General features: G+C 48.3%; 5 protein-coding genes across 7 annotated transcripts; 4 read left to right on the top strand and 1 right to left on the bottom strand.

Annotated features, from left to right (window-relative positions):
- Positions 1-28,936: 28,936 nt before the first annotated feature.
- On the top strand, positions 28,937-31,589 carry SLC32A1 (solute carrier family 32 member 1). Its single transcript, XM_062009332.1, has 2 exons — positions 28,937-29,314; positions 30,402-31,589. Exons 1-2 carry the CDS (start codon positions 28,937-28,939, stop codon positions 31,587-31,589), a joined length of 1,566 nt encoding a protein of 521 aa, XP_061865316.1.
- Positions 31,590-41,215: 9,626 nt separating this feature from the next.
- SGK2 (serum/glucocorticoid regulated kinase 2) lies at positions 41,216-53,672 on the top strand. Its single transcript, XM_010207741.2, has 14 exons — positions 41,216-41,408; positions 45,045-45,114; positions 46,351-46,408; positions 47,155-47,204; positions 47,761-47,818; positions 48,378-48,461; positions 48,753-48,884; positions 49,661-49,773; positions 50,316-50,352; positions 50,934-51,020; positions 52,331-52,426; positions 52,675-52,830; positions 53,206-53,295; positions 53,517-53,672. Exons 1-14 carry the CDS (start codon positions 41,216-41,218, stop codon positions 53,670-53,672), a joined length of 1,380 nt encoding a protein of 459 aa, XP_010206043.2.
- A 1,601-nt stretch (positions 53,673-55,273) lies between these two features.
- Positions 55,274-65,794, top strand: IFT52 (intraflagellar transport 52). 3 transcript variants are annotated; one of them, XM_010195913.2, is made up of 13 exons: positions 55,274-55,516; positions 56,276-56,363; positions 57,055-57,184; positions 58,061-58,136; positions 58,223-58,294; positions 59,116-59,242; positions 60,890-60,976; positions 61,913-61,981; positions 62,716-62,870; positions 63,751-63,838; positions 64,233-64,341; positions 64,808-64,953; positions 65,492-65,794. In XM_010195913.2, exons 1-13 carry the CDS (start codon positions 55,410-55,412, stop codon positions 65,537-65,539), a joined length of 1,302 nt encoding a protein of 433 aa, XP_010194215.2. In that variant the 5' UTR covers positions 55,274-55,409; the 3' UTR covers positions 65,540-65,794. The 3 variants fall into 3 exon arrangements, with proteins under 3 accessions (XP_010194215.2, XP_061864910.1, XP_061864911.1); XM_062008926.1 differs by lacking the exon at positions 56,276-56,363 and having other exon boundaries at positions 55,433-55,516; XM_062008927.1 differs by lacking the exons at positions 55,274-55,516; positions 56,276-56,363; positions 57,055-57,184; ... (1 more) ...; positions 58,223-58,294; positions 59,116-59,242 and adding an exon at positions 59,371-59,431.
- A 3,036-nt stretch (positions 65,795-68,830) lies between these two features.
- Positions 68,831-69,577, bottom strand: LOC133626986 (uncharacterized). The gene has a single exon (XM_062009428.1). The coding sequence runs from the start codon at positions 69,575-69,577 to the stop codon at positions 68,831-68,833; it is 747 nt and encodes a 248-aa protein (XP_061865412.1).
- Positions 69,578-71,553: 1,976 nt separating this feature from the next.
- On the top strand, positions 71,554-85,532 carry MYBL2 (MYB proto-oncogene like 2). The gene is made up of 14 exons (XM_062009062.1): positions 71,554-71,640; positions 72,365-72,458; positions 73,545-73,616; positions 73,985-74,077; positions 75,795-76,015; positions 76,172-76,328; positions 76,990-77,259; positions 78,450-78,836; positions 80,394-80,533; positions 81,505-81,604; positions 82,209-82,322; positions 83,125-83,241; positions 83,469-83,615; positions 84,769-85,532. Exons 1-14 carry the CDS (start codon positions 71,621-71,623, stop codon positions 84,895-84,897), a joined length of 2,061 nt encoding a protein of 686 aa, XP_061865046.1. The 5' UTR covers positions 71,554-71,620; the 3' UTR covers positions 84,898-85,532.
- The last annotated feature ends 19,906 nt before the right edge of the window (positions 85,533-105,438 follow it).

The following is a 105,438-nucleotide window of genomic DNA, read 5'->3' as shown; positions in this document are numbered from 1 at the left end:
GAAATGACTGATTCTCAAGTGTGGGAATCAAGCAGCTTCCATCACTTTCTCCTGTTTTGTGAGTGTATGTATGAGAAGTGACCTTTGAAATGAAAATATTAACAGAAAAGGAAAACATGATTGTAATTTATGAAATATTAGCCCAGATGCCTCTAGGGGAGAACAGACCTTTCAGTCTTGCAAGCTGATACAGCACTGGGGTGCCTGCATTGACACAGGTGCATTTAAAGAGTCAATTAAGGGAAAACTGTGTATTTACACAGCCTGGATTAATTTAATGTTTGGCGACTTTCTTTCTAAACAGTTGAGATTTACTGATATTGCTTAGGGAGACTGTCTATTCAGAAAGCATACTGGAGAAGGCACCAGAGGAAAGAGGTGAAGCACAGACCTCAGGTAACAAAAGACTTAGGTGGACACTCCACCCTTGGCAGAGCTTCAGACTAAACATGCACTGCAAGTGCTGGAGCAACCCTTGGTGATGGGTTTTGGGCTGTTGGATAGAAACAGTGTTGGCAAATGGCTGCAAATAATTGTCAAATGTCCAGGGATTTTCTCTGAAGGAGAACAAAGAAGTGGTGCCCTCCTGGCAGTTGCTTTGTGCAATTCCATTTTCTGGGTAAAAGCCCCGAGTTTCTGTCTTTGTTACTGGCCAGGAGATTCCATGTAGGGCTATAAAAACCTTAAAAGGCTCTTTGAACTTTGAGGCAGATCACTGAAAAATGGAATGGGGGAAAATTGGTTATTGTTGAGGAAAGTACAGCACTGTGAATAATAAGGATGAAAATGCAGCTGAGGGCTCAAATTGAGTCTCCATTATGCCTATGATTAAAGATAATATGCTAGGAAAAGGGGATTACAGAAGGGTCTCTGTGCTAGGCTGGACAGCTAAAACCACAGTGATTGTGGCTGCTGAGCCCTCATTGGCCTGGGCTTGATATCTAAATTATAGGGCTATTACACAGAAATGAGTTTGATGGTCTGTCTGAAATGCAGAGCCCTTCTGCATCCCAGCTGCTGGGGACACTGCTCCTGCTTGAGGTTTCAAAACTCTCTATTTCCCTTGACTACTAAGGGTTTGTAGTTCTTTGCCTGACTGTGGAGCTGGGAGAGCTCCTTTGTCCTTTTGGAGGTGGTGAGCAGGAGATGAGCTTATTTGATGCAGGAGGGCAGTTACATCCCTAGTGTTGGTTAAACCCTTTCCTGAGTTACCTGTCTCTCACTAGTCTGTGGCACTGAGATGGAGCCTTTGCTCCAAAGTACACTTTGGGGCTAGGACTTGAATTATCTGATTTGTTACTTTCCTTGGAAAGTTCAGAAATACCAAAGGAAGTGGTAGAACAATAATCTGATGTAGCTCAGACCCACATGATCCTCCCCCAACAGGACCCATGAGCAGAGCAAAGGGACGAAAGCAATGAGGCTGATGACTTGCGGGGGCTGGACTTTGTTATAGTCCAGAAATTTTACCTGAATCTGATGCCATTTATTGTACTTATTGCATATTCTTGCAAAAGATATTATAATCTGCACAGACCAAAATACACCAGAGGAATGTTATTATCCTATTCTATACATGGCATCAGAGACACTGAGAGGGCCAGTGATGTGTTCAAGGTTGTAATGACGTTTATTATCAACTAAAACAAAGTACAATGTGTACAGCTCCTGGAAAGAAACAGAAAAAATGATAGAGACATTTCTGCAGTCTATCAGCATTTACTCTGCACCCCTGTACTTTAAGACATCATATGAAAGCTTTTTTTTAAAGAGGCTAAAAAAAAATAAAGTATGTGCATATTCTTACATTCACCTATACACCCATGTAAACCTCCAAACAACTCCTGAGTGAACTGCTTTAATCCTGCTCTGACAGGGGGGTTGGACTAGATGATCTTTCAAGGTCCCTTCTAACCCTTAAGATGCTGTGAATTTAAAACAAAAACCAAAAGGTTTCTTTGTTTGCTTTTAGGAAGTCTGTGTCCATTTATTGATGAGAGTAATGTATGGGGAGGTGGTGCAAGATTTATGATGTTTTCAAGCATAAACTTGTGTGTTTTAAAGTAGGTAGGGTTTTAAGTGATGTCTGAAGAGTTGTTGTTTGGCAAAATTAATGATCTGGGCCTGAATTTGGGGGATATTACTTTCTGTTTAAAGCAAAACTGTTTTCTGAAATGAGAAGATGATCTCAGTGACATGTTTTTATTTAGCAAGCTCAAGGCACTTTTGACAAACTTCAGAACTATTCAGCATCAGAAGTGATTTTCTCTGGGAAATCTTTCCTGCTCCATATCCTCAGCCTCCCCAAACCTTGATCTGGGACTTGCTGCTATCAGCTACCTGCAGTGTTCTGCTCCAGGCTTATCTTTTCCTGAGACAGAAAGGACACTGTCAACAGCTAGTCAGCCTCAAGCTCACAGATATCTCAGAAACATCAACAGTATCTGCACTGTCCCCCTTTTTTTTCTTTCCTTTCATCTTATTGGGGAGAGGGGGAGCATCCTTTATTGTCTTCAGTTTCCCTTGGCTTTGAAGGACAATTTGTTATGCTTATTGTGTTGCTACATTGGCATTTATCTGAATCTTTTTTTTAAGCACAGAGCTACTTAAATTTGGAATTATGAGACACAATTATGCACTTAGTCTTCAAACATCAAGGTCAGATCTCCCTCTGGCACCAGTAACACCAGCACTTGTACTGTGATGTGAGGTGCTGCAGCACTACTTCCACCCTGGCTTTCTCATTGCTTTAGGGTACACACTGCAAATCCTGTTCCCTTGCAACCCCAAGCTCATTGTTGGCTGCTTGGTGTCACTTCTGGATCTCTGTGTTTGTGGTGACCACTTATTTGGCGACATGGTTCTGGGATACCCCAGAGAGCTCAAGTCAGCGCCAACACAAATGCCAAGGGTCACAGAATGCCAGAATGGTGGGGGCAGGTTCCTCCCAGTCAGGGCTCACAGGAATGTGTCCAGGCAGGTTTGGAAACCTCCTGAGAGGAGACACCACAACCTCCCTGGGTAGTCTGTGCCAGGGCTCTCTCACCTGAATAGCAAAGAAGTTTTTTCTCATGTTCAAGTGAGACTTCTTATGTTCCAGCTTGTGCCTATTACCTCTTGTCCTGGCACAGGGCTCTACAGAGAAAAGACTCACTCCATCCTCAACACCCGCCCTTTACGTGTTTATAAGCGTTGACAAGATCCCCTCTCAACTCTTCTATTGCTTCTGTTGCTCTAGGTGCCTTTGCCAGGGACACTAATGTCACAATTGTTATCACTGTGACAAAATGTGGCAGGAATACCAAGTGTTTCTGTAGGAGTGTGAGAGTAGAAGAGGACTTGGGATTCTGAGTACTGGAGGTGTCTAGGGAGAGTTGGGCTGATGAACTTCAGCATATATTTGATGTTTCTGTGATTGTACTGAAAAATTAGATGGTATGAGCAGGGTAAACCTACAGATCTAAGCTCTGGGCAATTTCTACTGTCTTTAAAGGAGGAAAAAATATTGTAAGCCAGAAGGTGCAGCCTGTGCTGTTGGGCTGTAAAAGCCCCAGTCACCAGTGAGCAATGCAGGGCTGGTCCAATGTGGTTGGAGACCTGTGTCTGGGTGATGCTCAGCAACATAGTGATGACATAGCAATGGCATCTGCTTTTGTTTTATGGATCTCCTATGACAGTTCCTGTTAGTTTTCTAACACATCTTTGTGGCTAATGAAAACCAGTGTGTGCCCATGGTGAGGTTTAGCCTGGCTGTGCTAGATGCCAGCCTCTACCCTTCTGTGTCTTCCTATTTCATGTGACCAAACCAAGGACAAAGGTACAATAACTCCCTCCTCCTCCTTTCACAATTCTGCTGTGAATTTTTAAGAGCCAGTCATGTGAGATCAGGCAAAGGTTAAATTGTAAGACTGTCTTAGCCAAGGAAAGATTTGACTCCTAGCCTGAGGCAAGGGTATTGAACCTGAGCTGCTATATTGCTTGTTAGATTCTGGTTTTTCATAGGCAAAACATATTTGACACCATGACCTCACTATCCTTGTGATGGATCTTAGTAAACCTGTGTAAACCTGATCTAACATATCCTGGTAATATGTTATCCATAATGTATCTGTCATGGTTTAACTCCAGACAGAGACCAAGCCCCAAGCAGCCACTCACTGCTCCTGGTGGGATGGTAGAGAGAATTAGAAGGATAAAAGTGGGGATACTCTTAGGTTAAGATAAAGACAGTTTAATAGGTAAAGCAAAAGCTGAGTGTGCAAGTGAAGAAAAGCAAGGAATTCATCCTCTACTTCCCCTGGGCAGACAGATGTGCAGCCATCCCCAGGACAGCAGGGCACTGTAACATGTAACAGTGACTTGGGAAGACAAACATCATCACTCCAAACATCCCCTTGATTCTTTCTTTCTTCTCCCAGCTTTATGGGCTGAGCATGACATCCCATGGTCTGGGATATCCCTTGGGTCATTTGGGGTCAGCTGTGACCCCCCAGCTTGTTGTGCAACCCCAGCCTCCTGGGGTGAGGTGGTGCAAGGAGCAGAAAAGGCCTTGATGCTGTGTAAGCCCTGCTCAGCAACAACAAACACACCTCTGTGTAACCAACACTGTTTCCAGCACAAATCCAAAGCATGGCCTCATACCAATGACTGTGAAGAAAATGAATCTGTAACTGATTTGGGCTATCCCAACCCAAACCAGCACATGGTCCAGTTTCAGGCTGCCAAAAAGAAAAATGAGTGGCATTGTGCTTTTACTGACTTATACAGAAAGAAACTATTTCTCTGCATTTAGTATCTGGTGAGTAGGAACTGGGAACTAGTTGTCTTTTCAGGCTTATGCCAGTGCAGATGAACAAGACTTGTGTTTCTTGTGTGTGTATACAGAGCACAGAGTTGATTTGTGACATGGCTGTGAGTGCTGTGAGAAGCTGATTGCTTCTGCTTCATAAGGGAATTGAAAAAAATTAACTTCCATTACAGAAGTTCACCCACACTGAAATTTATACAAATACAACCTGAAGGGATATTGCTGCAAGCACCTGAGGGGACAGGTCTGCTGGGTGTGCTGACGGGCTGCGGGGGAACCTGTAACTCAATAACATCACAGACTTTGCTGGCCCTGACAAGCCTTCATATGGATATTCATGTAAAAAGAAAATGAAGTTGCAGCACAGTAAACTGCACTAAAACTGCAATGTAGGGCCATCCATATGGGCCATCTGGCAGAGCCAACCGAGTGCCTGAGCCTGCAGGGCTGTGTCCAGTGACACGCGAAGGAAGATCACGTGTTAACAAAAGCATTGCTTGTCTCATCACTGCTTAAATATAACAAAGGATTTTCTAGTGACAGTCATCTTGTATGAAATCTTTTGTAGTGAATTTTTTCTTCATGGTGATATTGGCAGACCATGCCATGTTTGTCTTCACCTTGCATGGATGCTGCTGTACTCCATTTTCTGGTTTCTCATCTTGTGATCAAGGTTAGAGTTCCTTTACCTGATCCCTCCAGATTTCCTGAATGTAGAGCAGATTTGTAACCAAGGAGGAAAATTGCAAGAGGTCCAACAATATTGCTTAAGTCTCAAATACTGTTTGAGACTTAAGGCTTAACAGACATTGGCTGTCTTCCTTCTACCTATTCCTTCTAGGTATCTCTGTCTAATTAATGCATTTATACAAGAAATATTTTGGTAATCAGTCCCCCATATTCTTACAGAGCAGCTCTGAGCTTCTCTAAAAAGCCATAAGACCCATTTTTGTGATGGTGTGCCTCAGTGGAAGTGTGGATCATGGTGCAGCCACAGAGGGTGGGGATTAAAGCCCATCCCTGTTTCAGCTGAGACCTAGATATTGATGGCCACCTTTCAGGAGACCTTTTTGCCTTCTGGTTGGCAAATTAAAATATTTGAGACCACAAAGGAGACAGAACTTAAGGCATGTTAAAGCTGTCAGCATCTCAGGTGAGTTTTGGAACCAAGTGTGGCTGACCTTTCTTTCCCTTACGTGGACTGCTGATTTCTCTGGTGTCTGTACAACATATGCCCCTGCAGACAAAAACAATCTTTGCTTTCACTTTGTGACTCAGATAAACAAAAGGATCATCAGCTTCCCCCAGAGAGGCTGGGCTGTAAATGAGGTTATTAGCTTTGCTATTTTTCAGAGCATGGAGCTGGCTGGCAAGAATCCAACTCCTCCCTGTGCCGACAGCTTCTCGGCTGCCCCTGCAACTGCTGCATTAAACACTTCCCCGCATCTTGATCGTCCCTCTGCTCTCTTTCCCCCAGACTGCCAATCCCCTTCTCACTGGGGAGCTTTTGAAATGGCACTGTGTCTGGTTAAAAATGAAATGAAATTTTAATGACTGCAAAACATCCCCTTTTCCACCCAATTGCCCTCTGGAGAAAAGGGAATGTTGGGGAATGTCTGAATACTCTGAGGAGGTATGAATGCCTCTCACCTGCTTTATCAGGACTGGGTGGTGTTAAGGAGGAGAAAAGAAATAAAACAGATACTTTAATTAACCAAATTAATTTTTGATTGATTTTTAGCATCAGGGATAGAGAAAAGTGGCCAGAGAATCGTTTGCTTTAGTTAGTAGTGGCAGATGCAGGCAACTATCTCTGTTCATATGGTCCTGGTGCAACTGATGCCTGAACACTGAACCTGTTTTGTGTCTCTGACCAGCCAAATCTGCCCAAGCCTGGGCACCATGGGAGAGCCAGACTGACAGAAACCATCAGAGCTTCACAGTTGACTCATGCTGGGGCACTGAGCAAAGCTGCTCCACTGACATCCCTGGTCCTTGCAACTGGTTTTCGGAGGGAGCTCAGTGCTGCAGTAGACAGCAGAGTCTGGTCAACCAGTGTGCTCTTTGTACTCAGTCTAGATTGAATTTGTCCCCTTCCACTGATTTTTGCCCTTGGAACAGTGTTATAATACATGGTGTTGAGTTAACCATGGGTGCTGAACCACTGTGTTGCTTCCTTCCCTGCTCTGGAGATCACTGTGCTCTAACACGTCTCAGCTTTTCTCCCAATGACCTATTTAATCATGGCCAAAATAAATGATTTGGAGATGTTAGATTAAACTGTAAATTGATATTAAGACAACACATTCTACCAAGATAGGGAGCATGAGGCAAAATAACCAGAGGTGTTACTGTCCTTGTAGGGTTTACTGTTGGAAGAAGTTCTCTCTGCAATGACCTTCCACTTGTGAAATACTGCTGGAGATTTATAAACTCCAGCACTTTATGCTCAGGGTTGTTAAAAAGCCTTTTCCTGCCTGTATATCCTTGCTCTGAAGGCTGCAGATTGTCTCAAATCTGGAGTATCTGCCCCAGAGAAGGCTGGCTCAGCCAGAGCTGGTTCTGGCTCCTGCCCTGTTGGCTCAGGCAGCAGAGCTACTGTGGTCCCACAGTCAGGATGGAGGAGCCAGAGATGAAATGTGATGAGTTTCCCTAAGAACTGAATCTGTCACACAATATCTTATCATGGTGGCTGCTGGGGAAGTTATAGGGAATCCCAGAGGTTATCCAGCCTCCATGGCTGCTCCTCTCTTGGCAAACTTCAAAGGGTGCTGGCATATTTCAAAGGGTACAACACAAGCTTCAGCAATCATATCACCCTGGTGGAATCTTCCTCCTTTCTCTACAAAAACCCTATCAGCAACAATCATTTTTCCATCCTATGTTTGCTTACAAACAGAAGAGACAGAGCCCATGTTGTTATTTTTATGTGCCCTGTGACTTTATAGATCAATGTGACATTTCTGACTGCTGTAGTTTGGTGAGGAAAACAAGGTATTGGCATCTAGAAATTAGTGATGAGTACTTTACAAATGTCTGGTTACCTAAAAATAGCTGTAGAAGACAGTGCTGCCACTACATTTGAGCATAAGAGCAAGCAATGAAAGCTTTCCCAGAGCAGCTCGTGGCAATTGCAGACTCTTCATTTAAGGCTGTATTATTTACTTGGATAATCTGATTAAATACATGGGTTATGTGAGGACCTGATGCAATCCCCTTTAAAACTTCTGCATATACATGAAAATGGCATAACATTTAGTTGTCTGTGAGGGAGAGTTACAATAAGTGCTATTCTTGATGCAATTGCTCTGGAGAAATTAGTAGCAGATGTATTATCCCTGCTATTGGAATAAAAGGGCTGCTTTCTCCCAGATGAAGTGGTTTATTAACTGAATTGTCCTTTGGCAACATAATTGACTAAATCTGAGTCACTGATATCAGCTTTTTGGTTTTAATTCCCTTGTTTTATTTAGCTTATGCTTGATTTACATATCTATGTCCTAAATGTACATATTCTTGCAATGGCCCTGCTGTGTGAATAGATTGAAGTGAAAGCCACCGAAGCTATTAGATTCCCGTGGTTTTGGTAACAGTCACACTGGTCCTGTGATTTGGGCAAGATGCTCCTGTGATTTGGGCAAGCTGAATGTGCATAACTCAGTGCTTTTTCTGTGCCTAAGCTAGGGATTTGCCATACCCTGCAGTTGGCTTTTTATTAGCATAACTTAATGACTGGCTATAAATAGCAATAAAGGGAGGTGCAGCCAGGGACCTGCCTTCCTAAGCAGTCTCTTGGCTTGGTGCCTGTGATCTACCTTCTTTCTTTCCTTCTTTCTTTTTTTCCTTTTCCACGGTGATAAATGGTTAAAAGGCAATTACAATGTTAATTTGTTGTGTTAATGTGCTACAGCAGGAAGCCAAAGGGAACTGCACTGGTGAGGGTGGAGAGACATTCAGTTCCCATTAAGCGTCCAGGCTGCCAGGGGACTCCTCTGCCACAGACAACGAAATCAGCAGCTTATCAAGTCTGACACTGAAAATGATGCAATCACATTCAAGTGTCCCAGGAGGACCAGGGCACTGAATAAAGATAAAGCCACTCAGCCTTTCCTTTCTTCACTGGGGTCATTGGGAAGGGAAGGAAGCAATAATCTCACTCCTGAGGCTTCTAATTTTGGTTTTCTCTCCTGCAGCTCCTCAGTTATGCAAGGAAGAGGATGGCACTCAGCAGACCCCCTTATCCCTGGATGGAGGGTCCTCACCAGGGAGCACCATAGCTGTGAGGTGCTGAGCACTGCAGCCATGAGCACCAGTGGGAGATGTGCATCACATCATCCCTCCATGGTCAGTCTCTTCCAGCCTTGCCATTGCCTCTGCCTGCACCCAGCTCTTGCTGGAGCATTGCCCCTTGGCAGCACAGAGACCAGAAAGCAAAACTCCTTGTCTTATCCCAGTCTTGCTGGCAGTGATGTGTGTGAGGGAGCTCTGATGCTTTGTGTGGACCACATTAGGACCACATTTGTCCAGGAGGGAGTTCTAGCAGGGAACAGTCCTGGGGTTTGTGGACTCCAGCACAGGTTACCATCCTTCCTTTGGGTCTTTCCCTTTTTTCTGCTTCTGCTGTTATATTATCAAGGGTTTCAGTCTTCCCTCACAGTGTTCTTAGTGGCTTTCCTGTGCTTCATCAAGCAGGTGAAATCTGTCCAGACCACTAAGCCATATTCCAGTGTATGCTGTTCCTTAAGGGAGGTATCAAGTTGTGCCTCCTTTCTCCTTGCCATTTATTTGATGTTCAAGGTTTCCTCCCAAGGAAGGTGGCAAGAGACAGAAGTGTCATCTTTTGTGTTCTTGAAACTAGAAAAATTTCTCATGCCTTGGGGATACTTTTCCACAAAGGGTGGGGCTGAGGTTAGGGGAGAATGATCCTGCCCAGACCTGAAGGACTAAAACAGGGAAATAACTTCTCCCTGGCTGGAGCAGGGCTGGACAGAGCTGCACAGCTCCTTCAAGCAATAGTACCACCTTTTTATTCTGGGGCAGAACAGCAAGTAATTTGCAATGGCTGCAAGATCTCCATAGACAAAGCAGCAGTTAATGGTTTCTCCTCTTGTGTGCACTAGGAATTCCTTTGCCTAATTTACAACCATTCCTTGGACTAATTTGCAGAAGAACCTTGACTGAGGTGAGCATTAATGTGAGATTTGCAAACCAGGACCAGGGACAGATGTGGTAACAGTCACATAAAGAGCCTAAATTGTGTATTGAAATCTGAAATTTTCTTCATGGCTTTAGTGTAGAAGCAAGACCCAACTGCTGCTCTGGTAGTGCCTAAGCCACTCTCTGAGGCTTTCCCATCTACTGCTCTGTGTATGTGAGAATTGCTTATATACCAGTGTGCTGGTAAAAATGACCAAATTTTGGCCTTCAGCTAATATATCCCATTCCACCTATCCTTCTTCTTGAATGTTTATGAAGTAAAACCTGCTCAGGCAGTACTTTGTATTATTTCTTGAATGATAAAACACAGCCTTAATGAAATGCTTTTTGGCCAGAGTATACATAAATGAGGAAAACAGTCTCCAAACCAGATGATTTCTTAGTAATAGAAACATCTCTTTTTACTGAAGTAGTTGGCCTTCCAAGGAATTAAAACTCATTAGTCTCTCCCATTTAGAAAAATAAAAAGGCTTTTTAACATCAATTTAGAATCCATTTGCAAGCTCTCTCCAGGCCCTGTGTTGCCACTTGGATCCAGGGAGAAGTCTCTCTAATAAACAGCTGGAAAGTGCAGAACAGCAGAACAGAAGCTGCAATTTCTGAAATAGTTTTGATTTTTTTAACTAAAATAAATAATTCAATTATAACTCAGTTTGACAAAAAACCCCAAAACAACCCAAATTCCCACAAAATCAAACTGAAAACCTCCACAAACTTCCATGGCTCTTGGAAAGAGGAGAGACTTGGAAATTCGATGGCAAAGTATTGAAATACTGTAAAGGTTGAGGAGGACAAATGGTACATTCCTGCTGATCACAGCCCTGGCCTGGCATGGGTGCTGAGTGCCTGCACTCTCTGTTCCCTAGACAGGATGAACAAAACATATTTGCATTTAAAAAAAACCCCAGGATTATCAAGCTAAAGATTATTTCTTTTTCAAAACCTACTCATTAAAGAACACTTGTAGACCTGTGTGAATACTTCACAATTTGATACTCTGAGACCTGTTTTTTCAGTACTCCAGGTCCTCAGGTCTGCAGTTAAAGCCAGTAAGGTTTGGGTTTGGAACATTTCAGTATTCAAAGTATAAAGAGTATTCAGTTCTGTAGAAAATGAGATCCTGAGGTTTGTGTTGACTGCAGAATTTAACACTGTGCTTCATAGATAAGACAGGAATGATGTTGCCGTGTTTGACCAAATTGCTGTGCACATGTATCTGTTAGTGCTTGAAAAATCTGGCTACTCTATTGGCCATGAAAAATATCATGTGGGGAAACAAATACTCAGACATTCAGAATAGTGCCTACCTCTATATGATGAATGAAGCTTGTGACCACACAGCAGTGAGAATGAAGGAAAGTATTGCTGTTGATTCTGTCATGCAGTGTTACCTTTTCCAGGTGTGAAGCGAAACAGGACTCATAAAGAAGTTGGTTGGAAGGCTGGATTTCGGATCTGCTTAAGGATGCTAAATTAAGGTTGTATGGAACAGCTCAACTCTACTGCTTTTGGTCTCCTGTGTGCTCTGTTTCGCAACAGTCACCAGGTTCTGTGGATGTGGTCTGAGTGTACTTGCCTGCCTTTAGGGAAAAAGTTGTACTGGACATTGTTTGCCATGCCAGGTAAAAGTCAAGGAGCAACGTGTTGGGCGAGGTTCAGATTTCAATTCAGGAGGCAGCACAGCTACTATTTAATAATCCCAGTGCCGTTTGAGGTCTTGGCTCTGTGTGACTTAGACATGGTGCAGGTTTTTTAAAAGCATTTCTATTTTTAAAAGTAACATGGATGCTGTAGGTCTGGTAAACACATCCCTGCCCCTTAGTTTAACCAAGGAAGATGCTGCAGAGAAGTTTTCAGCTTCCTCACCTTGATCCTGCTATTGTACTTGAGCCAAGAGGAGCAGAGGTTAGATGCTATTGCATCTGTGTAACTGGCTATTTCCAGCTGTGTAACCTCTAAATGTGATGTGCTGTGCTAAGGTGTGGTGAATGAGAACAGCGGAGCACTGGAACTGCCCTGCTGAGGAAACCCTCACTATGGGAGAGGGGCAGGGCATGTGGCAGCTTTCTAAGGCAGGGAGATAAAGTTAAGCAAAAACCTAGATTGAATGTTTAAATGTGGCAGCTAGAGTTTAAAAAAGGTTAGTAAGGTCTGTGTCCTACTGACCTGCAGAAGTAGCATTTGCTCCTTATAAAAATAAAGTAGCCTTGAAAGAGAAGGGTGGCATCAATATGGTATATTCCAGTATATTCCTGGTTTACAAAGGTGACTTCTTGAGATTACTCTGTATGTCTATTCATTACTCTTGTTACATACCCAGGTACCTTGGGTCCTGTGCACTCTGTTATCATCACAAGGAGCTTCTGCTGCTGTACTGGTTTGTTCACAGCATCTGAGGGCACACTGTAAGCAAGAGCAATTTCCAGCTAAAGGCCAGGCAGCTAAAAAGACCCATCCTGTTCTAGAATGTAATCAAATTAGCAACAGTTAATGCAGTGTTAGTATTTTCCTACTAACTGGAGTGTTTCCAGTCTGAATGGTAGCTGAAGTGGTGGTGAGGAGAGGTCACTATTGCCTACATCTCCTGTTCTATCTGATTGAGGGTTGGCACTGTGTATGTGTAACTCAGCAGAATGAACACAGCCTCACATTTGCTGTTTTTTTTAGGCTATATAATGCTAAACAGTTGTCTGATTCCAACATGGCACAACAAACACAGTGTTAAGGGTGAAAGTAGCTGTACTACTAGGTATGGTTTGGTTTGGACAGGCAAAACCAAGTGTTAAACCATGATGCCTTTCATGTACATCTTTGCCATGAAATCCTGTTCAATGGTAGTATATCAGTATAGAAGAGGAGCGAGGTGCAGCACTGGGCTATTCTTTTAAAGGAGTATTTTTTTCTTTATTTAAATGCTTTGCCATATTTGCCAAGAGAGACAAATTTTTCAAGGCCAGAGAAATCCTCTCCTGGCTCTCAGCAGTGCCACACAGCTGGTGGGAATTTTAATAGAATCATCTTCAATTAAAAAAGTGAAGCCAAAATTAGGGGAAAAAAATTCTACTAAGCCTATTCCCCCCCCCCCCAAATGTTATAAATAGAAAAACATCATCAACAAACTCCTTCACTGTGCAAGAGCCTAATTTCTTCCTCTCCACTGGGATCTGGTGTGTTTCTCAGCCTCTGTCATTAATTGTGCTGTATTGTGTGCATTTTCTGCTTCACTAGTTAGTCAGATAGGCAGCAAATGGAGTCAGCTCTAGGTCAGAGAACATAAAAAGCCAACTTCTGCTGCCTCCCAATCAGGTAGAGATATTGAATTGGTCTTCACATAATTGAAAACATTAGCAGGTTAGACAATAAGCCAATTCTTAAATACACAAGCCTGAAATGCAGAAAAGAGACAAGGCCTGACATTCCCAATGAGCCTGATCCATCTTCCTCTGAAAGCAACAGAGATTCTCTCACCTCTCACAACGGGGTCAGAGTAGGGTGCATAGAAAGAAATACTGAGAGTACATTGATTTAAAGGTAGAGATCAAAATATTTAACAAAGCTTCCCCAAACCCTCTGAACCAAATAAGGTTTAGCATTGCCATTGTCTTGAATAGGCACTAAAAATATGTAGGATATTGTGCCATGTTTTTTTAAATGAGTGAATATGGACTTTTCCTTATCTATGAATAAACAGGCCCACCTTATTTGTCTAGAGCATTTCCTGACTGAATTTGATGTCTAGAAGTTGCTTTTGGTTTGTTTCCAACAAAGAGAAGAGTTTTGAAAGGCAGAAAACAGCCCACTGTTACAATGAGTGCATTTCCCCAGCCATCACCGTATATTTAAATGAGACCTGGATCTCTTACTGTTCATAATGTTGTTGTGTTTTTACCCTGAGATCCTCTCACACAAGAAGCACAAAAGCTGAGAGCTATCACCTGGTGCTGCAGACGTTGACTTCGATACATACAATGTTTGCAAACTGGATGCTTCAGCCCAAGAAGATCCATGCTTGTGAATGAGATATTTGCCATTAAATGAGTTTGAGGTAAACTTCTCTGCTAGTCTCTCTCTTTCCCAGTTGTGGAAATGCACAGAGCAGGCTGACTGTCTTTTTTTTTCCTGGATATTCTGTACCTAAGTGCAAAACAGGGACTCAGAGAAATACAAATCCCAACCGATACAAGGTGGACATCTCCACTGGGTACAGCCACAGCTTGCAGTAGCTGAGAGTGTTCCCTCATGGGGAACATCAGATCCCCTGTAGCAGGGGTATTTTGATAACCTTAGACAAGCCAATATCCCTGGGTAAGTAGGTTAAAGTTCCCATGCACATATGTGCATAGGATAAGCTTTCTATGTGTCCATAACTGTAAATATTTGACCTTCCATTTCATAGCTTGCTTTTTGGGTTTTGATGTCTGACTTAGGGGTGATGGGGATCGCTTTGTCCATAGAAATGTGCAGAAGAATAGGTTACAGTGCCTTAAAATGCTCTGGTTTTTATTAACAGCACAGTAAGACTGCAGGAGGATGCCAGAGGCTCTGGCTCAGACTGGGAGTGTGTTGCAGGTAGGGCAGCGAATGGGGTGCCCTTGGGAGTGGGCTGCTGGGTATGGAGCGTCTCAGAATGCCTACACAAAATCTCACCTCTGCTGTTAAAATACAGGGAAGGGGGAGATGGAGGGAATTGTGTGCCACATCTTTTTGTGCTGACGTTATTTTCTAGGGTAACTATCATATTGCTTCCCATCAAATATCATGGTACTCAGCATAAGCTTACGTGTTCCACTGTGCCATGCAAACATCAGGCCTCCAGGCCTGGGCTCTGCTGTGAAGGCTCTGACACTGGCAGCCAATAGATGTATTTTGATTATAATTAGTTGCACATGCTTCCTTCCAAATCTCCTTAGATATAAGAAATGCAGAATAACAGCTGTGACTATGCAAAGCGTGTAAGGAAAGAAACTGTACAACTGTGTGTGATGGAGCTTCCCTTATCAGGAGAGCAGCACTGGCAGATGCGTCCTTCTGGGACCTGCCAGATCAGGGAATGACAGAAATGATGGTATATGCTGAACAAAGGAGATAAGGCAAAGAATAATTCCCTGTTGCCTCCTGCTGCTTTGGGCCCCCTATCTACATCATCACAGCCCCTTGGTCTGTGTACATGGAGCATTTGGTGGTCCGTCACAATACAGCTGCAGTGTATCAGCAGCACAACCGAGTGTCCCACGTCCATCGCTCTGAGGCGGCTCGGCTCAGCTGCAGTGAAAGGGGTGAGTTGGAGGGGCTGCTCCTCTGTTATTGGCCCCCAAAGAGAAGCACAATTGCCTGAGCAAAGGTGCAACTGGAGGAAGTATGAATGGATGCTGATGAGTGGCTGCACCTCGGGTATCTGCCCAGTAACCTACAGAAAAGTGCCCTAGAGAAAATCTAAGGGCAGCAGACAAATGAACCACACTCTGCTGTAAAACAAAAGAGCTGACTATAGCCCCTGTATTCATACAGGGAGCAGTTACAGCTCCATGCTGGGCATAGCCAGACATTTTGCCACCTCCTCACTTAATTAATTCCATGATAGGTCAGGGAATAAACTTTCTTCTCCCATAGCTCTGCTGAAGGGGGTGTGCCACACAGAAACACCTCTCTACAACCTCAGGCATTTCATTTTGTTGATGCAAATCACATATTAGAGGCACAGTAGAGCAGCTGCCCAGTCTCATTGTGGGCATAGGGAAGTGCCACAGCTGTGCAGCTGGATGCAAAGCACAGCTCACTGCGTGCCTGTTCAAGCACAGGAACTGTACAGGGGGCTGGAAATTCAAAGCTGATGAAATCTGTGTGAGGTGTTAAGTGTTCAAACAGGAAAATACATTTAGCTTCCTCATTATGACTCTAGGGAGTACCTCAAAGCTGCATGTCAGTTTTCAGGTAGCAGACTGCTGGGGAGGAGAAGGGGAAGCACAATTATCATGCAGGTAAGTATGTTAATGCTGCTGATGACGCAAGCAGAAATCCCTTGGACTCAGTAATAGAAAGAAGGGTTGGGAACATTGGAAAGTAGCTTCCTGGGATGCTGTTACTGTCTGCATGCTTTCTTGCTTCTGTATCACTGATCACACAGCCATGAGGTTTGTGAGGATCACAGAAAAACAGCAGTTTGCAAGTAATATGGACACACAGGACACCTTCCTTAAGCTTCAGTGTAAACACCACACAGTGATGAAGGCAGCAGTTCCAATGCTCAAAGAACAGTGAAAGATATTACCTTTCAGCTTTGCAATGAGTTCAGAAAAGTGAAAATTAATCTCTACCTCAAGCCAGCTGTGTGTTGTAAACTGACACCTTTAACAATGTGCTTTTACTCCTGGTGTTGTTGCAGCTGAGACCCCTCCACAGCTCCCTGGGTGTGATGTCTGCACTCAGGTCCATGTGGGAGAGCCACCTCAGCAAAATGACACAACCCTCTTGGACATACTGGCAGAGGAGTGAGCCTTGTGCTTTTACAGGTGTTGTAAATTTGGTGATCACCCTGATCAGAGGCAAGAAGAGAATCTCTGTTTTGTTTCCAGTGACAGATTACACCTCGTGCCTGGTAAACCCTGTCTCCTTCCTCATCCCTTTTCACAGTGACCCACCGCATGCTCCTCATGCAGTACTGTGGTGGCTGACTAGAAATAAGCCCTCATCTGCAGGTGAGTCTGTCTCAGGACAGTGAGCAGAAGAGGCTGAGCAGAGTGTTGAGGACAAGCCATGCAAATCAAAAAAGCCCTTCTGATGGTTATTGATGACCACCCTACAGAGAGCAGTATGGAGTGGCTTGGAGGCACCTGCAGGTGCTTTTGAACCATCAGGTCTCCATCAGTGATGTCTGAAGCCAACATGTTTTGTTGCATAGCAGGGAGAGGCTCAGGATATCTACCCAGATGACTGCTGAGGTCTGGGTGATGTGTGGGAGCTCACTCTGCTGCAGTAACCTGCTCACTGCAATTGTCTGTAATGTGACTTGCTCTTTGGTCTGAGCTGACCTCCTTGCTTGTGACATTGCCTTGGCTTGTGCTCATGCACTATGGGCCATGTACATAGGAGCTACTGCTTGAGTGAGTTTGTTTCTATTTCAGGCTGTAAAAGCTGTATATAGGGCTCAAATCTTAGACTGATGCTGATATCCAGAAATATTAGGTTCAAATAGTGCTATTCTGTGCTGTTGCTGAGACATAAATTTAGAGCCTGGCAAGGTTTTGTGTGTGTGCTGGCAAAATGGCATTGGTACTAAGTGAAAGGCAAAGGAAATGACCCCAGAGTAAAAAGGAACCAGAGAGAGGATACAGATTTTGATCATAAAATAAAACTTTAGTTCTTATAAAACCCTGAACAAGACACAGGGAGGGCAAATATTTGTTCTGCTGCTGACCTTCTCAGGCAAATATCGTGCCAGGCCCTGGGGAAGTGAGAAATCACTGAAAGAAAGAGAAAGCTGTGGAGAAGCAACTGATTACTCAGGGGGAGACACAGTGAATTCCCCAAATTCCAGGGCAGTGAGAAGCCTTCCTCTGGGTAAATGTGCCCAAATAGCCCCTTTGGATAATTTGGAGTCAGATGTGCCCAAGGATGCCTGGAGCTGGCTGCAGGAGAGGAGATACCCATGCAGGGCTGAGGCACTATCAGGAGCATTTCTGAGTCCTCTGCCCCCAGGTGCTGCTCTTCCTTATCAAATTGTTTTAAATCTGGAACACAATTACTGAGGAAGCACATAAACAACAACTTAGCAGATAGGAAAGAGCAGCTTAGTTGAAAGTAATTAGGCAAATACATAAGTCTTGAAGAATAAGAAGCTCTTTTGCACAACTAACAGACCAATTGCTCTTACTCAGATTTACTATAAACTTTATCAATCTTAGACTGGAAGCATCCTCCTGAGTTAATAGTTTTTCTTCCAGTAGCAAAATGAGATTGTCTTTGCAGCTGCTCATGGTTGCTGAAGGCAGAGGTGTTCATTTCCAATGTGAGTCTGGAGCTGAAATTCAAACAGTATTTTCAGCGTTTGGGTGGTTTTGTGCATGTGACTGGTCCTACTTGTCTCAGCTAGAGAATAGTTTCTTGTATTTTCAGCTGAAAAAATGAGCTTCTAACTGTTGGTACAATTCACCGTTGCAAGAAGCTGACAGTGGTGATGTCTGTGCCTCCAAGGGCACAGCACTGCTGTGATGATGGGGAAAAAACACTCACCTGAGCTGGCCATGGTGCAGAATCAGCCACTTACTTTACCTGCAGTTCTGAATAGTGGTTTTTTTGCTTCCTGCTTATAGTACACAGCTGGGGGGTGACAGCAGCCACCAAAGCAGCAGTGGCTCTGATCTCTGCATAACCTGGGCAAAGGCAGCCCAGGAGAGGAGCTGCTAACAGGATGTACACTGCTCAGCTCCTGGGCTCCTCAGCACAGCCCTTCTTATCCTGAGAGCACCCCTTCATCGAGCCAGTGTGGGCAGCTGATCATCTCCACAATGATGCCATTTAATCTTCCAGGATTAAAAATGAACTGTAGCTGCCGTGGCTTCCACCTTTGCCGCATAGCAACGAGAGTAGAAAGTCAATTAATTACCTTTCGCTGGAATCCAGGGGCCCTTTCATCCTCAGCTCAGCCGAGTGTGTAATGGAAAAGAGAGCAAGGCAAGCTGCAGCTGACCAGCTGGGAATTGCATGACAAAGTGAAAGATGAGCTCTGGGAAAAAGAGGAGAGGGAGGGCACTGGGGGGAAATCCTCATCCTACAGGTTCATTAAAAAAAAGTAAGATGCCACTGATTACACAACTATTGGTTTCTTTTCCTGTCTTTCAGCCCTAGGGATGGTTCTGCAGACACTCTTGTCTCCTTGCAGACACCTGAGCAGCTGGGGACACAGGGTTATCTGCTCTGAACTCCTCCCTGGTTTTGAGCAGTGCTTTTGAGGAGTGTTTTTCAGTGGTGGTGACTTTTTTGCTGTCATAGCACGTTGCCCCAGGGAGATGTCACATAGAAGCTGGTACCAGACCTCTGGTTGCTCTGAGAGCTAATTTCAAGGTGACTGTTTTCCTGTCCTTTCATGTGGCTTTCTGTGATGAAGGTTAATGGAAAAATAAATTTGAAGCTTGAATTCCCTCAAAAATAATGTAATGATGGGTATAAACACACCTCAGGAACCACAGGTGATGATCTGAACAGGTACTAGCTTTGATTCAGAGCAGGAGGGCGTGCTACTTCCAGCAGCTCGCTTGTGGTGTGGGGATTTACAAGGTCACCCTCAGCTCTCTCACATTCAGACTCAGTGAGCAGAGCCCAGTTCTGAATGAAAATGGAAAAATGAAAGAAGGTAGGGAATATTTTCATGTCCATTTATCAGATCTGGCAGTTTCATACCCCTCAGTAATTGCCTGTTAATGAGAGTAAGTTGATGTTGTCTTGGGCCCTTCTAGTGAAGCAGTATCACTCAGGTCACCTCATACAGGTTAGGAGAGAGGACATCTTGAATGACATCTCCTGGGGCAGTGACAGTGGAACGAAAAGGATGAACTGGGCTATAGCCAAGCCTTTAGCACAGCAAGTGGTTGAGCCAGGCAGAGCCATCAGGTGAGGAGGGGATCCCTGGGGAGGGCTCCATTTGGATGGCAGACAGAGAGGTGTTGGAGGGAATATCAGCAGGAACTTTGGCATCAGATGACCAGAAAAGTATCCTGGTTTATAGAAAGAGTTAAACCTAGACAGACCATGGAAAGTGAGATTCTCTGGTTTAACGTTACCTGCAGGCACTGCAGCCCCATTACCAGCTGGGATATGGTCTATTCAGAGGGACAAAGCTCCAGTGACTGAAATGGGAACAAGAGAGTTTAACCTCTGCTTTTCTATATTAGCCAGTATAGTCTGGGATCCTAGGCACCCCATCAGGAGTTTATACCACATAAAGGAGTTTTTGTCAAAATGAAGCCCCAGCTTTATCAGCCACACACCTCTGATATGCAAGAAGGATATCAGCTCCTCCTGAAGAGGCTGAGCAGGTGCTGTGCTCAGCTCTAAGTCTGATGACACCTGCAAGTGTTGAGGAACAAGTCCTGAGCATCTTCTACTTTATGAAATCCCTAAAACACATTTAATTAATAAGTTCATCCTAAGATTAGGTGGTTTAGTATTGCAAAAGAGTTCCTGAATCACAGTTCTGCACTCAGACTGCACAGCTCTCTTTTTTTCTCAGGTTTTCAGTCCACTCTCTGTTTTCTGACGTGTTCTGTGCAGAAGTAGTAACTTTAAGTCTCCTCATTAATTTATCTCAGCCACAGTTTACATGTGTGCAGGGGGAGCTAATCAGAGAGCTCTCTTCCCTGCTGTTCTTTTCCTGAGGTTTTACACTCTCCACGTTTCTTTTTTTATAAATCAAATTAACCAAATTGCTTAAGAAGTACTTTTCTATTAAAAGAAGATAGTGTTATGATGCCAAAGGGTTTACTATAAGGAGTGTCTGTTTAATAGTAATACATTGAGTTTACAGGCTGCTCTCTTCAATTTGACCATGCATAAGACTCCCCTGCACAATGAATATTCTGGAGGTGTAAAGTGAGGTACAAATGGATGAAAAGTTATAAAGGTGGATAAAAAAATGGTTAATGTATTTGCTGAAGCCCCTGGGATCTCCATGCACAGCAAGAGTGGTACCTGGAGTCTTGGTGGACCTTCATTGCCAGGATAAAAACAGTTTGGATCAAACCAAATGCAGCTTTAAGGTAAGTGTTTACACAGGGTTTCAGTGTTAGCCCACACCACCTAACCAGCCCTGGCTCTTGTGGATTGGCAGGGTTAGACCTCAGTAACACACACTGATAAGTCAAAGCTCTGGCTTTTGAACGTACTGCTTTAGGTCTTTAGTCCTTGCCCTTCGTTCTGTGTCATGATGGAGACATCATTTAAGACAATGGAGAGATGGAACAGACAATAAATTCCTACCCCTCCATCCCTGCTGGGTTTACAGCAGAATTGGAGACTAAAAGGGCCTGGGAAGCTGTCCCCTCCTCCAGGGACCATGCCAAGGAAGACCTGCAAGAAATCTGGTCACATGAGCATTAGCAGCATTCAAATAAATTCAGGGTGATGGACACTATGGTCCTCTAAAGTATGCTCTGAGAGTGAATTTGAGCACTTTAGCCTTCAGGCTTCATGGTCATTGAGAAGCTGAGAGCTTACTGCTCAGAATAGCTACCAGTGTTAAGAATCCAGGTGGCCATTGCCCAGTTGGTTTACCAGCCATGGGGCGTGTGCAAGGTCATGGTCCTGACTGGTTTTGGCAAGCTCCTGAGCCACAGAGTGAGCCCAGCTGGTGTGTTCATGGGCTTTTTCATGGAACTTGGCAACAGTTCATGAGGCAGCATGTCCACTTTTGCTATTAGGAGCTACCACAGGAACAAAGTAATATGGGGAAACAGCAAGTCAGTGCAGCAAGATTCCCCCACATTTGTTGCTCGTGTTAGACATGAGTATCTGTATCTCCTTGCATTTACCCTCGGTCACACCGTGAGACCCAGAAGGTCTGGCTCTGCCAATGCTGAGACCCTTTTGGCTGCAGAGAGCCCTGTGCTCACACTCCTCAGGCTGTGCTGTGTTTTCCCAGCAATGCTTGCACTGGTACATGTGGGATGAAAGAGGATGACGTGTGGAGCCCTTCTGCAAAAGAGGGTTTGGGGTTTTTTTTTGCTTTGTTTTTTAAGAGCAGAGCAGAGGAGGCTGAGTTGAGGGCAGTGTCCAGTCCTCACCCACAAGCACCACTGTCTTAGTAGGTAGCAGTGGGCATGTGGAAGACTCACAAACACCAACACAAGGTGTCTGCTGTGTCCTCTCCAGCAGCAGACACAGCAACACTGGTAGCATTTTGATCCCTTTGGATCCAGCAATGATGTACCCCACTATGCCCTTTGGTTCTCTTTATGACACAGTATTTTTGTCAGACAGTGTTTTTCTCAGCTCTGATTTTGACTGTATCCTTTATATGGCTTTTATTTTTGGCCTCTGGAAAATACAAAACCAAACCAATAAACAAATGGATTGAATAAGCATGCAGTGTCTGCACATCCAAATCCTGCCTCTAGAAATAGCAGCCTCTATTCATGAGGCTCTACCAAACGATGCAGAGGCTGGGTTCAGAGACCTGACTGCGATTTTGCCAGCAGCACCAATCCCTGTCTTAGATGTAACCTGGTTGTGTCACTCCAAAGCACTGAGCAACGTTCTGTTAAAGGAAAATACACAAGCCTGTGCCTGCTGCCTTCCCTTGCTGGCTCTGGATGAATTGCCAGGAATATAACAAAGTATGTGGACCAGATATTCCCAGTGTGCTGATCTGGGCTTTTGGATGGAGCTGGGAGATGTTTGCAAGAGACAGAAGTAACTGTCTGTGTCGTGGTCCTGCCTTTATCAGAAACAGATGCAAAATAGAGAAGGAAAATGGACAGATGGAGGATGAAGCTGACTGAGATTGAGCCCTGCTGACAAGAAACACCCCAAAGGCAAGCTGGCTGCATCACTGTCCCTCTGCTTGGAGAAGCTCTTCCTCACAGCCCACACAGACTAAATGAAATTAAGGAAAAATATGGTTTTTTGTAAAGAAAAGAGAAAAAAATACAGATGATATAAAAACTCTTCAGTACTGGTGACCACAAGCTGCTTAGGGAAACATTGCCTGTGTAGATCAGATGTTCATTCCAGTAGCTTTTATTCCTTGCTTTGAAGCATCCTTTACCAGCCAGGATATTACCAGGTATGGGAGCAGGAGGAGGTGGGTCGGATCCAGGCAGTGGTTGCTGGGTTTGGAGGAACTGAGCTCAGCACAGGGCCAGGGGCAGCAGAGCAAGCATGGGCCATGGCAAGCATTTGCCTCTTGACTGAATGGAGTGGATAAACACACACCCTCCAAGGCAGAGTCCTCTTTCCTGCTCTGCTCAGGAACACGCTGGGATGAACTGGGTGCCACAGGCAGGGATGTGGCCACTGCCAGCTGCCCTATAGCTGTAGGTCATGCTCAGTTGCCTGCAACTTGCACTTTCATTGCAAGTTGGCTGCAAGTTTGTTTAAAACCACACAGAAAAAGAAAAAGCAAATACAAAAAGATACCACTGTGCTGGAGGAAAACAGCCAGCTGAGGACTGGGGAGCACAACATTCTGATTCTGAAAGCCAGCACTTACACCCTACAACTTCAGCAGAAGAGCTTTTTATTTAAAAGTTGACATTAAAAAGACTGACATTGTTGAAGTGTGAGCTTTCCTTTCCTAGTCCAGAATAATTTCCTATGAAATACAAGGGCATGTACATATATGAATATTTAATTTGACAGTGATGAAGTTTCACATATTAAGCCAATGAAAATGCTCATGGGAACAATAGCACTTGGGTAGTGTGCAGGGGATTTGGCTTCACAAGTACCTAAGGGTTATCACTTCATTTTTATATGAACAATAAAGACAAACTATGAGTTAAATTGAATTCCAACTTATTGGAAGTATCTTTGAGAACATGTCACAGTTAAATTGCACATGAATTTGTCATTTATAAAGGATAATGGTTTATCAGGGCTCTTCCCTTCTGAGAAACGAAAACCACAGAAATTCATGTACAAACTGTCTCCCAAATTACAGATCAGGAGTTGTCTGCTTTGCAAGTAGTGAGATTAAATCAAGAAGCCTTTATTTGGTTTTTACACATTCTCCAGGTAAATTTTCTTACCGTAAGACACGTCAGTCTAACCTGATGATATTCCCAGCCCTTCTCATGCTCTGTTTTATGTCTCTGAAATTTAGGCAGCCATTTTGTGCTCAGGAAAAAATAATAAATAAAGAGGGGCCGTTGTTGCAGGCTTTCTCCTGGAAGAGAAATTGCATTTGGATTTCACTCTGATGCTGAGATTTTACTGCAAAGAATCTGCCATTCTGGCTGTAACTGGCTTTGTCATGAACTGTGCGTGAATTCAACCTCAAGATCCAGAGCACAAACTGAACAGCAGCTTGTGTGATTCTATATCCAGTGTTTTCACTTTACACCCAAAATGCTGCTAGCAAGCTCTAATGGTGGGCAAGGAGGAGCTGGTGTCACCCCAGGTTGCTGTGGCTGCTTTCTCAGGGTGTTTCCAGAGCACTGTGCTGCAGCCTGTAGCCCATCCTCGCCTCCAGACCCCACTCACCCGGCACTATGTCCTGACACAGATGCTTTTTCCTTCCTTACCCTGCCGAAATTCCCAGAGCTATTAACTAGGTCACGGGAGCTGGTCTCAATCCAGCAGTTTATCTAATTGCCTTTTTATAGTATATTGTGCAACTCTTTATTATCCTGTCAGAGTTTCCCTGCACAGCGCCGGAGGGGGAACAGGGAGCAGAGCTGGGATGAAGCTCGCTGCTGCCCAGCCATTTGTGGTTAAGAGCAGAGGATGAACCTGCACATCTCTGATGCTGTGGGGATGGGACTGCCTGGGCAATAGATCCATGAGGTACTTTTAGCAGTGGCTAGGGGCAAGGTGGATCCCTTCTGAGTCCTGCAATTGCATCCCTAGGTGCACACGTACATGTCGGGGAGGGATGGCTGCTTTTCCAAGAGCAAGTGTCTGGGCTGACCTGCATTAGGTCTGCTCTGAGCAGGCTGATCCTTGGGCGGTCAGCACCAGGGAAGTGTCTCGACTGGTTAGGCAGAATGTGCTTCCTCAACCAGCCTCTTGGTCTCTGCAGCTGGCAGATCTGCTGACAATGGCTGGCAGTGGGTTTTAGGAATGTGGGGAAATACTGTGGCATAAGCAAGGAGGCTGTGCAGGAACCAGAGGGTTACGTGCCTGCATTCAGACACCCACATTTTTCCTGTTACAGAGGACAATGAAGCTGGGCACACAGGAATTACAAATCTCCTTTTCCATGTGGCCACAAAATGCAGCACAGTGGGTTTGAGGCAGTTCACAACCCACCAAAGCCCGTGAAAATCAAACCCTTTGTGTTTTGAGAGCCGGGCAGAGAAGTGTGTGATGCTTGTCCCACTCCCAAATAACCACACCTTTGTGCATCTGCCACTACACCACTACACTCTGCTGTCCAGCAGCATGGGGATGTACTGTAGGTGAGGACTGTAGAAATGCAGCCCGCAGGGGCTGCCTTTTCCTGCTTTCCTTAAATGATTTCTTGTTTTAGCAGGAATAGCTCTTTTCCTTCTGTTTATTAATCAGAAGACGCAGCCACGACCCCCTCGAGCCCGGATGTGCCGATGCCTGTGGAGGATGGGGAGAGTTTGAGCAAACTATTCCCCCAGGCAGGACTGCCAGGGGAGGATGAGCAGGCAGTGCCAAAACCCCCAGCGTCAGCGCCGGGTAGAGGGGAGGGCTACGGCTCGTTTGCAGGCTCGCTCTCTCCTTTTAGCTTGCTCTGAAATGATTTGCAGCTCAAATGCCCTCCTGAGAACCGCTAACCTTTGGATAGGGTTTGGCTCCGTTACCCTGAGTGGGTTAATTAGGAGTTAGGGAGAGCCCAGGAGTGACGCGGCTGCCTCCATCCCTCCTCTCCATCCCCTTCTCCATTCCTCTACCGCTCTCTCCATCCTTCTGTTCCTCCCTTCATCCCTCTGTCCCTCTGTCCGTTCCTCCATCCCTCCACCCCGCACCAGCCGCCCGTCCAGCCTCTCCCCTCCTCGCTGTGCTTGGGCTCCCGGCGGCGCGGCGCGCTGCGGGCGGCGATGGGGAGAGAAGCCGAGGTAAATGCCCCGACCCTACTCTCCATCTCTCTTTTCCTCTTGTCCTTCGCCTCCTTCCTCTATTTTCCCCGCCGTTTCCGTGTGCTTTCTCCCCGCTTTTAGCTGTCGGTAGAAGTTTATGGAGGTCTTTTCCTTCTGGCTGCTGCTGCAGAAAGTCTTTTTTTCTCCGTCCTCTGGAATCGGGGCAGGAGCCCGGGCAGAGGGACGCCCGGGGGGTGCTTCCAGGCAGAGGGAGGCGGAGGTGGCTTAGAGAGGGGCTCAACCTCTCAGCCTTAGAATCTGCATTACCGAATGCTCATAGAGGAACCCCCTGCACCCTCCACTCCGCAGCTCCAGTATCCTCCGGACCGCCGGCACTCCTCAGCGTGCCCTGCGATCGCCCGACATCTCCTGCATCCCTTGCACTCACTCGCTTCGGTGTCCGCCAAGGCTCAGAAGCAGACAGTGCTTTGCCGGGGGTGTTCGAGGATGCCCCTCGGCCTCATCCAGCAGCGGAAAAAAACATTGCCCCCTGCCAGGACCCCCCCGGCCGGAGGAGCCTCCCAGACCCGCAGCCCACGCACGGAGCTCTCGCCGCGGGGCTGCCCCTGCGCAGCGCTCCCGGGAAGCTGGACTTATTTTCAGTCTCCTTGTAGTTTTAGCGGGGAATGGGTTGTGGTTTTGTTTTGGGTTTTGATTGTTTTTAAAATTTAATTTGCTGGGCATTTGAATTTAGTTTGGTTTGATTTTTTTTAATTTGTTTCCGTTTTTTCCTTAAAACGTGTCTGCCGAGCCCGGCACATCCTCAACACGCGGGATTATCACCCCAAAGCCTGTCTTTCCCCCTTCTGGCACGATGCCTTCCCCTCCCCGGCATCGAGGGGTTCTGGGGCTCAGGGGAGAGCTGCGGTGAGGCTGTACCCGCCGGCTCCCAGCCACGGTGGGGCCGAGGTTGAGGGGAGTCGGGGCAGGAGAGGGGATGTGCCAGCATGATTTTAGGAAATCTTTACACATCAGACAGCATTTTGGATGAATTTTCGTTCCATCCCTGATGCCCCCTGTAGCTTTCAGAAACAGGCCTCCTTCCCGTCTGCTTTCACAACGAACTTGTCTTAAGCTAAATGTAAAAAAATAACAAAAAAACCCCAAACAAAACAGTGAAAAATAAATCTCTGACTTACACCCCACCCACCTCCCGCGGGATGGTCATTGTAGGAGTCGTTTTCCAGGACTGCAAAAAGGTGAAGCAGAAGCTGCGGCAGCCGAGGGCAGCAGCGACGGCTCGAGCCCCCCCAGCCCCAGCCCCGTGGGATTTTCGTTTTCCCTGGCCCTGTCCCTCCAGCCCCCCCCGCACTGCCCGGGGTTCCTGCCCCGCTTGGCTTTATCGACCTATTTGTGCGCTGACATGTGATAATTCCCCCGCAAAGCCAAGGATGCGCCTTGCTCAGCCTCCTTCCCTCCTCGCACAGGAGCGGCTGCCTCAGAAAAGCCTCATTTTTTGGGGGGAGAAGGGAAGGGGGTGGCTGTCGCGGCGGCTGAGAGAGCACTCAGGGGTAAAACCCTCATCATGGACATCTATAGATACACAGATACACACACTGTTTATTTTTTTTAACTATTTCAGTCGCTTTGCGCGCAATTTCGTTTCGGATTCTGACAAGAAAAAAAGACAAAAGATGTTTAAGGGTTTTTTTTCCAAGGGGCTGGGAAGGTTTCGTTCTGTTCGATGCCGCAGACCGAGTGCTCCCTCCCAGCACCCTCAACGATATTAAGATAATTTAGCTCTGACTTTTCCGCCCATCTACAGCAAAAAAAAGAGTAAATCTCCTCTTTTTTACCTTCCAATGCAGTAAACGAAACACAGATTTGCTCCCTTCCCCCTTCATGGAATATCTAAACATCTATTTTCGTATAAAACGATTCAAACGATCTCCCTGCAGCAGAGGGGGACGGTCTCTGGCCCATACTGCTCCAAAATGCCAACGCGTCCCCTTGTCACCCTGTGTTTGTCTCTCCAGACCAAGACAAGGCTTTCTCGTTGCCGTTGTTTGCTGTGTTGGCTTCTCACCTCGACAAGATTTTCAATACAGAACAAAAATATATGTTAGGCTTTTAAAATACAAATAAGTTCGATGTGAAACGAAAAAAATCGTTATTTTTATAAAAGAAAGGAGAATCTTTACGTTAGATGGTGGCGACCGAGAGGAGAGATCTGGAGCCGAGCATCCCCATGGGGTGCCGGTGTCCCACAGCTGCATCCCGGCCCCTGGCCCCGGGAGGGAGCGAGAAGCCCTGTCCCTCCGTTTTGGGAGCACATGGATGATTCGAGTCGTTACAGACCCCAGCACCCGTGTTCCCGGTGCGCGGGTTTCTAGGCACGGCTGCGCTCCGCGGCAATGGCGGGACGCGCTGTCCAAGCTGCCTCCAGCCTGCAAGGGGGCCGCACGTTTTGGGGGGCAGAGAAAAGAAAAAGGAAGGAGTGTGAGGAGGAAAATTCCGTTAAGAACCGGCGGAGAGCCGTTTGTCCGCCGCTTCAGTGGGGCTCTTTGTTTCGTTGTGGGGAAGGGGCTGGCGGCAGGAGACCCACGGCGTGGGTGCGGGGCAAGGTGTGGGGCAGGGCGGGCAGCATGAGGGCTGCGGAGCTTTTGGGGATGGGAGGTGGATGGGGGTCTGCGCTGCGGCGCTGCTGGCGGGACCTGGCGGGCGGGGGGGGGGGCGGGGGGGGGATGGGCTTGGCCGGGGAGGCTGGTACCTCCCCCAGCACTGCAGCAGTTCTCTCCCCTCTCCCTCTTCTCTCCTCTGCGAGGTGGGCGCACTGCGATGGAGATGCTGTCAGGGGCTCGCGCAGCCCGTCTGGTGACAGCCGCCAGCTGCTGACAGCACCCCCCCATCCCAGCCCGACTCCCCCCCGACCCCGCCGCAGGGGCAGAGGAGCAGCGCGGAGCGGGCGGCGGGGCCCGCACCTCCCCGCAGCGGTGACATGCCCCTGAGCATCCCCGCGGGGACCCGCTCGCACTGCGCCGGGACGCGGAGGTAGCGGCTCGGAGAAGTTCCCCCCGCCCCCCTCCGCCCCCGCAGCGTCCGCCGCCCCTCGCCGGGCGCCGAGGTCCCGTCCGTCGCCCCGCCGTTCCCCCGCCCCGTCGGATCTCTCCATCCCCGAGGGTCGCCGAGCAGCGCAGCCGGCCAGCCAGTCACCATGGCCACCCTCCTCCGCAGCAAGCTTTCCAACGTGGCCACCTCGGTGTCCAACAAGTCCCAGGCGAAGATGAGCGGTGTGTTTGCGAGGATGGGCTTCCAGGCGGCCACCGATGAGGAGGCGGTGGGGTTCGCCCACTGCGACGACCTGGACATGGAGCATCGGCAGGGGCTGCAGATGGACATCCTCAAATCCGACAGCGGGGAGGAGGGGGGCGAGCCACCCCTGGAAGGGGACATCCACTACCAGCGGGACGGCACCGGGCCCCTGCCGCCCTCCGCCTCCAAGGAGGCAGGCGTCTGCTCGGAGTTGTCCGGGCAGGGCAAGCCCAAGATCACGGCCTGGGAGGCGGGATGGAACGTTACCAACGCCATCCAGGTACGGCCGCCACCGGGCAGCGCGGAGAGATCCCGGCCCCGCGCTCCGCTCCGCTCGCCCGCAGCCGCGGGGTGATGGCAACCCACTGCGGAGAGAAGGGAGGGAAAGGGAAAAAAGGGGGAAAGAAGTGTGTGTGTGGGCTGGAATAAGGGAAAGACGGACAGAAATAGGGAAAAAAGATTAAATAGGGAAAAAATGGGGGGGGGGGGGAGAAAAAGAGGAAAGACAGAGAAAAATAGGGGAAAATAAAGGTTAAAGGGGAACGATGAAGGAAGATAGAGAGGGAGGAAAAAAAGAAAGAAAAAAGAGGAAGGCTAGACAAAAAACAGTGGGAAAATGAGGGAAAAAAAAAGAAAGAAAAATAGTAGAAAGAGAAAAAATTGGGGAAAAAGAGAAAAGAAAAAGGGGAAAGCTAGAAAAAAACAAAGAGGAAAAAATGGAGGGAAACAGAAAGAAAAATAGAGGGAAGATAAAAAACAAATAAGGGGTGGGGAAGAAAAAACACGAGAAAAACCCAGGTCTCTGCTCCCTCCCTCCTCCTCCGGTAGCGCAGGGCCGGCCCCAAGCCCCGACCCCCTGCCCCACCCGCTGGGCAGGGCCTGGGGGATGTGCCCCCGGGCTGCCTCAGCACATGGGCCAGGGGGCAAGCAGGGTCCCGGCACGGGGCCCGGGCCGGTGGTGGGTCCGCACCGGGGGAGGGGGGACCCTGGCCAGAGTCTTCGGGGGTCCCCGGCTCTGGGGGGCTGGGTGCACTGAGAGGCTGCAGACAGCGAGGGCACAGACAGGGGCAAAGCCCAGGTACCCAAACTGCACTGGCTTGTGCGGGGTGCTGCGGGGTGAGGTGATGCGAGTGTGTGTGAGCATGTGGGTGGGATTGCGCAGGCAGGATTGCGGAGGGGTGCTACATCAGAGGGAAAACGGGGGTGTAATGGCGTGTGTGGCCAGGATTGCGTGGCGTGGCTGCGTGACCGATTGCGTGGGTGTGATGGTGTGCAAGCAAGACAGCGAGTGGGCATGTGACTGTGAGTGTGCGGCTGCGTGTGCCCAGGCACACCAGCAACACGGTTTCCATTTTGTCTCTTTCTAGGGGATGTTTGTTCTGGGCCTGCCCTATGCCATCCTTCATGGTGGATACCTAGGACTCTTTTTAATAATTTTCGCTGCAGTGGTTTGCTGCTACACTGGGAAAATCCTTATTGCCTGTCTTTACGAAGAGAATGAGGATGGGGAGATAGTCAGGGTGAGAGACTCCTACGTGGACATAGCGAACGCGTGCTGTGCACCTCGTTTCCCCACCCTTGGAGGCAGAATCGTGAACGTGGCTCAGATCATTGAACTGGTCATGACCTGCATTCTCTATGTGGTAGTCAGTGGGAACCTGATGTATAACAGCTTCCCCAACTTGCCCGTCTCCCAGAAGTCGTGGTCCATCATTGCCACGGCAGTGCTCTTGCCTTGTGCGTTCTTGAAGAACCTCAAGGCGGTCTCCAAGTTCAGCTTGCTCTGCACATTAGCCCACTTTGTGATCAACATCTTGGTGATCGCCTACTGCCTCTCCAGGGCACGTGACTGGGCCTGGGACAAAGTCAAGTTTTACATTGATGTGAAGAAGTTTCCCATCTCCATTGGCATCATTGTCTTCAGCTACACCTCTCAGATCTTTCTGCCTTCCTTGGAGGGGAACATGCAGAACCCCAAGGAGTTTCATTGCATGATGAACTGGACTCACATAGCAGCTTGCATCCTTAAGGGACTCTTTGCCTTGGTCGCCTATCTGACCTGGGCTGATGAGACCAAGGAAGTCATTACAGACAACTTGCCATCCACCATTAGAGCAGTAGTCAACATTTTCTTGGTGGCCAAAGCCTTGCTGTCATACCCTTTGCCATTCTTTGCAGCTGTGGAAGTTCTGGAGCGGTCCCTTTTCCAAGATGGAAATAGGGCATTCTTCCCCAACTGCTATGGGGGTGACGGGCGGCTCAAATCCTGGGGACTCACCCTCAGATGTGCCCTGGTAGTTTTCACCCTGCTCATGGCTATCTATGTCCCGCATTTTGCCCTCTTAATGGGTCTTACTGGGAGCCTCACAGGTGCAGGGCTCTGTTTCCTGCTCCCTAGTCTTTTCCACCTCAAACTCTTGTGGAGGAAGCTCTTGTGGCACCACGTCTTCTTTGATGTTGCCATTTTCGTTATAGGTGGTATCTGCAGCGTCTCGGGGTTCATCCACTCTTTAGAAGGCCTCATAGAGGCCTTCAGAACCAATGCTGAAGACTAAGGAGGGGCCAGAACCAGTTGCAGTAAGAGAATTGCATCAAACATCTGCATAGCCAAATAATTCCGCATCCCTTTAATGGAAAGAGTCATTATTTTCGTGCATCCAACAAATTCTACGTCATAGAATCTGCAAATTAAAGGAAATAAGAAGAGATGAAAGTGTTCACCCTGCTGTCTTTTGAAATAAGCTAAGATTTAAATCTATTTTTTTGTTCTTTAGAGTTTTTAGAAGGGAATTATCCAGTGCCCCATCCCTGTCTCCTCACTTGTTGCCTGAAGCTTGGTCCCCCCCACGAATGACCTCTTGGGGAACAGTCGCAGTTCTCAATACTCCTCACAGATATGCAATTCCATGCTTTGGGAGCTGAAACACAGGCACAGATCCAATGGGATTGGCTTAACTGTGCTGGAAGCCAACCAGCCACGGGTGCTGGGAGCAGGGACCTTCGTTTTACACTGTGTGAGCTGGATGTAGATGAGACCTCGATTGTAGGAGCAGCCCAACAAGTCGGAGCAGTGGCTGATGAGCAGCAATGCCAGTTACCTGCAATGTTTACACCATAGTCCCATAGATGTCAGGACTGCTTCATTCTTCCACGCCCAATTCGCACCGAGGAATGGCGCTTCCCATCGATTACAATGGTTGAAATCACAGCCCTGGAGTCCTCTACTCGGTGACTTTGGTTTCCTTTCAACAATTATTGTTTCAAAATTAGGAAAACTAAAAGAAGAAGAATAGAAGAGATATTGTTGGCTTTGACGTTGTTCAGGATACAGGAACAAAACCTACAGTACAATTCATTCTGTGCAATCTACCAGATGTGTGGAGCTGTTTCCAATGTACATGTGGTGTCATTGTGGTAAATCAGATGAAAAATGTATATCAGAAAAAACAACAAAAAAAAGAAAGTAATTCTATCTTTAACATATAATGTGGTATATAAATATATTGAACAATAAAGAGAGAAACTAGTCAATGAGGCTGGCCTGGTTCATGAGGGGCTCGGAGGAGCTGGGCAGGGCAGAGGGAGGTTCATCCTCCCTGCACACTCTTGGGGTTACCACACTGGTGGTCAAGGGTTGTCACTGGTGATAGAATTCAGCTGTTTGAAGAGCTGGGACCCTTCTATTTCAAGAAGGGGTTGTCCTACAGTTGAGAGGGAGAGTTGCTTTCACACAGCACACGCCCCATCCCCATCAAGCTTTTCAGACTCCAAGTGCTGGATGGAGTTTGGAGACAGGTCCTGAGATTTTTGTTCTTGTAAAGAAGCAGGAAAAAAAAAATAACAGAGTGGGGGGAAACAAACAAAATAAGAGGTTGTGGGTATCCCCTGGTTTGAACCAAACTCTCTGCCCTGCCTACAGGTGTGGAGCAGGGATCAGCCCCACGCTCTGCACACGTGTCTGAAACCATTTCCATTTACATGATGTAAAAGCCACAGCTGCTTTGTTGCCGGTCCACTGCTGCTGCACAGTGGGAATGAGGGTTTGGGGGACACACACCAACTGGCAGCACCTCCACAGCCCAGGCACAGCAGAGATCCCTGTAGGGCTCCTTTCAGTCCCCCTAAATTATGTGTTGCCCCCCCCACCCAGCAGTGGGCAGCTCCGCAATGCGGTACTGGGGGGGTAGTGCAGAAAGGAGGAGGGTTGATGTCCTTTCCTGTTGAAAACAGCAATTTGGGTAGTTTCCCTGACAGTCTCCAGCTGTGGGATTTATTTCATGTGGGAACAGGGACATGTGGTGCTGTGGATGGGTGTGAGGGACATTGTGGTGGAGCACAGGCCCCCCTGGATAAGCTGCATTTCCTTCCTTGCTGGCTCCCTTTCCTGGCTGTGCCCCATCCTCATCCCCATTCTCAACCTCATCCCTGTCCTTATCATCTTCATCTGTCTCAGGAGCCATTCCATCAACCTGCCTAGGATGTGAGTAGACAGCTCAGTTGGTGGAGCTGGGTGAGGAGCTCCTCCTTCATGGGTGCCTGCTGCTTTTTCTGCTGCTGTGAGCTCTCTGTTCCAGCTCTCTTTTCTCCGTAGGGCACTGAGGAGGGACCAGCATGGGAAGAGATCCAGCCCATCCTCTCTCTGCCCTGTGTAATGCTGAGATAACCCCTTGGATCCTGGGAATAGGTGGAGAGCTGAGGAGCCCTGTCAGGTTAACATACTCCTCTGCACACTTCTTTTGCATCTGCTTTTCACGTGGTTGTTTTAGGGTCCTTTTCTCTCTGTGTTCCCCATTTGGAAGCAGTGTTGCAGTGGCAGAGCAGCTTGCTGACCTGTCCTTGCAGATCTGATCACAGACTAACCTGTGCAGTGTCTTTGTGTTTTTCGAGGTCCACAGGTTCCCTGGTTCAGGGCATGTGATGATGGAAATAATTTTATGAAGCTTTAATTTTGCAGAGGTTTCAAACCTAATTCAAACCTCATTTTTCCCCCCTGTGAACAGAATTGTCTCCTGCTTTGAGTGTATTTGGGGGTCTAAGATGATTTCTGCCTTTTTTTGTCGCAGTGAGGGGAATGTCAGGGCAGCCAAGGGCTCCTTGCTCCCATCCCTCAGGGTGCAGAACAGAGGAGCATGAGCAGAGAGTGCCCTCAAAGGGCAAAGGGCACCTCAAATCCTTGAGCCCAGTCTTGGCATAGCCCCTCACCCCTGCTTTCCCTGCTGATACTGCCTGGATGGAGGGACTCTGCAATGCATTTCAGCCTCCCCTGGGGTGCCTGGCAGAAGGCTGTGCTGGTCCCAGGGCTGACAGGCCATCTCAACATCTGTCTTGCTGGAGTTTTCAGCTGTGGTAGAGCCTGCGATTATCCAGAGAGCCCCAACGGGCTTTGTCTCGCTGTCAGCTCTGCTCAGGCGCTTCCCTCCTCGTTTCTGCCGGGTGCCGACACACAGTGGCTGCCGTGCAGCGAGCCTGCGAAACCAGCCCGCCCAGCAAACCCCAGCAACGGGCTCAGGCTTTGTCCTCTAAACTTGCCGGTGGCTGCAATGGGCTGTTGGAGCAACCCTTGTGACTTGGGCTTAAAATCCAAGGGTCCCCCTCCAGCCTGCTGCAGCAGACATTTTGATGCTGTGCTGATGCCAGCGAGTGTGTGGATGAAGATGGTGTTGTGAGAGACATGCAGCCCTTAAAGCAGGGGATACAGCAGAACGAGCAGAATAAACCCCAATATAGCAGCAGGTTCAACTTGGACAAAGCAGAAGTCTCCTGAAAAACCAACACGATAGCAAAGTCTGGCCTCTGTTCCAAATGGCTTTTGTCTGCAGCTTTGTAGCTTCTGGTCATGTGCTGCAGCAATCCTCTAAACCTTCTCTTTCTGAAAATGAGACAAAGGCCCTCTCTGCACTATTAGGGAACAGATTTATTTATCTCTCCATGTCTTTACGATTCCCCAAGTACAATAGGGACCTTTATTTGAGTTTATTCCCCAGGACATGAGGGTAATGTCAAATCTCTGTTATCCTCACACACCCACATGGCCGTGTCACCCAAAGGGACCATCGGTGGGAGCTGGAGCAAGGCTGAACCCTCTCCTCTCCCTGTGCTGCTGCTGGTGCTGGAGCTCACAAAGGGGTAGGTATGGCTCTGCCTTCTCCCCATGCACAAGGAGCCAGAGACATTGGCTGCAGTGGCAGTTGGCTGCCTTGGCCTTATGATGCTCCAAATCACATATTCCAGACTGTATCAGAAAATGCTTGTTTTGCTGGTGGCACCAATGTTCTCCATCATTTGATTTCACACATCTTTGTACCCGTCTGTGTATTCAAATCTCGCCTCAGCTCACACTTTTGCTTTTGTAATGGCCTCCCTGCTCAGTGACCTTTTCTCATCTTCCTCTCTGCTTTGAGATTCACAGGACCAGCTGAGATGGGCATGTGCTGAGGATCAGTAGCTTGACAAACACTTGAGGAACTGTGCTGCTCTGCATGTTTTCTCAGAGCTGTGGGACCTACCAACCAACTATATCATTGTCCACTCCCACGAGAAGGGCAGGTATAAAAGGACTTTTGAGGGTGAAAGAAATCTTCCTGGGTAATCAGAAAATGCCTCCTGTATGTGAAGTTTGTATGGTGAGATCATCAGTGGCTCCACCAGCACACTCAAACACCAAACTGTTATTTGGGCACCCAGCCATGCAGGGATGTGGTGACCACTGCATTGGGCACCTGCAGAGGGAAAGGGAGAGGAACAAGGAGAAATTAAGTGGAGGGCAGTAGATTTTAGCTCCAAGAGGGCTCCTCTGGGCTCAGTTCTGACATGTCCATGGGACTTGTTCCTTGTTGGCTTGCTCTGGTATGTGTGTGGCCCAGGATGGGGAGCATGGAGCCAGAGGAGAGTCACACAGGAAGCAGAAGGCAGGTTGTACGACTGTTGTGCCTGCAAAGTTCAAGCATGTAAAAGTCCCTCCATCTCCTGTCCTGGACATTGCTGCCAGGAGATGAGGATCCACCTCACCCAGCTCCTTTCTTGCTGGCAAGCTCCATGGATTGCTGATGGATCAGCCATGAGTTGTGGCCATATGTCGGAGGTCTTGCTGGCATTTGGGAGGTGACCCATGCCTTATTACCTCTGCTAGCACCCAGCATGTGACCCAAGGCAGCCTCCAGTGAACAGAGCACTTTGTTCTGACCCTTTGCACTTCCCTGCCAGCGAGCTGCCCTCTAATCTCCCCCCTAAGGAGGGATTTTCCTCTGCCAGCCCAGCTCCCAGTGCTTCAGGCCCCTCAGAGAACGTGGCAGGGTAATCATTTACTTCCTGCTATAAGCCACTCCTTTGGAACTTTTCCTTCGACCTTCAGACTGAATTGCCAAAATAAAAACAAGGGGAGGGAGAGAGGTGCTCGCTGTGGGTACTGCTGGCCACGCTGACAGAGCCCAGAGAGGTGCTCGCTCTGGGAACTGCCGGCTGCGCTGACGGAGCAGCTCCCTGTGCCAAGCTCGCTGCAGGTAACACTGATTTACTGTCTCTGGGAGGACTGAGGCTTTCTCTTAATGAGGACTTAGACCAGTTTAGGAGAAGCAGAGGTTTTCATGAAGGGCTTGTCCCTTGCTGCCAGGGTCCTATCTGGCCTGTCGGAGAGCTGCTTGGCTGGTTCAGGGTCAGCGGCTGGAAGCGGAGGGGGTTTGAGTTCCAGCTGTGGGTTTGATTCCCAGCTGTGGAGAAATGCAAAGAGGAGAAAACCAGCCTCCTTGCTCCCCCTGGAAATATGGTACTAGGTGGAAAGGTTTCTTGCATGAACTGGGACTCGTCCTTGGAAACTTCTAAGCCAAGGAGCTTCCATCACCCTGCTTGTGTCTGCAGCCCCACATCAGCTCACCTTCCCCAGGTGGGCTCCTGTGGGGAGCAGCCACAAGTGTTTGTGACCCTGGGTAATTTCAGGAGCTGGCAGATCAGCAGAGGTAGCTGGTGACTGTGTGTGTCCCCGTGCCCCTGAGCCACCTGCAGAGGCTTGGGCTGCACTGGGCTTTTGCAGCCAGCACTATGAGGGTGAGGTTTGCACCAAAAACTTCAGATCATTTTGGCTCTGGTTTCCCAGGCTATGTTTTGGTGGCCAGGCTAGGCCTGGTGAAGCTCAGGGGTGCTGTGTCTGACGCCCCTCTAACAGGGCATCCCCAAGCCCCTCACTGGCAGGACTGGGAGAGCTATTCCTGGTGCTGGAGTAGGTGAACAGAGACGAGTTCAACAGATTTTGGTATAGATCTGCCTCTCTTGCACACGTGCTCACAGGCCCTGACAATACCTTGAGCAGTGCTTGGCCCAGTTTGGACTGGGCTGTGGATATAAAAGGGTGAAAACATGCATCCTACACAGTGGAGCACTCAGGGATAGGGATGGAGCAGGGCAGAGGGAATGCATTCCCAGGAACACTTCACCCACAAGCTTTGCTAACAAGCCCAGCCCTGTGCCAGCAGCGAGGGGCCTGGTTTTGGGCAGTGCAGCTCTCTGAGCCGTCTCCAAGCTGCTAATCCCTGCTCAATCCGGCTGGGAAACTGCCTCTCTGTCCTTGTCCCTGCCAGCCTGGTCACACTCAGGGCTTGGGCTGTGAGTGTACACCCTACATCAGGCTGATGGCACTGCAGGAGAAAAAGAGACACTCATCCCCCTACCCTAAACAGTTGGTTTTTAAAAAAGAAAAGCTCCAAAACATAGACTACAAGGTATCCTGAAGTCCTCTGAGGAAGCAAGAGAATTGCACCTTCCCCAAGGACAAGGCTGGCTAGCCAGGAGAGGAAGGCTCTCTTAGAGTCAGGCTGCTTCAAGCTTTGTGTTACTCAGTGAAACTGTGCCTATGCTTAAAAGCACTTTACAAAGTCCCAGCCAGGTAATTTAGTGATAATAATATCAGACATTTATTCCTCTGAAGATAGAAAGGCCACGTTTATATTTGTAGGAACGGAGGCATGGGAAGTTGCAAGAGCTGCTCAGACACATTTTAGCTGTCCTTCAGAATAAAAACTAGTCTTGAGTGGCCTCCTCTTGGCTCCTTTTACCAAAACATGGGAAACTTCCCACAGCACCCATGTGGGACTCCTTGGCCAAATCCAGGGCAATACTTGAAGTTTTTATGCTAAAATAAAAGTATAGAGAGGAGAAAAAAACCTAAACAAGCCCAGTGGTCACTAATAGTCTGTTCAGCCTTTCATGAACCCTCTTAAGATGAAGAAATAGGCTCAGACTTCTTTTAAAAGAATATCTTATCCCTATCCTATTCCTTACCTAGCAAAGATAACTGCATAGTCAAACATTTTAGGTCACCTTTCAGTGCAGGTTGATGGAAACTGGCTTCATGCTCTCTAGAGAATTGTTTGTTTTAGTCTTATCTGGACTCTTCCCTGCAATTCTGATTGCTCAGGACTGTGTGGTTCCACTTCAGGCATACTTTTATGATTATGGTTGTGGGTATTGCTAGATAAGAGGATTAAGGTGGCAGACCTTTCCCTTGCATAGTATATAAAATATTATAATAGAGTGGAGGGAGAGAAAGGGCTGGATCTGTTGTTCACTGGACATGTCCTGCCCTTGGAGAAACTGCAAAGGTGGCTTTGCTCACCAGCCAGGTCTGGCCTCACCAGGAGGGCCCAGGCTCAGCCATGGAGGACCCTGCAGCCCTCAACTCCTCACAGGGCTTGGAGAAGTGAAGGTTTCCCTGAGGAGGAAAGAAAAGTATTTCCAAGTACAGGCAATGTCCAGAGGCTCTGAGCTCTGCCAATGCAGCTGAAAAAAAAATCACCTTCTGTGACCAGAGCTTGCTCAAACCATGGTCTGACCAGGCAGGAGACTTGCACAGAAGGAGTTAAATTGCCTGGGAGCTTCTCATCACCTCTGAACCCAGGTCTCCATAGAGGTTTTCCTGGTATAAATGTGCTCTCTGGAGGGCAGAGAAACCTCACCCTGGTACAGAAGACCAGCAACCTCAACCCTGGCACAAGCTGGCCTCCAGCATTGCTGGAATTGTTTAACTTTGTTTAGAAGCGAGTGGGTGCTGGGCAGGGCATCAGGCCAAGCCCAGTCCCAGTGAAAAGGGTGCATGGTCACACTTGCAGCACCTCTCAGGATGTGTGCCTGCATGCCTATATAGTGCATGTACCCTGCAATCACTCCCACATCCAGCAGCCCCTTCAGTGTGTCTTGTTATGGGCAGGAGACAGCACGGGGGAAGGGGTGAGAGTTGCTGCCGGCTGCTTCTGGAGCAGGATGAGGGGGGAAGGCTCACCTTTAGCACATGGGCAGGGCTGCCTGGGTGGGCAGCACACTGGAGGCTAAATCTGCTCACTTCTCCCTGTCTCATTCATGTCCTCCACCACGAGGACAACCTCTTGCCCAGGACACCTTTCCAGGGAGAGTCACAGGCCTCTCCATGGCAAAGTGCTCTGCAGCTGCCCCAGGCATCTGATGTTGAATCCCCAGTTAAGGACCTGCCCTGTGTTGGGGATTTGCTGGTTGTCCATGTGTCCTTGTGCTTCCAGGAAATGTCTTCTCCTGTGCCAGGGATCCACTGGGAGGACAAATTGTGCCTCAGCCCCTCAAGAGCATCAAACAACCAAACCCTTTCCTGAGAGCAGGAGTTTGTGAATTAAACAGTGGGAGGGTAATTTTTTTCCAGTGGTACAGAAGGCACACAGCCAACCAGTACCACCCACCTTTCTTCCAGTGCCCTCCACCTGCCAGTCCCAAAGCACTTTCCACAGAAGTGCAGAGAGGGACGCTGCAGTGGTGGCAGAGCACCCTAGTGACCTCCACTGGTCTGAACACTGGGTGGGTGCTGGCCAGCCCCAGCTCAGGGAGCCAGCCCTGTGTCCCAGAGCCCTGCTCATCTGGCAGGCAGACAGCACTGCACCCCAGGGTGTATTTCTACTCTGTGCCCTTCACCTTTGCAGCTGGAGAAACGTCTGTGTGCTTTGCTTCCCGAGGACACCCGCTGCCAGCTGCTGAGCTCTTCCTCCAGCCCTAAGGAGAGGAGACTATTTTGCCTGCCTTTATGTCCGTGGTCTGGATGGAGCCCTCCTCTACTGCTCTGGGGAAGACAAAAGGTAATGCTTTTGGCTGGTATGGTGTCACTAACCCCCTGGGGATGGTCAGGGCATGAAGGAGGCTTCTCCGTGGAGGTCTGCCAGTGATGTTCACTTGCAGAGCAGCTGCCCAAGGGCACCTCATGCCACAGGCCAAGGACTGCACAGAGCTCTGGAGCTGGCTGTGTGAAAGGACGCAACCCTGAGTTACAGCCACTGCATATACAGCCCTTGGGCGTCATCAGCCCTTAAAGGGGACAGGGTGGACAAAACCAACCCAACCGTTGCTTTGTCCATCACACTGTTACTGCCTCCACTCCAGATCAGATATGCATTCCAGCTGGTAAACACTTTTCCTTCCAGGGTCCTTCTGCTTTCTCTTCTTTGAATAGAAATTTGGTTTTAATTAAAGCTGCCTTTCTGTGGAAAATGAAATAAAGTAGATTTTGTTGCTACTGCCATGGTTTTTACTGAAAAAAAGACAAAGGCAGGAGATACTGATTTGAAAATTTGAGTCAGCTGTTGAGAGTATTTTCAAACTTGACCATTTCAATGCAAGCAAAAAGTGACTGCTTTATTTTTAATGAAGAGTAAGAAAAGACATCAGCCTTTCTGTAGTGTCTCCTTCTGCTCAGAGCTTAGTCTCTGTTCTCTCAAAGCACTGTATGCCTCTGACAACAAGTTTTCCTCTCCATGCATGTTTATGTTTGCATTTAATACAGCTGCAAAGCACCAGCCTGGCTACCCTGGGTTGCAATCTTCTCAGGCTGGTAGAATTCACTGGGAAGAGCAGCTGCTCTTGGGTTTGACCTGAACCAAACAACAGTTTTACCTTCCTCCAAACCACAGGACAGTGGACAAACTGCCAGCTTACTACTGTGTAAAAGATTGTTCTGAACACCCATGATAACTGGCAGGATGCAATTTGTTCCTACCCATCACCTGCACCCTACTCATCCAACTTTCACCTACATTCTTACTTGGGTGGATCTAGCAGGTGTCTCTTCATTTTCTGCAGCTGATGATCTTTACCAGCTCTCTTTAAAGGGCTGTAGTATGGCAGCAGCAGTGACATGAATAGCCTGACAGAGAGTGAGTTGTTTGTATTCATGGGCTAAATGAACTGCTGTGGGAAGCAAAGCTATTCTCCCCTAAGTTTTAGGAAAAAGCCTTGGGTTGCTGCTCGGTCAGGGGCAGGGTGGGCTAGTGCAAGGATGGGAAGTGTGGAGAACGAGGGGTCTCTGTGCTCATCAGCTGTGGACTGCTTCCTGTGCTTCAGGACACAACCTGTGGCTGTAGAAGTGCTCCCAGGTGGGTTTTGATGCTTTGCTCTCAACTTTGAGGTTATTTTTTTCCCCAGTGCTGTGTCCTTTAGCCACCTGCTGTTTTCTCCTACCTTTGCAAGCAAGTACTTTTTCTCTAAAATCTAGAGGGCTGTTTGTCTGTGGGTTCCCACTTGTTCAGGGACAGGGCTGCTTGGCTGGGCTTCCTGCTTTGGTTTGTGGTGTCCTGAAGTATAGGGGGAAAGGATCTGCATGAGACAGTTAGAGCAAGCCAGGAGCTCTGCAAAGGGCAGCTAAGAAAGCTTTCCCAAGTGAAGAAGCCCTTTCCTAACCTCTTCCTGGATTTGCTGTATGCTGTAGTGCTTTAATGGGAATGAAAGTAGAGCTCAGTGCTGGCCTTGAGCTATCTCTTAGGTGCTTGGCAGGGGAAAGCTTGAGGTCTTTTGTTTTGTTGTTTACAATCTTTTTTCTTTGCCACTAAAAGCATATATTTGCAGGAGTCCCCTGTGCTCCTCCTGAGCTGAAACTGGGGCATCTCCCTCTACTGCACGCAGCCCTTGGTCTGGGTAAAAGCAGTGGGCTGTTTTATGTGCCTCTCTCTCAACTCTGCCCCTCCAAACCCCATGCTTCTTCCAAAACATTGCCTGCTGTCCCAGTGACAGCCTGCAGGCCTCTTTGCCTCTCCATGCTGGCAACTAGCCCTTCCTAGAGCAGGAGAGGAAGAGGCACTTGCACAGAGGGGTTTGCAATCTAGGTTAGGTAGGAAATGATGCTGAGAGCAGTGACATCAGGGAAGAGGGTGGGAGGCAGCTTGCAGATGACGAGTCTATGAGGTTGCCTCTCCGTGCAAGGTACGTGTTGCATTAGTAATGTGTTTGTAGCAAATAACGCTGGGCTAGCATGGGAATGTGGGTCACCACTAGCAGAACTGTTGAAGGAAGGAAGGAGGAAGCTGCTTGTGCTGTGCTGGGAAGAAAACGTGTGTTACTGAGGGATGTTTGGAGGGGAGAGATTTAACTGCAGTAACTGCTCCAACTTGTAAGTATCAGCTTTACATTGTGACTGCGGGTGCTTGCTGCCAGGGGGATGGATACGGTCCAGGTGGTGGGAGTGTCATGGTCCTTAATCTTTAAGGAAGGTGTGAATGCAGTGGTTTGTGTTGCTCATGTGTAATAGTCACGTTATATCAGGAAACTCCTTGACTTGCTTGGTGATGCTCTCTGTGGCCCCAGCTATGCCTGTAGCATCCCTGCTGCCCCAGCAGGCATAAGGAGGGATGCAGCCAGGCATGTATAACCAAGGATTCCAATGTATTTTCGTGACCTATTTCTGGCTCTGTTGTTCAATGCTCAGGAAATCCCTGTTCTTTAGGGGGAGTAGGGTTTGTTAGTGATAAGAAAAAACCTATTTGACTGCTCAGGAAATTTAAACCAGAAACTAACCTGGCTTGGAAGGTGGCCTCAGGCTGGGGGAAGGTGGCCCTGAGCCTGTATAGAAGGTGATTTGGGATGGGGATGTATATATCCTCAAATTGTGCATAGTACTTGAGTGCAGAAAGAGACTTTTGCCTCAGAGCAAGTACATTTAATGAAAGCACCTTGGAAAGCCCTGCCCTGAGTCTGCAGGGGCTTTTGAGTAGCTTCAGTTCTGCCAAGAAACAGTGGAGCAGAATAGGGCTGGTGGAGGGGGGCACGAAGGGGCTGCCAGGCTGTGGCCCTGGCAGAGCTCTGCAGCCCTTGCTTGGCAGTGATGGTCCTGCCTAGCTGCAGGCTGTGGAGCCCTTGGTAAAGCAGACTTGTCCAAACCCCTCAGAGCAAGTTGGGAACTTGTCCTGCATCCTGTGCTGTCAGCGGAGACCTCCAAGCCAGATGGATATGTTTCTGTGGCTTGGGCACATGCTACCCAAGCTGTGACTTGCCCACCTGTGCCTGAGACTTTTTTTTTCTTCCAAGTCTAGGATCAGAATGATACCCTTGGGGCCAAAACCAAGCTTGTGGGGATTTCAGATTTATAAAGAACAGGCTATCCCACCTGCTGCAGTCACATGTGTGGAGGTGTTAAACTGTGGGCTTGCTTGGGTTTTTCTGGTAAGAGGCTCCTGGGCAGTAGGTGAGAGCCCTCACTCTTTTATCTACTGCTGCCATTTGCAGCTTGGGGCTTGTTCCACACACCTGCCCTGGCCAGCCCCTGGCATGGAGCCTGGAGCGAGTGCTGCCAGCTCCAAGACAGCAGGGTCAATGGCCCTCTGCTGTGACCATGATATCTGGCCAGCCTGTTGGACGGATGTAGTCCCAAGGCAGCTGTTGGATGACCTTCAGTAAACCTTGGTGAGCCAGACTGTCAGGGCAATAAGGACTATGGTCAGTGGGAGGAGGAGAGGATTGATCTGTCTGGGTGCTGCCTGCATGCTGTCCCCACTGGCGGATGCCTGCTGGGAGAAGCCCTTGTACCAACTGCAGGGCAATGTATCAGACAAGGTCAGGGTCTCAGACCAGCCTGATGATGTAAGCTCACTCAGTCAATAGTTTGAGCGTTTTTCTTCAGATTCCTGCTTTCCCTTTCATATCCATTCAGAAACTCTAAAACCACAGCCTGTTGGGAATCTTTTGTGCTCCTCATCAGCTCTGCATCCAGATCCCAGAACTGGTGGTAGTGCTCAGTTCAGTGGCTCTCTGGAGTGTGAGATCCTAAGAGCCATGGAGGAAGGGCTCGGAATGGGCTTGTGTTTACCTCAAGACTTGTTGTGCTACAAACTCTTTACCCAGGGAGATGGGCTCTGGCAGTTGGTGCTGCCAGTTCCTTAGTCTGTAGAAGACCTATTCCAGGATGACAACTTGTGTCTACAAAGGCTTTCTCTCTCTTTATTTTTTAATGGAGATGAGGTGGTGGGATAGAAGTATATTTCTGTGACTCTTTTGATTCTTTCTTTCCCTCTAGTAGGAAAGCTAGGGCACAGCCAGGGAGTAAAACTAAGTCTTAAGATATCTCTGCAGTCTACTACTATGCAAAACAAGGAGCTCTCCTCCATACAGGTTACACTGCTCAGGCTTTTCTCTTGCTCAATCTGTGTAGCAGGATACAGGCTCAGATCTCTGCCTCATGGCAGAGGAAGAGTTGGTGATTATGATTGGTGGTGGCAACTGCCTGCATGGCTGGGTGTCAGGGATACTCCATGGTGGGAATAGCAGCTTCTAGTCCTGGCTGTGTGTCCTTGGGTAAGTTGCTTGCTGTGATGTATGTGAGGGCTGGTTTACCTCCTCCAGGGCCCTGAACAGTTGGAAGGGGAAAAGGATGTGGCAAGTGTGTGATGTATCCCAATACACGTTATCTTTCTGAGCACTCTCCTTGTCCCTCCTGGGGACCCAGGGGTGGCTCAGGGATGCTGGATGGTGATGCTTTAGTCCAAGCCCCCTCTGCCATGGAGAGAGGGTGTGTGTTTTGTGGCACTTATCCCAGTCCTGTGAGCTATTGAGGGCTCCTGGCAGGGCTGGGAGGGGAGCTGTCCTGGTTCCTATAATTTCCTGGTTATTTTGGTATGTGGGTGGAAGGGGGAGGAGGGTGGCTATGGAAAGAAGAGCAAGGTCAGGAAAGAACAAACATGCCTCTGTGCACTTGCGATCACGCTGCCAGCTAATCGGCTTTGGTGCCTCAACTCTCCTCACAGAACTCATCAAGCACGGCCGTGAGAGGATAGAGCAAACCATCAAGGCCTCTGGCTCCAGGCTCTGCTCATAGTGAGTATGAAAGCCTCCCAGTGGGATGAGAGCCCTTTAAAAGCTCAGCCTGTGCTGGCTGGGCGGTGAATGGAGCTGGCTGGCACTGGCCAGATGTGGGCAGGCCCTGGAGACAGCTGCAAGCGCCCGCTGCTGCCTGACAGCTCATCTCCTGCCATGGTCAGCCTGGCTCTGGAGGAGGGGGCCTCTGGGATGGCTGTGGGTCTTGTGGTGCAGGAGGGCAGAGAGGGGAAGCACCCACAGGTGAGATATGGGGGACGTTGGTGGGATCTTTGGGCCCCCTTTTTGGAAGCGGCAGGGTGGAGGGTGGCTGGAGGATGAGCCTTTAGAGCCTCCTTGTGGTGTGGGAGAGCTTGGTGGGGCTGAGGGGGAAGAGGCAAAGCTCTCTGGGGCAGGGGAGAAAGGAACAGACCTGTGTGGACAGGATTTCCTTTGGTTTTCCTTCTGTCATCCCTTTGATCCTGGGTTTTGCAAGGAGCATGGAGGAGTCTTTAAAATCCAAGGGAAGATCCCTGGGGGTGTCAGGACTCATCCCTCCCTGAGGATGTTTGAACAGAGTGGATCTGAACCAACAAGTGTTGTTCAAGTCCAACTTCTCCACTCCAGCAGCAGCTGCACTGAATAGATGAGAGATCTGCTTTAAGGCCTCTGCTCACCAAATCTGCCCTGGCTGTCATGGCCAGCCCCTCTTCCCTGAAAAGTCAACAGCCCCAAACTGCCCTGGTCTGGAGGAATGTAGTGGTCGGACTCTCCTGGCCAACCTGCGGGCACACTCACTGGGTTTCAGGGCTGGGTGCTGCAGCATCCCTGTACAGTGGGGTAGGGGCTGCCTCTCCCTCCAGAGGAGTCTGGCCATGACCAGGAGGGCTGCAACCTCGTCTGGCCCTTATGTGGTTTTTGCAGGGGCTGTTCTGGTCTTCACATGTTGGTGGCCTGACCAGTTCCTGCTATACTGAGATATTTAATGTGCCTGTGCTTGTTCATATCACGTGTGCACCCAGGAACCTTTTCCCCCCCATCTCCTGTCAGCATGTACCCACTGTCACTGCCTCCCCCAGAGTAGTTCCCACCCCTTAGGAGCAGCAGTGTTACCAAGGAGGTAGCTGGGGAACTCAGTTGAGCTCTCCTGTGATGGAGAATGCCTATGACTCTGTGCTGGTTCCTGGCAAGTTAATGGTGTAATGCTGTTTCTCTTGGATTTTGTTTTCAATACTGCCTTGCTCTTCTTTTCCCAAGTGCTGAACGAGTTGTTCTTTTAATGGATCGTTCCAGGAGCCCAGACAAAAGCACCCAGGTGAGATCATGGCTCTGAGCCAGCAAGTCCTCACCTTTGAGATAAGGAGAGGAGCTGATGCCTGTAGGAGAAGCAAGGAGGACAGCCTGCATTAGCTTGCTTAGTCTTACTGTGGCCTTGTCCCTGTGGATGATGCTGGGTGGAGAAAATGGAGAGCAAAGAGGCCCTATATAGTATTTTGGACAAGGCATAATGCTGTCAGAGTCTGGAGAAGGGAAGATTCCTTGCGAGTAGGAAGAGAAGGAAAAACATGTGCATGTATCCCCTTCTCACTGGGAAGAGAGGCAACACCTCTGTGGTGCTGGGCACATGTAAGGCCACTTCTAGGGCTCCAGACTGGCAGTTTTGAGGCGTAATAGGAGTGGTCAGAGGGCTACAGGGTTCAGGAGGATGCTGATGTCGTGCTGCAGGAGTGCTCCTCTGAGCTGTGCACAGGGCTTCTCACCTTGTCTCAGTACTGTGGTGAGCAGTACTAAGCACTCAATATTTTTTCTTTATATAATTATGGGATGAGGATTTCAGCACAGACTCCAGATTAGTCCAGCCCTCGGCTTGGGGCTGATACTGCTTTAGTGCATAGCTCTATTCTCCCTTTCCCCATCACTTTGAAGTTTTCTGAGCACCTACTGTGTCTCTTGCTGAGGGGAATTTATCAATGACTCTGTGCAAGTGATGCTGTATTGGGGAATGGAACGCACAAGCTGCAGCATGGTCCTTGTGACTAATATTGTTGTTATCTCCTCTAGCCTCCAACACCAACTGACAACATCAACCTTGGACCCTCCGCTAACCCAAAGTAAGCTCCCTGCAAAGGCTGGGGAATGCAGTTGGTCTCTGTGTCTTATATGGGTGGTGTCTGCCAGGGTCCTGACAATTACATTACTTGGCCTTTAATACTGTGCATCACCAATGACACCAGTTTTCAAGACATTTAGCTATAGCTGGTGTCTTACCATAATCATACTTTCCTGTCCATGTCTGAAGTCTCTTGTCCCATCTCTCTTGAGAGATAGTAAGGGAATATCCTCCTCATCACTGCTGTTTTCCTGACTGTCTCTCTAGAAAGGAGGATAAACTGTGTCCTTTGTAAAGATGCTGCTTGGTCCTGACAGACACTGTCACCTGCTGCTGTGTTCAGCAGGTGTGTTGTTGAGGGATTGCTCATCCTCTGCCAAGTTCAGTGACATACCCAGTGTGAATCCTCTGCTTGCTGGGAGCAAAGGTCACCTGTTCAGTGCCCTTTAATCCCTTTCACAAACACTTGTGTTTCCAAGAAGGAACTCTGATGGTAGTGTTGCTGTTACATGTTTCTCTTCCAGTAGCTTTAACTTGTTCAATTCTTGCCTCATCAGTGCCAAGCCAACAGACTTTGACTTCCTGAAGGTTATTGGCAAAGGAAGCTTTGGAAAAGTAAGTGGGTTTGGATGGGTGGGCTGTAGCTCTTTAGAGGCAGCTTGGAAAGAAAGGAACTTCTTGGGGAAGGAGTTTCTAGCTGTGTTCTTTGCTTGATCCTCTCCTGGGGAGTTTGGCCTGAGTAAGACTGAGATTAGATGAGACCTCAGATAGGAAAATCGTATCTGAGCTATTTTGAGCTGTCCTGCAGTCTCTAAGGATAGAGGTGTGAGGTGTTTTATGCTCAGGGTGGTGATGGTGAGGAGCAGTACTTGATTCAAACTGAGGTTGAGACTTGTTGAGCTGGCAGAAGATCTTCAGACAAATCTGTACCTTGTGAGATAGTAAGGATCCACTTTAAATGTTTTGGAGCATTTGGAAAGAGTCACCAGTTTTTATTGGGTGTGTAAGGGATGGTTTATGAGGATGTTGTCCTTAGTCTTTAAAGCTTTGTACCTGCTCCTCTGAAGCTGTGCTCTGTGTATAACCACTCACAAGATTGTTGAGCTAATGAGGAAACACTAACCCAGCAGCAGAAGGTGAGACTGAAACCTGTGTCTGGGACCTTCTGTTGCAGGTTCTCCTGGCCAAACGCAAGTGTGATGGGACTTTTTATGCAGTGAAAGTCTTGCATAAGAAAACCATCCTAAAGAAAAAGGAGGTATGTCCGTTCTCCTTGGCTAGTTCTGCAAATAGTGGTCATATATCTTGTGACTGGCATTCACACAGACAACTTGCATGTTAATCAGATTTCTCTGTGTCAGGGGAACATGGAGAGGAACTGAGATGACTCAGGTCATATAGGATGGAGTGGTTCAGATGGGGCTGAACTGTGGTTCTCCTGGGGTTGGAAATGACCCTCTTGGGTTCCAGCTTCCATCTGTTTTAAACAGCAGTGAGCCCCTACTGAAATCTTGCCTGAAACTCTAAAGCTTTGTCTGCTTTCTGATAGCAAAATCACATCATGGCAGAACGTAATGTGCTCCTGAAAAATGTCAAGCACCCCTTCCTTGTGGGACTCCATTACTCCTTCCAGACCTCAGAGAAGCTGTACTTTGTGCTTGACTATGTGAATGGAGGAGAGGTGAGTACCCTGACAGGCTGTATTTTAATCATCTGTTTGGTCCTTTCCATACAAGCAGCTTTATTGCCTAGAAGTGTTTCTTGTCAGAAGATAATGATGTTGAGGTATAATGGTGCTTAGGTGGCTGGCAAGGACCAGCCAAGAGTAGCTGGCATGCTGTCTCATCTGTAAATTGAGTGAGGGTCTTGCTGGCTATGACTTGAGTCAGATGATTCCCAAGGCAAGGATGTTAGGACATCTTAATCTTATGGAGAATATGGGGAATACTGATGTTGGTGAGCTTTAGGCAAAAACCCACTTGTGGGCCATCTCTAGGTCCTAGTGTAGTGCTTGGATGATGCTACATACTAGATCTCTTCTGTCTTGTAGAAGCTGTTCTTTTGAGCTGTCTTTCTATGCTATTTGAAACTGACTGGGAGATACTGTGGAAATAGATGTCTTGCCCAAACAGAATTCATGTTGGGAGTCTTAGTGGGTTCAGCTTTGTGCATGTAGCACTTCTCATGGCCATACTATCACTATAATGGACTTGTGAGTGGCAGTGAGCACAGAAGCAGTTAAGAAATGAAAAAATTGAGATTGTGACATAAGAGGACAAATGAAGCCATTTCTAGAAAAGTGCTTGGATTGCTTGAAGTCACTTGGTTTGGGCTTATTTAATACTGTTCATTGGCTACTTGCTGCAATGAGATTTTCACTTGAGTAGCTGTCTTTCAAGTTTGCTCCAGATGTCCTTCAACTTTCTAGAAACAATCAGCCTTATGATCTGCTTGTAGCTCTTCTTCCACTTGCAAAGGGAACGCTGTTTTCGTGAACCCCGGGCCCGATTCTATGCTGCAGAAGTTGCCAGTGCCATTGGGTACCTGCATTCCCTAAACATCATTTACAGGTAAGATGTGTCCTGCTGGGGAGAACAGGGGCACCAAGTCTGCCCAGCCAGGTAATGTGCAGTGCTGGAGAGGAAATGTGCTTCACTGGAGCCCTGCAAAATGTAGGACTGGAGTGGTTGAATCTCTTACCCCAGATAAGATAGTGGGCTGCTGGCACTTTATCCTGCAACAGGAGTGCTGTCTGCATGGGATATGATAGCCAATAAATACTCCCAGAGTGACAGTGGGAAGGAGAGAGAATAGTTAAATGTAAAGATCCCAAATAAACCTGGCTAAATAAGTAAGGAATTGTCTCAGCAGTAACTTATGCATGGATAAGAAGTGAAATGCAGGCTTATACCTGATCCTGTATGACAGCAGTCTTTGTTTGCATATGTGTATGTTGATACCCAACAGTGATGGGAGTCTGCACTTTGGGAAGATCTTGGTGAACTGGACTGGGAAGTTTTGTTAGCTCCTGTTCTGAGTTGATGCTGTTTCAGATCTGGCTTTTCTAAATATCAGTCCAAATCTGCTCAAACAAGCACTTTTTGTTTTGCAGGGACTTAAAACCTGAGAACATTCTCCTGGATTGCCAGGTATATTCAGAGCTCACACTGTTTTCCTTCTGGCTTTAAAAGCATCAGGCCCCTTAACAGAGGACTATGGGTCTGCAAGTGGGGCCATAGCTCACTTCATTGTATAGACTTTGCATGCATGCATCACTGCATTTCTTGTGCAGATCCTGCAAGAGGGAGTGAGGCAGCATTCTGCAGAGCTGCACACTTGGGGCCTTCTTGGCTCATTCCCAAAAGCCTTGCTTTGGGGGAAAGGGGTCATGGGGTGGTAAGTGCAAGTCACTGCAACTACTCTGGTATGACTATTGTATAAACTGTATCTGGGATAAAGCAGTGACGAAGTACAGCAGTGCTATGTCTCTTCATAGCCATGCATTGTAGACAAATTAAAAACAACAACAAAACCCTCAAAACCAGCAATCCACACTCTTTTTCTGTAGACTCCTGTACTTGTACTAGAAGATGTCCACAAGATGAGGGAGGGTAAGCAGAAGAGCAGTAGAGAACTAAAATGTACATGAGGTGCAATGTGAAGGCAAATGGTTGGAAATCCTGTCTTCTCTCTAGACAGTGGGTCAAGCTGAAATTTCTCTCTTCCTTAGGGGCACATAGTATTGACTGACTTTGGACTCTGCAAAGAAGGAATGGAGCAAGAAGAGACAACGTCTACTTTTTGTGGCACTCCTGAGGTACAGCACATGCTGAGATTTCACTGTGACCTGGAGACTGAAAGCTTCTGAGTGCTCTGGGTCTTAGGCTTGTATGGATGCTCAGCATCTCAAGATACAGGTTCTGTGAATTAGACCATTTTGGGCTCTTTGAGGTTGTTAGTGTGAAGCTGGAGTTCAGATAAGGCCGCCCCTACTCAGCAGAGACAGTTTTACCTGTAACAGCTGATTAGTACTTTAAATTTGCTGTGCTATCTGGGGCAGGGATCCCTGTGTTTGGAAATTGCTACTCCTGTGAAACTGGGGCTGTTCCAGGTGGCTGTGGAGACAACCTTGACCCTGGGAGCCCATGAGAAAGCCTGTAAGCAGGCTGTTTGCTTGCTCTTATACCCTGGAGCTGCAGAACAGGGAGGCTGTTGGTACTGACATACACAGGACCTTGCTATGCCCTTCTGCATGTCCTTGGTGTGCACAGCTGCAAAACACTCTGTGCAGAGAAGACTAGACTTTCTTCTGGAACATGAACCCTTAGAGGGGAGGAAGTGCCTGTTCCCAAATGCTAAAACCTATCTCAAATTTGATTTGGAGGCTTTTTCCCTGTTTGTTACTGAACTGGGGGTTTTGGTAGCCCTTTGGTCTAGGTAATACACCTGTCCTGCTGCCCTTCCTTGGGCAACTTGAAGAAGGGTCTTTAAACAAGATAACTTTCAGTATTTAAGCTTAGAAGAAGTGGGCAGTAATCTTCTAGGGGTGGCCCTCTGCTTTCAGTGGTGACTCGCTTGTGCAATAATACAGCACAAACAAAACAGGAATGTTTGAGCTTGTGGGTTTTGTATGTTGTGTTTTTCCTGCCCTACACAGGGAGCCTGATAGCACACAGATAATTCTGTGTGAGACCAGCCTTGATGTGCTGCTTATTCTGCCGGCCACTTCTTCCCTGTTGCACCTTGGTGGTGATTAGTCGTTTTGCTGATTTGGACAGACTTACTGGGACTGAAAAGTGCAGCTTTCTCAAAAGCACAGGAGCCTCTTAGAGGTGTAATCTGTCACTGCAGGACAAGTTTGCTGGTCAAGTTGTGGAGGATGGCAAGTCTTTGTACAAGATCTCCAGAGGAAGAGAACCTTCTGTAGCCCAGAAAAACCCTTTGGGGGTTTTAGTAGGCATCTTCCCACTTGCTTCAGAGCAATGTGAGTCTATCACAGCTTAGTAGGAAATGCATCTGTGTGCTTACTAAGGCATTTGCTCTGTTTGAACTTCAGACAGGTTTGTATGTTGAGGACAAAGATCTTCCTTTGTAACTGTGACTCTGTTTACTTCTGACTTTTCCCAGTACTTGGCTCCTGAGGTGCTAAAGAAGCAGCCATATGACAGGACAGTAGACTGGTGGTGCCTAGGAGCAGTCCTGTATGAGATGCTGTTTGGGCTGGTAAGTCTAGAAGCTGATTGTTTTGTGCTACATATGCAAGCTGTGATGTGAGGTTGGTCTGGTGCTCACATGGTACCTGACAGACAACAGAATCCTGAATTCAGTGACCTGTTTCAATCATACCATTACCTTTCAAACAGACAGATGTGTTTGTCTGAGATATCACTGGTCTCACTTTGACTGATGACATATGGTGCTTTATGGTAGCTCATGTTTTACCTGGCTGCTTCTCCTCTCTTTCAAATTAGCCTCCTTTTTACAGCCGGGATGTGTCTCAGATGTATGACAACATTCTGCACAAGCCACTCCAGATCCAAGGAACCAAGACAGTGGCAGCTTGTGACATCCTCCAAGGGCTTCTCCACAAGGACCAGAAGAGGAGGCTGGGTGCCAAGACAGACTTTGTAGGTTGCCTCCATTAGGATCAGGGGGGAGGATAGATAGGAAACCTTTCTATTCTGAGCCTTTCTTTTGTAACAGGACTGCCTTGGAAAAAGCTTTCTGTGCATGCTAATGTCATTCAGCCCCCTAAAAGAGACATATTGGGTTGACTTGGATTTTCAAAGGCAGACAATATGATTCAAGGTGTGGTGACAAGCTAGGACACCAGTGTGTGATGGTGTCACTTCCCTTCATGACCCTCTTGCACTAAAGGTTTGCTACATGAGTATGTGCTAGCTCCAAGTCTTGCTTTAACTATGTATTGCTATTAGAGCAGTTGTCAGGCTCTGGAAAAGGAGTTGGCAGAAGACTGACTTTCCTCCCTTCTTTCTCTGCAGCTTGAGATAAAGAGCCATGTATTCTTCAGCCCAATAAACTGGGATGACTTATATCACAAGAGGATTACTCCTCCGTTTAACCCCAATGTGGTAAGTGCGTATTTCTGTTGGTACCTGTTATGTAATAGTACAAAAGGAATCTGCTCCAGGGGTCTTATGCTGACTGAGGGATGCTGAAGGGCAGGTTAGGAACTGCAAATGCAGTGGTGATGATGCTTTTGGAAGAACAGCTGTTAGACCATCTAAACACAGGGGGTCGGTTGGGATCTGCTCACCTAAAAATCACTGTGTGCCTCTGCTCCTTGGTTTAGGCTGGTCCAGCTGATCTGCGGCACTTTGACCCAGAGTTCACACAAGAAGCAATCTCTGCCTCCATCACCCGCACACCTGACCTAGCAGCCAGCAGCTCCAGTGCCTCAGATGCATTTTTAGGATTCTCTTATGCACCAGCTGAAGAAGGCATCTAGGTTTTATAAAGGCTTTGAGAAGCCAGGGTTTTTTTAACTGAATGGGTTTTATGTTTGTGCTTTTTTTTTTGAAAGGATGGGTGTTGTCCTTTGCTCATGGTTCAAGGACATTGGGAATAATACACTAACTGGTTGGGCTGGAACAGAGCTCAACTCTCGTTGTTTGGATTTTCCTCTAAATGACTGTTCTGCGGGCAGGGAGAGACACTGTCCCTGAGTGTCTTGTGCCCCTTGGGAGGATTGCATTCACTCTATGGTTGTATTTATGGTTGAGGTATGTACCATCACTCACATCAACAGCTCTGTCCCTCTAACCAGACACTTTTTTTTTGGTGGAGCCAACTCTGCCCAGCTCTGTCCAACGGCTTTGCCACCCCCCACAATAGAGAGGGGAAACTCTTCACACTTCCTTCTAAGTGAACTGTGACATTTAAGCCACACATCCAGGACTGATCTGGGCTGATGAAACAGTTTCTCAATTGTTGCTTTGAAGGCAGCTGTGGGTCTAGATCCAGAACTGTGCTGTGGCCTTTCATGCCAGATGGTCCCCTCCCCAAGGTGAGTGGATCGTGTCTCTCTGATCCAGGGCTGAGATGCTGAAGCAACAAGGATGTTGTTATGGGGGAGCAAGCGTGTGTGCAAGAAATACCAGATCAAATGGATGGGGAAGACATTAGGTTGCTTGGTAAAATATAAATAAGGTTATGGTGCAATCCAGTGTGGGGGGGGAACCTTTCATGCCATGTGCTTGACTTGCCTGAGGCACACCAGCACTACTGCCACGAGCACCAGCAGGAGCATGGTGGGGCACAGGAGAGCAGCCAGCCCAGCTCTGCACTTTGTGCTGGGAGAGGCCAGCAATGCTGAGCCCTTGCATGTGGGAGAGGGGCAGCATGTAGTACAGTTATTTATTCTGCCTTAATTTAAAGGCTGGTGTACTCATTCAATGACACTTCCTGCTTTTTTAAAGTCATTTTGTTGTGTTCCTGAGGGGAGGAGGAAAGGGTTCAGCCCTAACTGCCCCCCAGAATAAACAAGCACCTGTCTAGACCTTGATGCTCATGCTGTGGGGAAGCATCTACTGGACCAATTTCCATCAAACTTTCTTGTACCTCCTAAAGTAACCAGAAATATGATGTGGTTTATATTAAAGTGCATACTCTGATCTGCGTTCACCTCTGTCCTTCCTAAGGCAAGGCGCTGGGGGCTGAAGCAGGGTTACGGGCTTTATAGCTGAGAGCTACTGTACTCCAGCACCTGCCGGCACACACAAAGTCACTTAGCTCAGTTCAACAGACACTCCCTGTTTTAAGCTAACCCAAGGCGGGGGAGGGGGGAGTGTCATTCTATCGGGGCCCAGGAGCTTGTTCCCCGGGTGGTAGCTGACTGAGGGGCCCGGGGCGTGCTCCGAGCCAGGCCAGGCGCGGGCTGAGCCTGAGCTCCAGGCGGGAGGGAGCCGGGGCCCGGCTGCGGCTGTACCCGGAGCCCCGCTCCGCTCCCCGGCCCCGCAATGGGGGGGGCTCCCTTCGCCTCCTCCCGGGCAATGAAGCGGGCGGCCCCGCGCATGCGCCCTGCGGCCCCCGCGTTGCTGGGCGGAGCGCGGCACGGGAGCGGAGGCCGTTGCCCGGGCTCGTCCTGCCCCAGGCCCGCGGCGGGCTTCGGCCGGGCAGCGGGAGCGCTGGAGGCTCCCTGCGCGCTCCCAGAGCTGGCTTCCCGCGGCAGTGCCCGGGTAGTCCCATGGACGGGGGCCAGCGGAACGCTGTAGTCTTCAATGCGTCCAAAGGGGAGGCCAGTAGCTACAAATCCCTGCGGAAAAGGCTTCGCGGTAACTGGAAGATACAGAGGTGAGGGACGGATTTTGTTCTGAGGGCTGGCATGGCAGGAAGCCGCGTTCTTGTGGTTTGGGGGTCCTCTACTGACAGGACCGAAGACGCGCCGAGGTGAGGCTTCTCTCAGCCTTCCCAGGCTGTGCTCATCCCTCCCATGTGCGAGGCAGAGCCCGGCCGTCAGGTGAGAGGGCCGGGTGCCCCCTCATCACCCCTGTGCAGCCCGCGGGGAGGGCTGGAGTCACCTGCAGGCCGTAGAGAGATACTGATATTTGCGTGTGGTTTGCATTAAATACCCACACTGTCTTTGGGAATGTGTATCATAAGCTAAGATCTCTTCTGCGTTGATTGTGCTCAGTGGCATTAGTAATTTCACTGTTGGATGCTGTGCATGGTTGTCTTTGGAGCTTCCAGCCATCTTATCCGTAGAAGAGAGAGCATAAGTTTTAAGGATGAAACTCCTGATACGAGTGTTTGAGCCTATCTGGAGTTGAAAACAAAAAAACAATAAGAGGAAGCTCATCGGATGGAAAGTTTAATACTTTCCTAATGCTTTATGCCCATTCTTGATCTCACAGTAACTTGTTAGGGGGACATTACTATTTAGTAGGTTGAAATCTGTAAGGATTATTTTTACTTGAGTTGTCACTGTTAAAAAACCCAGATAAAAGCATGTGAAGTAACAGATTTGCTTTGTGTTTATTTTGCAAGTCCTTAAAGAAAATTGTTCAGGAATATATCCAAGAATAACCTATAACTTTATTCATCTATTCATAGCTTAAAAGATGAGATCACGTCTGAGAAACTGTTTGGGGTAAAACTGTGGATTACTGCAGGGCCTAGGGAAAAGTTCAGTGCTGCTGAGGTAAGCAGTCAATAACTGTTTGCAAATTAGTCATAAGATCTGCTTAATGTAAAACAGAAACAACACAGAAGACTTCACAATAGTACTGCTTAAAAGGAATTTACACATATTGAAATTTGAATGCTTTTGTCATAGGATCAAGTTAATTGCAAATAGTCAGTCAGGTACCATAGAATCATGGAATAGTTGGAAAGGACCTCTAGAGAACATCCAGTCCAACCCCTCTGCTAAAGCAGGACCACCTAGATCAGGTCACACAGGAATGTGTCCAGGTGGGTTTAGGAGACCTCCAGAGAAGGAGCCTCCACACCCTCCCTGGGCAGCCTGGGCCAGGGCTCCCTTACTCTTATAGTAAAGAAGTTTTTCCTTACAGTTAAGTAGAGCTTTTTGTATTCCTGCATTTGTTCATTACCCCTAGTCATGTCACTAGAGACCACAGAAAAAAGTGTTTCTTGACAAACACCCTATAAGTACTTGTAGGTGTTAATGAGATTCCCCCTCAGTCTTCTCCAGGCTAAAGAGCCTCAGGTTCCCGTAGCCTTTCCACATAAGAAAGTTCCTCCAGTCCCCTGAGCATCACCTACTCACTTTCCTACTACACTGTCTTTTTCCTCATCTCAGTATAAATTGCTGCTGTGCGTGTGTAGCTTCTTTCACATGTATTTTTTTCTGGATCTTTGTTATTTTCTAGTTTTTGGTTCTGAAGAAATTCCTGGAGGATGGTGGAGCCATCCTGGTGATGTTAAGAGAAGGTGGAGAGTCCCGAAATGGCACAAATATTAACTTTTTCTTAGAGGAATATGGGATCGTTTTCAATAATGGTAATGGGACTTACTGATACTTTATGCTAAAATGTTTTCAGCAAAATCTAGAGAGCAGGTTCAGCTTTTGTTGATATAAGCCAAGCAGGTCCCTCTCACAAAGCACATTTTTTGACCTAAGAGGTGTTTGTCTTTCTTGAAATCAATGGATGTAGGCATTGTAATACTGGAGAACACCCAGGGCTTCCCTTGGGCAGAGTAATTTGATAACTCAGCCATCTCCATTCCTTTGCTGTAGTTGTTAATTTTAGTGGTATTTACTAACAACAGCAAAATAATTCTAGTGACATTTCTTGGTTAAAAGCTTTTCATTTAAAACATTTTTCCATGTTTTTTTTAGTGAGTTCTATCACTTCATAGTATCACTTTAGCAGACCAACAAAACAACACTCATTAAATTTTGTACTGCCAATGTGGAAAAAAAAAAACCAAATCCAAAATAACTGTGTCTCAGTGTACATAAAATATTTTTAGGGCCTTTGGTGGTATTTCTGTCTAGGCTGTGACCATTTTTGCATCAAAAGTATTTGATTCATTGTGCTCTTGGAAGATGTATTTAAAAAAAAAGATGTATGAAAACTTCACACATACTTCTCTATGCTGGGTCATCCTTCTGCCTCTTCTGCTTTGCAGAAGACATGGAGATGTGCTAATTTTTCATGGTTTTATTTGAACTTTAAAATATATTCCTGTTCTAAATCTGTATGTCCAAAAGTAAACTGTGGGGAACGCTGAAGTGAATTCTTTTGGGAGACACATACCAACTCTGTGGTGTTAGAAACAAACACTCGGGGAGTCTCGGAACTACATTTATTCTTCATTGCTGGATCTAGCACACTTGTCAGCTAAGATGTAATTTTTTGTCCTTGCTTCAAGATGCTGTAGTACGAAATGTGTATTACAAGTACCACCACCCAAAAGAAGCACTAATCTCTGATGGAGTTTTGAATAGGTAAATATTTGGGGTATATCAATCTTACAGTAAACTCTTAGAATCCGTGTTATTTTCAGTAAGTTTTGCTTTTCAACATCTTGTAGGGGAATCAGTGAAGCTGTAAGAAAATCCATGCTTGAGACAACAGATGAAGATGGAAGTGGACGTGACTCACAGTAAGTGTTTCCCTTTGAAGAAGCAGATGTGAAAATATTTAGAATAACTTGGAATTACCAGGTCTGTAATCTAGGAGGAGTGTGTTTTGCTTGTGTTGAGGTTTCCTAATGTATTTCTTATGTCAGCTTCTTGCTTGTCAAGGTTATATCTGTAAAGATAAATCTGGTTAGTAGTGCTTAGTAACCAATAAAAGAGCAGGAATAATGGGTTTTGAAGGAAATTATTCCTCTCCTGATGAGATCCTGTTTGCCCCTAGTCTGTGTGTATTCAAATTTAGTTAAACAATGTAAACATGAATAACCTCTGGACAGCAGCTGTTCTGACTGCATGGATGAGCAACCCTACATCTTTTTAAAGAGTCTTAATCCAGGGTAAGGTATTGCAATTTTTAGTTTACCATCTCTCTGTGCTGCAGAGGAGTGAAAAGACTTTGAGAGGAAAACAGCTTTTCTGTAAACAATTAGAAATGTTTACAGTCTTCCTTGCAGCTCGTTTTTAGACTAACAAATGATCATGTAGGTCATTACAAGGAAATATGTATGTGTAGTTCTGTTCCAGAATATGTATTCATCTGTGAGTTAAATACAGGCACATGAATGTGCAAACAGAAATCAAGAGTGTTCTTTGTTCTTTATTTAAGACAAATCATCAGCCTGGAAAAAAAACCCCAAACAGTAGAAAGAGTCTGAAATATTGTTATAATGATCTGACACCAAACTTGGTGTCCAGTTTGTATTTTAGGCAGACAGATTAGTATTATAAATATGTCCAGCCTACCTGATACATACAGATACTTGCAGTGTTTCCCTGTTTCCTGCAGATCTCTCACTTTCCTCTATCCATTTGGTGCCACGCTGAATGTGATGAAACCAGCAGTGGCTATTCTGTCAACAGGATCTGTCTGCTTCCCACTCAACAGGCCTATTCTTGCTTTCTATCAGCATGAGGTATGACTGGATTTAACAAACCACGTGTTCTCCCCCTACCCCACACAAAAATTGTGAGTGTATTTTCTGAGAACACTTACAAACCCACTTGTATTGATGTATCTGCAAACTCCAGATGAGCCTCGTGACTGCTGTCACCTTTTATGGAAAACTTCTGTGCATGGGGTTCAGAGAAGAATTCATTTGATGGTCAGCAAAGATTATATATATTTGTTTGGTTGGCAGATGGGTACTTCTAGGGATTTTTGGGGTATTCTTTCCGCTGTTTTGGTGATCATTTAGTAAGATTATCTTCAGCTTCATAAAGATGCCACACTAAGTTAAGGAACAGGACTGTCATCCTGGAACCAGAAGATTATTGAATGTTATCTCACCCATCCAGCTGGCTTAATTTATAAAAAAACATTCAGAAATCTATAGTTGATGGGTAAAGACAAAGGATTAATATTGTTTGTTAATGTAAACACAGTAATATATATATTTTTACTAAGTAGATGTGTTTCTAACACTGCTGTGAGGGTTTTTTTAGTATCTTTGTTAGGAAGGTTTTGTTTCCTGAGGATGCCCAGCTTCATCCACCATGTGTCTGAAATAAACTCTGTAAATCAAAGATAATAAAGTAACATGGAGTAAACTTAAAAGAGTACACTTACTGCTCACATTTTATCTGCAGTTGCCTGAGGCAGAATGAAATTGCTCCACCTGCACAGCATTTGCACATAGATCCAATGGACTCATGGACTTATACCTAATTTTGCAGCCACGATCATGCTGATGTTATTTGCATTAATAATAGAGTTCTGGTTTTGTGATTTAAGTCATCTAAGTTATATAAAGCCTTAACTCTGCTGGTTTATAGCCATGGTGATTGCTATTCTTGCTTCAAGACTGTGCCTGTTTATGTTGAGTCTCATGTGCTTCACCTGATGGGTGAGGAGTGTCTTCTAAGAGTTACAACTGTGATGTAAGTGAAATCCATATAACTTCCCTGCACCTCTGTGAAGTGATTTGCATTGGTTGATCACTGAAGTGTAGTAGGTTTGTGCAGTGGAAACCACTCCATATTGTACTGATAGTTCTTCCTTTGCTATAAGATGGTGACATGAATGTTAAATAGAGGGCATCGTTTTTCCTAGCTAACTCAAGCAAGTTACAGACAGAAGGGTAGACAATGAAGCCAGAGACAGAGGTTGTCTCTCAAGCATAGCAGAGAAACTTAGTAGAACAAAACCAAGATCTTTTTTAGTGAAAAGGAGGTTCAATAAAGAATAGCAACAGAAAGTTGGAGGAGGGGATGCTACCCAGTTATCTATTTTGGATAAAGCATGTAGAATTCAGGTGAAAACCTTGCAAAACATGGAGTGTGAGACATCAGAAATCTGTTAAACTGGAGCTTTATTGGATGTATCTTCAAATACATTACAGCAGTATTTGTGTTTATATTATGCTGTGAGTTTCACACTTGGTGCAGACCCTTAGCATGCTGCTGTGCTCTTGTGAGCTTGCCAAGCTTGAAAGTGCTTTTGCCACTACATATTCAAAATCTTCTGTTTCTTTAAATCACTGTGTAATTAGACAGCATTAACAGTTGCCTCTCAAACTGTGATTTGGAAGAATGTTTTGCTGTATTGTATTCTTTGTTGATAGAGTCAAGGTGGAAAATTGGCAGCGCTGGGATCTTCCCACATGTTCAGTGATCAATATTTAGATAAAGAAGAAAACAGTAAGATCATGGTAAGTTGGTTGAGGGATATTTTTGTTAGAGACAAACACCATAGTGGATCTTTACAGCACTTAGAAAGCAATCCAAGCTCACTAGCTTCATCTTAGAGCAAGACAGCTGTGAAATGGATTCAGTATGGAGATTCTAACCCAGTTCTCACATCCTGAGGAGTTTGTTAGAGCACAACTAACAAGAAGGAGGTTTTAAAGATTCATTTTATTATTTATATTATAGAACTCAGAAAAGTTTTTTCTGCTTCTGTTCACCACTTTATGATTATTAATATTTAAATATTAATCAGTGGGGCTTTTTTGTTTACTACTTTTTCTTCACTCTTTCAGTCTGTGATTATGGCTACTGATTAATAATAAACCTTTGCATATGTAGCTCCTGATACCTAGAGATTGTAATGCACTTTCTGAAGTGGAGTATGTAAAGTTGTTATGTGTAAGAAGGGAGATTTTCCTGCTGAGGTGTTTCTGAAAGTATGTACCTCATACAGAGTATGGTCATTGCCATGACTTGGTGCTTCCAGATGTAAATACAAATATAGTTAGTATTTTTCTCTACAGATATTTTTTGTATCTGGTAACAGGACAAGAGATAATGGATAGAAGCTGGAACACAAAAAGTTCCATTTAAATGAAAGGAAAAACTGTTTTACTGTGAGGTGAGGGAGCCCTGGCACAGGCTGCCCAGGGAGGATGTGAAGGCTCCTTCCCTAGAGGTCTTTAAAACCTGCCTGGACATGTTCCTGTGTGACCTAATCTAGGTGGGACCTGCTTCTGCAGGTGAGTTGGACTGGATGATGTCTAGAGGTCCCTTCCAAGCCCCACCCATTTTTTTATTCTTTTTCATGGTATGTTATTCCATAGATTTAGTACAAATGTTTAAGCATGATACAAGATTACTTGGATGTTCCTGAAATGGATTTTGCACTTTTCTAGGATGTGCTTTTCCAATGGCTCACAACATCAGATATCTATTTAAACCAGATAGATATGGAGGACCCTGAGGTAAGAGAGATCCATTACCAGTAGGTAAATAATATTGTGATCTAGCATTAGGAATTTTGGCAAATGGTGTATCTAGCACAAACTGGTTAACTGCTAGATGGATGCTGTTGTTGCAGACCCTTTATTCAAGGTCTAAGATTAAATAGACATAGACTAGGAATAAAAAATAATGGTGTATGTCTCAGATTGCTGTTTATTATCACATTTCATTTGTGAAAGTCTCTTTCAAATTTGGCTGTGGTTATGAGATCACTTGCTGTTCCAGCATAATAAGTTTGTACTTTGCTCTGAGCCCTCAGTCAAGAGGAGTGTGCACAAAGTGAAGACAGGAGATCTGCATATCATTAGGGATCAACCAGTATATCAACTTGAGTTGTTTTATTGATTTTTTTAAACTGATGTATACAAATGGTATTTTATTTGGAAGTATCATGTGATAAAATTGTATACTCTGTGTGCGTAAGAAGAACTGTCTTGCCTAGTTGACTAGTAAGCTATCTCTTTTAATTTTAAAGAATTAACAGAAATCCAGATACCCTGTCCATGTGATGAGTAGCTTTAGAGCCCAGAGAACAGAGTCTGTACAGTTTAGGAAGTTGTACTACAAAAGGTGATACTTGGTGAAGAGTGAAATAATTCTTTCTAGATGAGATTTTAGGTGAGAGAGAATCTAGAAAGAGACTATGTAAATGGATTGGTCTTTTGGAATCATAGGTGTGTGTCTTTGTGTTCAGATTTCAGACTATACCATGCTCCCAGATATAGCTGCGCTGTCTGAGCAACTGCGAGTCTGTCTGCAAGAAGGCGACGAGAACCCAAGAGACTTCACAAAGCTGTTTGATACATCCCTTTTCCAGCTGGATACAAGTGCTCTCCCTTCAGTTATCAAGTCAGCAGCTGTGATTTTTATCATTAGCGTTATTTATTTATTTTTTCAATTCTGTATTCTGTGTTTCCTGTTTGTGTAAGAAACAGCATTCTGAATATTGACATACCAGAAGATTGATTTTTTTTTTACAGTGTGAGAGTGGTGTTTTCTCTTGCTTCTTTTCTTGGCTGTAGTTTATGACATTGTTTTTTTCTTAGTTCTGACTACTGCTGATTCCATGAATTGCTATTTTTAGTAGAGTTATCTGTGGTGATGTCGGGCACTTTCTGGAGTGATGACTGAAGGGTAGCTGGTTTCCACTTTTGAATTACTTGGCATTTTATGAAGTTGCATTTCATTCCTCTTTGCATTTCCCAATAACCATGTCTTGAGATTTACCTGCTGTTCAGCTTTACTAGTTGAACATGTTGAATAGCAGGATTAATAAGGTTTCCATGAAACTCCACTCTGTTGTGGACATTTTTCTTCTTACTCTGAATTTCTTGTATTTTCACTAGATGTGAATTCCCAGTGGGATCTCCCTTCTGATCCCATAACAAATAATTTTAGAAATAGTTTTTGACTACAGACTTTCTGAAAAATCTTTTTGAATCCCAAGGCATCTCTTTGTGAACTGGGTCACTTTTTCCTCATATATGTTCATCCCTTTAAGAGTTGCTTCAAGAATTGAGGCATAACTCCTTTTTTATCATCTTACATATCACCATTATTAGTGATACCTGGAGTTCTTTGGGGGGGTTCTAAAATTAGATGTCGCTTGTTTTTATGCTATGACTCTACATAATGTTGATGCTGGTGTCTTCATAAAAATCTCTGTAGCTCGCAAGTGGAAATGGATGTTGTATCATTCTCTCATACTTTGTCTTTTTCTGTGCTGCAGAGCTTATGAGCAGCTGAATGTGAAACACGAACCCCTGCAACTCATTCAACCTCAATTTGAGACTCCAATACCTGTCCTTCAGCCAGCTGTGAGTGATCTTGCTCAGAAAGAGCATGGAGAACCCTTCTGCTTTGTGTAAAACTTCTATGTGTCATTTCCATATTTCTTTCAATATTCATGTGAAGATGTTTCCAAGGTGAGCTGTCATGGTGAGCTTAGTACCTCAGCTCTCACCTGGATCTCATGGGCAGAACTAAAAACAATCTGCAAATGGAGTTTGTGACCTAAACTCATTTGGAATATTCAGTTATTTTTACAAAACATAAATGGGAATTTTAAAAAGTTGGAGCTTTGTACTGTGGATTTGGGAGTTGCTTTTGCTTTATAAAAGGTCCAATCTAAATCCAAAATCGTTGTCTTAGAGATCTGTAAAGTGTAAGAAAAATATGTGGCAATAAACTGTGCTAATTCTTCTCTTCAAGGTTTTTCCACCTGCTTTCAGAGAATTGCCTCCCCCTCCTCTGGAGCTGTTTGACTTGGATGAAACTTTTTCCTCTGAGAAAGCTCGTCTTGCGGAGATCACAAACAAATGTAAGTGGAGCAGACTGATAGTTTACACATTTATATATAAAGTCCAGGTTTTTAGAGGAAAATGGTTGTTATATTTCATTTTATAACAGCCTCATTTATGAAAATCCACTGCTTTCATGCTGGGACGAGAAATTGGATGGCCTTGCAGATTAGATTGATTATGTGACTTTATGTACTATGGCATTTTATTACGTTTCTCTTTGCTGTTTCCTTTGTCGTGCACAAATTGTTTTGCACACTCTTACTGATTCATTTCACATCTTTTTATGCTTAAAGACATGTTAAGTCTAAACAAAACGAGAAAGTGCAGCTGCAGGAATCCATTATGGCTAGTCCATCAAACTTAATTATAGCATTTAACCTCCGAGAATGCCAACAAGAAATGGAGATTTGTAAGAACTTTTTGCCCAGCTGATACGGGTATGTGTGATATTCAACTCCTTGCTTCCCTGGGATGCTTCTGTAGGTACTGATGATGACCTGGAGTTTTATGTACGAAAATGTGGTGAAATCCTAGGAGTAACAAGTAAACTCCCAAAGGAGAAGCAAGATGCCAAACATATCCTGGAGTACATCTTCTTCCAAGTGGTTGAGTTTAAGAAGCTGAATCAGGTATTTTTAGTAACAGAAATACAAGTGAGTAGTTGGTAGTATCAGCACTGAGGCTGACGTATCTCTGTAGCAGCTGCATGTGTCACAGGCAAGAGGCACAGTGCTGTGTGAAGGCATTTGTTGTACAGTAAATTAGATCACTCCAGTGTGATTCAGGATACTTACGACTCTTAATCTGTATAGAATGTGTAGTGCTTCAATTTCTTAAGTCTCTCATTAATTGGAGGATCTATACAAGCAAGTGTAGCTTTGTGAATTTCAGCTAAATGCAGTTCATTGGTGGTGCATTTCATGACAGCAGTGTGCCCTCGTGAACAGTGCTGGCTAAGCTACAGTGCAGATGTGAAACCAGCATTGTTACAGGCAATTCTGTGTTGGAATAATTTCTTTGGTAGTGAATTTAATGCTTTGAAGTCTGTTTGGAGCATATTGGCAGATCAGCTGTTTTTACTAATTCACAACAGTTTAGTTCAGACAAAAATCTGATGTTTCTACCATATTGTTAATTTTATTTTCTCCTCCTTTCCCCTTTCCTAAGGAACGTGACACTGACACAAGTGAAGCTGGATTCCAGAATGGTAACTGAGGCCTGGCTTTCCCCAGTTTGAGACAGACCTTTTAGCAAAAACACACTTTTAACATTTTTTGCCAACCTCTATGATTGATTGGGACCACCTCAGTAGTTCACTGAATGTTTGGACTGTTTCTATGCAGTAGTTTGGATAATTAATGCCTTTCAAGGAAGTGCTTCTGTTTTGCAAACACTTCCCAAATAGTTTCCTCTTTTTCTACTTTATTGAAACTGTAATTTTGTAATATATATAAAAAAATCTATACTAATAAATTGTGGGTTTGGTCCTTCTTTGTGGCTCTAGTATTTATTTTCTTGTAGCATGCCTTACTGTGGGTTCTCTTGATGTGCTTAATTGCACGGTGGGAAAGATTGTTATTTTAGTTTGTGAACTGTCAAAAAGAAAATAAGGCCATAAATCCAAGAGCAGCTGAAAATATGCTCGTGTGTCACCCTGGGCCAGTCTCCTTTTGTCTCTCTGCCAAAGTGGAGCAAGAAGAGATGGAAAACATTCCTTCTGAGGGAGGGGAAGAATCGAAATTAAGCACTAATGACATTGTTGCAGATTACTGCCTCATATGAGTCTGGATATACATCATTTTGAAAAGGACCACATTTGGATCCTTATGAAAAAAAGTGATACTGTGCAGAAATGGAACACTTGAAGGGGCTGCCCAGATGGGGTGTGGAGTCTCCTTCTCTGGGGACGTTCCAAACCCACCTGGACGAGTTCCTGTGTGACCTGCTCTAGGTGACCCTACTCTGGTACGAGAGGTGGACTTGGATGATCTTTTCAGATCCCCTCCAGTTCTTAAGATTCTGTGATTTTGTGAATATTTTCACTTGCAGTTATTTCATACCTAGCCCATTTCCAGGGATTAACAAGCTAGGTAATGCACAAGAATGGAAATCCAGATGAAATTAATTGATGATTAAATGCTCAGTGAACTGCAAAAAAATAGAGCCAGGGATGAGAAGTTAGAAGTGAGAACCAGTGAGAAGAAAAGATTTGTCAGCATGGTTAACACCACGTATCTTTGTGACACTTTGACATACAGAAAGTGCTGTACTTAACACTTAAACTGTTTAATGCAAATTCTTACCCCCACTGAAGTCTTCTAAGCAGCCTTTCTTACACCTGGGCTTTGTCTTCCTCTGACACATCTTTTAACGTCAAAACTGCTTTTTGCAGAGCATCTGTTCGTCTTTTATCCTACAAAAAACCTTTTCATTTGACATGGCAGGCCAAGCAGGAGGCAAAATTGACACAAGGTTTCTTAAAGAAGTTGTCCCACAGCCCCTGCCACATCAGTGGCCAGGTAAGATGTGCTAATGTAGTGTTAGCAGTAGTGGTCTGACATTAGCAGTGTAGTCTTGTTACACTGCAGCCATGCCTTTTTCTTCTTCTTTCATTTATTTGTCTTAAAGGGCATGCTTGTGTTTGTCACACTGAGTATTTTGTACATTCCAGCTGCACATTTACACAATAAGCTTAATCTTTGCTCTGCAGTATCAATACCAGCCAGTCAACCGGCACAGACTGCAGTTGAACCAAACAACTGTGTGATCTTCCTAATTATAGATCCGGTTTGTACTGCTCCGTGGTGTTTATACATCAAACTGTAAATACGTTCTGGGCACTTTTTCTGAGTTGTTTTGTTGCCTGTTCCTGATGTTGTAACATGGTTTAGAAAAAAGTCATCTGAGCAGCCAGCGAATACAAGCAGGTCCCTGTTGCCTGTTTGTCTCTGACAGCTGAGGTCAGATATTTTGCTCAATAGATGTTTTTTTGTGGTTTTTTTTTTTTGTCAGAAGCATCAGTGTGCAATACATGTGAGGCAATAGCTTGCATCTCTTTCAAAACGATCTCTTTGGAAGTATTTAAACCATTACTTTAGAGGCAGAAGTGCTTACTTTGGTCAGGAGGGTATGATATGTAAAAAGTTTAGGGCTGATTGACAAAATTTTGAAGGACTGCAACTGGCTGAGGGCTCTCAGGAAATAAGACCAGGTCCCTGGATGCTGAGGCACGCAGCTAGGCAGAGAGTCAGTGAAATTGTTGCTTTAACTCTTAAAAGTTGGTTCCAAGCAGTTCTCACTATTCCCCCTTTTTTCTCTCTCTGTTCTGTCACACAACACCACTCCCTTTATCTGTACCTTAAAGAGGAGGAGGGAGTGTAGGTTTGGTTTCAGTAAACCGTTAAATGCCTTGGAAAGCGATTTTAACAAGTAATTCTCTTCCTTTTTCTGTCTGCTGTAAGAAGTGATGAGAGGGAAAGGGGAAAGCGATCAAGTGTCTGTGTAAGGTAGGAAGCTCTGCTACAAGTGTGAGAAAACCTGTGGCAGGGCTGGGCGATGGGGTGGGCTCTTTCCCTCGGACAAGTGTGCAAGTTAAACTGTCCCGTGTCGGCAAACGCTGGCGGGGCCGAGTTCCTCGGGCTGGGCCGAGGATTAAAATCCTGCGTTAACTAACCGCGGGTGCGAGGCACTGCGGCTCCCAGCCCCGCTGCCCCTGAGCCGCGCGGCGCCACGCTGCCGCGGCCCGTCCGCTCTCAACTTGTTCTTCTCCCCGTGTGCCAGAAGAGGGATCCCCAGCCCCGGCGGCTCCGGGCCCGCGCTCCCCGGCGGCAGCGGCGAGCCCCGGCAGCGCGGGCAGCACCGCCGCCATGGCCCGGCGGCGAGGCCCGGGGCCGCCTCCTCGCGCCTCTGCGGCACCGAGACCTCCCCGGGCCCCTCTGACAGGTAAGCGGGGGCGAGGGGGCGGCTCTCGGCCGGTGGCTCCCCGCCCGGGGCTCGGCGCGGCCCGGCCATCTTGCCGCGGCGTTCCGCCCGTCAGGCGCCCGCGACGGAAGGGCCGGCGCAGGCGGCCGCGGCGGCCCCGCTGACTCCGCGCTGGCCCCGGGGGCGGGCGGGCCGTGCGGGGCTCCCGGCGGCTCCCGGCGGAGCTGCCCGGCCTCAGCCCGGCTGGAGCCGGGCCCGCACGCACGCTGTCAGCAGCAGAGAGCGGGCTACAGGGAAGTTCGTATCTTTATTGCATTAATACAAAACAGCGATGGGGAAGGATGGGGGAAGCAACAGGGATGCTGGTGCTGGCTTTTGGGGCTGCCACCCAGAGCCTGGGCTTCCTCCACCCACAAGTGCCTCAAGCACGTTGCTGTTTCAGTCACCTCAGGCCGAAGGAGTTCAAGCAATGCCATCACCCCCCTGGCTCAGGGCAGGAAACAGGCTTGATCTGTGCAGCAGCATAGACGGCAGCTCTGCAGCACAAACTCAGGCTGGTACCCCCCAGCATGGAGCCAGCACCCATCACGGAGCCTGGTGCAGAAACACAGGGATGGGTTCAACATCACTCAGCTGGCTCTCAGGAGCAGCTGACCCTTGAGTCAGCGTAGGGTGCTTCTGAAAGGCTCCAGGCCAAGACAGAGGAATTACTACAGAGGTCTCCAGGGATGGCATGTCCAGTTTGGAGCATCCCAGTAACCTCAACTCCTCCACACTCACATCAAGGGACAAGCTGGTATCCAGGTTTTTTTTTATTGCAGAGATCTCCCATCTGGATGCTGGCAACTTCCCAAGGGTTGAAAGATCACCAGCAAGCTCAGTGCTCTTGGAGAGCAGGCTGTCTAGCAGTTTGGAGTGCTTTTCTTCCTTGCATGGTGTTGAGGTGTGCTGTGATGCTATATCCATCAAGCAGCCACCTCTGCTGAGATGATCACAAGGCAAACCAGACAGGTCAAGGGTGGCATGACCATGGTGGATCTTGCAGAAGCAGGCAAGACTGATGTCAGAGATACCTTGAGTCAGGCAGTGAAGGTCAGTCTTCACACAGCTGCTCAGAGACTCTGGCTGCTTGACAAGACACGGAGAATTGCCTTTTGTCATGTTGTCTGAGTCCATGAGAAGCTCCCAGGTGTCTGGTTTGGAGGCACTGCTATTGTTCATGGAATAGCTGTTGACAGGAGAAGAATGGCTGGAGGTCCTGGCCAGAAACCCCTTTTCTAGTATTTCCTTTATGTCCTGGATGCTGGTAGCACTCCTTTTGCTGGACAGCATGTTGCAGAATCTCACCACTGCCTGGTTTAGACTAGGATACTCCTGTTAGAACAAATACATTCTTGTTCTTTACTGCTTACTGAAGAGTAATTACATGGAGTAACATAACTATTCTCCACTTAATCTTGTCTCATTCTCACTTGGGAGAGTGAGGAGCTGAGTGGGGTTTAGGACAGGTAGGTGTGCATCTAGCCTGTCATTGTCTTCTGGAGCAACACAATTGCACCAAGACCTGTTTGCTGGTCAGAGGTCATTGTGGAACATCCCATGAGTAGTATTTGTCCAAACTGAGCTTGTATACCATTACTCTTAGCTTTGTACCCCTGGGTGTAAAGTCTCAGTGAACCTCTCAATCTCCTAATGGCTCTAAGATGAAGCTGTTTTTTCCCCAGAGATATAGGGCACTTTATCCTTGTTCCTTGTATCAGAAGGCCATTAACCCCAGTTAGAATCCTTTTAAAATAGAGACTGTGGTAAGGATGGGAAAGGTTTAAGAGCAGCTCTCATCCCTGCTGTACTTTCTAACCTGTGGGGTCCCACAGCCCACACAGGGCACTGAGGAGATGCATCCTCATTCTATATGCCCTACCTTCTGCTCTGGGGCAGGAGATTCCTTCTTCATAGTCCTTCTTCACATAGGAGGAGTTTCTCAGCACTAGCTCTGTCAGCAGCTAGTGCCTTCCAAGTATTCCCCAGCGAGAACTGGGCAGATTACATAAGGCAGCTACTGTGGTCTGACGCTATTCTTACACTAAACACATTAAATAAGTTAAAAGGCTCCTGAAAAGGGGAGTGTGTTTTGTTGGTCTAGAAGGAAAGACTTTTTTAAGAGAGTAAAATACTCTTTCCTTAAAGACAATTAAAAAAAATAGTATGTGAGAAATACTAGGAAAATAACACATATGTGCTAAGGCAGCAGACTTAAAAAGCACTACTCACCTTCTACAGAATCCCTCTTCAAGATCTTGATCCTTGTTTTTACCAGTCTTCCTTCTAGCTAATTTATAGTTCTGGTAGTTCACTAATAGGCTAATTTCCTAATTAAGCTAGTTTGGAGGAGGGAGGGGTTTATTCTTTGCTTCTTTTAAAGTGCAGGGGCAGTGAGTGGTTGCCGTGAACTGGGTCATGTAAGGGATCAGCTGTGTTTGTCCCTTGTCAGCTGGGAGTGTTCATAGAAGCCGTGGTCCTCTGCTTCAGGTCACAATATTCAGGGGTGGTTGCCAACAAGGTGCTATCTCTCTTTAGTTTTGTGTTGATCGGGAGCACCAAGGTGCACGTGGCCGCTATAGATACTGTACAGGCACAGGAGATCGTGTGCTGTGTGAGGTGGGCCGGAGTCCCCGCTGCAGCTGTAGGAAGGGCTGGCTTGCTGGGGACCGGCTGTCCGCGGGGCAGCCGCTCATGCTGCTTTTCCTCTCCCGCTTCTCGTGGGCGGTGTAGCAGTGCCACTGCCTGGCCGCGGCTCGCAGGGGGAGATGAGCTTTTCTGTGCCTTCTGCCTGCCTGTCTAGAGAGCAGCAGAGCCGTGCTGCAACGGGCACCCTGCAGTGCACCGCTGGCATGAGACATGCTGCAAAAGCAACCAGGGCAAGGCGGCTGACTTTAATTCGCGCTTCGCCCTTCCCCTGTTTTGACGGGAGGCAGCTACTGGGGGAGTCCTGTGTCTCATGGCTGAGTGGCTGTGGCTTGACCACGGCAGTGCTGTGGCAAACTCCTTCCTAGAGCTAAGTAAGCAGGAGGGGATCTCAGTGCACCCCAAACACGAGGGATCTGCAACGGCTGTTGTAGGAGTGGAGGTGACGCGCAGGGAATCCTCCGCGGGGCTGCGGGCGCTCCGGGGTGCGGGCCGGGTGCGGGGGGCTCGGAGCGGCCGCCCGTCCGGCCCTCAAAGGCGGGTCGGGCGGGCGCCCTCCCGCGCGCGCCTCTTTGTGCGGGCGGAGGCGGCCCCGCGCATGCGCGGCCCGGCCCCGCGCGGAGGGGCGCTGCCGTTGGCGCGAGATAGGAAAGTGCCGCCGCCGCCCGGTGCTGCCGTCCTGGCCTTGCCATGGCCCGCCGTCCCCGCGGGTGAGTGGAGGTCCCTCTTCCCCCCTCCCGCGCCGCGGGCTGGCTCCGCACCTTCCCGCCGCGGCGGTGCAGGGAGTGCCGAGTTACCCTCTGCAGGCTCCTCTCCGCCGCGCGGTCCGGACGGCTCGTTCCCGCTCTCCGGCGGGGCGGCGGGCAACGGGCAGGGCCGCGATCCCGCTCTCCTGGGCTTCCCGTTCCGCGGGCCCTGCTCTAAGGATCCCCTCGGCTCCCCCCGGCAGCTGGGTGCGGGCCTGGCTGTGGCTGCGCGGGAGCCGGGGGCTGGCAGGGCGGGCTGGGGAGTCGGGTGGGTGATGTGTAAAGCCCTTTGGGGCTGCCCTCAGCACTGGCTGCCTGGCTTCTGGCTGCTCCTCGTATCCTTCTTTACCTCAGCAATCTGGGCGACTGATGAGCAGTAAAGGGGGGGGGAAATGGCTCGAGTTCCTAAATGCAGAGTCCTCCAGGAGGGACAGAATGGAACAGAATCACCCCTTCCCCTGCTCTCACTAGCCTCAAAACTACTATAGTGCACCGGGACCCTTTTAAACCTGGGGTGTCTAGGTGAATGTCTGTGAGGTGTCAGGGTTCAGTGCCAGAAGAGAGTAGATCTGAACCTCTGCTCTGTACAGGGCAGGTTGCTCTCTGGATCTCTGCATAGTGGAGTTTGCTCCCTCTGCTGCATTTTTATGGGAGATGGAAATTATAGTCTTTGTTTATTCATCTCTAGGGAGGAACAGGATGAGCTGCATTACCAGGATACCGACTCAGATGTGCCAGAGCAGCGGGACGGCAGATGCAAAGTCAAGTGGACACAAGAAGAGGTGAGTGAGAGCCTGGCACTTGGTGAGTGCAGGTGCTTTGGGGTGGTCTTCTGGTGTTGCACTCAGGGCTTGGGTGTCTGCACTCCAGCCCTCAGCTAGAGTAGCAGTCTTGCTGCTGGAGAAGACCGTGTGTCTTTTTATGCTGATGTGAGCTGTGGTCTTCATGAGGCTGGGAGGTTCAGGGGAGTTTGAAGAATAGCCCAGACAGCAAGAGCTCCAGCCACTTTGGCATATGAGCCTGAGTGAGGCATCCACTACCTGCAGCACTCTTGTGAGCATAGTAAGGTTACAGAGGATGGCTGAGGCATCCAGCAAGCTGAATTGCACAGTGGAAATATCTTCACTTTTCTTTAGCAAAGGCAGGGAGGGCTGTGACTAGTAGTGTCCTGTCTGGCAGCCTTAAATTAGTTGGGATATTATCTTTCCTCCTCCCATCATCATTGTTCTGTATGAAATCTGCAAGATACCTTGTCTTCCTGGAGTCTGAGCACCAAGTAAGGTGGTCTTTTTGCAGTAATAAAAGCCTCAGGCTCATGTTGGGCAGAGAGTTATTTCATGGCTCTGTTTGCCCAGCCAGAGCCCAGAGGTGAGGACATCTACAGCAGGCTTTTGGTGAGCTGTAGCAGAGTTTATGAAAGATGTGTGGTAGAGCCCTGTAGCACTGAGAGATGGTAGGTGCCCAGGCTAGTGGTGATACACTTAAACTTGTCAGCTTTCTTGGCCAGACAAAGGCAGTGACTGAGCTGGGAGATGGACTATCAAGTCAGGGGTGTACTGGGGCTGAATAAGCAGGTAGCCTTGGCTGTGGGGTTTGAAGCAGACTACTGGAAAAGAACTGAGCTCTTGTTTTGCACTCACTGCGTGATCTCACCCTAGTACAGAAACAAATGGTCTGCTGCAGCTGGGCTTCATGTATGGTGTGCTGATGAAGGACAGTGTCAGCCACCTTCCTCCCCTGAGAGCCAAAACCCCTCTTCTTTACAGTTCATCAGAATATCCATCTTGTTCTCTTGATGCCATCAGCTCAGGGTGCCTATGATGTGTTGCCTCAGTATATGTGTAAGTAAATGTCTATGTTCTTTGCAGGATGAGCAGCTGAAGATGTTAGTAAGACATTATGGCCAGAATGACTGGAAGTTCCTGGCCAGTCACTTTCCTGTAAGTAACTCCTTGCCCAGTTGGGAATTGTAGTGTTTGCATGTCTCTTCTTGTGCTCATTGTGCTGGTTCTCTGTAGCACCTTGCACAGTGGGATGTTGTTGTGTGACTGCAGCTCCAGGCTGTGCAACAGTGCTCTTTCAGGGCAGGGGGACATCCTTCTTGAATAGAGGACTTTCAAGGGTGAGTCTGTTAGAGCTGGGGTGAGAAATTTAAGTTCCTGTCCCTGCACCTGGTAACCTAATGTTAGTGTGTATTCTTTATGTGCTTTTGCAGGTTCTCCATGGGCCAGCCTGTGTGTGGGGACTGCTGTTATAGGGGTGTTTGGAGTGTCCAGTCTAACACAAGGCTGTTATTTCCTTTTCCTAGAACCGCAGTGATCAGCAGTGTCAGTACCGGTGGCTGAGGGTGTTGAATCCAGACTTGGTTAAGGGCCCTTGGACCAAAGAGGAGGACCAAAAGGTGAGTCAGAGCCCAGAGGATCTGGCTGTTGGAATGTAACTGTCTGTGGAGAGAATGGAGGTGTCAGACCCTCGTGTCTGTGGGTAATTCTTTCCAGTGGTGGATACCTGTGAGAGCAGCACTCTGACCTCTTCTGAGCTGGTTGTGATGTGCAGGAGCAGGTCTAGGCCTTTTCAGCTGAACACCTTCTTCCTTTCACACAGTACTGCCACAGCAGGTGAGAGCGCAGAAAAGGGAATTAATTCATCTGCCTACTGGCAGATCTCCACCAGACCTGGCCATGTTTGATCTAAGAGAAAATAAACCTGGCATTTCCTGTGCCACAGTAGACAGACTGAAGTGGATCTTAGAGGTCAGCTAGGTGAATCATGACTTCTGTGAGCCTGTTTCTCTGCTAATTCCAAAGTGACCTGAGGGCCCAGCTCAGACAGACTTGTCATCTTGATATGCTTAAAATAAGTTGAAATTCATTCCATCTTTTACCAGAGTTTTCTGATGTAAGTTTTGCTAGGCTGTGAGATTCTGTATAACACTTCTGCTTCTCTATTTCTTTCCCTTTTGGTCCTGTTACAGGCTGATAATGGTGCCATTTGCCTCCCATCTGTGTGTTATACCAAGCACGTTCTAGGGAAGCTTCCCATGTTGTCCTTCCATCTTTCTATAGCAGAGTAATTGCTGCCTGCTTTACTCTACCCATTGCATGTCCTGACTGCCAGCCTACCTGCCCTGTCTAGGCTGGGCTGCAGATTTCTCCTTCTGATACTGCACATGGCTTTGCCCTGCAAACACTCCAGCTCCTTGGCCTGTGCATCAGTTTGGTGTCTTTGTGCAGTGATCACAAAGTCTGTGCTTGATAGTCAGGATTCTGCAGCAGAGATATCTGTCAGGGGCCAAGAACTTTGCCTCTCTACCCATATATTTCAGCTGAGTGCAACTGGCCAGGGTAGAAATGCTCTTTGAGAACCCTTCAGCCTGCTATCTAAGATCGTGGTGGGCTGAACGTTGCAGCAGATAGATTTGTCCTGTCTATGCCGTGGTCATATCGCAGGGACTGAGAACAGATTTTGTGCCCAGAAGCATTTGCACCGAGCCTTGAGCAGAAGTAACAAAGTCCTGGGTAAAGGGCAAATGGTAAAGTGGATGGCTCTTAAGTGAATATGGCTTGTTTATGCTTTGGAGCTCTCACTGTGTGTCCTGGTGCCAGCAAGGCACAGAGCTGCAGCCCCTGGCATGTTCTGGTGTAGCAGTGTTGAAGTGAGGATGTGCCCATCAGGCAGACCAGTGCAGAGCTGATGAGGACTGTTGTCATGTGGCCGGGTCGTGAGTAGGAAGGAGGGAAGAGGAGCCTTGGAGCAAGTGGCACTTGGCCCTTGTTCAGAAATGGGCACATGTTGCTAAATCTGCACCCTTCTGCCCCACTGCACCTGCCAGTCTCCAGCCCCATCTTCTGTGAGGGTTGTCTACATTCAGAGGTGTCATGTGGCAAAATAGCTGCATGAAAACAACATCTTCCAGAAATTCAACTAGATTGTTGTCCTTGCAACATGAGAGCAACATGATTGTCAGTGGTGCATCCTTCCAGCTTTTTTCTCCTCAGGGGCCTTTCTCTGTGTGCCCTTATCTTGTCCCAAGAGGTGAAGAGCACAGCTGAAGATAACTGTATTGACTTCTTGCCCCAGTATTCTATTTCTTAATTTTTCTCCTGCTCTTTTCAAAGGTAATTGAACTGGTTAAAAAATATGGCACCAAACAGTGGACCCTGATAGCCAAGCACCTGAAAGGGCGGTTGGGGAAGCAGTGCCGGGAACGCTGGCATAACCACCTGAACCCTGAGGTGAAGAAATCTTCATGGACCGAGGAAGAGGATCGCATCATTTTTGAGGCCCACAAGGTCCTGGGGAATCGTTGGGCTGAGATTGCCAAGCTGCTGCCTGGAAGGTAGGATGTCTTTGCCCATTGGTGCTTTCACAACTGGGTGGCCAATGGAGATCCACGTGTTGGACTCACAGGATCGAGCTGGAGAGTGTGTAGGAGCTGTTGGCTGTTCTTTAAAGCTACTGTACATGATGATTTCTCTTTCTGCTTTCTCTGCAGGACCGACAATGCTGTGAAGAATCACTGGAACTCTACCATCAAGCGCAAGGTGGACACAGGAGGCTTCCTCAATGAAACCAAGGAGTCCAAGTCACTGTACTTGCTTGTGGAGGTGGATGACAAGGAGAGCAAAAGTCAAACGGGAACTGAGATCCAGGTACTGCACCAGCATGTTTGCAGCAGGGTCAGCTTCATTCTGTGCTTTCCCCCAGCTTCTTTCAACAAACTGACTCTTAGGAGTTCTCTCCTTTCAGGAGCTAAAGTTGCAGTGTAAGCCTAAATGTGTTATCCAGGCAGAAGACAGCAATCTGCTAGTGTGTTGTCTTGCCAATCCCAGCATTAGGTCTGTCTTGGAGACTGCTGTTTCTGGTGGGAAAGGGAGGCTGCTGCAGACAGTGTAGGGGGGCATGATGAAGAGGTATTGTGTTCCTTTCCTCTGAAAAAGGAAGCAGGGGAAGTACACCCAGTTATGCTTTTCATGAAGAAGGCATGCAGCTTTCAAAGGCAGGCTCTTGGAAAGCAGGAAATTTAGAATTAGTGCTACCTGCTCAGCTTTTGTTCAACTTTCTCCTGGGATACTCTGAAGTCAAATCTTCAATTAAACAGTCCTGTGCTCATTGGGTTGCCTGGGATCCTGCTCAGATGACATATGGGACAAAGCATTGAGGGTGAATGGGAGTGTGAAGCAAACTGAATGGCCGGGGGGAGTCCAGGCAGAGCTGAGTGTGTCCAGGGACTCTTGCTTTTTGCCCCCAGGACTTGACAGTGTTGCCTTAGTTTCTACTAATGGCTGGGCTTTCTTTGTTGTATGTGCAAAGACTGTCCTACCAAACTGGCCAGTCAATGTCTCTGAAATAAAGGAAGAGGATGTCAGTGATGAGGAAGTGACGGGCGTGCAGGAGCTGCCTTCGGAGCTGCCAACTGCTGAACTGATGGAGCAGAACCCTGAGGGGACCCCAGATGATGTGGTGCCTGAGGATGCCTCTTCATTTACCACATCACCATACAAGTGGGTTGTTGAAGCTGCCAGCTGTTTGTACCCGACATCTGTGCCAGCCTTCAATGAAGCTCTGGACATGATCGAATCTGTAAGTAACAGACCTTCACTCCTCCAGCTAATGCAGAGGGACTGATCCCCCCCGACTTTTCCTTTGAGTGAACTTTCTGGGTCCCCTTGCTTACCACCATGGGCTTCCTGAGGAGGGCTGGGTCTGTCATTTGCTTGCAGTTTCTCACTGTTTCTTTTCCAGAGCTGGATGAGGCCTTTCCAGCACTGCCAGTACTGCTCTGGGCTTGTGAATTCCCTAGGTGGGGAGCTGTGCATGGGTGCTGCTGTAGATGCTGGCAAACCTGATCTCAGGCCCTCCTTTCTCAACCAGCATTTATTTCATAATGGTTCACACCCATGCTCATGGGCTTTCCTTTCCTTGCTGTTATGAGATGGGACAGGCCAGGACAGACTGGATGTAGGCTAGGCCTGCTTGTAGTATTCAGGACAGACACCTTCACACTGGAGTGATGCCACCATTAGCTTGTAGTAGAGGTGACTCCACTGCAACTAGTAATTTTTTGGCAAGTCACTCAGCGTTTAGTTCCCCGAGGTTGATGAAGGCATGCCAGGGCAGGCTAGAGTCAACCCAGCACTTCACAGCCATCAGAGGGAAATGTCACTTCAGCCCCCACCCTTATGAGCTGTGAAGGATCCACTTTGCATATATATAGGAAGACTGTGAGCCTCTGACCAAGGCTGAATGGCCCATCTGGGGGCCTGTTTGTGGGTGAGGTCCAGCTGTGTAGCAGCTCATCTGTGCACTGCTGTGGTTATTTTTAATCATCTTTCAGCCACTTGCTTACAGCAGAGCCCTCTGTCCTGTCCAGCTGTATCTGTGTGTCCAATACTGCACGTTGGTGTTGGGTGACGGTCACTTCATTCAGCCTCTGTCCCCAGACCTATCCCCAGCTGCAGTTTTTGTCCCCTCTGTGGGAGTGCAGCTGTTTGTGCAGCTGTGCTATGAACTGAACTGGGAAACCAACCTTGCCTAAACAGAAAAATCTGCCCTATGCACAGACAGCAGCTTTCAGCTGGGCCAGTTTCCTGGTCTGGCTCTGAGCTGTGCTGGCAGCAGAGGGGAGGAGGACTTGTGCCAGGCTTCTTGTAAAAGTTTGTGCAATCTCACACACCTGCTTATTTCACCTCTCAGTGCATCTCTGCATCTGCACTGGTTGGCTGCTCTGCTTTCCTTCCTGGGCTGCTTCTGATGGTTTCCCTTGCATGCAGGACCCAGATGGGTGGTGTGATCTGACCCAGTTCGACCTGCCTGAGGAACCCTCTGCTGGCAGCAGCAGTAGCAGCAACAGCCCGGTGAGGCAAAGCCCCAGCAAGCCAACGCCGTCCCTGCCCAGTGTGACCGAGTACCGCCTGGACGGCCACACCATCTCTGACCTGAGCAAGAGCAGCAAGGGGGAGCTCATCCCCATCTCTCCACACTCAGAAGTGAGCTTTGGCACGCCACCCTCTGTGCTGAAGCGGCAGAAGAAGAGGAAGTTCTCCCTCTCCCCTGTCACAGAGAATGCCACCAGCACCAGCCTTTCCTTTCTTGACTCCTGCAACAGCATGACGCCCAAGAGCACGCCTGTCAAGACACTGCCCTTCTCTCCATCTCAGGTATGAAGTAATAGCAGAGCTGAGTCTGCAGTCCTCTGCTTGGGCTTGATTGAGAGCTAATAAGCATGTTAGTGTTCTGTTCTCTTGCCTTAATGCCACGTGTTCCTATCAGCTCTGCCAGCCTTGTGTTTCTCCTCCCTTGGAAGAGGTGCACAGGGTGTGTGTCTGCTAAACCAAGATGCAGAGCTGGGTTCTGGCACTGCTTGTCTTCAGTGCTGCGCTTCCTGGGGAAGCAGCAGCCTGTGCCTGCCTCCAGGAATGCTTGCAGTGTAGGAGCCCAGCTGCCTTGTGTGATGGGCAGGGCAAGTGCCCACTATGAGGAAGGAGTGGCACTGTGCAGCTCTACATGTCTGCTGCAGAATCACTGGAGAGCACAGTGTCCCCAGGGTATTGCTGCCCCAGCTGCAGGTAGCAGAGTGGGCAACAGTGCAAAGTGGCTTCCTCTGTGTAGAACTCAAAGATCTCCGAGTTATTGTGCTTGGGAAAATGCTCCTAAGCTTGTCTGTTGCAAAAGGGACTCAGGATCTTTCAGCCTTTGTGTGACTCTTAAGTGTGCACACAGCTTTGTACATATGGTCCCCAACATGCATCGTCTTGGAGCACTGTAGTGTTCAAACCCACTAGCATCTTGTATTGATGTGTCGGAGCTCTGCCTATAACAGAATAAAGGCTGCTGTGTTACTGTGTTCTCCAGCACAGTTCCCACAACTGCTCTGTTGTTCAGACCCTGTCTACCTGTGCATTCCAGGCCTTCATTTCCATATATGAGAGAGACCTGCAGGACAGTCTTGACACCCAGGTTCAGGTGGACCTCAGATGCAAGACTAGCAAGAACTGGGAAAGCAGAGTAGAACCTGAAATAGGCAGCTTTGCAGAGTGTAAAAGACTGAAAGGCCTGGAGTGAATCTGAGGAGGCAAATGGCATGTCCTGCCTCTTGGGCTGAGCTTCAACCACCAGTAAATGTGACACACCTAGCTTTTCTTTCCCAATAAGTTCTTGGGTACAAACTTAGTTCCTTGTGGTAATAAAGATGCCATTTATTGGCTGTTGTGAAATAAAATCCTATCAGAAATGAGAAAGTTTGTTGTTTTCTCACACTTTAGCTTGAAGGCAGCTCAATGCAAAATCTTCCTGTGCACACTGTTGTGTTCCATGGATTTCCTTTGTGCTTGCCAACCTGAGGGCAGAAGAGGCTTTTGACTCTGTTTTGCTCAGCCTTATCTCTACCATTGCAAGGAGAGACTTCTCTCCCACTCTGTAGCTGCCTGTAGTCATATCAGCTCATCCCTTATGGGAAGGAAATGATCTTTGTAGGTTTGAGGTACCTTCTGACAACTTTCACACGTGTGTCCATGTACAGGACTGTTTGTGTCTGTAAGAGTCATCCCAGTTTGTACTGGGACAGATCTCTCTGTGCCACTGGGTGTGGGAAGATTGTCTGTACTCAGATTTTCTCCCATATTGAGGTAAAAGTAATGATTTGTGATACTGTACTGGGATGCTTGAGACTGAGTGTTTCTCTTTCTCCCCGCCTCCTTCTTTTCTGTACTGTGCAGTTCTTAAACTTTTGGACTAAACAGGATACACTAGAACTGGAGAACCCCTCTCTGACCTCCACACCTGTGTGCAGTCAGAAGGTGATTGTCACCACACCTCTGCACAGGGACAAGACTCCTCTGCACCAGAAGAACTCTGCGTAAGTCCTGTTCCTCCTCCTCCATCCCCACCTGAGCAGTGTCCTTTTCCACACAAGAGTCTGATCCAATTCAAACATGCCTCCCTCAGTACTGGGAGAGAGGCAGGGCAGGCTGGGGATTTCCTTAAATCAGTGTTTTTCCCCCAGAGACAGATGTTCTCTGAGCTGCAGGGAATAAGTGTCCTATCTGATTGGGCCTGTGGCCAAATGACCACTGTTGTGCTCAGCTGCTGGGTTGACTGTTGCCTTCCTTGTGTGTCTTTGGGAAACATTGCTGTGCTATGAGCACTGTGGCAGCAGGGAAGGGATTTCTGTTCAGATCCATCCCTTCAGCTCTACACCCACTGCTTTACCTGTTACTGAGGGCTGGGATGATGATTACCCAAGGCACTGTGCCAGGCAGATGAGAAGGGATGGTCTGCAGATGGCGTATTTTGCTGGTAGACTGAAGCAACGAGGTGTTGGAGGGTGCTGGCTTGGATAGCAAAACTGCTCTGTTGTTGGCATGGTCCAGAGCAGCTCAACTGTCCAGTTGGTGTGAGCAGGCTTAGCTAATGGAAGTGCATTTGCAGACAGGACTTCTGGTCCCGCTGTGACTGTCACAGGCCCAGACTGGGTCAGAGCAGATCCACCAGCAGAAGCTCTGCAGAGCAGGGCTGGCCTGCAGAGCTGCATGTTGCCTGTGTCAGGATGTTGTGCTGCTTTCTGACAACGATGCCTGGTAACTGGCAGGGAGGAGCAGCACAGCTAGCACGTGTGAAGGATGTTTTCCCTGCTAAAGGCTTCTCCATGCCTGTTTGCCCTGATCACACCCCAGGAATGGTCCAGCCAGGCAGGTGGCTCCTTGCTGCTGCCACATGAGTTTCTGCAGGTGACTTGTGTAATGAGAGTGCTTGGAAGGATGAGGGTTACTTTGTGAGGAAAACTTACAGCATGTCTGACCTTTTGCCTTTCCCTCTCTCTGCTGCTAGCTTTGTCACACCAGATCAGAAGTATGTGGTGGACAACACTCCTCACACCCCTACACCTTTCAAAAATGCCCTGGAGAAATATGGACCAATTAGACCTCTGGTAAGGACTGGGCAGGTTTGCCTCTTAGAAGTGGCAGAAGTGTAATAGATGCAAGTGAGACATGGGTTAGGTTGCAGCAGAGCTGTGAGCCAACTGCCACCTGCGTTATAACAACAGTTTGGTAGTGCCAGGCTGGGATGGGAGGGGTGGAGGGGAGCTTGTCACGCTGAATGTGTCCTGGTAAGTGGCAACAGGACTTTTAGCTCCTCTGTGAAAATGCCAAAGCCAGGGTGCAGGGTTTGGTTACTGATGACCTGGAGGAGAAGCAAGGAAACAGCTTACCTATGCATCCCTGAGGAGCCAAGTCTGTTGTTGTGGGAATGGCAGTTTCAAGTATCCCAGGCTTTCTGGGCATGGTGGTCTTGTGATGGCAAATTTAGGGTTAAGCTGGTATGTCTGTCATTCCTGGAGATCCTGTAAATCTGCAAAGATGACAGAAAGCTTGTCATACATTTTTCCATCAGGGAAGTAAATGAATCATCTCTGTGTTTGCCATCTCACTGTGAGCTCCCCTAATGCTGTTATCCCTTGAAGTAAATACTTGTAAGTCTGCCCAGTATAAAAATGGTGACTGTTTTGTGTGCTCTCTTCCATTTCTCACAAGCCACAGACTCCTCACCTGGAAGAAGACTTGAAAGAGGTGCTCCGAAGTGAAGCTGGCATCGAACTTATCATAGAGGATGATGTGAAGCCTGAAAAACAGAAGAGAAAGCAAGGGGTGGGTTGAATTTGCATCTAGTACCTTCTGCTGAGCTGCTCTGTGCTGTTGAGGGGTGAATTTGGTTTTGTTCATCCTGCTGTCAATGCCGAAAAGTTTTTGACCCATAGTTGCTGCCTTTTCATCAGCAAGAGGTTCCTGAAGTTAAGGCCTGCTTAAAATAAGTCCAACTGTGTCCTGGTTTATGCTGATCTTAGGGCTTTCTAGGAGATGCCACATCCCTACCCTCAAAGCAGAGTCTCATGAGAGACTCACAGCACCCTTGGAGTATGTGTGGCAAGGCTGTGAGCTGGTATGCAAAGTCTCTTGGCTTAGTTGCCCTAAGGGGCAATGGATATAAGCTGGAACATAAGAGGTTCTGAAGAAATACAAGGGAGAATTTCTTCCTTGTTGAGGTGAGGGAGCACTGACAGGGGCTGCCCAAATGGACTGATGTCCTTCTCGGGGGACATTCAAACCCAGCTGGATGAGTTCCTGTGTGCCCTACTCTAAGTGCTCCTGCCCTGGCAGGGGGGTTGCACTGGATGAGCTTTTGAGGTCCCTTCCAACCCTTAAGACTCTGTGATTGTGTGGCTTTTCATTCCTACTGAAAGGGGCTTCCTCTTCTCAACTGGTGACTTTTGGTGCCAGGAGGAGAGCACAATAAGCTGCTGTGCCTGTGGTGGGGAAGGTTGCAGCGTGCCTTCTTGTGGAGGTACTGGTGTAATGCAGCCCTGGAGTGATGTGGGCTTGTGCAGCCTGGGCCCTTAGCAGGGAGCTGAGGATGGGTTGGTGCTGACTCTCCTTGTTCTGTGTCTCCCAGTTACGCAGGAGTCCCATCAAGAAGGTCCGGAAATCTCTGGCCTTGGATATTGTGGACGAAGATATGACACAGAACATGCCAGCCCTTCCCAAGACTGTGTGTTTCAAAAGAGCCCAGGTGAGGGGTGCTGTGCTTAGAGCAGGGGGAGAGGTAGCTTCTGCTCCAAAGAAACCTGCTGCAAACCAACAGTGGGAGCTTTGTCACCTGCAGCTGCCTTTGAACAGTCCATGTGAATGTGGATGAAAGGCTGGACCTGTTAGCTGGCCTTTTGGCCATGCCAAGTATCAGCCCTGTTAGGGCAAATTAACTTGTTTTCTTATGTTTTCCTGTCATCTGCTTTGCAGCCTGTGAATTTCCTGTCAAGGTCCATGAGCCTTTCCTTCTCAAGCAGGAAGAATGACAGTGGTTTGCTCAACAGAGCCTTCGTGCAAGTACAGCCAGAGAAGATGTCCTGCAGAAAAATGCCAAGTCATTTCAGACCCCCAGCACCGGTAAGGTGCAGCCACTGCCTTCCCAGGGAGGGTGAGGTGGCAGGAGGGCTGAGGGAGTGAAGCTGCGTGTTCTCCTGTGTAGGCATCCCTATGCTGTTAGGGCTGTCTTTGTACCAGGCTTTGGAGATGCTGAGCCAGCAGTGTTGCTCTACGGCTTCCTCCTTTCTCCCTGCAAACCTGCCCTTTTACTGAGGCTCCACATCTCAGGGCTGGTCAGAGCTGTGGCCTGCTTTTAGCATGTTTGGCCCTGGAATCTGCATCCTGGCTCATTCCATCAGGAAACTGGATGATTGATTCAGTGGTGAAGTAAACCATCCTTTTTCCAGTGAGCACTCTTTGAATGGGCAACAGTAGGTTCGTGTTTTTGTTTATCTGAGCATAGCAAGTCTTGTGAGGTGCTCTATAAATGCTGTCTTTCCCACCTCTGTGATCTTTAGGATATTCCTAGGTTCTGGTGAAGGCTGTGTGCCATAGGCACAGACAGAGCTCCACTTGACAGTGTGCTGCCTTGTAACTTGTGCTGAGCTTGGTGCTATTAACAGCTGGTCACCTGTGGTGACAGAGTCCAGGTGTGCAGTGAAATCCCATTGCCTGAAGGCATCAGAGCTGCCTGCAGTGCTGCCAGGCACTCAGGACCTGTTGTTCTTGGACTGCTGTTGCCAGCAGTGACAGGTATTTATTCAGGAAGCTCACCTAGCTGTAGGCTGAACCTAAATCGGCCCCAAAGCCAGGCTGTGAGTGCATGGGATGTTGTTACTGGAAGCAAACGCTGGAGCTGGTGTCTGGTTCATTGCAGGGCATGTACAGGGGTATTTCCAGGTCGGGGCACTGGGCATTTCTTGGCTGTGTTATCAGAGGGTTTGCAGGGGTTTTCCTGGAGTGTGAAAATTCCCTTTTTTAGCATGCAGACACTGAAGCACACTTGGTTTTCAGCTCCTGCTGTGTGACATGGAGCACTGTTGAAACTGAAGCACCAAATTGCTATTAAAGGTGGTCTTTGACCAATCTAAACCCGAGCCTGGGCAGCTCCTGTAGGAATTGAACTGGTTGAGAGTAGTTTTACTTATTTTTAGCCTTTTAAAACAGGATGTTGACATTATATTTGTCCTCTCTCTTAACTCCATTGCACATGTGCTTTCTCTCGCCTCTCTAGATGACCAGGGCTTGGAAAGCAGTGGCCTGTGGTGGAACCCAAGATCAACTGTTCATGCAGGAGAGAGCTCGGCAGTTTTTGGGCATGTTGAAACAAAGTCACACATCAAGGACCTTAATCTTATCATGAAGGATTGTTCTGCTTTTATTTTATTTTTAAAATGTGGTTTTGATAAGTGGAGGGAAGGGGGAACCACAAGAAAAAAATATCCTCTGCCAGGCATTAGTGTGTGGGGGTGGCTTTTTCTCTTTTCGTTCCCAGTTAGATCTATATTGCAATAAATTGGGCTAACTGCTGGCTGATCTGTGGAATGCAAAGGTTAGGGATTATTCCAGAAAGGCAAATGAGGGAAGGTTGGAGAGCTAACAGCAAGACCTCTTGCTACAAGACCCAGGTTCTGCACAAGTGGAGGGATGGTGCTGTGATCCACCTTGGAGCCACGTGTGCAGTGGGTGCTGGAGCCCGGCCTGGCAGCCTGCCTGGACTTCGTACTGGCTGCCCTGGAACTTTGGAATGGCTTTTGGGAAGATTCCTTCATACCCTCTGTTTCCCCTTCTGGCTTTCTCAAGGGGATGCAGTTGTCCCCTGTTGCTCTAGGAAGAGGGAGGGTGTTGCTCGTTTGTGGGAGCTGGGGTTCCCTGTGTTCAGAGCTGGCCCCTCGCTCCCTGTGGGGCTGTTGGCAGTGCCCTCTGCAGGAGGGGAGCAGCAGGTGTTTCTCCTCAGGGCTGTAGTCCCTTTTCAAATAAACAATGGTGCTGATATTATACTCTCACTCTACTCTGACTCTACTTGAGGCTTTGCTGGGGTAGTGAGATGAAGCAAAGCACTGGTTTTCATGTGGGATCACTTCTTTATTGGCAGGTTGCCGAATTCCTGTTAGCTCCTCAGCATGGGGGAGAAGAGATGTTTTTTCCCCCCTGCGCCTCCTTTGGTAATTTTGTCAGCTGCTTAGAAATGATTTTAGTAACTTGATGGGAAAGTGCCATGGTGCATTTGAGTTTGGTGTGTCTGGGATCCCTGCAAAGCTGCAGGAGTTGATGGAGGCTGGCAGAGAGTGGTGGGCTGGAGAAGAGCACCAGTAGTGTGTGAGGTAACAGCCTCTTCTGTCCTTCCAGACCAAAGCTGCCTTCATGTAGCTGTTCCAGTGTGGTGACAGTACAGTGTCCTGTTTTGACATAGCCATGGATGGAAGGTGATGATTACAGCAATATATTCACTTTGCAATTGGAAAGGTGCTGGAAAAACGGAAGAGCAGCTCAGCAGTTACACCAGCAGATGAACAGCTCTTCTGCTGAGCTGTGCTGTCCTCTGCAAGCCACCAACTCCATCATGGAAGGTCTACTTCAGGCTTGGGGTGGCTGCACAGCAAAGAAGTAGGGAAGGGGGGATCTGTTCACTCCTGGGCCTCTTAACTGGGCTGCTGTCCCCAGTCTCTTTGCAGGGTGGAAAAACAGAGCAGGGCTGCATAAATCTCATTGGAAATAGTCCCAAAATCCTTATTGCAAACTCGTTAATAAAACCTTGGATCCTGAGAGATGAGAGAGTTTTAGAAACTGAGCTCATTCTTCATTTCTACAAGTTCAGGACCAAAGCAAATCCATTAGGTTGTTATGTTTCTGTTTCTTAGGGCATAGTCTTTGGAAAGATGACAGGGATTGCTTGTCTCAAAGGCTGGTGCTTGCTGCTGCCATCCTGTTTTAAGAGGAATCATCACAAAACCATCCCTCTCTGCTCAGGCTTTAGCCAGGCTCAGCCCTTTCTGTGAGGAGTGACTTTACAAAGCCAAGCCCAGCATTCCATTTCCTTCTGGAGCTGATGTGAGCTGAGAATCCTGAGCAGACAAAGGGGCTGCTGGAGAATGACTTGTGTGTGAGACTGGCACATGCTTGGGAAGTGTCCCTGAACTGCACTGATGCTGTAAATCCAGGTAGTGCTGGGTATCCTGCATTGCAGAGTGTTTCTTAAGGACGACTGAGAGACAGAGAATGAGCAAGGCCTTGCATAGTTAAGGAGTAGAAAGACAATTAGCTTTTGATTGGAAAATGCTGCTCATCCTGGTGTGGATGTTACCAGCCTGGCTTGGCTGTCCTGGGGCTTAGGAACAAGCAGTGCTCTGTGAGTGGGGAGGAAAGAAGACCCAACTTTCTGGGGTGTTTTTCTGTCAATTTGGAGTCTGCTTTATTTGCATTAAAAATCCTGTAGTGGCTGAACTTCGATATTGCCAGTCTCTGGACTGGAACTGGAGAGCCCAGGAGGGAGTTTTGTTGGAGACTCCTCTCAGTCCAGAGCTTTGTCTTCCTGGCTGTTGCCCCGTTGGAGCCTCTGCAGTAACACAGCTCCCTCAGGGCCACAACCCTCATTCCTCAAGATACACCTGAAAATGTGATGTTCCCCTAAGGGAAGATTAAGGGCAGGCACTTCTTTCCTCCCTGACACCTCTCATGTGGGAAAAATGTGAACTGTTACTGTTTTGGAGATGGACTCTGGCAAGACACTGGCGATTGAGAGTGTGTCAGGAGGTTAAGAATCAGAGACCTAAAATATGAGATTGGTGGAGATTCTGATGTGATGCTAAGGCAAGATCAATGACTTGCAGTTCTTTCCTTTCTCCTGCCTGTCATGTGGGAGCAGTCAGGAAACATCTTCCATTTTGGAGCTGAACTCTCATGAGACCATGAGAGTTGAGATGGGAGAGTGTTGGGTTGTTTAGTATGGAAGAAAGATCCAAGCCCCAAGTGTGATGGAGATTTGTAAGAGTCCCTAACATACAGGGCCACCCCACTGCCTCTCTTTCCCTGTCTATCCCTCCTGAAGAGCTTATAGTCATCGACTGGGGCACTCCAGTCGTGGGAGGTGTCCCACCATGGTTCTGTGATAGCCACTGTGTCACTCCTGTTGCATCATGGCTTCAAGCTCCCCCCGTTTGTTGCTCTTACTCTGTGCATTGCACTTGAGATCAGCTAATGATCCCAACACCTTTTGGTGAGTGTGAGCATACCAGATGCTTCTGAGGTGTTTCTCTGACTTCTCAATCATCAACACCCCTCGTCTCCATTTCTCGTTATCTGTCTATCCCTTGTACCCACTGAGAAGGCAGAGTGTTCACTAGCACACCAACCTGTGAGCCCTGGCAAGCTTCCCTTGGGCTTAGCCATACCAGGGTATCTACAGAGTATCTACATACATTTAAGGGTAGCTCTCACAGAAAAAGGGGTAGGAAGGTAGCCTTTGCTGGCTGAGAAGCTGCCCTGAGACCTCTCTATAGGGGTAGGATACCTGAGGCTGAGGTCTGCCTTCTGTCCTCAGTATCCACTCTAGGTGTTTCTAAGCTGCAGCCTGACTTTTTCGTTCTGGGCTGAGCAGACTAACTGTATATAATTGAGGAGAGCTGCCACAGCAAAAGGACTACAAAGGTAGAACTTTGCTGGCTGTCAAAATACCCTGGGACCTCTCTAAAGGAATATGAAACCTGGAGCTGGAAGTTTGCTTCTGCATGTCACCCTTTGCTGGTTCTAAACCTTTTTCTTGGCTGCAGCCTTGCTTCTGTAGCCTGGGATGAACCGATTGGCTGCACACGCTTGAGGGCAGCTCCCGCAGCAAAAGGGCCAGGAAGGTAAAACTTGGCTGGCTGACAGGATACCCAGGGACACCTTGAAATGTGCAGGATAACGGACTGCCAGCTTTCCCGTGTACTTCAGTGTACAACGATCACTAGACTACATCTTTGCTGCTCCCGAGTCTCCCAGAGGCAAAACTGCACACCATTGAAGATGACACACGCAGAAAAAGGGCCGGGAAGGTGGAACTTCTCTGGCTAAAAGTCGACCCTGGGACTGATCTAAAGGTGTAGGATACATGTGGCCTTTCTTCTGCCCCTCAGTGTCCACAGTATTTAAAGGTGCAGCTTACAAAGAATCCAGGGCACAGACTGGAGGAGGAGGCGGGTGGCCTTCGGGATGCAGCTGTGTTTGGTGTTATCATAATGGCCAAAGTTCACACAAAGGATGGCACTCTGTCAAGACAGGGCAGACTTTTGGCTCAGGGCACCAAATGTGCTGCTGATCAGCTCTAGAGGACCATCTCATCCCCACAGGGCATCATGGAGCCTGGCTGCCAAGTCTTTGCTCTGCTGCAGCCTCCATGAGTGTTGCAGGGAGTTACTGTGGGGTGGATTCCTCACACACCTGAGGCAGCTGTGCCCATGCTGAGAGCGCTTCCATGCTGTACCTTCCCTGAGATTGGGAGCAATGCTGTGTTGTAGTATAAGTGTTAATGTAAGTTGTAATTTGCAGGCCATTGAGGTAATTGTGCCACATGAATGACCACATGAGACCCTTTGGTATGAAGTGTCAGGGAAAGAGCTTTCCAAGGCAGAAGTGGAAGCAGGGAGGTCATTCAGAAATTACACTCTCAGATAACTCAGCCTGAACTTGGGGACAATTAGTTTATTGCTAATCAGAACAAAGAAAAGTAATAAGAAATAACAACGACATCTTAAAACACCTTCTCCCCACCTCTGCCTTCGTCCTGGGTCTCTGCCTTTTCTCCCCACAGCAAAGGGAGATGGTGAATGGGAGTTATGGTCAGATGGTCACGGATTGTGTCTGCAGCTGCTTCCTCTGTGGGAGACTGTTCTCCACCATCTTGTCCAACGTGAGTCCTTCCCACAGCTGCAGTTCTTCATGGACGACTCCACCATGGGTTCCTTCCAAAGTGTGCAGTTGTTCAGGAGCAGATTGCTCCAGTGTGAGTCCTTCTACCTAAACTACATCTTTCATTAAGGACAATCCATCTTTCATGCCTATAGTTCAGGCCTCAGCACTTCACCCTCCCATGGGAGACTCTCCTTCATGCACCTCTCTGAAGTGAGTCCTTCTCCTGGGGTGCCGATCTTCACAAACTGTTCCAACTACTGAACAACCAACTATGTACAGGGTCAAACTCGAAGAGAAGAGGAAGAAAAGAGGCTTTTTATTCCTTATGCCTCCCTTGATTCCCCATTGATTAGGTACTCCAAGGTTTACAACTTCCGGAGGAGCCTACAACCCCCTCAGGGGATTCACTATCTTATCACTCCTCCCCCCCAGTCTTACTTAAAATTTAAAACTCCTCAGGCACTACAGCATGAGCAATCAAACAGGGGGAGAAATTCTTTGTCTTAATGCCTTGGCTCCACCCTGCAAAAACATTAACTTTTTCTAGATTCGCCACCTGGGGCGTGGCGCTTCAAGAGCTCCCATCAGCCCTGCTTCTGCCTGGCTGGATTGTGCCGCTGCAGAACGGCTCTTCTTTACTGCTTTTGGCAGCCTGGAGCGTGCCACTGCAGGACATCTCCTTGGTGCCGCTGGCTGCCTGGAGCGTGGCACTGCAGCTCTCCTGTTGCAGCTGCTGCCTGGCTGGAGCGTGTCCCCAGAGGACCTGTCCTCTTCCCTGCTGAAGGGTGGCTGGAGCATGTCACTGCAGGACCTCTCCTGTTCCCTGCTGCTGGCTGGCTGGAGCGTGTCACTGCAGGAAGTCTCCACTTTGCTCCTGAAGAGTGGCTGGAAAATATCTCTGCAGAAAGTCTCTTCTTCCCTGCTGAAGGGTGGCTGGAGCGTGTCACTGCACAAAGTCTCCTCTTCCCTGCTGAAGGGTGGCTGGAGCATGTCACTGCAGGACCTGTCCTCTTCCCTGCTGAAGGGTGGCTGGAGCGTGTCACTGCACAAAGTCTCCTCTTTGCTCCTGAAGAGTGGCTGGAAAATACCTCTGCAGAAAGTCTCCTGTTCCCTGCTGCTGGCTGGCTGGAACGTGTCACTGCAGGAACTCTCCTCTCCCTTGCTTCCATCCACCTGGAGTGCATCCCTGCTGGAGCTCTCCTCTTCCCTGCTTCCATCTGCTTCAGGGCTCCTTCTCTTGGGCCGCCAATAGAGCCACAAGTACAGGAGCAGTTCCAGGACTGTAGTAGCAGCCCAGAATTGCCACTGGTGCCAGTCAGTAAAGAGCAGGACTCCACAGGCAAAGCCACAGGGGGTTTGGTGTGTCTCGTGCCTCCTGGCCAGCTGCTCTGTTAGCTGAATCATCTCCACCTTCAGCTGATCCTCACGCTCCCTCATGTGCTCGAGTGTGGCCTCGTCTAGGCCATCGGTGACCGGTTGTGCTCTGGTGAGAAGTAGCGCAACATAGGCAAAGAAGACTGTGAGCCTCATGGCCTGCAGGAAGAGGGAGAGAAGCGGTTGAGCGGGGTGGGAGGGAGGGAGCTGGCAGCGGGGCCAGGGGCTGGGTCCGCTTGGAGAGGGGCCGAGGCAGCCGGGAGGCTCAAGGCCCTGGGTGCCAGAGCAGAGCCCACCCCCAGGGCCCTCCTTCCGGTGCCTGTCCCCCTCCTCCCGCCGCCTGTGCACTCACCGCTGCCTCAGCGCGTCCTGGACCCTCGCTGCCCGCGGCCCCCTTTTATAGCTGCCCCACGCTGACATGGCCGCCGATGTCACAGAGGCCTCACGGTCACCGGGCAACCTCGGCCCCCACGGGCTCAGCAGCACACGGCTCCCCCGGGCAGCCAGAGCCACGACACCCGCAAAGGACTGACCCATCCTGACACCTGCACATTCGGAGAGTTACAACTCTGGCAGCAGCAGCCAGAGTCACTGTCTGGGTAACTGGGATGTTCCACTTGGAAACCACAGCGCCCAAGGACGGAAAGGCCTGAAGATCAGCTCCCCAAACCGCATCTTGTTAAAAACCGTCACCGTGCTCAACTCTTGTGTGAAACAAGATTTATATCAAGGTGTGAGGTTTAGCAAATCCCCTGCTGGAGCTGGTAGGATAAAGGAGGATGGCTAATGATGGGGGATGACCCCCCTGTAAACAGGAGACTACCATAGCAGAACGAGTTGTTGAGATGAGATGTTTAGGTGTGTGCAAGACAATGAGGGTCTTGTCCTCAACTGAATTTTTCCCTCTCGGCACATGCTGCTTTAGGCTTTTTTTCACAGTGTCACCAATAGCATGCAGTGTGAACCATTACCCTTCCCAGTATCTTCTTTAACGATGCTGTAGTACTGTGTCTTGTGGGCTTATCTGCCGTGCAGACATCTGGTCTCTGTGTTATCCAAGGACCCTTAAAACTTCATATAAGCTTAGGCAGACAGTTTCACTCCACACGCAAACACAGCTTGCTGAATACTTACATGGTTTCACCTACCAGCAGGTACAGTTTACAAGTTAGCAAAACCACTTTGGTTCATACTTTGCACCAGTAAGTCAGCAGAAGCAGTGTGGTTAATTCTTTAATTTCCCCCCTCCTTTTCTTTCTCGTTGTAAATTCTTTTGTAATTACTTCAATTACACCATTTTCTTTCAGTGATTTCACTAAATATTTTCCTATTTCTCCTTGATGTCTTATTTCCTTTCCACTGGTTGTAATTTATGGTGGTCTGCTGTCATGGTTTATGCCCATCAGGGAACAAAGACCACGATTAGCCCCGAGTACGGAAGAGGCTGAGAATTGCCCAAGGGCAGGGAGAGCTTAATTGCCGCTTAAGGATCAGGACAAAGCAGACCAGACCACTCGGTTTGGGGAAGAAAACAGAAAAATAATTTAATGCAACGTCAACTAAAACACACCCCCAAAAACCCAACACATAACCAAAATGAAACAACACAGAGCAATACATCAATGAAGAGTCCAACCAGCCTTTTTAAGAACACCTTCCCGCCACCCCTCCCCTCTCCCCGGGTCCCGGTGGTTTTACCTTGCCCCGCCCTGAACGGTTCGGGGGGCAGGCAGTGGGGGTGTCAGTTAGTCTGTTCCCCATAGCTTCTGCCGTTTGTCCCTCCTCAGGACGGGTGAACTCCACGCCAGTCCTCCCTGCGAGTCCGTGGGGTAACTCACACGCACGGCAGCCCTGCACGGGCTGCTCCGACGCGCACCCATTCCAAAGGCTGCAGCTCCTCTCTGCCTCTCGTGTGGGGCTGCTCTGCGGCGCGCAGGCTCCAGCACGGCCTGGGCCATGGCCCCTCCCCACACAGTCCCTCGCCCGTCCGGGCTCACCCACACGGAGCTGTTGGTGGCTCTCGGTCCTGCCATGGATCTCCATAGGCTGCAGGGGCACAGCTGCATTCTCGCCACGGCCTGCAGAGGGGTCTCTAGTCTATCGCTTCTCCTTCCTTCCTCCTTCTCTGGCTGAAGGGTCCGCGTGGTCGCCTCCATCTTGTATCACTCTTACACCTCCTCCCCCGCATTCCCGTCCCCTAAATAGTGCTGGCAGAGGCGCCAGATTGGCCGTGCAGGGCCGGAGGGGGGTCTGAACCCAGGAGCCGGGGGAGAGTCCACAAACCCTTTACTGGGTCTTCACTGCAACCCGCTCCCCCTGTTACTAAGCCAAAAGCTGCTCCTTGCTAAACCACAACATTTGCTTACAACACCATAGCAAACTTTGCATCATCGCACAAGTAAACAGACCTAGAATGATTATTATGATAATAAATGTAAAAAGTTGCTCAAGTCAGGCAAAGTTCAGGGGCCAGGATGTCAGCTTGTGCCAGATTGGTTTAGATCCCCAGGATGCAGCTTCCTTACCATTTTAATGTAAAACTCATGTCTTTGTCCATAACCTTTCTAGATCTTCCCATTTTTTTGGTCCTGGCTTACATATCTACAGAAACTTTGGCTTATTGTGGTACAAACTGCTCCTTCTTTCAGGACTGCCAGGTCTAAAGCCGTTCTATTCTGGTGCACAACTTCAGCCCTAAGGGCTCATGGTACGTCCGAGCTTTCATTAAAAGCCTCCTCCATCATAACAGAGATGTTCACTGGAGCCTCTTCCAAACCACTCACACCTAACCATGGGGGAAACCACTTAGCAAAGCTATGAGACTCATTTGGTCTTTCTGTGAGTGGGCTGGACCCTCATTTAACTCTTTTCCATGATGTCCAAAGCGTTCCAACAGGAACTTCAGATTATATATCAGGTTACATATCTGGCCTTGCGATGTCACACGCCTTGCCAGCCAGCAGGCGGTTATTTTCTATTTTTTCCACCTCCACATCACCACCACTACCCATTGGGTACACAGGGGCCACGAGTGGCTGTAGGATCAGTCACTGGTGGCAAGTATCAGGATACATTTCCTCGAGCAATAAACCAGCGCACGGCGTGACACCCACAGTTTGACAGCTGCTTGTTCCTTCTCTCGAGCCCAGTCTGCCACTTGTGCAGCTGCATTGCTTCATCTGCTGCACACTGCAAGAGGAAAGGCTCTTCCTTAGCTCTTCAAGTTCATTTCCATTCTCTCTGTTTATATAAAGAAAGAGAAGAATGACCCCTCAGTGAAGTCAGTAAAGCGAAACCTAACCAGCCAGCACTCTGGACACAATTTCAATGTGTGTTGGCATTAAGCTGATCGTGCCAGGCTCTGTATTGCAAAAGGACACTGGTTTGTGTTCAGACAAACCCACAGATGAGCAAGGCCTGTCTGTGTCTCAAACAAAATGCACTGTTGGAACTGCCAGCAGCCTGGTCCCCAAGCTCAGAAACAAGGCAGACCACTGCAAATGGTGGGCATGAGTTAACCTGAGGGGCTGAGAACATTTCTGGAATACAATAAAAGAGGCTGCTTTCTGGTGACTCATTTTTCATCCTGTTGTTTTAAGAGGAATCATCACAAAACCATCCCTCTCTGCTCAGGCTTTAGCCAGGCTCAGCCCTTTCTGTGAGGAGTGACTTTACAAAGCCAAGCCCAGGATTCCATTTCCTTCTGGAGCTGATGTGAGCTTAGAATCCTGAGCAGACAAAGGGGCTGCTGGAGAATGACTTGTGTGTGAGACTGGCACATGCTTGGGAAGTGTCCCTGAACTGCACTGATGCTGTAAATCCAGGTAGTGCTGGGTATCCTGCATTGCAGAGTGTTTCTTAAGGACGACTGAGAGACAGAGAATGAGCAAGGCCTTGCATAGTTAAGGAGTAGAAAGACAATTAGCTTTTGATTGGAAAACGTTGCTCGTCCTGGTGTGGATGTTACCAGCCTGGCTTGGCTGTCCTGGGGCTTAGGAACAAGCAGTGCTCTGTGAGTGGGGAGGAAAGAAGACCCAACTTTCTGGGGTGTTTTTCTGTCAATTTGGAGTCTGCTTTATTTGCATTAAAAATCCTGTAGTGGCTGAACTTCGATATTGCCAGTCTCTGGACTGGAATTGGAGAGCCCAGGAGGGAGTTTTGTTGGAGACTCCTCTCAGTCCAGAGCTTTGTCTTCCTGGCTGTTGCCCCGTTGGAGCCTCTGCAGTAACACAGCTCCCTCAGGGCCACAACCCTCATTCCTCAAGATACACCTGAAAATGTGATGTTCCCCTAAGGGAAGATTAAGGGCAGGCACTTCTTTCCTCCCTGACACCTCTCATGTGGGAAAAATGTGAACTGTTACTGTTTTGGAGATGGACTCTGGCAAGACACTGGCGATTGAGAGTGTGTCAGGAGGTTAGGTAAGAATCAGAGACCTAAAATATGAGATTGGTGGAGATTCTGATGTGATGCTAAGGCAGGATCAATGACTTGCAGTTCTTTCCTTTCTCCTGCCTGTCATGTGGGAGCAGTCAGGAAACATCTTCCATTTTGGAGCTGAACTCTCATGAGACCATGAGAGTTGAGATGGGAGAGTGTTGGGTTGTTTAGTATGGAAGAAAGATCCAAGCCCCAAGTGTGATGGAGATTTGTAAGAGTCCCTAACATACAGGGCCACCCCACTGCCTCTCTTTCCCTGTCTATCCCTCCTGAAGAGCTTATAGTCATCGACTGGGGCACTCCAGTCGTGGGAGGTGTCCCACCATGGTTCTGTGATAGCCACTGTGTCACTCCTGTTGCATCATGGCTTCAAGCTCCCCCCGTTTGTTGCTCTTACTCTGTGCATTGCACTTGAGATCAGCTAATGATCCCAACACCTTTTGGTGAGTGTGAGCATACCAGATGCTTCTGAGGTGTTTCTCTGACTTCTCAATCATCAACACCCCTCGTCTCCATTTCTCGTTATCTGTCTATCCCTTGTACCCACTGAGAAGGCAGAGTGTTCACTAGCACACCAACCTGTGAGCCCTGGCAAGCTTCCCTTGGGCTTAGCCATACCAGGGTATCTACAGAGTATCTACATACATTTAAGGGTAGCTCTCACAGAAAAAGGGGTAGGAAGGTAGCCTTTGCTGGCTGAGAAGCTGCCCTGAGACCTCTCTATAGGGGTAGGATACCTGAGGCTGAGGTCTGCCTTCTGTCCTCAGTATCCACTCTAGGTGTTTCTAAGCTGCAGCCTGACTTTTTCATTCTGGGCTGAGCAGACTAACTGTATATAATTGAGAGAGCTGCCACAGCAAAAGGACTACAAAGGTAGAACTTTGCTGGCTGTCAAAATACCCTGGGACCTCTCTAAAGGAATATGAAACCTGGAGCTGGAAGTTTGCTTCTGCATGTCACCCTTTGCTGGTTCTAAACCTTTTTCTTGGCTGCAGCCTTGCTTCTGTAGCCTGGGATGAACTGATTGGCTGCACACGCTTGAGGGCAGCTCCCGCAGCAAAAGGGCCAGGAAGGTAAAACTTGGCTGGCTGACAGGATACCCAGGGACACCTTGAAATGTGCAGGATAACGGACTGCCAGCTTTCCCGTGTACTTCAGTGTACAACGATCACTAGACTATATCTTTGCTGCTCCCGAGTCTCCCAGAGGCAAAACTGCACACCATTGAAGATGACACACGCAGAAAAAGGGCCGGGAAGGTGGAACTTCTCTGGCTAAAAGTCGACCCTGGGACTGATCTAAAGGTGTAGGATACATGTGGCCTTTCTTCTGCCCCTCAGTGTCCACAGTATTTAAAGGTGCAGCTTACAAAGAATCCAGGGCACAGACTGGAGGAGGAGGCGGGTGGCCTTCGGGATGCAGCTGTGTTTGGTGTTATCATAATGGCCAAAGTTCACACAAAGGATGGCACTCTGTCAAGACAGGGCAGACTTTTGGCTCAGGGCACCAAATGTGCTGCTGATCAGCTCTAGAGGACCATCTCATCCCCACAGGGCATCATGGAGCCTGGCTGCCAAGTCTCTGCTCTGCTGCAGCCTCCATGAGTGTTGCAGGGAGTTGCTGTGGGGTGGATTCCTCACACACCTGAGGCAGCTGTGCCCATGCTGAGAGCGCTTCCATGCTGTACCTTCCCTGAGATTGGGAGCAATGCTGTGTTGTAGTATAAGTGTTAATGTAAGTTGTAATTTGCAGGCCATTGAGGTAATTGTGCCACATGAATGACCACATGAGACCCTTTGGTATGAAGTGTCAGGGAAAGAGCTTTCCAAGGCAGAAGTGGAAGCAGGGAGGTCATTCAGAAATTACACTCTCAGATAACTCAGCCTGAACTTGGGGACAATTAGTTTATTGCTAATCAGAACAAAGAAAAGTAATAAGAAATAACAACGACATCTTAAAACACCTTCTCCCCACCTCTGCCTTCGTCCTGGGTCTCTGCCTTTTCTCCCCACAGCAAAGGGAGATGGTGAATGGGAGTTATGGTCAGATGGTCACGGATTGTGTCTGCAGCTGCTTCCTCTGTGGGAGACTGTTCTCCACCATCTTGTCCAACGTGAGTCCTTCCCACAGCTGCAGTTCTTCATGGACGACTCCACCATGGGTTCCTTCCAAAGTGTGCAGTTGTTCAGGAGCAGATTGCTCCAGTGTGAGTCCTTCTACCTAAACTACATCTTTCATTAAGGACAATCCATCTTTCATGCCTATAGTTCAGGCCTCAGTACTTCACCCTCCCATGGGAGACTCTCCTTCATGCACCTCTCTGAAGTGAGTCCTTCTCCTGGGGTGCCGATCTTCACAAACTGTTCCAACTACTGAACAACCAACTATGTACAGGGTCAAACTCGAAGAGAAGAGGAAGAAAAGAGGCTTTTTATTCCTTATGCCTCCCTTGATTCCCCATTGATTAGGTACTCCAAGGTTTACAACTTCCGGAGGAGCCTACAACCCCCTCAGGGGATTCACTATCTTATCACTCCTCCCCCCCAGTCTTACTTAAAATTTAAAACTCCTCAGGCACTACAGCATGAGCAATCAAACAGGGGGAGAAATTCTTTGTCTTAATGCCTTGGCTGCACCCTGCAAAAACATTAACTATTTCTAGATTCGCCACCTGGGGCGTGGCGCTTCAAGAGCTCCCATCAGCCCTGCTTCTGCCTGGCTGGATTGTGCCGCTGCAGAACGGCTCTTCTTTACTGCTTTTGGCAGCCTGGAGCGTGCCACTGCAGGACATCTCCTTGGTGCCGCTGGCTGCCTGGAGCGTGGCACTGCAGCTCTCCTGTTGCAGCTGCTGCCTGGCTGGAGCGTGTCCCCAGAGGACCTCTCCTCTTCCCTGCTGAAGGGTGGCTGGAGTATGTCACTGCAGGACCTCTGCTGTTCCCTGCTGCTGGCTGGCTGGAGCGTGTCACTGCACAGAGTCTCCTCTTTGCTCCTGAAGAGTGGCTGGAGAATATCACTGCAGAAAGTCTCCTGTTCCCTGCTGCTGGCTGGCTGGAGCGTGTCATTGCAGGAACTCTCCTCTCCCTTGCTTCCATCCACCTCGAGTGCATCCCTGCTGGAGCTCTCCTCTTCCCTGCTTCCATCTGCTTCAGGGCTCCTTCTCTTGGGCCGCCAATAGAGCCACAAGTACAGGAGCAGTTCCGGGACTGTAGCAGCAGCCCAGAATTGCCACTGGTGCCAGTCAGCAAAGAGCAGGACTCCACAGGCAAAGCCACAGGGGGTTTGGTGTGTCTCGTGCCTCCTGGCCAGCTGCTCTGTTAGCTGAATCATCTCCACTTTCAGCTGATCCTCACGCTCCCTCACGTGCTCGAGTGTGGCCTCGTCTAGGCCATCGGTGACCGGTTGTGCTCTGGTGAGAAGTAGCGCAACATAGGCAAAGAAGACTGTGAGCCTCATGGCCTGCAGGAAGAGGGAGAGAAGCGGTTGAGCGGGGTGGGAGGGAGGGAGCTGGCAGCGGGGCCAGGGGCTGGGTCCGCTTGGAGAGGGGCCGAGGCAGCCGGGAGGCTCAAGGCCCTGGGTGCCAGAGCAGAGCCCACCCCCAGGGCCCTCCTTCCGGTGCCTGTCCCCCTCCTCCCGCCGCCCGTGCACTCACCGCTGCCTCAGCGCGTCCTGGACCCTTGCTGCCCGCGGCCCCCTTTTATAGCTCTTCAAGTTCATTTCCATTCTCTCTGTTTATATAAAGAAAGAGAAGAATGACCACTGCAAGAGAGAAAAGTGCTGTCAGAAACATCCCTCAGTGAAGTCAGTAAAGCGAAACCTAACCAGCCAGCACTCTGGACACAATTTCAAAAAGGACTACAAAGGTAGAACTTTGCTGGCTGTCAAAATACCCTGGGACCTCTCTAAAGGAATATGAAACCTGGGGCTGGAAATTTGCTTCTGCATGTCACCCTTTGCTGGTTCTAAACCTTTTTCTTGGTTGCAGCCTTGCTTCTGTAGCCTGGGATGAACCGATTGGCTGCACACGCTTGAGGGCAGCTCCCGCAGCAAAAGGGCCAGGAAGGTAAAACTTGGCTGGCTGACAGGATACCCAGGGACACCTTGAAATGTGGATACATGTGGCCTTTCTTCTGCCCCTCAGTGTCCACAGTATTTAAAGGTGCAGCTTACAAAGAATCCAGGGCACAGACTGGAGGAGGAGGCGGGTGGCCTTCGGGATGCAGCTGTGTTTGGTGTTATCATAATGGCCAAAGTTCACACAAAGGATGGCACTCTGTCAAGACAGGGCAGAGTTTTGGCTCAGGGCACCAAATGTGCTGCTGATCAGCTCTAGAGGACCATCTCATCCCCACAGGGCATCATGGAGCCTGGCTGCCAAGTCTCTGCTCTGCTGCAGCCTCCATGAGTGTTGCAGGGAGTTGCTGTGGGGTGGATTCCTCACACACCTGAGGCAGCTGTGCCCATGCTGAGAGCGCTTCCATGCTGTACCTTCCCTGAGATTGGGAGCAATGCTGTGTTGTAGTATAAGTGTTAATGTAAGTTGTAATTTGCAGGCCATTGAGGTAATTGTGCCACATGAATGACCACATGAGACCCTTTGGTATGAAGTGTCAGGGAAAGAGCTTTCCAAGGCAGAAGTGGAAGCAGGGAGGTCATTCAGAAATTACACTCTCAGATAACTCAGCCTGAACTTGGGGACAATTAGTTTATTGCTAATCAGAACAAAGAAAAGTAGTAAGAAATAACAACTACATCTTAAAACACCTTCTCCCCACCTCTCCCTTCGTCCTGGGTCTCTGCCTTTTCTCCCCACAGCAAAGGGAGATGGTGAATGGGAGTTATGGTCAGATGGTCACGGATTGTGTCTGCAGCTGCTTCCTCTGTGGGAGACTGTTCTCCACCATCTTGTCCAACGTGAGTCCTTCCCACAGCTGCAGTTCTTCATGGACGACTCCACCATGGGTTCCTTCCAAAGTGTGCAGTTGTTCAGGAGCAGATTGCTCCAGTGTGAGTCCTTCTACCTAAACTACATCTTTCATTAAGGACAATCCATCTTTCATGCCTATAGTTCAGGCCTCAGTACTTCACCCTCCCATGGGAGACTCTCCTTCATGCACCTCTCTGAAGTGAGTCCTTCTCCTGGGGTGCCGATCTTCACAAACTGTTCCAACTACTGAACAACCAACTATGTACAGGGTCAAACTCGAAGAGAAGAGGAAGAAAAGAGGCTTTTTATTCCTTATGCCTCCCTTGATTCCCCATTGATTAGGTACTCCAAGGTTTACAACTTCCGGAGGAGCCTACAACCCCCTCAGGGGATTCACTATCTTATCACTCCTCCCCCCCAGTCTTACTTAAAATTTAAAACTCCTCAGGCACTACAGCATGAGCAATCAAACAGGGGGAGAAATTCTTTGTCTTAATGCCTTGGCTGCACCCTGCAAAAACATTAACTATTTCTAGATTCGCCACCTGGGGCGTGGCGCTTCAAGAGCTCCCATCAGCCCTGCTTCTGCCTGGCTGGATTGTGCCGCTGCAGAACGGCTCTTCTTTACTGCTTTTGGCAGCCTGGAGCGTGCCACTGCAGGACATCTCCTTGGTGCCGCTGGCTGCCTGGAGTGTGGCACTGCAGCTCTCCTGTTGCAGCTGCTGCCTGGCTGGAGCATGTCCCCAGAGGACCTCTCCTCTTCCCTGCTGAAGGGTGGCTGGAGCGTGTCACTGCAGGACCTCTGCTGTTCCCTGCTGCTGGCTGGCTGGAGCGTGTCATTGCAGGAACTCTCCTCTCCCTTGCTTCCATCCACCTCGAGTGCATCCCTGCTGGAGCTCTCCTCTTCCCTGCTTCCATCTGCTTCAGGGCTCCTTCTCTTGGGCCGCCAATAGAGCCACAAGTACAGGAGCAGTTCCGGGACTGTAGCAGCAGCCCAGAATTGCCACTGGTGCCAGTCAGCAAAGAGCAGGACTCCACAGGCAAAGCCACAGGGGGTTTGGTGTGTCTCGTGCCTCCTGGCCAGCTGCTCTGCTAGCTAAATCATCTCCACTTTCAGCTGATCCTCACGCTCCCTCACGTGCTCGAGTGTGGCCTCGTCTAGGCCATCGGTGACCGGTTGTGCTCTGGTGAGAAGTAGCGCAACATAGGCAAAGAAGACTGTGAGCCTCATGGCCTGCAGGAAGAGGGAGAGAAGCGGTTGAGCGGGGTGGGAGGGAGGGAGCTGGCAGCGGGGCCAGGGGCTGGGTCCGCTTGGAGAGGGGCCGAGGCAGCCGGGAGGCTCAAGGCCCTGGGTGCCAGAGCAGAGCCCACCCCCAGGGCCCTCCTTCCGGTGCCTGTCCCCCTCCTCCCGCCGCCCGTGCACTCACCGCTGCCTCAGCGCGTCCTGGACCCTTGCTGCCCGCGGCCCCCTTTTATAGCTCTTCAAGTTCATTTCCATTCTCTCTGTTTATATAAAGAAAGAGAAGAATGACCACTGCAAGAGAGAAAAGTGCTGTCAGAAACATCCCTCAGTGAAGTCAGTAAAGCGAAACCTAACCAGCCAGCACTCTGGACACAATTTCAAAAAGGACTACAAAGGTAGAACTTTGCTGGCTGTCAAAATACCCTGGGACCTCTCTAAAGGAATATGAAACCTGGAGCTGGAAGTTTGCTTCTGCATGTCACCCTTTGCTGGTTCTAAACCTTTTTCTTGGCTGCAGCCTTGCTTCTGTAGCCTGGGATGAACCGATTGGCTGCACACGCTTGAGGGCAGCTCCCGCAGCAAAAGGGCCAGGAAGGTAAAACTTGGCTGGCTGACAGGATACCCAGGGACACCTTGAAATGTGGATACATGTGGCCTTTCTTCTGCCCCTCAGTGTCCACAGTATTTAAAGGTGCAGCTTACAAAGAATCCAGGGCACAGACTGGAGGAGGAGGCGGGTGGCCTTCGGGATGCAGCTGTGTTTGGTGTTATCATAATGGCCAAAGTTCACACAAAGGATGGCACTCTGTCAAGACAGGGCAGACTTTTGGCTCAGGGCACCAAATGTGCTGCTGATCAGCTCTAGAGGACCATCTCATCCCCACAGGGCATCATGGAGCCTGGCTGCCAAGTCTCTGCTCTGCTGCAGCCTCCATGAGTGTTGCAGGGAGTTGCTGTGGGGTGGATTCCTCACACACCTGAGGCAGCTGTGCCCATGCTGAGAGCGCTTCCATGCTGTACCTTCCCTGAGATTGGGAGCAATGCTGTGTTGTAGTATAAGTGTTAATGTAAGTTGTAATTTGCAGGCCATTGAGGTAATTGTGCCACATGAATGACCACATGAGACCCTTTGGTATGAAGTGTCAGGGAAAGAGCTTTCCAAGGCAGAAGTGGAAGCAGGGAGGTCATTCAGAAATTACACTCTCAGATAACTCAGCCTGAACTTGGGGACAATTAGTTTATTGCTAATCAGAACAAAGAAAAGTAATAAGAAATAACAATGACATCTTAAAACACCTTCTCCCCACCTCTGCCTTCGTCCTGGGTCTCTGCCTTTTCTCCCCACAGCAAAGGGAGATGGTGAATGGGAGTTATGGTCAGATGGTCACGGATTGTGTCTGCAGCTGCTTCCTCTGTGGGAGACTGTTCTCCACCATCTTGTCCAACGTGAGTCCTTCCCACAGCTGCAGTTCTTCATGGACGACTCCACCATGGGTTCCTTCCAAAGTGTGCAGTTGTTCAGGAGCAGATTGCTCCAGTGTGAGTCCTTCTACCTAAACTACATCTTTCATTAAGGACAATCCATCTTTCATGCCTATAGTTCAGGCCTCAGTACTTCACCCTCCCATGGGAGACTCTCCTTCATGCACCTCTCTGAAGTGAGTCCTTCTCCTGGGGTGCCGATCTTCACAAACTGTTCCAACTACTGAACAACCAACTATGTACAGGGTCAAACTCGAAGAGAAGAGGAAGAAAAGAGGCTTTTTATTCCTTATGCCTCCCTTGATTCCCCATTGATTAGGTACTCCAAGGTTTACAACTTCCGGAGGAGCCTACAACCCCCTCAGGGGATTCACTATCTTATCACTCCTCCCCCCCAGTCTTACTTAAAATTTAAAACTCCTCAGGCACTACAGCATGAGCAATCAAACAGGGGGAGAAATTCTTTGTCTTAATGCCTTGGCTCCACCCTGCAAAAACATTAACTTTTTCTAGATTCGCCACCTGGGGCGTGGCGCTTCAAGAGCTCCCATCAGCCCTGCTTCTGCCTGGCTGGATTGTGCCGCTGCAGAACGGCTCTTCTTTACTGCTTTTGGCAGCCTGGAGCGTGCCACTGCAGGACATCTCCTTGGTGCCGCTGGCTGCCTGGAGCGTGGCACTGCAGCTCTCCTGTTGCAGCTGCTGCCTGGCTGGAGCATGTCCCCAGAGGACCTCTCCTCTTCCCTGCTGAAGGGTGGCTGGAGCATGTCACTGCAGGACTTCTCCTCTTCCCTGCTGAAGGGTGGCTGGAGCATGTCACTGCAGGACCTCTCCTGTTCCCTGCTGCTGGCTGGCTGGAGCGTGTCACTGCACAAAGTCTCCTCTTCCTTGCTGAAGGGTGGCTGGAGCGTGTCACTGCAGGAAGTCTCCACTTTGCTCCTGAAGAGTGGCTGGAAAATATCTCTGCAGAAAGTCTCTTCTTCCCTGCTGCTGGCTGGCTGGAGCGTGTCACTGCACAAAGTCTCCTCTTCCCTGCTGAATGGTGGCTGGAGCATGTCACTGCAGGACCTGTCCTCTTCCCTGCTGAAGGGTGGCTGGAGCGTGTCACTGCACATAGTCTCCTCTTTGCTCCTGAAGAGTGGCTGGAAAATATCTCTGCAGAAAGTCTCCTGTTCCCTGCTGCTGGCTGGCTGGAACGTGTCACTGCAGGAACTCTCCTCTCCCTTGCTTCCATCCGCCTGGAGTGCATCCCTGCTGGAGCTCTCCTCTTCCCTGCTTCCATCTGCTTCAGGGCTCCTTCTCTTGGGCCGCCAATAGAGCCACAAGTACAGGAGCAATTCCAGGACTGTAGTAGCAGCCCAGAATTGCCACTGGTGCCAGTCAGTAAAGAGCAGGACTCCACAGGCAAAGCCACAGGGGGTTTGGTGTGTCTCGTGCCTCCTGGCCAGCTGCTCTGCTAGCTGAATCATCTCCACTTTCAGCTGATCCTCACGCTCCCTCATGTGCTCGAGTGTGGCCTCGTCTAGGCCATCGGTGACCGGCTGTGCTCTGGTGAGAAGTAGCGCAACATAGGCAAACAAGACTGTGAGCCTCATGGCCTGCAGGAAGAGGGAGAGAAGCGGTTGAGCGGGGTGGGAGGGAGGGAGCTGGCAGCGGGGCCAGGGGCTGGGTCCGCTTGGAGAGGGGCCGAGGCAGCCGGGAGGCTCAAGGCCCTGGGTGCCAGAGCAGAGCCCACCCCCAGGGCCCTCCTTCCGGTGCCTGTCCCCTCCTCCCGCCGCCCGTGCACTCACCGCTGCCTCAGCGCGTCCTGGACCCTTGCTGCCCGCGGCCCCCTTTTATAGCTGCCCCACGCTGACATGGCCGCCGATGTCACAGAGGCCTCATGGTCACCGGGCAACCTCGGCCCCCACGGGCTCAGCAGAATGACTTGTGTGTGAGCCTGGCACATGCTTGGGAACTGTCCCTGAACTGCACTGATGCTGTAAATCCAGGTAGTGCTGGGTATCCTGCATTGCAGAGTGTTTCTTAAGAACGACTGAGAGACAGAGAATGAGCAAGGCCTTGCATAGTTAAGGAGTAGAAAGACAATTAGCTTTTGATTGGAAAATGCTGCTCATCCTGGTGTGGATGTTACCAGCCTGGCTTGGCTGTCCTGGGGCTTAGGAACAAGCAGTGCTCTGTGAGTGGGGAGGAAAGAAGACCCAACTTTCTGGGGTGTTTTTCTGTCAATTTGGAGTCTGCTTTATTTGCATTAAAAATCCTGTAGTGGCTGAACTTCGATATTGCCAGTCTCTGGACTGGAACTGGAGAGCCCAGGAGGGAGTTTTGTCTTACTTAAAATTTAAAACTCCTCAGGCACTACAGCATGAGCAATCAAACAGGGGGAGAAATTCTTTGTCTTAATGCCTTGGCTGCACCCTGCAAAAACATTAACTATTTCTAGATTCGCCACCTGGGGCGTGGCGCTTCAAGAGCTCCCATCAGCCCTGCTTCTGCCTGGCTGGATTGTGCCGCTGCAGAACGGCTCTTCTTTACTGCTTTTGGCAGCCTGGAGC

Source organism: Colius striatus, chromosome 16 (assembly GCF_028858725.1).
Source record: "Colius striatus isolate bColStr4 chromosome 16, bColStr4.1.hap1, whole genome shotgun sequence".
NCBI classification, from domain to species: Eukaryota; Metazoa; Chordata; class Aves; order Coliiformes; family Coliidae; genus Colius; species Colius striatus.
This window is presented reverse-complemented; position numbering and strand designations above follow the sequence as displayed.

Excerpts from the sequence above, each read along its gene's own strand:
- MYBL2 (XM_062009062.1), top strand. The coding sequence starts at position 71,621 with ATGGCCCGCCGTCCCCGCGG. Across the intron at positions 78,837-80,393 it reads TGCCCTTCTCTCCATCTCAG|TTCTTAAACTTTTGGACTAA; the intron begins GTATGAAGTAAT and ends TGTACTGTGCAG. Across the intron at positions 82,323-83,124 it reads AACAGAAGAGAAAGCAAGGG|TTACGCAGGAGTCCCATCAA; the intron begins GTGGGTTGAATT and ends TGTGTCTCCCAG.
- IFT52 (XM_010195913.2), top strand. The coding sequence starts at position 55,410 with ATGGACGGGGGCCAGCGGAACGCTGTAGTCTTCAATGCGTCCAAAGGG. Across the intron at positions 60,977-61,912 it reads AAGAAAACAGTAAGATCATG|GATGTGCTTTTCCAATGGCT; the intron begins GTAAGTTGGTTG and ends GCACTTTTCTAG. Across the intron at positions 62,871-63,750 it reads GCTCTCCCTTCAGTTATCAA|AGCTTATGAGCAGCTGAATG; the intron begins GTCAGCAGCTGT and ends TCTGTGCTGCAG.
- SLC32A1 (XM_062009332.1), top strand. The coding sequence starts at position 28,937 with ATGGCCACCCTCCTCCGCAGCAAGCTTTCCAACGTGGCCACCTCGGTG. Across the intron at positions 29,315-30,401 it reads ACGTTACCAACGCCATCCAG|GGGATGTTTGTTCTGGGCCT; the intron begins GTACGGCCGCCA and ends GTCTCTTTCTAG.
- SGK2 (XM_010207741.2), top strand. The coding sequence starts at position 41,216 with ATGAACTGCTGTGGGAAGCAAAGCTATTCTCCCCTAAGTTTTAGGAAA. Across the intron at positions 52,427-52,674 it reads ATGAGATGCTGTTTGGGCTG|CCTCCTTTTTACAGCCGGGA; the intron begins GTAAGTCTAGAA and ends CTTTCAAATTAG. Across the intron at positions 53,296-53,516 it reads CTCCGTTTAACCCCAATGTG|GCTGGTCCAGCTGATCTGCG; the intron begins GTAAGTGCGTAT and ends TCCTTGGTTTAG.
- LOC133626986 (XM_062009428.1), bottom strand. The coding sequence starts at position 69,577 with ATGCTGTCCAGCAAAAGGAGTGCTACCAGCATCCAGGACATAAAGGAA.